The following is a 144,179-nucleotide window of genomic DNA, read 5'->3' on the forward strand; positions in this document are numbered from 1 at the left end:
TCTTAGGACTGTCTGACCGATGTTCAACTACTGTTCACATGGAACCCTTCTCCACTTTGGCCTTCAAAGTTCTCATTTGAATATTTGCTACTACCACCAAGATCTGCACTCATGGGGGCTCCACTTGGGCCCTTGCACAGACCTTCCATGCTTACGTCAGCGGCCCTCCTACTCATTGTGGCCTATCCTCCACAGACTTTCAGCACCTGTGATGGCCAGGTGTGCACACAATGCCCCAATATCATCCATTTCTGGGGCTAGTTGATTCAGCAGGTAAGCTGTTACAAACTCCTTAGCAGGTTTTGCAGGCTGGGGGGAGCAGAGGCAGTCGACTCTCGCAAAATATGCTGCCTGGGGTGGGTTGTAAAGCTGGGGAGGATGAGAGAAGAGGTTATCTCCTTCCGACCTCCCAACCCTAAGTCTTCCCAGCCCATTTAGGGCCAGTTGCTGCGCACCACTGCAGAGGAAATGCATCACGCGAGGGTTGGCATTGGCTGGACTGGGCCCGACGGATTTAATCCCCCATGTTGATTGACATGGACACCACCTGTTGACCTCTTAATAGTTTCACACTCCAAAATTCAGTCAGCCGGATGAAAGCAGAGTTCAGGAACGAGAGCCTGGGAACCGTGTTGGAGGCCATGGGGAGAAGAAGCCTTTCCCTTTTCATGGGGAACCACCTGAGGAAAATAATTTCCCAGTCTCAGGCATGGGAAGACAGATTGAGGGGGGAAGGGAGGCTTTGAGCGAGCTAGAATCGTGGAAGCCCATTTCCATTTTTAATGACTGTTGGGTGCCGCTTAATGTGCTAGAAATCCGGAGGAGTCTGCTTTCCTTTTTTTCTGTTTTTGACCATAGGGTGCTACACCATGGAGACGAGGTACCCGAGGCAGCAATGGATGGCTATGATTGGCTGAGAATGTCAGCTGACCGCTTTCAGTCTATCACAGTGCCTGTTGCTAGTATGGATTGGTATGGCTACAAAGAAGTGTGTAATCTGTGTCCTAGCCACACTTCCAGTAGTGGTCAGAATACTGTTGCAAGAAAAAGTATGTGAACCCTTTGGAATGATATGGATTTCTGAACAAATTGGTCATAAAATGTGATCTGATCATCTAAGTCACAACAATAGACAATCACAGTCTGCTTAAACTAATAACACACAAAGAATGAAATGTTGCCATGTTTTTATTGAACACACCATGTAAACATTCACAGTGCAGGTGGAAATATTATGTGAAACAAGTATGTGAACCTCTAGACTAATGACATCTCCAAGAGCTAATTGGAGTGAGATGTCAGTGAACTGGAGTCCAATCAATGAGATGAGATTGGAGGTGTTGGTTACAGCTGCCCTGCCCTATAAAAAACACACACCAGTTCTGGGTTTGCTTTTCACAAGAAGCATTGCCTGATGTGAATGATGCCTCGCACAAAAGAGCTCTCAGAAGACCTACAATTAAGAATTGTTGACTTGCATAAAGCTGGAAAAGGTTATAACAGTATCTCCAAAAGCCTTGCTGTTCATCAGTCCACAGTAAGACAAATTGTCTATAAATGGAGAAAGTTCAGCACTGCTGCTACTCTCCCTAGGAGTGGCCGTCCTGTAAGGTTGACTGCAAGAGCACAGTGCAGACTGCTCAATGAGGTGAAGAAAAATCCTAGAGTGTCAGCTAAAGACTTACAAAAGTCACTGGCAAATGCTAACATCCCTGTTAGCGAATCTACAATATGTAAAACACTAAACAAGAATGGATTTCATGGGAGGATACCACAAAGGAAGCCACTGCTGTCCAAACAAAACATTGCTGCACGTTTACAGTTTTCACAAGAGCACCTGGATGTTCCACAGCAGTACTGGCAAAATATTCTGTAGACAGATGAAACCAAAGTTGAGTTGTTTGGAAGAAACACACAACACTATGTGTGTCGAAAAAGAGGCACAGCACACCAACATCAAAACCTCATCCCAACTGTGAAGTATGGTGGTGGGGGCATCATGGTTTGGGGCTGCCTTGCTGCGTCAGGGCCTGGACGGATTGCTATCATCGAAGGAAAAATGAATTCCCAAGTTTATCAAGACATTTTGCAGGAGAACTTAAGGCCATCTGTCTACCAGCTGAAGCTCAACAGAAGATGGGTGTTGCAACAGGACAATGGCCTAAAGCATAGAAATAAATCAACAACAGAATGGCTTAAACAGAAGAAAATACGCCTTCTGAAGTGGCCCAGTCAGAGTCCTGACCTCAACCCGATTGAGATGCTGTGGCATGACCTCAAGAAAGCGATTCACACCAGACATCCCAAGAATATTGCTGAACTGAAACAGTTCTGTAAAGAAGAATGGTCAAGAATTACTCCTGACCATTGTGCACGTCTGATCTGCAACTACAGGAAACGTTTGGTTGAAGTTATTGCTGCCAAAGGAGGTTCAACCAGTTATTAAATCCAAGGGTTCACATACTTTTTCCACCTGCACTGTGAATGTTTAAATGGTGTGTTCAATAAAAACATGGCAACATTTCATTATTTGTGTGTTATTAGTTTAAGCAGACTGTGATTGTCTATTGTTGTGACTTAGATTATGATCAGATCACATTTTATGACCAATTTGTGCAGAAATCCATATCATTCCAAAGGGTTCACATACTTTTCTTGCAACTGTAGGTTGCCAAGGACCCATATTTGGAGTTAAACTGTATGAAAATGAATGAAGGGACAGTGCCAATGAAGTCCAGGTACTATGACTAGTGATGTCCCGAACAGTTCGCCAGGAACCATTCGCTGGCGAACATAGCGTGTTCGCAGTCGCGAACACGCGCGATGTTCGGTCCGCCCCCTATTCGTCATGGAGGTGGGAGGGTCTGGGAGGGAGGGTCTGCTGCTGATTGGCTGGAATGTGTCTGCTGACTGTGAGGTACAGGGTCAAAGTTTACTCAATGATGACGAATAGGGGGCGGACCGAACACCGCACGTGTTCGCGACCGCGAACACGCTAGGTTCGCCGGCGAACGGTTCCTGGTGAACTGTTCGGGACATCACTAACTGACCAATTCAATGAGATAAAATGTAAGGTGCGTCCAATTTTCGAAGTTTAGTTTTTTAAAAGCAGCTTATTTATTGCAGCATTGACCTTTTAATTTTAAAATTATACTAGTAATTACCCCCTTTCTACAATTTAAAAGCATATAATTTTATTTTTTGTACTTCATATAGAAGGTTTAATAAACACATTTTCAGATTTCGTTAGTAACTCAGCAGGGACAGGTAGAATATGCAAATTAGATTTCTAACAGTGCCAAATTTAGTTATTTCTGCCAAGAATATCATGCTACTTTGTAAAAAAAAAAAAAAAAAAGTTACAAAAACCTTTCCCAATCCTTTCGCTACCAATTTATTTTTGAGGAAAAAAAATGACATTTGAAACGCTAAATAACTAGCAAATATAGGGAATGTAAAAGAGTAATTTATGTATGGATTACTATTCAGTGATATCTAAAACATTAAATTATGTAAATTGGCGCAATTTTAATATTTCATTTATTCAATCACCCTTGGCCAGAATATTGGAGGTGTGTAAAATATAGTAAAACTATAACAGTTTATCTTCACTCACAATCCTTTCAACAAGATCAGGCAAATTAGTGTAGAATGAAAAATGTATATTAATAATAAAATGAACATAGAAATTGTGGATGTAATTGGCGCTACAAGGTTGAATAAAATGTAATTTTACATTTTTGAGAGGGACCCTTTTGTGCACGACCTCAACAATTATTTTATCTTTAACATATTAACCTTGTCGAACAAACCACCCCTGTGTGGACATCAGTGGGGTAAGTATCTATTACATATCTGTAAATATCTGATAACCATGTCTTATGAATTAAAACATCACATATCAAACATAGCTCAGGAAAAGAATGTAATTTGTCTGCTGAGTAAACACCAATGTTGAAGCACAGGTAAAAACGGAAGTGAAGTTTCTTGCGTAACCCCTCTGGAATACAGTGATTTCTGCTTTAAAAAATACCCTGCATCTCATATGGAGTGACCAGCAGAGGGGGACTCCTGCAGCACCTAGCCGGATATATATAGGTCTCCATTTAAATTTCGGCGGGAAGTTTTTGGAAGTTGTGGTTCAAAGAAGGAAGGAGAAGGAACTCTGCTCAGGGGGAGAGAAGTTTTCGGAGTGAGAGCTGCTGGGTTCAGTGTGAAGCCCCACTGGAAGAAAGATTTCAGGAGGCATCTACATCCTGACTCAGGCACAGAGCGGTTTCTTTGACAGAGACTTGCTAGGGAAGGAGAGGGAAAATCCCAGAAGCAGCAAGAAGCATTGTTTCCCCTTCTGACTGGCCTTGCTTACATTTGGTGTGCTAAGCTGACATACTCTCCCCCTGTACACAACAGGGCACCCTGACTTTGGGCACAGTTTACAGACTGGACCCCTATTCCTACTGATTAATGGAAGCCCTCTACAGTTTTCCAGACCCATCAGGTGTATTACAACCAGCTTACTGGGCCCCAACAACGTGCACCAACCGCTGGTACCCAACGCCACTATATATGTCATATATGCCCCTCTACAGTCTGTAATGAATGCTGCCATCAGACTGATATTCTTCTTTAGTCGGTCTTCTCACACCTCACCCCTCTGTCAGTTCTTACATTGGCTATAGGAGTCAATTCAAAGTGCTAGCCCATACATATAAAGCACTGAACAATTATAATCCCTCCTATATCTCTTCACAGATCCATAGGTATGTCCCTCATCGCTCCCTCCACTCTGTACATGACCACCTCCTGACCGCTGCTCGCACCCGTACAGCCAACTCGCAGGACTTCTCGCGGGTGTCTCCCTTCCTATGGAATAGCCTGCCTACCCCCATCAGACTCTCCCCTAGTTTTCAATCATTTAAGAAGTGCCTTAAACCCTTTTTTTAGGAAAGCTTATGGCCTCCCAGAGTAACCTCTACCTTACACACCTGTCTCTTGCTCTCTCCTATAGGGCAGTGCTTTACTCTCCAGCTCTGCTTCACTCCCACCTTGTCTAATTGCTATCTCCTGTCCTAATGTGTTTTATACCCCACCTCCTACAGACTGTAAGTTCGTTTGAGCAGGGCCCTCTCCAACCTATTGTTTTTGTAATTGTCTCATTTATTATTAAATCTCTCCCTTTGATAATATTGTAAAGCGGAATATGCTGGCGCTACATAAATACCAGTAATAATAATAATAATAATAATAATAGTTCATTATGACCCTGTTTTAACCCCTTAACCCCTTAAGGACAGAGCTTCGGAAGCTTGTCTTTCACTTAATGACAACGGCATTTTTTGCTGTTTGCGTTCAACTGCAATTTGCATTTTACTAATTTATTGCACCGACACATATTATATACCGTTTTTTTAAAGGACAGAAAGGGCTTTAATTTGATGTAACATATATATACATAAATGCTTATTTATTATAAAAAAAATACAGAAAAATGCAAAAAAAATGAAAACTTTTGAGTTTTTTTACAGTTTTTGCAATAATAATGTGTGCACAATTAGTGCAGGTTAAGGAAAGTAATAAAAAATTAATTTATTTAGTTGTTCTGAATTACAGAATATATAATGTGTCTGGGATTTTAAGTTTTTTTTGGTAGTTACAGGTCACAAAGCACAAGGAGTAAAATAAACTTTTAATATGGAGCGATTTTAGAATTTGGTATGTTTGTCTTGTAAGCTTAATAGCCATAAAAGAAAACATGGAGCCGCATGGAGGCGTGTACCGTCGCTTGGCGTGACCCCGAGGGCTTAGGGGTGCTCCCGGGTTTGGAGTGTTTCCCCATCGCGGCTTTGTGTGGCTGCTGTCTCACGATGTGCGGGTGAGGTCGGAGGTGATAGTCATTTAGGCGGCCATTCCGTTCCGCCGCTAGGCCACGCCCCTATTTAGGTTTTATTTAACTTAGTTGAACTTGTTATGCATTTTGATATTAATAAATGTAATAAACGTGTTTTGAATTTCTAAGGATATTTTAGAAATAAAAGCTGTGGCCTCTTCGAACTCCAATCTTGTATCACGTCTTTATTTGGCTAGGTAATATATCCCAAACAGCCCTCCCCTGGATAGATGGTACCCGAGCCATGGATTCTCCTGATTTAAATTACACGCTAAATGAGATTACCCAATCAAGTCATTTAATTTTTTTACAATGGCAATAACAGAGTATGAATTGTTAGGAATTCAAAGAGAATTCCAAGCTATTTTTAAAATTCATGCTGGAATAACTAAACTGAAAACTAAGTTGATTTGGAGAATTTATTGAAACTTGGCTTTTTTCATTAAAAAAATGAAATTTACGTTTAATTCACTTAGAATTCCAGACAATGTTCTCTTTAATAAATTACTGTCTGTGTTGATTAATGTGTTAAATAAAGACACAAAAAGATGATTTTATTTTTTTTTGTTATTTGATTTATCGAATTATTTTTTTTAAACAATACTTTACATTAAATTAATGTAGGAATGCAGCTAATTCTGAAGGATTCGCAAACCAGTAACATTCCCAATGTAACACAGAACTATTTTAAGTAGAAGTATATGAAGAAAGGTCACCCCTAAGTGTGCACCCTGTATATCATACAAACACAGAAAGCATATATTTATTATTCATCTGATTACTTTACCTCTGACCACGGACCGATATAATTAAACCCAATGTTATGTAGATGATGCATTTTTGAGAATTTTTCATAGAACAAGGTTCAGAAGGTTGCTGTTAATAAGCGTACTTATGAAAAGAACAATGATTTAGGGAAAGAAGGCAAGAAAAAAATTTACGGTTTACAAAGCTGAATCAATGAAAGGATGTATATACTGTATGGTGTGAATGCTGATATTAATTACATGTCTGTAGAAAGGAACTGATGATGTGCGTCATATGCTTAAGTTTAGTATTTATTTGTTTGTAATTTTTTTTTAGTTTGCTGTGCTGTTTTCTTTGTAGAATAAGTAAAGTAGAAATTGATATTCTGATTCCAACACAATTTTAACATGTTGATTACAGACATGGCATCTCTTGAGCAGATAGTGTCTTGCAAAAAAAGACATGTAGGGCATTATAGAGTGGATCACTGACCCCAGGCCAAGGGGCAACCCAAATAAAAAGGCCAACTGCTTTGCAGAATAACAGCTTTGGAAGCCAGCAAAGCATCATGGGAAGTGTAGCTCTGCAACAACTGCTATAAAACAACTTTTATAGCCACATGTCCAATCTATATGGTAGTATAAAAAGATTTAAACAGGCACTTTACATATAGGAGTTATATATTTATTTATTAAGTTCTATAAAACTAGGTAATATATTTATTATTATTTAAAAAGCGCCAACAAATTCCGTAGCGCTGTACAATGGGTGAACTAACCAACACGTATTTGTAACCAGATGAGTTGGACGCACAGGAACATAGGGATTGAGGGCCCTGCTCAATGAGCTTACATGTTAGAGGGAGTGGGATATAGTGACATAGTAACAGAGGGATTGAGGGCCCTGCTCAGTGAGCTTACATGTTAGAGGGAGTGGGGTATAGTGACACAGTAACAGAGGGATTGAGGGCCTGCTCAGTGAGTTTACATGTTAGAGGGAGTGGGGTATAGTGACACAGTAACAGAGGGATTGAGGGCCCTGCTCAATGAGCTTACATGTTAGAGGGAGTGGGATATAGTGACATAGTAACAGAGGGATTGAGGGCCCTGCTCAATGAGCTTACATGTTAGAGGGAGTGGGGTATAGTGACACAGTAACAGAGGGATTGAGGGTCTGCTCAGTGAGTTTACATGTTAGAGGGAGTGGGGTATAGTGACACAGTAACAGAGGGATTGAGGGCCCTGCTCAGTGAATTTACATGCTAGAGGGAGTGGGGTATAGTGACACAGTAACAGAGGGATTGAGGGCCCTGCTCAGTGAGTTTACATGTTAGAGGGAGTGGGGTATAGTGACACAGTAACAGAGGGATCGAGGGCCCTGCTCAGTGAGTTTACATGTTAGAGGGAGTGGGGTATAGTGACACAGTAACAGAGGGATTGAGGGCCCTGCTCAATGAGCTTACATGTTAGAGGGAGTGGGGTATAGTGACACAGTAACAGAGGGATTGAGGGTCTGCTCAGTGAGTTTACATGTTAGAGGGAGTGGGGTATAGTGACACAGTAACAGAGGGATTGAGGGCCCTGCTCAGTGAGTTTACATGTTAGAGGGAGTGGGATATAGTGACACAGTAACAGAGGGATTGAGGGCCCTGCTCAATGAGCTTACATGTTAGAGGGAGTGGGGTATAGTGACACAGTAACAGAGGGATTGAGGGCCCTGCTCAGTGAGTTTACATGTTAGAGGGAGTGGGGTATAGTGACACAGTAACAGAGGGATTGAGGGCCCTGCTCAGTGAGTTTACATGTTAGAGGGAGTGGGGTATAGTGACACAGTAACAGAGGGATTGAGGGTCCTGCTCAGTGATCATACATGTTAGAGAGAGTGGGGTATAGTGACACAGTAACAGAGGGATTGAGGGCCCTGCTCAGTGAGTTTACATGTTAGAGGGAGTGGGGTATAGTGACACAGTAACAGAGGGATTGAGGGCCCTGCTCAGTGAGTTTACATGCTAGAGGGAGTGGGGTATAGTGACACAGTAACAGAGGGATTGAGGGCCCTGCTCAGTGAGTTTACATGTTAGAGGGAGTGGGGTATAGTGACACAAAAGGTAAGGGTAGGTTAGAAAAGTAGGATAGTATTCATAGAACGCCTAGCTTTTTTTTTTTTTTTTTTATGACAGTTGCAGGAGAGGAATCGGGGTGCGGGGAGAGAAAGCTGTTCACAGTTTAATCGATATGTTTTCCTAAAGAAGTGAGTTTTAAATGATTTTTTGAAGGAATGGAGACTGGGTGAAAGTCTAACATAGAAGGGAATGGAGTTCCATAGGAACGGTGCAGCCCTAGAGAAATCTTGATGGCGAGCATCAGAGGAAGGAGTATGAGCAGAGGATAGATTTAGACACTTTTGTATATAAGGAGAAGGTGAAATAAAGTGAAATAGAGATGTGGTACCAACAGCCCCCAACTACATCGAGAGGAGGTACAAGTGAGCACTATATATATTTATGAAATCTTGTGTGAGTCCAACTAATACTAGCTTGTGTGATTTCCCAAAAACAGAATTATGCAACGTGCCATTTTTGATTTTAGATCAGTTGTAACCCCAAAATAGTGTACTTCTTATACCTACTGTCCGTATTCTATAACCGCTACACTGTGAGTACGTTGACATGAGGTTAACATGGGTGGAAGGTGGTTTTACAGAGCCCTATAAAGATTTAATCCAACACAGGACTAAGTTTCAAAGTCTGCCAGTTATAACTGTTGTAGAATTATTAGGCCCCTTTAAATCTATACTCTTATATTTATTTCTCAGGCCTCATAGTCTTATAAGAATGCTTTGTTCATAGAAATTGTGTGTCAGCGGAAATGTTAGGTTCCTGTTGAATGAAACATTGTAGCAGCTAGTCTTAATAAAATGTGAAGTTACTAAAAGCCTTGAGAACTAACCTTGAGACTAACGTGCCAACTACTCAAAATGGCTGCCTAAGCCCCCCTCCCATCGAGTGAACTCCTCGTGCTAACAAGATGGCGCTGAAATCTGGAGGAGAAGTTCATGACGACAGTTGTGACACTAGATATAACACCCAGTAGGAAGGGCATTTAACTAACCACTTAACACCTAAACCAATTAATAATGTTTACTTGTTGTTATCTTGAATTTCTTTAGTGATGTAATTATGCCTTTATAAGGGTCTGCGCACCCACTTTTTAACAGATGCCATTAAATTTCCTGAAGTTCTTTCATTTAACCTGAACCTCGTGTCAGTGTGAATTTACTTCTGCGTGCACGCAACTTTATTATTTCTAATTTGGACAGGAACAGATAGTCATTCAAACTTATTGGTTTGCATAAAAGAATCCTTGACATAACTATGTTAATTATGTTCTGTCTAAGCAGCACAAAGTCTATTGAAAGTGCACCAAAAAGCCAATTTTTAAGATTACAGAGACATTTTTCCCAGATTGAAGATTTTAACCAAACAGATTTTTTAAAGAATACATTTATGTAAAGGAACTATTCACTAGTTAATCTGAACAACACAATAGATGCTATCATCACTCTCACTATTATTTTCGGTTTTAAAAGTAATATAATTAGGAAAATAGTTAAAAAAAACATTGGTATCTCCTTAAACACGATGACATCTTAAAAGACAGACCGAATATTGTTTTTAGAGGAACCCCAAATTTTAAATCTATTTTAACCTCTAATTTTACTAGCGAAAATATAAAAAAAAAACTCAATCCTCTTTCCTGTACGAGACCAAAGGCTTCTTCAAATGCAAACGATACAAAGTGTGCAAAAGTACTGACCCATCTACAAAATCCCAAACTACATAGTTCAAGTCTAATAGAACGAATAAGACATATCATATTAGAGATTGTATTACCTGCACTACTAAAAACGTAATCTATATAGAAATGTGATATATAACAAAATGACAGAAATAACACCCCAAACACGTGAAGAATATAAGCTGTGAAATTTCCCTTCTGTTACTTTTTAGATTATAAGAAGATTCCTCATAAAAAATACAATCTATAATGAAGGAAAGAGCTTAAATAGCGTGATGGAAGGTATGATGGGACGTGGGTAACTTGTTGTTACACTCACAAGAAATAAGCTTGTAGCAGACACGTAAAGGTATCTTTATAGGACGTTAACCTTCTGTCCTTTTCTTTGAATCCATTGACCATATAGAAAAAAGAGAGAGAAAAGCAAACATAGTGTACAACTTTAAAAAGTAGAACACCTTTTGTTACAAATTGCACTCACAGAATGGATTCTTTAGGCTTGCATATCATGATATGTGTATCCAGACCCAGTGTATGGTGTTATAAAGTCCTCTGGAGTCGGTAACCAGATAGCAGCTTGCAATCCACACAAATCAAAATAAAATATATTTAAAATAAAAATGAATACAAGATACAAATGAATAAAAATTACAGTCACTATATTCTTCTCCCAGCCCTACGCGTTTCGTCCTTCATATGGACTTCCTCAGGGGAATCTGATAGTGATGTTGCAGGATTCTTTTTAAAAGTCCTGTGCGCTCCTTCTCTAGATGTCTTCCGCCAATCGGAACGGGCGGTTGATTGGAAATCACCTGAAATATTCTAGCTTTTTGTATCCCAAGCCTCAGTCAATGTTGGATGCTTGTGACGTCTTCCGGTTGCACCTTGCCATCATGTGGTCTAACTAATTTCAATAGAAATTCACTAGTTTTAAACATAAACTCTGAAATATACACACATCAATATTATACTTTTATTATGAGATGTTTTATTTAGTTTTGTGTATGTATAGTAACATTAATTTGTGATTGGCTGATGGAATTTTGGCGCCAATTTTAATTATTGTCACTCCTGTATAAACACAATCAAGCCAGGCTGTATGTTTTTACACCATTGAAAAAGCCTGGATGTGAAACGTGTTTGGATGTATTTTACTGCTTTTTTAACATTAATAAATATATATATTTTTTTAATTCTTCATTTTTGTTGTGCATGACAAAGACAGCATATTGGCAGTTCAATTCTATATAGTAAGGCATTGCTCTATCTGGGACTATACTGAGATTAGCCTATTCTTTATCATTATACTGAGGCGCAGCTACCAACTCTGTTTTTAGTGTAACTACAGCCACAAGAGAATTGACAAGTACTCTGCTGCAATTTATATCCCTTTTTCAACAGTAATTATGAAGCACCTGCGTTCAATAAGGGATACAGTTCACAGAAGCGACTCAGTGTTTGTAATGCAGAATGGACTCGTACAATGTAAAATGAATCTCCTTCTCGCTTGACAAGATAATGCTACGACCTACCAAAATTTGACATAGTGGTTGTGATATGGCCATATTATGTGACTGGATTCTAATACCTTGCATCAGACAAAATATACAAGTCGACTGGTGAGTTATAAATGCAGGTTTGATTGTACAAGCAGTTAAGTCCTACGCCAAGCACACAAATGGAACTCTAGAATGTTGATATCGGACTATCACGTACAGTAGTGTGTACCATTTAATTTACACACAAGAAGCAAAACGTGCACAAAATTCTAGGTGTATATTCCCATTGAGGGGCAGCGACAAATTAAAATGAGACACGTACAAAAATAGAGGCAGTTTGTAAATTAAAAAAAAGGGAGGGGATCGAACATTAACGAATATACTAAATGTCATGTCTGCATGTTATTTATTTATTTTTTTAATTCTAATAATTTGTAAAAATTTAGTTTGTACAGTATGCATGAGAGCACACACACACAAACTGACCTATATACCCTCCTCATTAACTTTTTTTTTGTACATTCTGGTTTTTATCTGCACTTGTTTATCAAGTGGCTGTGCATGATACATTATATTCAAATTTTTATATTCGAGGTCTAACTCTCCAAACTCAGGCTGCTTTCCATGCAGCACTGTATGAGTGAGACTTGTAGACTGCTGTATAGTGTGGTGTCTAACATTCCATATGTACAATACCGCTATAAGAGAAACAGACCAGTGCACCTACGGTCAATTCAGGTCTTTCTATCAGTTATTATTGTTGACGGACAATGCAAACACACATTAAATCCCACACTATGGTCGGTAGATAATATGCTACTGATGTCTCTGTATACACAGTGTTGGCTTCACCTACAGTGTAACTTGATTGATGGCCTAGATCAGCCAACACTCAAGCTACAAGGAGTTCCCACCATTGTAAGTAGTCAAACCGATTTTTGCGTTGGGTCCACCAATTGCCGCTGTCCACCTCCACTATATAATGCAGAGCCAAGAGTTCAAAAGTGGGATATTCCGTTAGGTATCATGAGCTAAACACTGCTCTCGGCCAAAGAGCTAATCCCTGCAATGGCGAGCTGTCAGGACACACCTGGCACAATATCTGCTACAGCAAACTGTAGTGGTTATGGTTCATCCAGTACTCCCTTTAATAGGATAACCATGTCCACCATGTTTTCAAGTACACATATCACGTATACATATTGATGGACAGCACATGAAAAGGGTTGCCTTGTAGTATGTAGAATTCAGAAGAAGGTGTATAAGATTAAGTAATCAGGCAATGAAGAATCCTGCAGAATATGTTATACATAGTGAAGGGAATCCCTTTTCATGTGTTTTCATAAATATAACAAAATGATATGTATGGCTGAAAACACGTTGGATATGGTAACCCAACCCTTAAAGTCTACTGAGCGTCAAATAAAAAATATAAATATTTAAGGCCATTAAATATTTTGCGTGTGTCTGAATGATCTGGAATACCTTGCTGCATGAATGAAAACATCTAAACAAAACTTTAAGGCAGGCGCAGGCTGCACAAGAGGACGCCTTATGGTGCCAGAGCAGGGGGGGGGGGGGTACAAAAATCAGAATCCCCTGCCTCTGGCTCTGGCCCTGCCTCTGGAAGGGCTAATTACCTCTCTCTCCCAGCAGCCAGTGGACCGGATGATGTCAGGTGGAGAGGGTGTGACTTCAACTGCTCTTCTCCCAGGACCGCTGAAGAGTCTGGGAGCAGAACAGAGGAAGTCACGCCCCCTCCTCCTGACATCATCAGGAGAGGCCAACTTCATTGACTGCAGACTCCAGATCCTGTCCCACCCTTCCTGGCCCAAGGCAAGCCTCAGGTGGGGAATACACTTTAGTTTGATTTTTTTAATCCCCCTTCCTCAGCCCCTGCCCCCTTCCTCAGCCCCTGCCCCTTGCTCAGCCCCTGCCCCTTCCTCAGCCCTGTCCCCCTTCTCAACCCTGTCCCCTTGCTTAACCCACTTGCCCCCTTCCTCAGCCCTGTCCCCCTTCCTCAGCCCTGTCCCCCTTCCTCAGCCCCTGTCCCCTTACTCAGCCCCTGCCCCCTTCCTCAGCCCCTGCCCCCTTCCTCAGCCCCTGTCCCCTTACTCAGCCTCTGCCCCCTTCCTCAGCCCCTGCCCCCTTCCTCAGCCCCTGTCCCCTTACTCAGCCCCTGTCCCCTTACTCAGCCCCTGTCCCCTTACTCAGCCCCTGCCCCCTTACTCAGCCCCTGCCCCCTTCCTCAGCCCATTTCCCCCTTCCTCAGCCCCTTACTCAGCTCCTGTCTCCCTTCCTCAGCCCCTGTCTCCCTTCCTCAGCCCCTGTCCCCCTCTTCAGCCCTTGTCCCTTTTCCCCTGCCCCTTTTCTCTTACTCAGTTCCTGCCCCCTTTTTCAGCCCATGTCCCTCTTCCCCAGTCCCTTTCCCCTTCCCCACCCCCTTTCCCCTTCCCCACCCCCTTTCCCCTTCCCCACCCCCTTTCCCCTTCCCCAGTCCCTTTCCCCTTCCCCAGTCCCTTTCCCCTTCCCCAGTCCCTTTCCCCTTCCCCAGTCCCTTTCCCCTTCCCCAGTCCCTTTCCCCTTACTCAGCCCCTGTCCCCCTTACTCAGCCCCTGTCCCCCTTCCTCAGCCCCTGTCCCCTTGCTCAGCCCCTGTCCCCTTGCTCAGCCCCTGTCCCCTTGCTCAGCCCCTGTCCCCTTGCTCAGCCCCTGTCCCCTTGCTCAGCCCCTGTCCCCTTGCTCAGCCCCTGTCCCCTTGCTCAGCCCCTGTCCCCTTGCTCAGCCCCTGTCCCCTTGCTCAGCCCCTGTCCCCTTGCTCAGCCCCTGTCCCCTTGCTCAGCCCCTGTCCCCTTGCTCAGCCCCTGTCCCCTTGCTCAGCCCCTGCCCCCTTCCTCAGCCCCTGTATCCCTTCCTCAGCCCCTGTCCCCTTACTGAGCTCCTGCCCCCTTCTTCAGCCCGGGTCCCCCTCCTCAGCCGTTGTCCCTTTTCCCCTGCCCCTTTTCCCTTACTCAGCCCCTGCTCCCTTTTTCAGCCCATGTCCCTCTTTCCCAACCCCTTTCCCCTTCCCCAGCCCCTTTCCCCTTTCTCAGCCCATGTTCCCTTCCTCAGCCCCTGTCCCACTTCCCCAGCTCCTGTCTCCCTCATCAGCCCCTGTCCCACTTCCTCAGCCCCTGTCCCCCTCCTTAGCCCCAGTCCTCTTCCTCGGCCCTGTCATCTTACTAAGCCCTTTTCCACCTCCTTGCACCGGCCCTGCTGTAAGGGAAAATCTAAAACAAAGGAGTCATGGAATGTTTATCCCTGACTCAGCCCCTGTCCACTTGCTCAGCCCCTGTCCCCTTGCTCAGCCCCTGCCCCCTTCCTCAGCCCCTGTCCTCTTACTCATCCCCTGTCCCCTTCCTCATCCCCTGTCCCCTTCCTCAGCCTCTGTCCCCTTACTCAGCTCCTGCCCCCTTCCTCAGCCCTTGTCCATGTCCCCTTACTCAGTCCTGTCCCCTTACTGTCCCCTTACTCAGTCCCTGTCCATGTCCCCTTACTCAGTCCTGTCCCCTTACTGAGCTCCTGCCCCCTTCTTCAGCCCGGGTCTCCCTCCTCAGCCGTTGTCCCTTTTCCCCTGCCCCTTTTCCCTTACTCAGCCCCTGCTCCCTTTTTCAGCCCATGTCCCTCTTTCCCAACCCCTGTCCCTTTGCTCAGCCCCTTTCCCCTTTCTCAGCCCATGTTCCCTTCCTCAGCCCCTGTCCCACTTCCCCAGCTCCTGTCTCCCTCATCAGCCCCTGTCCCCCTTCCTCAGCTCCTGTCCCCCTCCTTAGCCCCAGTCCTCTTCCTCGGCCTTGTCCCCTTACTAAGCCCTTTTCCACCTCCTCAGCCCCTATGTCTATCTATGTCTATATTGCCCTTTTTTTTTTTAAGGTGGTGGCAAAATGCATATTTGCCTGTGTAGCCAAAAATACTTGCACCGGCCCTGCTTTAAGGGAAAATCTAAAACAAAGGAGTCATGGAATGTTTATCCCTGAATGAATAAAAACGGGTTTTGAAAAACATTATAACATGCTGTCAGTAAAAATCACCACGGTGTTCATGGCCACTTAGAATGCAGACTAGAAAATACAGATTAATGTATTCAGTTTCATAATAATCTAAATACATGTATGCATGGATTTTTTTTTTTTTTAAATGGAATGTAAAATAATAAAAGAATCATTCAAAATAATCAAGAAACAAACCATTCTCTCTTAGGCAAGAAAAAGATGCAACTAAACATTCTCTTTAGCTCTGAAGGTTTTTTCATTTGTATAATGACTTTTATATCCTTGAATTTTCTATATTCTTTTATCTTCTGCTTGATCTTTGAAGTCTGTTTTGTGATTTAATGTTATTCTAGCGTTTTGTGCTGTTGTGATGCAACATTTACAGTTATTCATGCTTTGCCTTTTATTCATTTTCTTTAGTTCTGTTAAAAAAAATAACATTTAGTTGTTTTTCATTACCTGCTTCCGTCTCCATACATACAGTGTTTCTATTTTTTTTCTCCAATAAAATTGCTGGACTGAACCTGATATGAAGTTCTGCTGTTAAAATGCTGACAAATGATTTCCAGCTCTCTTACTGCACCCGTAACACACTGCTAATAAACCCAGCTATAGAAAACAAAGTGAGCATCATGATTGGCTCAATCACTTCCTGATTTTGAGCTCACGGCAAGTGTTGCACCCACATTAAAGTCTGTGTGTAACGTTCACTAGGGAACCCTAACACGCAGACAGGACAGAGTAGAGAGAATTGCAATACCGATCCACAACAGGGCACTGAGGCAAGGGAGGGGTTAGCTTATATACACGCAGGGTGTGTCTGATTGGCTAACCTCCAATTAGTGTTAACCACAACACGTGGGAGGATTTTCTTCCCTCCCTTGTGGTCTCTGAGGTCATCACTGTGTGCCGGGTCAGATGACCGCGTGCAGCACACATATAGGGAAGCTGCTCTGGAGCGTGCAGCGTTAGACACACTGCCAGTCTAGAGACAGGGACCAGATGACGCCGCTTGTTGTGATGAGATAAGCAAGGTTGCCATGAGCGGCTCGTGGGCAGGGGACCTGACACTGTGGGCTTTTGGTAGCCAGTGATTAATACTCTTTCAAGCAACCAGAGAAAGAGGTGTGAGTGTCACTCTCTGTTGGTTCGAACACCCACTGGCCACCCAAAAAAAAAACAGGGCCTGCTCCCTTTAACGTGACATTGTATTCAGAACTGTTCCTGTGTTGATAATTTCTAATACATTTGCAACAAATGTGATTCTGGGAGAGTCACAAAATACTGTTGTTAGGTGTCGGGTTCGTTGTTTAGTAGACGGAGCCCAAGATGCAGATTAGTGCTGAAAGCAATGGACCAAGTTTGCAGTACAAAGGGGATCAGACAAAGAGAGTTGCCGGGGAAGCCAGAGGTGATCAGGCAAGGGTCAAAGATCATACAATACACCGTTTGTGTCACAATTCGGGGAACCTAACACGCTAACAGGTCACAGATAGTAAAGGGTGCAGTACCGGTCCTTAGAATGGCCGAGCTAAGCACACTAAGAATAGTCAGGAGACAAGCCAAGTAAAGGGAGACAGAAAACAGGAGAACGAGAAACAAGCCGAGGTCAAAGGAATGGAGAAAGCAGGAGAATCGGAATAACAAGCCAAATATACGGTAACCAGAGAGGCACACGAGCAAAAAGCAATACAGGTATCAAAGACCACAACAGGGCACTGAGAGACAGGAAAGGTAAGTATTTAAATCCTGAGCTTAATTCTGATTGGATAACTTCCAATGAGAATTAACAGTCACACGTGGGGGATATCTATACCCCCCCACTGTGATTATTGTGCTGTAGCTTTAACGCCGGGTCACGTGAGTGACCCCGGCATTCAGATATAAGTGCCGGCTCCCAGCGTGCAGCGTTATACATGCTGCCGCTGGGAGGAGGAGAGGAGGACGCGAGCGGCGTGTCAAGAGGAGAGGACGCCGCTCGCTGACAGGTAAGGGGAGAGGGGACCGCGGGCGGCGACGGACCGAGGGTGAGAGCTGCGAGAGGATTGCAGCCTCCCCTCACAGCTGCCCGCGGAGCCCTGACATAAACCCCCCCTCGAGGACCCCCCCTCGAGGAGTGGATCAAAGAGGGCGCGTCCAAATCAGAGACAGAAACCCAAGACCGCTCCTCAGGGCCGTAACCCTTCCAATCAACCAGATACTGGAACCGACCTCGAGAGAAACGAGAATCAAGGAGAGCAGCCACCTTGTACACTTCACTAGAGACCGCACGGATGGCATCGGAACGCCTGAGAGACCCAGAGAACCGATTACAGAGCAAGGGCTTCAAAAGGGAGGTGTGAAAAGTGTTAGGTATACGCATGGAAGGAGGCAAAGCCAGGGAGTAGGACACGGGATTAATCCTACACAATACTTTATAGGGGCCAAGGAACCTGGGCGCGAATTTCATCGAGGGAACCCTGAGGCGGAGATTCCTAGAGGACAACCAAACCCTATCACCCCGAGCATAAGAAGGAGCCGCACACCTATGGCAACTGCAGCACAAGAGAGAAGCATGGACCTGATCCCACATCTTCCGTAAGGAGGCGAGGTGCTCGTCCAAAGCGGGCATTCCCTTGTCGGAGAACACACCGGGAAGCACAGAGGGTGGGAACCCATAAGCCACCATAAAAGGACTTACGCCAGTAGAAGAATGAGTCACAGTGTTCCTGGCAAATTCAGCCCAGGGAAGGAGATGAGACCAGTTGTCCTGGTGTGCATTCGTGAAGCAGCGTAAATATAACTCCACAGACTGATTTGCCCGTTCGGCAGCTCCATTAGATTGTGGATGATAGGAGGAAGTAAACGATAAGGAGACCCCCATCTCAGCACAAAAGCCCCTCCAAAACCGAGAGACAAACTGAGGGCCACCTGTCGGATATGATATCTTGTGGTATACCATGCAAGCGGAACACTTCTTTGGCAAACACCTGAGCCAACTGAACCGCAGCAGGAAGTTTCTTAAGCAGAATGAAGTGTGCCATTTTGAAGAACCTATCAGTTACAGTCAAAATTACTGTCTGTCCATCAGATGAAGGAAGATCCACAATAAAGTCCATGGATAAGTGTGCCCATGGTTTCTTGGGTACAGATAGGGGCGTAAGGAGTCCCAGGGGTTTAACATTAGGGGACTTACACTGTGTGCAGACACGGCAAGCCTGCACATAATCTGCCACATCTTTTTTAATTGAGGGCCACCAAAACTGTTGGAGGAGACCCTTGTAAGTCTTGGTAACCCCTGGATGACCAGCAGTTTTGGCGGTGTGAAATAAAGCTAATAACTTTTTTCTGTCTTTCACTTTTACATATAGCTTATAACAGGAGTCTCAGAGGGTGCTTGGGATTGGTATGTCTTGATACCATTGAGGAAAATAGACGAAATAACGGGTAGCAGCTATTATATTAGATGTAGGGACAATGGGCTCAGGAGTAGAGGCAATCGAATCTAAAGGTTCGTACTGTCGGGAAATAGCATCAGCCTTGACATTGCGATATCCAGGCCTGTAAGTGATGTACTGAAAGCGTGAGAGAAATAAAGACCATCTAGCCTGACGAGAGGATAACCTTTTAGCATCTGCGATATAGGATAGATTCTTATGATCAGTTATAACCAGAATTTTGTGTCTAGCTCCTTCTAATAAGTACCTCCATTCTTTAAAAGCCATCACTATAGCTAATAATTCCCTGTTTCCGACGTTGTAATTCTTTTCAGACTCAGACAAGCGTTTAGAAAAGTAACAACAGGGAAGGAGGGGTTCGGCATACGATTGTCTTTGTGACAACACTGCTCCTATACCTGATTCAGAAGCATCTACTTCCAGTACAAAGGGAAGGGAAGGATCAGGATGGTGTAACACAGGAGCAGTGGCAAATGCCTTTTTAAGAGTCTCGAAGGCTTCAATAGCTTTAGGAGTCCAAACCCTGGGGTGTAAACCTTTTTTAGTTTAGTGATAGGGGAAATGATGCATGAAAAGTTTTTAACAAATTTCCTATAATAATTGGCAAACCCTATAAACCGCTGTATTGCCTTAAGTCCTTGGGGAAGGGCCAGGACAGTATAGCTTCCAATTTAGAAGGACCCATGCTGAATCCTTGTTCAGAAATGACATACCCTAGGAATTGTACAGAAGTTTGGTCGAATAAGCATTTCTCTAATTTACAATAAAGACCGTTCTGCAACAACCTCTTAAGCACCATCCTTACATGAGTATGGTGTGTCTTCAAATCCGGAGAATATTCAAGTATGTCATCAAGGTAGACTATGGCACAGACATGCAGTAGATCTCTAAGGACATCGTTTATGAGATCCTGAAATACAGCAGGAGCATTACACAATCCAAAAGGCATGACTAGATACTCGTAATGCCCACTACGTGTATTGAACGCCGTTTTACATTCATCATTCTCCTTTATACGAACAAGGTTATAAGCCCCCTGAGGTCTAGTTTAGTAAAATATATAGAACCTTTAACACGATCAAACAACTGATGAGAGGGATCGGATAGGCATTTTTAATTGTTATATTGTTTAGAGCCCTGTAGTCTATACATGGCCTCAAATCGCCCTCCTTCTTTGCCACAAAAAAGAAACCAGCACCAGCAGGAGAGGAGGACCTTCTAATAAAACCTTTACTTAAGGATTCCCGTATGTACTCCTCCATGACCTGGTTTTCTTTCTCAGAAACAGGGTACACCTTACCCTTAGGAGGCATAGTACCCGGTAACAGGTTTATGGCACAGTCATAGTCACGATGTGGAGGTAGCTTATCTGCCTCCCTTTTTTCAAAAACCAATGCAAGGTCTGCATACACAGAAGGGACAGAAACAGAAAGTGGTTTAGCCGTGGGCACGTTGAGTAAACAAACAGGACATACATGAGCCATACAGTCTCGTTGACAAGATTCCCCCCAGGAGAGTATATCTAAACAACCCCAATCAAGTACTGGGTTGTGTTTAACTAACCAGGGAAAACCCAGAACGATGGAAGCAGTAGGGGAGTCAATTATTTGGAAGGTTAACCTTTCCTTGTGCAAAGCCCAAGTAAAGGGAGACAGAAAACAGGAGAACGAGAAACAAGCCGAGGTCAAAGGAATGGAGAAAGCAGGAGAATCGGAATAACAAGCCAAATATACGGTAACTAGAGAGACACACGAGCAAAAAGCAATACAGGTATCAAAGACCACAACAGGGCACTGAGAGACAGGAAAGGTAAGTATTTAAATCCTGAGCTTAATTTTGATTGGATAACTTCCAATCAGAATTAACAATCACACGTGGGGGATATCTATACCCCCACTGTGATTATTGTGCTGTAGCTTTAACGCCGGGTCACGTGAGTGACCCCGGTGTTCAGATATAAGTGCCGGCTCCCAGCGTGCAGCGTTATACATGCTGCCGCTGGGAGGAGGAGAGGAGCAGCGTGTCAAGGGGAGAGGACGCCACTCGCTGACAGATAAGGGGAGAGGGGACCGCGGGCGGCGACGGACCGAGGGTGAGTGCTGCGAGAGGATTGCAGCCTCCCCTCACAGCTGCCCACGGAGCCCTGACACTTTGATTCTCCTAAAGTTCTACCTTCTGTGTGATTGCACGTGGAAGCAGCGGCATTCTCACGAACAGACTTCTGTTCTTGCTGTGTTCGGGAGCTGGCATCCATATGAACGGAGTTCTGCCTGCAGTATTGGTGAGTGGCGTTCGCACGAACAGAGGTGCCGTTCGCATGAATGTGAGCGGTCGGCGTGGGTGGTTGAGCCGTCCTTGGCGTGAGAGCACGAGGTAGGTGAGTGTGGGAGACACAAAGAGTCTGTAGTGGCAGGAGATATGACGTGTTAAACGGGGCAACCCACATTCAATGCATTTCTCTATTATTATTTTTTTTATAAAAAGAAAACATTATATATAATATGTACAAAGCAGAGATAAACAAGCGCATACTTATATGGTGATAAAATTCTCCCAAGACTTTGGTTTGATTCTCCGTCCTGCATCGTGACGTATCTGTCATGTCAAGAACTTCTGGGAAGCGTCCGTTAGCGTGTTCCTCCGTCAGTGTTGTGCTTGGTACTTGTTGATCATTCTGGTTGGTTTTCCAATGTCTGTCTCTGGAACACCACTTGAGCTTTGTCTTTAATTTGCGAAACTGTGCAACAATTGTGGTTGTGCATAAAGTTTTCCATAATTTTATACTGCTGTTCATGCCACAGATGTACTCTGTTGCGCCTATATTCTTTTCCATTGTTGGTGCGTGCAAGATGTGAGCATGGAGCACTTGACACCTATGGAGGATGTTTGGATATCATTGGCTCCTTTTGATTTCACCTTTCATTTTCTTGGCATACTGCACAATTGTTTACCATGTGTTCAATCTGGACACTGGTTGCCTGTAAATATAGGAGATCTCTAGCACGTCATTTACACAATGCAGTCCCAAAATACCCCATATGCAACTTTCTCATCAGATTCTTTCTCACGTTCCATTGAGGCTTTATTATAACCTTGGATATTGATTGTAGCCATCTTTGCTTTATTATTCTGATTATGTTTGACATAGTTGTGCCCTTTTCTGTAGCTGATGGTATTTTTATGTTTTTCATCAGTGGCTGGTAATTGTGCCAAATAATAATGCACATTCTTCTCCAAGTCCTTTTTCTCTTGTTCATCTTGTCCTGGTCTAAATGTCCCTGAAAGATTGTCAGCTACTGGAATTCTTCTACCAGGCACATAATCTACAGATATGTAGGTATGCAGTAAACTTGTTCAGGTATCAATTTTAAATGTAATGGGTACCTTTTGTGTGCTCAAAATAATCTCAACATGTACTTTATCTTGTCCTAGATTTTTTTTTAAATCAAATGTAATGAGACATATTGTACTTTGATTACTGTCTGTGTCTGTTTCGTTTCTATCTTGCTCTACCTAACTCACACATGTTCTGGATTCACCTCCAAATAGCAAATAAGAGAGTAATAGATCAATTTATGGTGGGCTCCAAGTAAAGGTGAACATTTACATTGATATATCACTCTCTTATTTTCTATTTGGAGGTATTGCACCAAATTGTTCTCCTCTTTTCCTTTTCTACTTTATATACAGCCTACTGGAAGAAAATAAAGTCCATCATTAGGGCTAGATCATAAATAAGGCTCTCTATATTGTGAACAAAATTATATCCAAAAATTAAATAAGCTGTTTAATTTTGGGTACCTGTTCTAAAGAATGATATTATGGCACTAGAAAAAGTGCAGAGGCAAGTTACAAAATTAATAAAAGGGGGGGCGGGGCCGGACCGCCAAGCTGAGAGGCAGCAGAGCAATATGCCTCCCGGCCTGAAAGCGGAAAAAACGCTAAAACTCGGCATATAAACAGACTTAATACCGAAATGACCGACACATCCCTATCAAGCAGCATCCAAGCTTCAGGGAGAGCCCAAACAGGGCTGGGTACCGAGTCAGGAACACCGCAAATACAAAAACGGGCCTACTTGCCATCACAGACATGGAAAATGGCGGCTCTCAAAGACGCATCGATCACTGATTGGCAGCCAACAAGACGGCGGACTGCCAGCTCCGCTGCCCACAAGGAGGACCATACCGTTACAAGAGGCGGTCTGGCCCCGTTCCCCCCCCACCGGCCGGGGGGGGATACAGACCCGGCCACATGGCGGAGGCGCGCCCCGGGCGAAAGATACCGCGAGGGGTTCGAGCAGACCGCCTGCACGGGCAAAGGCAACCGGAATGGAGCCCGCCCGAAGATCTGCCTCAGACAGAGAGGCAACAGGGAGCCAACCATGGGCGGCTCACACGGGCCCTGGTAGAACCGAGCGCTAGACAGATCCCCCGTGCTGAGTCCCTGACCGCCGGAGAAGTGGATACCCGGGCTTCTGGGTCTGGGAGGTCCCCGGAGAGCCTTGTCCCCGATGCCGTGAGCCCGGTGGGGCGGGATTGTGCCACCCTCCCGACGGACCGGTGGTCGCGGGGGTGGAGCACCGGCCCCAAGCATGTGGCCGACACTGGGCGAGACGATGGAGTGTGCACTTCAGGAGACCCACGTAGAGCTGGGGAGGTGCAGGGAGCGGATGCCCCAAGGACTTTTGTGGTGGGGTCTGACGGACAGCTACTACTCCTGAGTGCCCACAGCACAGTGGGGATCCGACCGGTGAGCAGAGACCGACATGGGGAAGAAGGACGGAGGCCTGGCGACCCAGGGACGGTGTGGTTGCAGCGCCATGGGAGACCCCCTCCAGACGGCTAGATGGTCTGACAAGGCATTGCTGCCGTTCGATAGTTCACAATTCTTTATTTTCCTCTTTTGATCTTCATTGTGTATTTAATTTTTTTTATTTTATTTTTCTTTTAATTTATTATTTCCTCGCCTGTATTTACAATTTAAGCAATTAGCATCAATGTGCAGGTCCTCCACGAATCCAGAGGCCGTTAATAAGCCCAGTAAAACATGTACACTGCTTTCATAGCTCCGCTAATTATTACACACAGTGCGAGGCATGCCAATATTGTCCCTAACTAGAGGCTGCAATGATGTAAACAGGATATATTGATGCCTCAAGATGCCTGACTAATTTAAGTTAATGCACATATACTATACCAGACAACAGCATTTTATATAGGGAGTCCGTTTATCTACCCTCTACCAGCACTGCACTGTTAGCAACAGTCTATACTGACCATACGTTATAAGCTATTTTAATGACTACCTACATGCTTACATGTTACTGAGCATTATGTTTGGCGATAAATATGAAAAAAAGGGGGGAAAAAAAAGAGAAACTATAATATAAAAAATTAAAGATAACCAATGAGAAACTGGTCGGACAGTAAGGTCTTGCCGATATGATATAATTTAATGCCAAATGGTCACTAGATGCTATAAAGTTTGGACAATGCCAGACCCGGACCAGGCAGCTAAGACCTAATGTTCTGTTTATACTGCTTACCAATTGCATACTGGATCCTGCAAGCATGCATCCTCTAATTGTTGCCTGAGTAATTAACCTGATAAAGGCCACTAATGGCCTACGTATAGTTGAAATGGTTGACATACAGTGCCTTTCCTCTTGCAAAGTTTAGATACCTTACATTTACTTCAATGCCTGTTTATTTCTATATTTATGCCTCTGCGCAGGCAACCGAATGTTATCTCTATGAATCCGTAATGTGCCTGCTCACAATTTATTGCGACTTCAATAAAAATATTCAAAACAAAATTAATAAAAGGAATGGAACAATTTCATTATGAATAAAGGTTAAAAACATGGCTGGAAATCTATCCATAAACAGTACCATACATAGGACACGAGGTCACGCATTTAGACTGAAAGAAAGGAGATTTAGTCTAAGACAAAGGAAAGTTTTTTTCGTTTTTTTTTTACAATAAGAACAATAAGGATGTGCAATTATCTGCCTGAAGAGGTGGTTTTATCAGTCTGTGCATATATTTAAATAGCAATCGGATGAATACTTGCAAAAACACAATATTGAGGGATATAATTTCGAATTAGTGGGTTAATTATTGATCCAATGAGAGATCAGAGTGCCATTCTGGCACCAAGAAGGTTTTTTTTTCCTAGTTTGCTGCAAAATTGGAAAGCCCTTCAAACTGGGTTTTTTTTGCCGTCTTTTGGATCAACGGCAAGAAAGGCTGAACTTGAGCCTATGTAACTATTAGGGGACATTTAGCTCTTTGATTCAAATAATATGAAAATAGGAAGTGGCTCCATATGGATTTAATAGTATAATCAATGGCTATTCTCATAAATCACATATAGATTATCCAGGATGTAGGGATTTGTGGTGAACTGCAAAATCTGAACAATATATCTGCATTGGAAAAAAAAAAATGTAATTTTAACTTTATTCCAACTCAACCATTATGGCCTTCATTTTGCTGTTCGAGTTTCAGTTTTAAAAAATGGATTCTCCGCTGTACACAGATGAGATTCCAACTTGCATCCGTCCTCCAAAGATTTACATATTATTATTATCATTGTTACAAATAATAGGTGTCTCTCAGCATCCTCCATATTAAAAAGAAGTCTATAAAAGTCTATTTCATGGATTTAATCAGCTAGAAGACACTGGGGCGTGTTAGCAACACCCTCACATTCAGGTTTAATCATTATTGAGGACAAAGACCTCTGCGTAAGACATTTACCACCCTTAATAATATAATTAACAGAGTATAAGGGGAATGAGACTTTCATTTTCAATTATGGAAATGTTTTCTGAATGTGAGCCAGTTATTCTGTATCAGTTATATTCTTGGTATTTTAATATTAGGCCTCAGTAGTTGGAAAAACAGCTTATTGCAAAACAACACATGTAGCAGAGTATAGCAGTGTTTGGGAAAATGTTAATAAGGTATCAGTAAAGAAAAAGCCAATACCTAAAGGGGAACTGCCTCTGATTTGACACTATTCTTTTTATTTATTTATGATTTTACATTCTTACATTACATTATTACATTATTCGTTTTATTTATTTATTACTGATATTTATATTGAACAATATGTTGAAAATCATCTTTAACTATTACAACTATTATTATATCTACTTACAACACAGGACTCCCTAATCAGTACATCACTTCTCTCTTGAGTAGGAAACTGTAAATTCTATTTTACCAATAATCACTATTTCTGCTGATCTGAAGAACAAGTCAAAAGGTTTGCCCTTTAATATGTATGTTAGTGCAAGAAAAAGTATCACTGCATGCTACAATACTCCTGTTACTTTGTCATCAGCTTTGCAATACAAATCAGATTTGTCAAGGACTACCATGGCAATCAAAGCGCCTCCAATCACTTTTAATTATTTAAATCAGGGAAAAAAGTATTTGATCCCCTGCTGATTTTGAACGTTTGCCCACTGACAAAGAAATGATCAGTCTATAATTTTAATGGTAGGTTTATTTTAACAGCGAGAGACAGAATAACAAAAAAATCTAGAAAAACGCATGTCAAAAAAGTTATAAATTGATTTGCATGTCAGATAGTGAAATAAATATTAGATCCCCTATCAATTAGCAAGATTTCTAGCTTTCAGGTGTCTGTTATACAGGTAACGAGCTGAGATTAGGAGCACTATCTTAAAGGGAGTGCTCCTAATCTCAGCTCATTACCTGTATAAAAGACACCTGTCCACAGAAGCAATCAATCAATCAAGGAGGAATGCCGCCTATGACCCCAAGAACACCATCCCCACGGTCAAACAGGAAGGTGGAAACATTGCTTTGGGGTGTTTCTCTGCTAAGGGGACAGGACAACTGAACTGCATCAAAGGGACGATGAACGGGGCCATGTACCGTCAAATATTGGGTGTGAACAGGGCATTGGAAATGGGTCATGGATGGATATTCCTGCATGACAATGACCCAAAACACACAGCCAAGGCAACAAAGGAGTGGCTCAAATAGAAGCACATTAAGGTCCTGGAGTGGCCTAGACCTTAATCCATAGAAAATCTGTGGACAGAGCTGAAGGTTTGAGTTGCCAAATGTCAGCATCGAAACCTTAATGACTTGGAGAGGATCTGCAAAGAATAGTGGGAAAAATCCCTCCTGAGATGTGTGCAAACCTGGTGGCCAACTACAAGAAACGTCTGAACTCTGTGATTGCCAATAAGGGTTAAGTCGAAGAGGTGAAATACTTATTTTACTCATTGACATGCAAATCAATTTATAACTTTTGACATGCGTTTTTTTCTGGATTTTTTTTGTTGTTCTGTCTCTCACTGTTAAAATACAGCTACCATTAAAATTCTAGACTGGTAATTTCTTTGTCATTGGGCAAACATTCAAAATCAGCAGGGGATCAAATACTTTTACACTTTTTCACTTACACTGAGACACTAGGGGACACTGAGACTGTGATGACATGAATGGGGTGCTGCCCTGGAACAGCACTGTCACTTTTGGGAACCAATACAGCAGAGACATAAATGCCAAGACACAAATGAATATGGTAAATCAAGATATATATATATATATTTACAGGGAACCAAAGGAGAATGCAAAACAATATATATATATATATATATATATATATATATATATATACACACACACACACACACACAGTCACAAAATATATACAGTAAATCAAAATAAGCACGAATCGTGCAGGCAACAAATACTGTAACAGTCCTTTGGTATAAGGGCAGGATTGTGCAGCTACCACGAGTATCAGGTAGTGCACAGATCCAGAGTCACAAGACTTATATAGTGACATCACAATCAAAAGGAGAATGAATGAACAGGTCTGCAGGGACAGGATCAATGGTAGTAAAGCAGGGACCACGGAACCAGAACACAGGATCGGAGGACACAATAACGCAGGATCAGGAGGACACTGTCAGGGTACCTGAGGCCTCTACCTCTAAGGGAGGTAGAGATTTGGTGGTTTGCCCGTCCAGGCGAGCTGTTTCCTTCGTTCCTCGCGGTTCATCCAGTCACTTAAACACCGGCCGCGAGGAATCCACGTCCTTTTCTAGCGGGACGCTCAATACGTGACGTCATGACGCTATCACGAGCGACCTGTCACTCAAGTGTCCGATATCCAATCGGTACTTGTCAGAGGCGTGATTACCATCCAGAGCCAGGGTATTTAAGCTTACTTCTCTCTTCAGCTCATTGTCCTGTCGTGGTTCTAGCTTGTCTAGTCACTCAGTGCTCTGGTATTCTAGTTTACTCTATTTGGTTTTGACTCGGCTTGTTGTACTACCCTGCTTCTCTGTTCTCCCTTGACCCGGCTTGTCTCTCGCTTATCTGTCTTCCCGTTCCCTCGACCTCGGCTTGTCTCTGACTATTCTCTATTACTCTCGGTACGTTAGTCCGGCCATTCTAAGGCCCGGTATACGTACCTTTCCACTCTTTGTACTCTGCGTGTTGGATCCCTGTCCCGATCCTGACATTACGACAGGGCCAATGGATCCTGCAGGTACAAACAGTCAGCTTGGTTCTTCTGATCCCAGGTTTGACGCCATGGAGCATAGGATGGATCAGATGGCTCTAGCACTACAGGCACTTTTGTCTCGTGCTAGTAACCCACCTGAGGAGACACGTACTCCTTCTATTTCTCCTGCAGTCTCAGGTCTAGAGGTAGCCACTGTAGGTGCTTCTTCCCGTATTACCCCACCAGTACGTTATGGCGGGTCACCGGAGAAGTGCCGTGGTTTTCTGAACCAGATTAGCATCCATTTCGAATTACAACCCCGCTCTTATCCTACAGATAGAGCGAAGGTTGGATTTGTTATTACTTTACTCATTGAGAAAGCTCTGAGATGGGCCAATCCTTTATGGGAGAATGATAATCCACTAGTCTATAATTATAATGCCTTTGTAGCTGCGTTTAGAAGAACTTTTGACCCTCCTGGTAGAAAGGTCAATGCAGCTAGATTACTGTTGCGCCTTAGACAGGACAATCGAACACTTGTGGACTATGCACTAGAGTTCAGGTCCTTGGCGGCAGAAGTTAAGTGGAACGAACAGGCTTATATAGATGTGTTTCTGAATGGGTTATCAGATGTAATTCTTGACGAGGTCGCTACTAGAGAACTCCCTGAGAATTTGGAGGATTTAATTTCTTTTATATCTCGTATTGATGAACGCATAAGAGAGGCAGAACACTCGAGATAGGACCCGTAGACCCTCCTTTAAACTAGCGCCTACCTTTCAAAATTCTGAGTTCGAGGACTTACGTATTTCTGAACCTATGCAGATAGGCAGTACTCATCTCACAGAGAGAGAGAGACAGTACAGAAGAAGGGAGGGTTTATGTATGTATTGTGGAGTCAGAGGACATTTACGCCTAAATTGTCCTAATCGTTCGGGAAACGCTCGCACCTAAGTTTCTCTAGAGGACAGGCCTTGGGTGTTTCTACTTTGTCCTCTATTCACAACTACAAAGAGTTCAGGCTTCTGTTACCCGTTTCTTTGAGGTGGGAGAAGGGAGTAGTAAAGACTATGGCACTAATCGATTCTGGAGCTGCTGAGAGCTTTATAGATCAGGGTTTTGTTGCCAAGCATGCTATCCCATCCCAGTTAAAAGAGACACCACTGGCTGTTGAGGCCATCGATGGTAGACCGTTACTTGAGCCTGTTATTTTCCATGAGACCATACCGATTAACTTAACTGTTGGCATCCTACATAAAGAGGATATATCCTTAATGCTCATTTCTTCTCCGTCTATTCCCATAGTCCTGGGGTACTCCTGGTTGAGGAGACACAACCCTATTATTAATTGGGAGTCAGGGGAGATAGTTTCGTGGGGAAAGAATTGTCAAGAAAAATGCTTGCGGAAGGTCTTACCTCTCGGATTAACTAACACATCGACTACCTCTGACAATCCTACAGAGACACAAATTCCGTCTCAGTATCTAGATTTAAAGGCAGTATTTGACAAAAAGAAAGCCGATACCTTACCCCCACACAGGTCCTTTGATTGCAAAATTAACCTACTCCCTGGTACCATGCCTCCCAGAGGTCATGTATACCCATTATCTACGAAAGAGAACTCAGTTCTAGAGGAGTATATTCACGAGAATTTAGACAAGGGATTCATCAGGAGGTCCTCCTCCCCTGCCGGGGCTGGATTTTTTTTTGTTAAAAAGAAAGATGGTTCTTTGAGACCTTGTATTGATTATCGAGGCTTGAATAAGATAACCATTAAAAATGCCTACCCGATTCCCTTGATCACCGAACTCTTCGATCGTTTGAAGGGCTCTACAATTTTCACCAAGTTAGACCTCAGAGGGGCATATAACTTAGTGAGAATCCAGCAGGGACATGAGTGGATGACGGCATTCAATACTCGCTATGGTCACTATGAATATACGGTTATGCCTTTTGGGTTATGCAATGCACCAGCGGTATTCCAAGATCTGATAAATGAGGTTCTTAGGGAATTTCAGCAAGAGTGCGTCATTGTATACCTAGATGATATACTTATACATTCTAGTGAGATTGAGACTCATCACAAGCAAGTCAGGAGGGTTTTGCACAAGCTTCTTCAGCATGGTTTGTACTGCAAGTTGGAGAAATGTAGCTTTGATCAAACCCAGGTAACCTTTCTCGGCTATGTGATCTCTGGGGAGGGATTTAAGATGGATCCGGATAAACTCCAGTCCATTCTAGAGTGGCCTTTACCCAAAGGTCTTAAAGCCGTACAGAGATTTATTGGTTTTTCCAATTATTATAGGCGCTTTATTAAGGGCTATTCTTCAATTATCGCACCTATCACTAATATGACCAAACAGGGGGCTGATACTAAGAATTGGACTACTGAAGCTCTTCTTGCGTTCAAAACTCTCAAGGAGCTTTTCGCTTCCGCTCCAATTTTAGTTCACCCCGACACTTCCCTGCCTTTTCTGCTTGAGGTAGACGCATCAGAGACTGGTTTAGGTGCTGTCCTATCTCAAAGGTTGGGTGTTGATAAACCATTACATCCATGTGGATTTTTCTCTAAAAAATTGTCCGGTACTGAGAGCAGATATGACATTGGTGACAGAGAATTACTAGCGGTTATCAAAGCTTTGAAAGAGTGGAGACATTTATTGGAAGGTACTTTACATCCTGTTACCATTCTAACAGACCACAAAAATTTGTCTTATATCGGAGAGGCCAAGCGTTTGTCCTCCAGGCAGGCTCGTTGGTCATTGTTTCTTACCCATTTCAATTACGTTCTGACTTACAGACCTGGCTCAAAGAATTCTAAAGCCGATGCGCTATCTCGCCAATTTGAGCCTTCTGCTTCAGTTGAACCACTTGTGTCCTCCATTGTACCCAAATGCAATATTATTGCTAATACCAGTCTTAAAATTCATTCTCCGCTACTTGACCAGATCTTGAAGTCACAACATCTAGCTCCCGGAAACACTCCTGAGGGAAGAAACTTTGTTCCTCCTGAACTTCAACTGGAGCTCTTACAATGTTTTCACGAAAGTAAGATAGCTGGTCATCCTGGTATTCGCAAGACATACTCTCTGATATCCAAGGATTTCTGGTGGCCTTCACTTCGAAAAGATATTGAGGAGTTCGTCGCAGCTTGTGAGACTTGTGCCAAGACTAAACTACCTCATGCTTCTCCATGTGGCCTGTTACACCCCTTGGACGTTCCTGAGAAACCTTGGTCCTGTTTGTCCATAGACTTTATCGTTGATTTACCTGCTTCCAAGAGACAAACTGTTATTCTCACGGTGGTGGATAGATTTACTAAGATGGCTCATTTCGTACCATTACCTAAACTTCCGACTTCTCCTGAATTGGCGGAGATTTTTGCGAGAGAGGTTTTTCGCCTACATGGGATTCCTTCGGAGATTGTTTCTGATAGAGGTTCTCAATTTGTCTCACGTTTCTGGAGATCCTTTTGTTCTCAAATGGGTATCAAATTGAACTTCTCCTCTGCCTATCACCCTCAGTCTAACGGAGCTGCTGAACGTACTAATCAAAAGATCGAACAGTATCTACGTTGCTTTGTTTCCGAACACCAGGACGATTGGGTCGGTCTGATTCCTTGGGCGGAGTTCGCACACAATAACCTTGTTTGTGATTCAACTCGCTCTAGCCCTTTCTTCATGAACTATGGCTTTCATCCTTCGATTTTTCCTTCGGTTTCCTCTTCTCAGGGGATACCGTCGGTTGATGATCATGTCGCCAACCTGAAGAGATTATGGGATCAGACTCGGCAAATTCTATTACATAGTTCTTCGTTGTTCAAGAAACACGCTGACAAGCATAGAAGAGCGGCTCCTGTTTTTGTTCCTGGGGATAGGGTATGGTTGAGTACTAAGAATATTCGCCTAAAAGTCCCATCTATGAAGTTTGCTCCTCGCTACATAGGTCCTTACAGGATTCTCACTCGTATCAACCCGGTTGCGTATCGCCTTGCTCTGCCACCTGCCTTACGCATTCCTAACTCTTTTCATGTCTCCTTGTTGAAACCTCTTATTTGCAACAAATTCTCCTCTAAGGTTTCCTCCCCTCGTCCTGTTCAGGTGGAGGGTCGGGAGGAGTACGAGGTCAGCTCCATCATTGACTCCAGAATTTCAAGGGGAAAATTGCAATATCTGGTCAACTGGAGGGGATATGGTCCTGAGGAGAGGAGTTGGGTACCTCAGGAGGACGTTCATGCGTCTCGCCTTCGCAGAGCATTTCACCTCCGCTTCCCATCTCGCCCCGGTTCCTTCCGCCCGGTGGGCGTATCTGAGAGGGGGGGTACTGTCAGGGTACCTGAGGCCTCTACCTCTAAGGGAGGTAGAGATTTGGTGGTTTGCCCGTCCAGGCGAGCTGTTTCCTTCGTTCCTCGCGGTTCATCCAGTCACTTAAACACCGGCCGCGAGGAATCCACGTCCTTTTCTAGCGGGACGCTCAATACGTGACGTCATGACGCTATCACGAGCGACCTGTCACTCAAGTGTCCGATATCCAATCGGTACTTGTCAGAGGCGTGATTACCATCCAGAGCCAGGGTATTTAAGCTTACTTCTCTCTTCAGCTCATTGCCCTGTCGTGGTTCTAGCTTGTCTAGTCACTCAGTGCTCTGGTATTCTAGTTTACTCTATTTGGTTTTGACTCGGCTTGTTGTACTACCCTGCTTCTCTGTTCTCCCTTGACCCGGCTTGTCTCTCGCTTATCTGTCTTCCCGTTCCCTCGACCTCGGCTTGTCTCTGACTATTCTCTATTACTCTCGGTACGTTAGTCCGGCCATTCTAAGGCCCGGTATACGTACCTTTCCACTCTTTGTACTCTGCGTGTTGGATCCCTGTCCCGATCCTGACAGACACAGGATGAAGACCAGGAGACGCAGGACACAGGACCAAGTCGCAGGAGCCAGAAACACAGGAAACCAGGGAAACAGGAAACAAAAGGCAATGATCTGGCAAGGAGTGAGGGGAGAACCCAAACTAAATAGGTGCTAAACAAGGACCAGGTGAATTGCTTAATGAAAAGAAATCAGGAACAGTGCCAAACAAAGATAGTGGTGAATGTGGTGACTGCACGAGGGCAATTTAAGTAAGGAGTGTCGTGACAGAGACACTAGGGGACACTGGGTGTCTTAAGGACACTGGGAGACATTAGGACACTTGGGGACACTGAGACACTAGGGGGCACTGGGAGACCTGGGGACACTGAGACACTAGGGGAAACTGGGAGAAATGGGGATGGTGAGAGACTTGGGGACACTGGGAGACATAGGGACACTGAGACTAGGGGGCACTGGGAGACTCTGGAACACTGAGAAACACTAGGAGAAACTGTAAGACATGAGGAGGGTGAGAGACTTGGGGTCACTGGGAGACATAGTCTCACAGTGTCCCAATGTCTCTCAGTGTCCCCTAGTGTCCTAGTGACATGGGGACTCTAGGCGACATAGGGACAATGAGACACTAGGAGACACTGAGAGACATGGGGACACTGGGGAACACAGGGTGACATGGGGACACTGGGCGACTTTGAGACCTGGGAGGCATGGGGCACTCCTAAGTGTCCCCATGTCTCCCAGTGTCCCCATGTCTCAAAGTGTCCCCTCATGTCTCAAAGTTACATAGTGCCCCCATGTCTCCCCCAGTGTCTCCATGTCTTCCAGTGTCCCCAGGTCTCTCAATGTCCCCTAGTGTCTCAGTGTCCGCATGTCTCACAGTGTCCCAATGTCTCTCAGTGTCCCCTAGTGTCCTAGTGACATGGGGACACTGGGAGACATGGGGACACAGACATTAATGGACACTGGGAGACATGGGGACACAGACACTAAGAGACACTGGGAGACATGGAGACACAGACACAAGGGGACACTGAGACATGGGGGCACTGGGGGAGACATCGGAACACTGGGCAACTTTGAGACACAAGGGGACACTGGGAGACATGGGCCACTGAGACACTGTGATACACAGGGGACACCGATACATAGGGGATACTGGAGACACTAGGGGACACTGAGACACGGGGACACTGATATACTGGTAGATTAGGGGACTGGGAGACTAGGGGACACTGGGAGAAATGGAGACACTGAGACACTGGGTGACATGGGGACACTGAAACACTGGGAGACATGGGGACACTATGATACATAGGGACCTTGAGACACCGGAAGACCTAGCAGACTGAGACAGGAAGACACTGGGAACAATCCATATATATAGTAGAATCAAATTGTAAGTCGTTTTTTTGGATTTTACAGAATTATCTCTTATGTCACTCCTTGTGATTTACATCATGTAATGTCACGCATACAAAATGTATTATGCAAATTAGTAATGGCAGTATTTTTTTGCTTAAGTATGGAAACCTAGAAGGGGTGTAGAGGAACAAAACTTGTGTTACTGTATTAGTTAAAGCGGCACTGTCATGCCGAACTTACCTTTCCTCAATCTCTTCCTCTTCTCCCCCTCTCTCAGGATCTGTTCTTCTTTTCTTCCTGTCTTCTTTAGTTTTCTTTAAAACCATAAGACAAAGTAGGGACTCTTTGTCTTATGGGATTCCTCCGCTTGACCAGCTCTGACCAGCGGAGGAGCAAAGTGTGCTTCATTTCCGCTGGTCAGAGCAATTTTCCCATGATCCCTAGCTTTCCTTCCTGTTCCCACAATGCTTCCTGTCAGTATTGCCGAACGTCCTGTCACTTAGACAGAACGCCGGCAAAACTGCCGAATTGCATCCTAACAGAATGAGCACTGTTTCTCCATTGGTGTTAGGATGCAATTCGGTACTTTGTTTGTATCGGAATTTCATTCTAATGAATGAAACTCCGATCCTATTCATTGCCGCGGCTGCATCTTGCAGCCGCTTAGTAGATAACTCCCTAATTCCCACGGTATCAGGGAGCTATCTACTAAAAGGCTAAAATACCTGAATTGGTCTTTCAGCCAACTTTACTAATACTAAGTAAAGATTACTTAGTATTAGTAAATAATATGCCCCTACTCGCTATACCGCGAGTAGGGGCATGTCTAGTAAGCAGTGAGCAGCCTGTGGCTGCTCACTGTAAAAAACAAAAAACAAAAAAAAAACTAATAAACACCCCCCCTCCCCTGCGCGGGGGTTAAAGATTGGGGGGGGACGACCTACTGTCTTCCCTCCTGGCCCCCACCCCTGCGCGGTGGGTGGGGGCCCTAATAAAACAATAAGGGGGGGGGGACCTACTGTCCTCCCCCCCCGGCCCCCACCCCTGCGCGGTGGGTGGGGGCCCTAATAAAACAATAAGGGGGGGGACCTACTGTCCTCCCCCCGGCCCCCACCCCTGAGCGGTGGGTGGGGGCCCTAATAAAACAATAAGGGGGGGGACCTACTGTCCTCCCCCCTGGCCCCCACCCATGCACGGTGGGTGGGGGCCCTAATAAAACAATAAGGGGGGGACCTATTGTCCTTCCCCCCCTGGCCCCCACCCCTGCGCGGTGGGTGGGGGCCCTAATAAAAACAATAAGGGGGGGGGGGACCTACTGTCCTCCCCCCCGGCCCCCACCCCTGAGCGGTGGGTGGGGGCCCTAATAAAACAATAAGGGGGGGGGACCTATTGTCCTCCCCCCCCTGGCCCCCACCCCTGCGCGGTGGGTGGGGGCCCTAATAAAAACAATAAGGGGGTGGGGACCTACTGTCCTCCCCCCCGGCCCCCACCCCTGCGCGGTGGGTGGGGGCCCTAAATGAACCCCCCCCCATCAAGGTGACTAGGGGTCCCAAGCCCCTAGTCACCCCCCACCCAAAACATTCTATCCCCTACCTACCCCCCTCACCCTAAAAATAGTGAGGGGGGAATAAAATAACTAACCTGTAAAAAAAAAAAAAATTAAACTTGCCATTTGACGTCTTCTTTTTTCTAAATTCTTCTTACTTCAGCCCCCCAAAAGGCCAAATAAAAATCCATAAACCCGTCGCACTTTAAAAAAAACCAAAAAAAAAAAACCGAGCGCAAACAAAAATTAATCCATCTTCACCCATGGAGGGCACGCCGCGTACTGAGCTCCGCAGGGCGGGTCAAGGCTTATAAAGCCTTGCCCCGCCCTGCAATTAGGCTTAGAACACAATGATTGGTTGGTTTAAGCCAATCAGAGTGCTCTGTGTCATTTTACACAGCGTGGGAAAATTCAAAAGAACTTTCCCACGCTGTGTAAAATGACAGATCACTGTGATTGGATGGTTTTCAAGCCATCCAATCACAGTGCTCTGGAATTTTCCCACGCTTGTAAAATGACACAAAGAACTTTCCCACGCTTGTAAAATTACACAGAGCACTGTGATTGGATGGATTTCAAGCCATCCAATCACAGTGCTCTGTGTCATTTTACACAGCGTGGGAAAGTTCAATTTTCCCATGCTGCGGAGCTCAGTACGCGGCGTGCCCTCCATGGGTGAAGATGGATTAATTTTTGTTTACGCTCGTTTTTTTTTGTTTTTTTTTTTAAAGTGCGACGGGTTTATGGATTTTTATTTGGCCTTTTGGGGGGCTGAAGTAAGAAGAATTTAGAAAAAAGAAGACGTCAAATGGTAAGTTTCATTTTTTTTTTTTTTACAGGTTAGTTATTTTATTCCCCCCTCACTATTTTTAGGGTGAGGGGGGTAGGTAGGGGATAGAATGTTTTGGGTGGGGGGTGACTAGGGACTTGGGACCCCTAGTCACCTTGATGGGGGGGGTCATTTAGGGCCCCCACCCACCGCGCAAGGGTGGGGGCCAGGGGGGGAGGACAGTAGGTCCTCCCCCCTTATTGTTTTATTAGGGCCCCCACCCACCGCGCAGGGGTGGGGGCCAGGGGGGGAGGACAGTAGGTCCCCCCCTTATTGTTTTATTAGGGCCCCCACCCACCGCGCAGGGGTGGGGGCCAGGGGGGGAGGACAGTAGGTCCCCCCCCTTATTGTTTTATTAGGGCCCCCACCCACCGCGCAGGGGTGGGGGCCGGGGGGGAGGACAATAGGTCCCCCCCCTTATTGTTTTATTAGGGCCCCCACCCACCGCTCAGGGGTGGGGGCCGGGGGGGAGGACAGAAGGTCCCCCCCCCTTATTGTTTTATTAGGGCCCCCACCCACCGCGCAGGGGTGGGGGCTGGGGGGGGGGGGACAGTAGGTCCCCCCCTTATTACCATTTTTTTTTTTTTTTTACAGTGAGCAGCCACAGGCTGCTCACTGTTTAGTGGACATGCCCCTACTCGCGGTATAGCGAGTAGGGGTATTGGGGAGATTTTAATCTCCCTTGTGCTATTATGGGGGTCATATTGACCCCCATAGATTGAGGGGGGGACATGGGGGGCTTAGGAAGTGGCGAGGAGCACTGCTCCCTGCCGCTTCTATAGTTACATATTACAAGGAGGGAGCTGCACGCCGGTAGCTCCCTCCTTGTAATAAACTGAACGAACAAACTAACACTGATACACAGTGTTAGTTTGTTCATCTGATTTTTTCTATTCATTCATTCGTCTGTCTGATGAATAAATGAATAGGTGAAATTCCCGTTCGCATGTCCAGGTGTTTCACTGGGCATGTGCGGGAATCTCACAGTCTGTGTAGTGTGGGTAGATGACGTGTCCCACAGGGACTTCACCTACCCACACAAAGATGGCGGCGCCCTGAATATAGATCGGGGCAGAAGATAAAGAATTAAAAAGAGGTAATGTGGGGGGCTTAGGGGCATTTGGGGGTGACTAGGGGGTCGATTGGATGTAGTGGAGGCGGGAGGGGGGATAAAAAAAAAACGGGATTCGGCATGACAGTGCCGCTTTAAGGTATTAGTTAAGGTAATGCTGACCTTGGTCTCTCTAACACTGTGGCATGTTCCCTTTCTTCTACACTCACTACATATACCCTTTCTCTGTCTCAGACTATATACCAGGAGTTTCTGCCTGCTAGTAAGAAGGTAAGGAAACAAGTGTACATGTGACTGCTAGGGGACATTCATGAGCAAGAGTGGAGCAAGTGCATCATTTGACTGCATAGTATGCCCTGAGTTGGCCAGCCTACATGACTGGCAGACAGCCTGACATGGATTCTTGCCAGGCTGTCTTTCAAATTCTTTGGGCAGACATGCCCCCTTTTTGGGTATGTTCGCCCCTTTCGGCAGTTCTGGTTACGTGTTTCACATCAGTGGCCCACTCTTTTACCCCATCCATAGATTTCACTGGACACTGCTGTTAGGGGATTTACTTGAAAGATGAAAGTGTGAGATTAACATAGTGTATGTGTTTTCTCATAGCTGCATCCTATGAGTTTCCCTCCAGTACCATCTCCATCAGATACATGACGCTTGGGAGCAGGACCGGTGCTAGGATTTTTAGTTACACAGGCGAAGATGCATTTTGGTGCCCCCCACCCTCGTTTAAAATAAGGTTCATACAAACACAGAAATAATCATACAGAGACATACAGAGACATACATGCATACAAAGACATGCAGGCATATAAAGACATACATACAGAGGCATACAGTCATACAGACACATACATACATACATAGACATACAGAAACATACATACAGAGACATCCAGGCATACAGACACATACACGCATACAGAGACATACCGTCATACAGACACATACATATATACAGGTATACAGAGACATACAGGCATACAGACACATACCTACAAAGACATACAGGCATACAGACACATAGATTTGTACATACAGAGACATACAGGCATACGGACACATACATTTGTACATACAGAGACATACAGGCATACAGAAACATACAGACAAAGACATACAGGCATACAGAGACCTACATACATACATACAGAGACATACATACATACATACATACATACAGAGACATACACAATTACATACTTACATCAGTTCAATCTTGTCCCCTGGACGCATGCTGTCTGGCTCCTTGGAGTCCTGTCCTGCAGCCCAGCCCCATCACAGGGCGCCAGCCGCGCTGTGTGGTACACAGGGAGCAGGGATATGATGTCATTCATATCCTCGCCCCCTCCACACAGCCTGCGGCAGACACCAGGGTAGGTGCAGTGGCGTACACATGACCCATGGGGCCCCAGTGCGCAAATTGATCCGTGCCCCCCCCCCCCCTCGCGCTTACTCTGCGTGGGCCGGGGCCGCAAAACACATGGCGGCGGGCACCTGGTTGCAGGGGTTGCAGGGCTGTGACCCCTGTGACCGCGGTATGTACGCCAGTGCATGCAGATGCACACACACTTAAAGGACCACTACAGACACCCAGATCACATCAGCTCAATGAAGTGGTCTGGGTGTCAGGTCCCTCTAGTTTTAACCCTGCAGCTGAAAACATAGCAGTTTCAGAGAAACTGCTATGTTTCACCGAGGGTTAATCCAGCCTCTAGTGGATGTCTCACTGACAGCCGCTAGAGGAGCTTCCGCTCTTCTAAAACACTGAACGTCCATAGGAAAGCATTGAGTAATGCTTTCCTATGGGCGGTTTGAATGCGTGCGCGGCAAGAGCATTCGGAGCTGAGAGGCGGAGGGATCCCCAGCGCCAAGAGAGTCCGGCGCTAGAGAAAGGTAAGTGCTGAAGACACACACACACTCTCACGAACAGATGCATACACACCAGCTAACAGACACACATTTACTGACAGACATACATACACACTCACTTACAAAACATACACTCTCACTGACAAACACACACTCACTAACAGACATCAAACAGACTCACTAATACACACACAAACACACTCAGTAAGAGACACACAGTAACACACTCACTGACACTCACTAGCAGACACACTCACTGACACTCACTAGCAGACACACACTGACACTAGCAGACACACTCACTGACACTAGCAGACACACTCACTGACACTAGCAGACACACTCACCGACACTAGCAGACACACTCACCGACACTAGCAGACACACTCACTGACACTAGCAGACACACTCACTAGCAGACACACACACTGACACTCACTAGCAGACACACTCACTGACACAAACTAGCAGACACACACACTGACACTCACTAGCAGACACACTCACTGACACTCACTAGTAGACACACTCACTGACACTCACAAGCAGACACACTCAGTGGTGTATCCTGGTTTTGTGCTGCCCTAGGCAGGACAAAACTCAGGCGCCCCCCCTCCCCCCGCGCCACCCCCACCCAACCTTTCCCCCCGCCCCGCATTCTAAATACACACACACACATTCACTGACAGATACGCATACACTAGCTAACAGAAACACACACTCGCTAACAGAAACACACACACATTAACAGACACACTCACACTCAGTAACAGACAAACACACTCACTAGCAGACACACACACTCACTAACATACACACACACGCACAGGCAAACACACACTAACAGACACAGACAGAAACACTAACAGACACACACACTAACAGACACACACACACACTGACACACACACTAACAGACACACACACACACACACACACTAACAGACACAAACACTAACAGACACACACACTGACACACACTCACCCACCCACATTAACACATTTTTTTTAAATTTATTTTTAACACATTTTTTTAAAATTTATTTTTAACACTTTTTTTTATTTATTTTTAACACATTTTTTTTAATTTATTTTTAACACATTTTTTTTTAATTTATTTTTAACACATTTTTTTTAAATTTATTTTTAACACATTTTTTTAAATTTATTTTTAACACTTTTTTTTAAAATTTATATTTAACACATTTTTTTTCAATTTATTTTTAACACATTTTTTTAAAATTTATTTTTAACACATTTTTTTAAATTAATTTTTAACACATTTTTTTTAAATTTATATTTAACAAATTTTTTTTCAATTAATTTTTAACACTTTTTTTTTTTTTATTTAACCCCCCCCCCCCTCTTTACCTTTGGGAATGCTGGGGAGGGGGGTGTCTCTTCCTCCCTGGTGGTCCAGTGGCTGCTGGGCGATCGGGCGGCACTGCCTGGTGGGCGAGGGAGCACTTCCCCTCAGCTGTCTGCTCAGCTCCCTCGCGCGCCTCAGAGTGAGGCTGGGAGCCGGAATATGACGTCATATTCCGGCTCCGCCTCCCAGCCTCACTCTGCGGCTGGCGAGGGAGCTGAGCAGACAGCTCAGGGGAAGTGCTCCCTCGCCGGCCGCCCGCCCGATCGCCCAGCAGCCCGCCGGCATGTCTGTTAGCCGCAAGGCTAACAAGACATTTGCCTTGGGCATTTGGGGGCGGCTTTTTTTGACGCCCCCTGGAAAATGCCGCCCAAGGCAAATGCCTTGTTTGCCTCGCGGCTAATACGCCCCTGGACACACTCACTGACACTCACTAGTAGACACACTCACTGACACTCACTAGCAGACACTAACACTCACACTAACACTTTTCTTTTCTGTCATGTTGTTTCTTTGCTATTTAATGCAAAATAAATCCATGTTCAGTATATACATAAATCCAACTCACAGTACCTAAATAAATTACATTTTATATACATAAAAAAAATAAAAACACTCACACTAACACGTTTGTTTTTTTAATTTAATCCCCCAGCCTCCTTACCTTGTTGGAGTGCTGAAGGGATTCCCTGGGGTCCAGTGGTGCTGCTGGGCTCCTGGGCGGGCGGGTAGGCAGGCTGGCAGGCGGGCACGCGCGCGCGAGGGAGCACTCTCCCATGTGTGCTTCCTCTTCAGCTACCTCGCGCACTGCGTAGGGATGCCGGCGCCGGAAGATGACGTCATCTTCCGGCTCCGGTGTCAGTATGCGGCGCGCGAGGGAGCTGAAGAGGAAGCACACATGGGAGAGTGCTCCCTCGCGCGCCCGCAGAACCGGGCACTCGGCCACGCTACAATAGGTCGTCGGTTGGAGGGGAGCGCAGTGCACTTCCCTCCTTCCGGTCAGCCTGATTTTGCGCCCCCAGGGCCGGTGCGCCCTAAGGCAGACGCCTGGGCCGCCTTACGCAGGGGAGGGCTGGCAGCCTTAGGCCTGGGGGGCAAAACCAGTCAAGTGGCCCATTGCGCCACCAAATCAGTTCACCATCCATGCCCACCTTTTTCTGGTTTTATAACGGATATTGATGTTATGCTAATCAGTAGCTCTTTGCCATACCCGCTCCTTCACGGCTCTGACTTTCAATGTTGTCAGAGCACAGGCTGAGAATCTCTGAGCCTGTGCTCTGACTCACTAACTGAGCGCTGGAACCACGAGGGAGAGGATATGATCTGACTGCACCTACTGCTGGTGCGCACCAGTGGACCACCAGCGAATCGTTTAAATTAAATATGCTGGTGTACCCAACTTGTGAGCTGTGTGACCGCACAGCTTGCCCACCCCAACGGCTGGCCCTGCTGACACACACTGATGTTACTACTTAGACATCCCTCAATATTAATACAGAGATGAGAGTAAACACCAATAAACTGTGGAAACAGAGCTGATCCCCCCAAATTTATAAAGGTTTGCTTAGAGGATTTATTCAAGATTAAATCATGCCTCCTCCTCTCTCGCCCATGCGCTGCTCTGTAGGCTGGGAGGAAGTGAAGAGTAATCACAGTCTCCCAGCACAACGCCACCTGTGGCTGCATGGGGAACAGCTGTTTAATGTAATGCTTGCAGGACGGCCAGCTGCCGCAGAACCTCTTTGTTTCCGTCTCTGCAAAGGGCTCCGGGCACTGCTTGTTGTGAGTGTGAGCCACTGTAAATTAGGGGCAGAGGGCACTTGCACTGCGGTCAAGACGGGTCTGGGCAGGAGGAGAGTGCAGTGCAATCAGTGCACTCCCCTCCTGTGGGTCACCAGTAGACTGGTGCACCTGCCCAGGATCAGAGCCGGTGCAAGGATTTTTGCCGCCCTAGACAAAATATAAATTTGCCGTCCCCCCCCCCCCCCGATGTGACATCACAATGCCCCACCCATATGATCTGAAATATGAACTAACACCAGTGCTGCACACAGTGTGTGTTTACATTAAAAAGCCTGCAGGGACCAGCTATAGACACCAAAACCACTTCATTAAGCTATAGTGTCCCTTTAATGTGAGGTAAATTATAGATTAGTGTCACTAATAATATACTAGATTGCCTACTTACAATTAGATGAGGATGATGATGGGCTGCAGTTTGGCTCCACTGGTCTGGTGTAGAACAGGACCTCTGGAGGCTGTTTGCAACTGTGGTCACAAAATTCAACGTTCTGGGAGAATTGGAAGCAGCTCCATTTTTTGGGGGCCTCTTACACAGCTCAAGGTCTGGGCCCCAGTGCCTGACGGTGAGTATGCCCATAAGGCCCACTCATAAGTCCACTTATATGTTCCACCCACCCATGAGCTCGCTCACAAGGAGTGGAGTATGTAGGGGATGTGTTATGTGTTATCTAATATGTGTGCTTATGGTATGTAGTGTATAGGGATACCAGTTTGTGCAGGTGATGCAGTGTGTTTGTGTGTAGTGGAAGCAGTGTGTATTTGTGTATGAGGGATGTATTATGCGTTTTTGGTTGTGTGTGAGGGATGCATTGTGTGAATCTGTGTATGCATAAGGGATGCAAGGTGTGTGTATGTATGTGTGTGCATTGAGTGTAAGAGATGCATTGTGTTTCTGTGTGTATGTAAGAAAAACAGTGTGTGTGTTTGCATGTGTGTGTGTAAAGGTTTGCATTGTATGTTTCTGTGTATGTGTGCAAATGATGCATTGTCTTTGTGTGTAAGGGTTGCATTGTGTGTGTGTAATGGATGCATTGTGTGTTTCTCTGTGTGTAAGGGAAGCATGTTCTGTTTCTGTGTATGTATAGGGATGCATTGTGTGTGTGTGTGTGTGCGCGTAGTGTTAAAGAGCTCACTGTCTTGCCCCCTGTCCTATAGAGCTGTCCCTTAGAGCTCTCCCCTGCCCCTTAGTGGTCTCTCCTCTCCCCCACCCTCCCCTAGCGGTCTCTTCTCACACTCACCCACCCTCCCTGGGCTCTTCTCATCCCCCCTCCACCCTCCCTGTGTTCTTCTCACTCCTCCCTCTGTATGTTCTCACCCACCCTGTGTTCTTCTTACCCCCCTCTCCTCCCTGTGTTCTTCTTACTCCCCCCCTTGTTCTTCTTACCCCCTTCTTCTTATTACTTCCCCCTTCTTCTTCTTACCCCCCTTCTTCTTCTTAACCCTCCTACTTCTTCTTACCCCTTCCTTCTTCTTCTTACCCCCCTTCTTCTTCTTACCCCCCCTCTTCTTCTTACTCCCCCCTCTTCTTCTTACCCCTTCTTCTAATTACTCCCCACTCTTGTTCTTACTCCCCCCTTCTTCTTCTTACCCCCCTCTTTTTCTTATCTCCCCTCCTTCTTACTTCCCCCTCTTATTATCCCCCCCTCCCCTCTTCTTACTCCCTCTCTTCCCTCTTCTTACTCCCTCTCTTCCCTCTTCTTACTCCCCCCCTCCCCTCTTCTTACTCTCCCCCCTCCCCTCTTCTTACTCTCCCCCCCTCCCGTCTTCTTACTCTCCCCCCCTCCCCTCTTCTTACTCTCCCCCCTCCCCTCTTCTTACTCTCCCCCCCCTCCCCTCTTCTTACTCTCCCCCCCCTCTTTTTACTCTCCCCCCTCCCCTCTTTTTACTCTCCCCCCTCCCCTCTTTTTACTCTCCCCCCTCCCCTCTTTTTACTCTCCCCCCCTCCCCTCTTTTTACTCTCCCCCCCTCTTTTTACTCTTCCCCCCTCCCCTCTTTTTACTCTCCCCCCTCCCCTCTTTTTACTCTCCCCCCTCCCCTCTTTTTACTATCCCCCTCCCCTCTTTTTACTCTCCCCCCTCCCCTCTTTTTACTCCCCCCCCCCTCTTTTTACTCTCCCCCCTCCCCTCTTTTTACTCTCCCCCCTCCCCTCTTTTTACTCTCCCCCCCTCCCCTCTTTTTACTCTCCCCCCCCCTCTTTTTACTCTCCCCCCCCTCTTTTTACTCTCCCCCCTCCCCTCTTTTTACTCTTCCCCCCTCCCCTCTTTTTACTCTTCTTACCCCTTCCCCTGTAGGTGGCCGAGCTGCACTCCAGTCCGCGGTCCCGGCCGGAGTGATAGGAAGGTGCTCAGCGTGCACCTTCCTGTCAGTCCGGCCGGGTACAGGAAACAGAAACTCCTGTTCCGCGCGGAACAGGAGTTTCTGTTTCCTGTACCCGGCCGGACTGACAGGAATTGCACACTCAGTGTGCACCTTCCCATCACTCCGGCCGGGACCGCGGACTGGAGTGCAGCTCGGCCACCTACAGGGGAGGGGAGAAGCAGCTGCAGCCGTCTGAGCGCTCTTTACAGAGCGCTCGGCGGCTGCAGCATTTAAAGGGCCGGCCCGCCGCGGCCGGTCCTAAAAGAATTTCGGGCGGCCTGGGGGGCAATTGCCTCCCTGCCCCCCGGCCCAGCCCGCCCCTGGCCTTACGGTAGCGCCGGCCCTGCTTGGGAGGTAGGACTGTTTTAGCGTTTTTGGTCGATAAGATTTTGTAATTAGGCCCATCATAACTGTCAGCACCAGGCCCACTGGGCTCTTAATTTGGCCCTGCCCGCGCTCCTTCACACTGAACGCTCTTTTTAAGAGCATAAAATGTAATATCTACATTGTGGTAGCAGATTTGCTTCAAACAAACAGATTAGGAGAAAAAAAAGATTTAAAAAAAAAAAAAGAAAGATTTTTCTCCTACCTGTCAGTCAATTCTTCAGGATAGGCTCTATGCCAAAGAATTGATTGTTAAGGGAAAGCAGAAAAGACCTGCCACAGGCAGTCCCTCTCTCCACACATAGCAACAGCCGACACTGCTAGCCCTGGCTAGAGGGTGTAGGAATGGGGTAAACAGAGTGACTTTAGATATCGACCTGCTGGCAATGAAACCAGCATGTTGGAGCCACACAGGAGGTCTGCTTTGGGAATCGTCTCCCAGCAGGGCAAATCACAGAAGACAGCAGGAAGCACAGGTCAGAAGATGGGTGATTATATGCCAATATTTTACATTGGATACACTGTATATCTCAGTGACATCTAATGTATTTAGTGTACTTGAGGGAGATTTAGGCAAATTTACAATACAATGCATAAAACGTTCTCTTTAACCCCTTAAGGACACATGACATGTGTGACATGTCATGAATCCCTTTTATTCCAGAAGTTTGGTCCTTAAGGGGTTAAATACACAATGCCTAAAGAAAGATATGCATTACAAATCAATGTTTATCTTTGAATATCATCTCAAATGCAGGTTTCACCATCTTTCCAATTTGCCTGGATCTGGTTTTCTTTACTTTGTCTCTGAGATCAGAGAACGCATGCTGGGTTATACCTATGTTAATATTCAATTACCATTCTTCATTTATTACATAATGCAACATACATTCTACACCTTCAGCAGGCGTCCATCAGTGTCTTCAGGGTATCCATTGCACTGGGAATACAAAGAGCTGCTACATTGATACCAGAAATATATCACAAATATAACAAATGAAATTACAAATAAAACCTTTTTTTTTTTCAAAAGTATTTGACTTTTAAGCAAGTAAAGTGTATGAGTCCTTCTCTGGGACCTATTCCGTATGGTCCCAAACACAGCAAGATGTACAAATGAAAAAAAAATGGGGGAAATGGCTATAAACGTTCAAAAATATTTTGTAAATAATTAGGTAACACCATTAGATAAATGTCCCCCCGAATGCAGATTAAATTAAGCTCACAAGAGGTAGACAAAGATGAAGGCTCAAGGGTGCTTCCCAAGAAGTTTGAGGGGCTGAGCTGTGTGCTCCCACAGGTCCAGGATCCATAGGTCTTCAAAGAGGAAAATTCAGCCGGAGGAATAATTATTAAAAGTAATTTATTCCTGAAATAAAGTGCAGATATAAGAAAATAAAGTACACTGATAGTAGAATCGGTCCTATGTGTTTCATCCACCCTTGTGGACTTCCTCGGAGCAGTTTTTTAAAACTAAACGGTGCATAAAAATAAATTAAATACAAAAGCAAGAAAACTGCTACAGTGAAGAGGTTTGCTGCTACAGTGCAACATGTATTGTGAACATTTGCCAAGGTTTGTGCTTTGACCCGGGGATTAAGACCTTGTCTTAAACTACCATCTGAAATTATAGCAAACTATATATCTTCACTCTTTCTATTACCGAGCAATGAAATCATATATCAAAGACTTATGTGCAATTGGCATCATGAGCACCCACTGGATATAATTTCTGATCCTTGCAGCCGATCCAAAGAAGAATTATGCGCATGCACTATATTCTAAAATTCTGTGTTAATTTCTCCTGCTTAGAAATCTTACATTCCTTCTGATATAACATTTTATACATTTATCATAGATAGTTCAATAGATAGAGTTATAGTATCTCTCTCGACCTTTTATGTCCTTTCACAATTGATCAAATGAGTCCCATTATATAGGTTAATTAGAACATCTTGATAGAAATAGTCAGTTATATTTTCAATTCAGCTATTGTGACCTATTGTGACCTAAAATGTTATATTTAGTTTAATTCACTTTAAGTGCCCTGCAATTTACACTTTGGTACATAACCCTGACGTGTATACATGTGTAGGTAATTTGGCTCTCACTAATGTACGGATCATATAGACTTGGAGATTTGTTTCTGGCAGTTTTTATTCATGATTCCATTGTGAGACAAAAAAAAGAGATGATTGATGGGGAAAATGATCATTGATGGTTAGGGGTTAGTCACTAAATTACTGAATAATAGAGGGAGAAAGGATGAGTCGCAAGGAAGTCTATATTTAAATGGCCACAATTAGCGTGCCCCCCAAAATGTTCTATTTTTCGTAGAAATTGTTTGGCTGAGCCAAATTTTCTCACCGTGCACAAGTCTAAGAATTTATTATCTATAATGTTCCTTCATGTTTCATATTTGGATATGAAACAATATCTGACATTATTTCTCAGTGAAATAGACATAAAAAAAAAAAATAGTTTTGCTTTTGATTCCACAGGGCGCCCATCAATGTCAAGGAATGTCACAATAAGGACTGGCCTCCAAGAAATACATCTGCTAGTTTAAAAGCTGGAATGCACCAGGGATTATGTGTAAATAAAGATTTTGGAGCAGAGTTCTAAATATGGTGCAGTCAGTAGAAACATTCCAATGTTTCCACGGTAATTGATCAACTTTTAGAACACAATTGCTTTTTCATATGCATAACTCCCTCTGGGTCCCTAACTAACCTATATTGTCCATTTGCTTTTTAGTTTTTTTTAATGAATGCCTTTGCTGTTATTTTCTATACTATGCATCGTCGTGTCTGCTGAGTTAATCTTACTGCCATAGACTAAATGTAACGAATCCATTCCTGAATTTGATTTCAGTTGTTGCACTCTCCCCCAGCCGTTATCGATTCTCCTCTGTATAAAGGAATGTGTTGGCAGTTACATTAGTATACACAATGCATGCTGTGTGTCTAATATGTGCAAACTATTCAACCAGGTAAGAGTCAGTGAACCGGATAATTTGTTATGAAGATAGTATGATATTTAGCTTATAGGAGAAGGAGAAAGAAGAAAACACATCTTTACAATGGGATAATAAGCGATGTACAAACAGGATTAAAATACAATTAATAAGGGGCGCAGCTAGGGGATGTATTCACTAAACATGCAACTGTATTATTATTATTATTATTATTATTATTGGTATTTATATAGCGCCAGCTTATTCCGCAGCGCTTTACAATAAGAGGGGAATTTACCAAATGAGACAATAACAAAATGTAACATGAACAATAGGTAGTTGAGGACCCTGCTCAAAGGAGCTTACAGTCTAGAGGAGGTGGGGTATAAAACACAATAGAAAGGGTATTGAGGGAGACAGCAAATAGACATGGTGGGAAAGTAGCAGAACTGGAGGTGAGAGTGGAGAGGGGCCCTTTAGAAGAGAGCAAGAGGAAAGTTTGAGGGATAGCAGTTACTCTTGGAGGCCATAAGCAATCCTGAAAAGATGGGTTTTGAAGGACTTCTTAAAGGATTGAAGATTAGGGGAGAGTCTGACAGGGGTAGGCAGGCTGTTCCAAAGGAAAGGAGCCACCCGTGAGAAGTCCTGCAGGCGTGAATTTGCAGTAAGGGTGCGAGCAGCAGACAGGAGGAGGTTACCAGTAGAGAGGGGGCATACCTATCAATCAGTGAAGAAATGTAAGAGGGGCTAGAGTTGGTTAGAGCTTTACAGGTAAGGGTTAATATTTTAGATTGACACCTGTAGGGTACAGGAAGTCAGTGTAAGGATCGACAGAGGGGTGTGGTGTGAGAGGAGCGACAGGAGAGAAAGATCAGCCTGGCAGTAGCATTCATCAAAGATTGTAGGGGGGCAGTATGGCTTCTGGGGAGACTAATTAGCAGAGAATTACAGTAATCAATGTGAGAGATTACTAGGAGGAGAGGTATATCTGGTTGTCATCGTTGTACAGGTGGTACAATCAATTAATGAGTAAGAGAGGCAGTATAGAGAGAGAACAAAGGGGGACCAAGAACTGAACCTTGAGGGACTCCGACTGAGACAGGATGAGGAGAGGAGGTGTTGTTGGAAAAAGAGACACTGAAGTAGCGTTGGGAGAGATAGGAGGAGAACCATGAGAGGACTGTGTCACAAAGACCAAGATATTTAAGAGTTAGGAGAAGGAGGCCATGATCAACAGTGTCAAAGGCATCAGAGAGGTCAAGAAGAAATAGTATGGAGTAGTGGCCTTTGGATTCAGCTGCAATTAGATCATTTGTAACTCTAGTCAGAGCAGTCTCTGTGGAGTGAAGGGGGCCAAATCCAGAATGAAGAGGGTCAAGGAGAGAGCTGGAATTGAGGAAGCAAGTCAGATGGGTAAAGACAAGTCTTTCCAATAGCTTTGAGGAGAAAGGGAGCAGGGATATGGGACGATAGTTGGAAGGGGAGATAGGGTCAATAGTTGGCTTTTTGAGGACAGGTACAACAGTAGCATGTTTAAGGGGAGCTGGGATAAAACCAGAAGAAAGAGAGTAGTTGAAGATGTGCATTAACGACTGCACCAGGTAAGGGGCGAGAGATCTGAGGAAGTGGGGCGGGATGGCATCAAGCAGACGTGGTGGGATGAGAGGAAAAGAGAAGCGCAGCCACCTCCTGTTCAGTACCTGGAGAGAAGTCTTGAAGGGTAGGGATGGTATGGTCCAAGTGAGGTTGAGATAGAGAGGAGGATAAGGGGAGAGAATTCATTCCTTAACTGTTTAACTCTTTACTTGCCATTAAAGTAACATGCACAGCTATCAGTTGAAAGATCAGTTTGTGGGGTGGCCAAAGCAGGACGAAAAAGAAAGTTAAAAGTTTTAAAGAGATGACTAGGATTGTGGGAGCATGAACTAATGAGAGAAGAAAAGTAGTACTGTTTTGCAACGGTGAGGACTGTGCTGTACAAGATACATTTATAGTGTAGAAAGTCTGACAAGGTGCAAGACTTCCTCCAGCAGCGTTCAGCTGAACGGGAGCATCTCTGCAGGTAGCGTGTTGACTTAGTGTGCCACGGTCAGAAGCGCACCCTCCTTCAGGTGCATGCTTGGATTGGGGCTGCAGTGTCTAGGGCAGAGGTAAGAGTAGCGTTATATGAGGACATAGCCAGGGAGGGACAGGAGAGGGTAGGGATGGATGAGAGTTCAGAATGGATATCAGTTGAGAGTTGCTGGCAATAAAGAGAATTCAAACTCCTCCTGAGTTAAGGGGGATTAGGTTGAGGATATTGGATGTGGGGGCACTCAAGAACAAATGAAAGGAGGTGGTGATCTGATAGAGGAGACCGAGCATGCATTTGAAAAAAATAGATCTAGGGTATTGCCAGCTACATGTTTGGGAGAATAATCCCATTGCTATAGCCCAAAGGAGGAGGTGATTGAAATAAGTGTTGAGGCTACCGAGGACAAAGGTGGGTTTATGGGAATCTTGAAATCCCCGAAAATTAGGGATGGGATATTGTTTGAAAGGAAGTAAGGAAGCCAGACAGCAAAATGGTCAAGGAAGAGACAAGGAGAACAAGGGGGGCTATAATTAACTGCAATATTTGCAGATATGGGTTTGAATAAGCGAATTGAGTGAATTTCAAAGGAGAAGAAAGAGATGGAAGGGGCGGTGGGTAGAGGTTTGAAGGAGCAGTGGGATGAAAGCAGAAACCCTACACCACCACCTTTACTGTCAGACTGTTTGGATTGTGAGTAAACTGTAGACCACCAAAGGATAATGAGGCAGGGGTAGTTGTGTCAGAAGTAGAGAGACAAGTTTCAGTTAAAGCAAGTAAGTTAAGGGAGCGTGAGATGCATAAGTCGTCATGGATAGAAGTAGATTTAGTTATGTGCAATCCAGAGGGCAGAGTAGAAGGAGGGCTTTAAGGGAGAGTTACATGGAATGGATATAAGGTTGGAGAGGTTGGAGAGGTTTCTAGGGTGGACACAAGGAAGGTAGGTAGAGGTGGGACCAGGGTTTAGAGAGACATCGCCAGCTGCCAGGAGCAGAAGCATAGAAAGTAAGAGAAGGTGGGAGTAAGATTTAAATGTTTTGGTTGAATATATGTATTTTGAAGATTTACAAGGAGTTGGAGGAGAAAGGGTGGATAGGTATGAGTATAATGTATGGGATGAACAGAGAGAGGGGGGGGAAGTAAACCAAGAGCAATGAAGATGGTGTCGGTAGGGACAGATAAGCAGAAAGATAGAGAGATTGTGTTAATGAGAAAAGTGAGGGTGAAACAGAAAAATAGTAGGGGGAACATTGTTAAGTAGTGTTTTATTATAGATGAGGAAGTTATAGGGGAAGCAAGGACCACAGGAGAGCGTGGAGGGGCAAAGGGTTAACTGGTCTGTGGTGTGGAAATAGAGGTATTACAGGTGAAGAGAAGATTATAGACATGATTGGTGTGTATGGAAAAAAGTTTATTTTAACTATCTATAAATGTAGTGAGTACCATGGGAAGGATGGGGAAAATGTTCCAGAAATGCTACCTCAGCATAAGGCTTTTGAGCTGCAAGAGTTGCTGGCTGTGAGTCCTTGGGAGCAACTTCTAAGTTTGTTAGTTGGAGCTCGGAATGAGCTGACACTTCAGTAATTTTAACCATCTTATTCAAATTGGAAACACTCCCATTCTGCCTGTTTGTAGACTTTATCACTTTGCATCATTTTAACATAAATTTTATAAGAAAGTTGTCAGCTCATTAAAACTTGCTGTCTAGCGAATAGACCTGAAGATTTGTTTCGCTACGACCTGTAAGTCATCCCCATTCTCAATGATCGAGTGATTGTATGAATTCCCTATTTCTGATACGCCACATAAAGTAATGATTTTGAGATCAACCCTAGATGAATGATGGCAAAAATATGATTATTGATCACTAAATTGTGATTATATTCACAGATGAAGTAAGAAGTAACCAAATAGTGGGAAAATTAAGGACAAGCAGTAAAATAAAAAATTCATTTATATTTTATAAATTTAATAAATATTTTATATAAATATAGATTTTTTCCCCCCTGTATTGGTTATTTTTACTCACTTGATCTGAGAACCAAATGATGGGAAAAATGTGTATTGTAAAATATATACAATTATTAATTTTCCTGATTTCTTGCCTTTATTTCCTTGGATTTCTTTCTCCCTAGAAAAGAGCTACTGTTTCCAACCCAGTTCTTAGTGCACACCAATAATCCAGGTTTTGTCAGTATCCCCACTTCAACAGAACTGGGGCAAGCTGATGCTCCTTGAGGACTGGGTTGGGAACCATTGTTCTCAGTACAATTACAGAAAGATACAACTGGTCCAGCACAAACATCACATCTAAGATCCATCCTTCATCTAGTGCCCATAAATAACCAGGCTCATTATTCGGGGGGCAAAATGTTACCTATTATCTATAGGTTCCACAAGAAGACACTTTGATGTGAGTTTTTTGTTAGACTATTTCTTTCTCAAATTACTTCACATGGTGTGGCTGTACACGAATTGCTCCATATGTAACCAAATGTATTCACTAAATAGTTTTTAAAGGGGAATCGATACATGAATTCCAAAATGCCAGTTTAAAATAGCCGTGCTGAACAATTTACCCAATCTAGGCTGGTATTTCACAGCCGAGCCACCCTTATACGTGGTACATTTTGAGACAAATTTCATCGCTCTAACATTTTTAAAGGAAGTGAAAGAGAGAATATAACACAAGAAACTTTAACTTTACCTTTCTTTTTACCGAGGCATGAACAATATTTTTCTTTAACTGTAGATACAAAACAATTGTAACATTTCCTATCCAAAAGCAAAAAATATATATTTTTTTTACTGAACCAGAAGAAAAAAACAGGGCACAAGAGGAAAATGATAGCCATAACAAAATAAAACGACATATTGAATTAAGAAAGGAAGTGGAGTGTCATGAAACAGCGCTACAGAATTTGCTGGTGCTATATAAATAATAAAATAATGTACTAGCCTGGCCTCAAGTTGGGCCAGTTGTTTGTTTTTGCTCCCTAGCCAAATGTAGCTAGTCCTCCCCTTCGTGTATGACATGTTTTGGAGATATTTCAAAGCAATCATGCACGTGTATTGCATTTCTCTGCTGATCCCCGTGCCTGTCTGAAGAATCATGGAGCAACAATGTTTCCATAGACAAAGAAGAACTAAAGAGGTAAATGAAATTTGTCTTACACTGTACTGCACACTCCTATAATCCGATAAGCGCTTCAATAGCATTTACTTAGCTGAAGGAATAAGGAACTTGTACTGCCGCTGTCACTGTAAGTGATAGTTCAACTTTAATATTTTGTAGTGCAAATCGTCCATATAACTACTTTACATATTGTATAATGATATACAGTAACATCATATGTTGTTCACTAAGGAACAAAATATATACGAATCATAACAAATATATAAAGTGCACACATTTGCATAAATCAGACATATACAGACATATAAACAAAAATATAATAACAAAAAACAGGTTAACATACTGCATAATTTATGTATAAAATATACATGGCAATTATACAGGTATGCGTGGCGATTCATATTTAAGCCTACATATTACTTGCTTATATAAGCAATAAATGTGACACAGACAGATTAATAAAATCAATAAACAAATATAAGTAATGTGATCATCGATATATATATATATACGCCTGCATTTTATTGTTGCAATGATTTCATGGTCACAGATAAAACGAGAATTACATTTGTGTAATATGATTATTATTATTTATATAATTCATATCCTGGGAATATGGATATTAATAGGCACGTTTTAACAAGCATTGATAAGCACTGTGATCATCAATCTTTTTATGTACATCAATCTTTACATATTTTCAAAATTTAGGTAAAATAAAAGAAACAAAATTACAAATTGTGTAATATGCCAGAAAGAAGGATATTAATAGATATAATAAGCAAACAAAAATGATTATAGGTGAATTTGTATTCATGCCATGAACAGGCAAATAGTGAGCTATATAGGTATTTAAATGCAGTTATGATCTGACTCAGCATGATGTATGATGTCCAAAGAAATTCTGAGTATGCAAGAGAATTTTGAAGAGTTCCTGTTTTCTATGGAATAGCACAATTCTATGCAAGACTCATATTCTATACAATGTGACATCAATGAGAGTCAAGGTCAATGGCATAAAGAAATCTTACATATTTATACACGATAAATCTATTCACTGACCGCTTTTTATCGACTTGTCCGGTCTAGTGGTCTAATAAACTATGCATTCTTGACAATGGAATCATAAATACATTCTCCCACTTCAGAAAAAAAATGTGTCATGCCATGGAAACAAGAATATTCAGGAGATTTTAATAACAATAAATGAACCAGAATTTAGTTACTTCCGATTCTGACTGAACTGTAACCTGCCCGAATCATAATCTATTGAACCTTTGAAAGGAATATTTTGGGCTGTCAGGACATATTTGAGTGGTTATAAAGGCTTATGAGTACTATGATCCAGCACAGGATTTGTGGATTAATAAACAGAATTGATGTATCTGCTTATAGTTATCGGGCCAGGCATCAAGGAACTCTATTGCCAACGCATTTCACTAATTACCAGACACAAACTGCATCTCTTTAAGATCCTACTAAAGTTTGAATCTTACTGGCAATGCTCTTTTTAATTGGGGATCTCCCATCCAATTTTATTGAGGTTAAAATCAAGAAACCATGAAGACAGAAGAACAGAAATAGGAGCAAACAAAATGCACATCAGAAACCCCGAGCAAAACGTATAGGAAACTATGTGTCTACCAATGATATAAGTGCTATGAAATCCATGCATTACTAAATAAATCTGTGAGCAGGAAACAACAACAATACAGGGTGCGTAAGGTGGAATGGGAGGTAATAAAAAGACAAGTCTCTGAAAATACACAAGGGGGTCCTGGGTAGGTCTTCTTAGGTTCTTGATGAAGTCCTCAGTGGTTGATATGAAAAACAAAATTAGACAAAAAGGAAGACCAATAGTGCACAACCGTTAAGGATAGTGTCACGGACAACACAGAAGAGAAAAATGCCAACTCACAATCAGTAGAGCTAAGCCCAGCTCTAGGTAAAACAGCATACAGTGGTATTTGAAACTCCCCACATGTAGGATATAGCTGGACAATAGGTGATTCTTCAATACTTTGTACAACGACTCAAATGCGTGTCAGCATATAAAAAACATAAAAGGAAAAAAAACGGACCAATGGTACAATAACGTATGACACCTGCAGCTACAGACAAACACTGAAGTCCTGAGAGTGCTAACTTACAATAAAAAGAGCTATAACCAGCTCTGAGTAAAACAGCATACAGTGGTATTTAAACTCCCCACATGTAGGATATCCTTCTGGTGATGTATGGAGTGCAGGATTTATGAAAGACAAATGCACAAAAGAGGGCCCATAGTGTTCTCAGTGAATAAAATAGTGCTAAAAGGTAAAATTAAATGTACTTACAATAAATAGAGCAGCCACACTGCTCTATGAACCAGGCGTGAGTGGAATAATCCCCACCTAAGGATTTCTTTGTAGTACTGGATCTTTAAAACAGTAGGAAACAGCCAGGATAAAAGTAGCAAAAAATAAAAATAGAAGGACTGACCATAAGAATATAGGTAGTCTAAAAATACTTTAATAATAACAAATTTGTAAAAACACAATGCGTTTCGCCCAAAATAGGCTTTTTCATCTGTAAACAGATACTCCTGGCTGGTTACATTATATAGGCAGCAGTAATGGCTTGAATTAGAAAATTGGCGCCATAATGACGTCATTAGCATGTGATCGCGATCACATGACATGTACACATATACATTTGTACACATACAAAATAAACATAAAAGATACAGAATTATCGTTTTACATAAATGAATACTTAAAATGGTTACAAACCCTTGTATAGTGCTAATAGACTGTTAAAATTTACCTTTTATTTGACAGAAAAAGAGAGAGATATAAATGAATCCAAAGGTGAAAGGTCGCGAAAGCGCGGCCGTGAGTGGGGTCAAATGTAAGAAGTGACCGAGGTGCAGTATGGGGAGTGAGGTTGTGATCGCGTCCCACATAAAGGGCGTGATCTATAAAAAGGGGGCGGACCTCGCGGCCGAAATAGGGGAATATGGTGTGATCGTGGCGGCCATCTTAGTTGTGGGCAAAGTGAGGGAAAGTGTATTAGATAAAATATAAGTGCTATTTGTAGCAATGTGGATGTGTATAATAGGTTATAGCATTTATATAATGAAGGTGAATGTTAAATAAACTAATAAACTTTAATAATATTATATATACAATTGATGTTTAAATAAAATGTAATACAGAGCATATATAAAGTTTAAAAAGGCTATTTGATGGTTGTTGAAATATATCCTAAGGTTATGTAACATTATAAGTGGAAAAAAATAGCAAAAGAGAACAGATATTTATAATTAATATATATTAAAAAGTTATAGTTATTAATAAGGAAAATTTATATTAAAATTTATAAGAAATTAAAAAGGTCAAACTCTGCATTTAAACCATAATGATGTCATTATGGCGCCAATTTTCAAATTCAAGCCATTACTGCTGCCTATATAATGTAACCAGCCAGGAGTATCTGTTTACAGTTGAAAAAGCCTATTTTGGGCGAAACGCGTTGTGTTTTTACAAATTTGTTATTATTAAAGTATTTTTAGACTACCTATATTCTTATGGTCAGTCCTTCTATTTTTATTTTTTGCTACTTTTATCCTGGCTGTTTTCTACTGTTTTAAAGATCCAGTACTACAAAGAAATCCTTAGGTGGGGATTATTCCACTCACGCCTGGTTCATAGAGCCGTGTTGCTGCTCTATTTATTGTAAGTACGTTTCATTTTTACCGTTTGCACTATTTTATTCACTGAGAACACTATGGGCCCTCTTTTGTGCATTTGTCTTTCATAAATCCTGCACTCCATACATCACCAGAAGGATATCCTACATGTGGGGAGTTTAAATACCACTGTGTGCTGTTTTACTCAGAGCTGGTTATAGCTCTTTTTATTGTAAGTTAGCACTCTCAGGACTTCAGTGTTTGTCTGTAGCTGCAGGTGTCATACGTTATTGTACCATTGGTCCGCTTTTTTCCTTTATGTTTTTTATATGCTGACACGCATTTGAGTCGTTGTACAAAGTATTGAAGAATCACCTATTGTCCAGCTATATCCTACATGTGGGGAGTTTCAAATACCACTGTATGCTGTTTTACCTAGAGCTGGGCATAGCTCTACTGATTGTGAGTTGGCATTTTTCTCTTCTGTGTTGTCCGTGACACTATCCTTAACGGTTGTGCACTATTGGTCTTCCTTTTTGTCTAATTTTGTTTTTCATATCAACCACTGAGGACTTCATCAAGAACCTAAGAAGACCTACCCAGGACCCCCTTGTGTATTTTCAGAGACTTGTCTTTTTATTACCTCCCATTCCACCTAGCGCACGCTGTATTTTTGTTGTTTCCTGCTCCCAGATTTATTGAAGGGTTTGAGGGTTGCCCTTCCCCTCAGGTGTGCAGCTCCTTTCACCTCTGTGATCAGTACTGTAGCGCTGTTCCACCCCAAATTCTATTTCTCTTTGTTATAATTACTAAATAAATACCAAAGCTGTTTGCTTTTGAATGCCACATCCAACAGACCATGTCCACCAAATGTACTTTATTAAGACCATCACTACATCTCTTTCCCATTCCATTCACTCTTATAATTCAAATAAAACCTGCAACATTAGCCAACCTTAAAATGTCCTAAAATTATTTTCTAAATGATATGTTGTAACGGATCGCCTGGCACCCTGACTGGGTACCTCCGTTAATGGATGCTCCTAGCGTTTCCTGAGGACTCCAAGCACTCTGGCAGACACCACAATCACCGAATCTGAGAAGCATATAAATCCTCCAAAAGGCTTTGAATGCTGTAGACAGTTGAATAGGAACCATACGAATAGGTTTGCACTCCTAGCAGTCAAACTGGAACAGCATGCAATAAATCCTCCCCCAATAATGAGACGACACTTCACTTTGAGGGTTAAACAGGAACTCCCTGTACTGGCCCATACAGCCTCTTTTATTCCAATCCCCAAACACATTACAGCCCACAGGGTTTTGCAGAACAACCAATAAACACATTACAACTCATACAATGCAAGTACAGCAGCCAATCAGACACAATGGGACAATAGAAAGACACCCAGCATATTCCTCCCCTCTGCTTAGGAGATAATTGAGTCAATTACTGTATCTACTCAATTATCTCCAAGCTGAAAAGTTACACCTCCTATACATTTCAACAACTCCCCGATCTTACATCACATACGGACAAATATACTAAAATACTTATATTTCTGTGATCAGCATAACATGGGGAGCAACACATGTAAAAATCACATAAATCCGTCCAGGGGTTAACAAGTTAGGTGAGGTCCCTTTATTATCCCTTGCCAGCATGGCTTTACCTGGTCTGGCAGTGTCCCTGGGACAACGCCGTGATGGAGAACAATGGAGCTGGGGGAGGGGAAGAGCCTCACTTTCCCAGGGATTCAAAGGGGAAGAAAAAGTGTCCAAAAAGTTTCCATGTGTCCGTACACTGTTTTTTAAAAGGGCCAGCAGCAGCAATATAAAATACAACATGCCCAAATATAGTTCTTTAAACGTACCAATTTTCCAGGGGCCATAGTCAGCAGGTAGGAGGCAGGCAGCCAGGCCCCTCCAATGCCCAGTGGCGAGGCGGGTTCCGCCACATATGTATTGTTAAAACAATTTCACTTCTTGACAGATATGAGTAGATAACATTTGTAAATGAAACTATAATTTACGCAGCAATTTGTCAGCTTTTCACCATGAAAAATCACAGCTCATGAACACTAATTAAACACTGGTATTGCTGTCTATATATTGCCAAAAAAGAAGCATAACCTTCAGTCTTCTGTACATCATGTGAAACTCTGAACATCTCAACACTCAATTAATTTGCTGCAGCTAAGTTAAGTTTATATAGTGATTAATCTTTTCAAATATCTTCCTTTCAAGTCTGATAGGCAAGATCAGCGGGTCAACCAATCACATGGTGCAAATGGCACTTTTGATTTTATCTAAAACTCTTCATTAATGCAGCTTCACAATGCAGAACGATGTTTTAGTCTTCATAATTTTTACCTCAATACAATTTGGTTTGGGAATATTGAAAGACAAAAATAAAAGATTTTCTGGACTCTTTTTGGAGACAAAGCTTTGGTCTGCATGAGCAGCCTAGATAAACAGAAAACTATAAATTAAATGTAATAGTGAAACAATACAAAGATAAGGAGAGAGATTTTACTATAGTCTTGATTAAATATTTCTGAATATCTGTTTTAAACCGTTACAATCTGTTAGAAAAACCTTTCAGATGGTGTGTCTACAGCAGTCACCATTACAGTCTACAGTTAATTTGGTACATACATCATTTGAAAAGATTAAAAAATATTAAATTGAGGCCATCATAAGATATTCACTAACAGTAGAACTGTAATTAATTGAAACTAACTACTGTAATTAATTGGAGACCATATCTTCAGAAGGATATTGATACCTTAGAGAGAGTTCAGAGAAGGGCCACTAAACCGGTTTATTGGTTGCAGGATAAAACTTACCAGGAAAGGTTAAAGGATCTTAACATGTATAGCTTGGAGGAAAGACGAGACAGGGGGGATATGATAGAAACATTTAAATACATAAAGGGAATCAACACAGTAAAGGAGGAGACTATATTTAAAAGAAGAAAAACTACCACAACAAGAGGACATAGTCTTAAATTAGATGGGCAAAGGTTTAAAAATAATACCAGGAAGTATTACTTTACTGAGAGGGTAGTGGATGCATGGAATAGCCTTCCAGCTGAATTGGTAGAGGTTAACACAGTAAAGGAGTTTAAGCATGCGTCGGATAGGCATAAGGCTATCCTAACTATAAGATAAGGCCAGGTACTAATGAAAGTATTTAGTAAACCGGGCAGACTAGATGGGCCGAATGGTTCTTATCTGCCGTCACATTCTATGTTTCTATGTTAAACCCGAATTGCAAAACTTTATGAAATTATAGGAGATTTAGAGAAATGATCCTTCCCATCTATAGTTATAGCTTGATTTCTGCCTGTTTTTTTCATAGTTACATAGTTGCATAGGCTGAAAAGAGACTTGCGTCCATCAAGCTCAGCCTTCCTCACATTTGTTTTTTGCTGTTGATCTAAAAGAAGGCAGAAAAAACCCAGTTTTTGCAAGTATGCATCTAGTAGTTTGAAAATCTGTATGGACTTTGATAAAAAAACACTTCTTCAGGCCTTCTTCATTCCACATCCTTATTGTTCTTACAGTAAAAAACCTTTCCTTTGCCTTAGACGAACTCTTCTTTCTTCCAGTCTAAACGCATGACCTCGTGTCCAATGTAAAGTCCGATTTGTGAATAGATTTCCACACAATGGTTTGTATTGGCCCTGAATATATTTTTCAATTCAGTTTTTAATTCCCATTCATGTTGGTGTTTAGTGAATTAATCCAATGGATATATGGTACATAGCCCTGTTGGGGTTGTAGTCAATTTTCCCAGAGGTCTCCTACCAATGGCCTCAATTTATTTAGTTTGATTCAGAATCAGAAATTAATCAGATCTGTTTAAAAAAAAAGAGTAAAATGATTTATCTACAGAAGCCACTGTTTATGGGAAATGTTTTAGAGAAATTATGTGAAAAGTGTTTTATTCTAACAGAATGGAATACATTCAAACAAATTAAATAGTTTGTATTAGAATCTCATCCAATACTGGAATTACTTATTTTAAAACAGATATAAAATTATACTGAATGAAATGTGCTAATTTGGTTGAAACAAAATAACTTCATCCGATTTGTCTTTATTAAATATGAGAATTACAAATCCACCTGAAATTCACTTTTGTTAATTTTGTCAATCTAGTCCACATTCAGCCCTTTCTTACCACTTAATAACCGCGCAAAACAGTTCCATGCAGTTTGACCTGGAGGGCGTAGTATGGAGCATCTCACGAGGTCAAAATTTAAAGATAGCTTTAATCAAGCAAAGTATTAAACTTGCACAGCCACATGTTTATTCACTACGAGCCATCTGTTCTGAATAAAGGCATATCATTTTGTCTATTCTTCAAACTCAATTTAAGCGACAATTATGAGCTTTTAAGCTCATTTATCGGAAAATTAGCTCTGAAAATATATTTGGGGGAAAAAAAATACAGATTTCTTTACAAAAATAAAAAGCATGTTTCTGGTTACATTACCATGGCTACTAGGAAAGACAAATTGATAAGAGAGAAAAAATAAAGTTTATTCTAACGATTGCAGTAGATACCAGACATGATAATTAGCCAATAAAATTCTGCCTTGCTACATTTTGACCCCATCATTAGGCTCTTTCCAGTGTTAGAAGAATGTATCTCTAATGGATATGGGAAGGGAAGGTCCTGCAGTAAACAATTTAATAAGGTTAGTTGACTGGTACCAGATAAATATGATAAACCCTTTTAAGTCTCTTGGGACCCACTGAAATAACAACAGAGACCATTTGGGTCTCAACACAGAAGGTCATGACCAGTAAACATAAGTCCACACCAAAAACTTCATCTGCTTCTAGTTTTAACACCAAATTTAGGCTGCTTCTACCAGTGAAATCCATGTACATCTAGGACAGGGTTGCCCAATAGGTGGATCCCCAGATGTTTTAAAACTACAACTTCCATGATGCTTTGTCACGCTAAAGGAATTCTAAAGGAATGCAAAACATCAAGTGAGTTGTATCTCTACAACATCTGGGGATCTACCTTTTGGGCACCCTTGATCTAGGCCAGGGGTAACCTTTTAGCAGCACTCTGCCGAAATAAGATTGTGATGTCCTGTAGTGTGTCGATCCAATTTTTTTTTAAATTGAGGTGTGTATTTTGCCATATTCTGCTTGTGTTATTTATACTGTAATTGCTTTGTATTGTTGTATTTGTGCGTATATGAGCTGTAATATTGTATATGTTCATGAGTAGTGTGTGATATCGTGTATGATACCTATGAATGTGGGCTGTTTATGGGGGCTGCTTGTGGAATTGTGTGTGTGGATGGATATGTCACATTGTGTGTTTGCTACTGTGTGTATGTGAGGGGCTGTTTGGGTATTGCGTGTGTGGTTGTGTACATGTATGTTGATTGTTAGTGGTGCTGCGTTTGTGCGTATTGTGTGTATGTTTGTGTGTGGGCTTTTCGTATTATTTGTAAGAGGGGAGGGGTATTCTGCAGCTCTGTGTATACCTAGCAGTGTTAGTGGCTTCCCTGGGTTCCAGTGGGGACCGGGCTGGCCTAGAGCTGCGATAGCAGCTGCGGGCTGCTTTACTCCAGTGTGGATTTACATTCTCAAGTGCTGGGAGGAAGTGATCTGAGATCACTTCCTCTACGTGCTGCAATGTATAAATTGAGAATTGTCCTTCACCACCTTTTCGTATTAGCAGATATCTGAAGTTTCACTGAGACTCCTGATAGGCCAGACCCTGTTTGGCTCTTGCAGCCTTGAGTGCCGTGCGAAGACACCTTGAGTGCTGTGCGTGGCACACGTGCCATAGGTTGCCTATTCCTGATCTAGGAAATCTTGATGATACCGGAAAGGCTTCTCCCACTGTTTATGATTAAATGAGACTCACAGATGTCGTAAGAACATACAGAGCATGGCAGATAAAGTGGGACTGAAAAAAACTTTTTTTTTGGCACATTGTAACACATGTTCTACATATTTTATGTTTTCCAAGAAAGTTGCACATCATAAAACAGCTGTCAGCTACGAAAACTTCAACATAAAGGAACATACTCATAGGATTAACTGAATGTTTAAACACTGCTACATTTGAAAGTTGATGAATGTAGTATTAGTCAGTCAACAGTTTATTCCCTAAATTGGACATTTCTTATATTTAAATGGCCCTACGGATCACAAAGATTATTTTATTAAAAACTTTTAGCTCATAAGTTAGAGGCCCTCTAAAAGTCAATGAAAAAGGCATTAATGCCCACGGGTTTAATAGAGCCGTTATTTCCAAGCTACGCTCTCACTTTTTCATTTTTAAAGCAAACGAAGTCTCAGTAGTATTCAGCCAAACGAATGAGAGCAGTATAGCCCAAAATTCGTAAAGCATTTTGTGTTATGTTTTCAGTCTGTATTCCACCGTCACTTTAATTACATTTACACTATTGAGTAAAACCTAAAAAATCACCTAGAACTTGTCTTTTTCATGCGATGTTCCTTTTTATTCAAAATTATATCACAAATTTTATTACAGCCGGATCCAGTTCAGTCTTGGTAAAACTAGTGCGAAAATTGCAAATGAAGAAGATAAATTGAAACATTGTTTCACTTCTCCTCTTCTCTGTAGGCTTTCTCTATGCTGATTGCCAGGTGCAAAGGACAGAACTTCTAACAATGACTGACAGGAAGCTAAGATGGAGGAGGCGTCCAGTTGCAGCATTAAGAAATGCAGGTGTCTACATTTTATTTTGTTTTGCATTCCTCACATATACCTATTTGACAAATACAGTGATAAGTACAAAATAATATGAAAATTCCTGGGCAATGACAGCTTCCCTCTAACTATGCAAGCAACCGACATTTTGTTTTGTGTGATAAATTCTTTATTCTGGATATTATCTCAATCCAGCCATGTGATTCATATCAATTGTTGTTTTCAGAACAAATCAGTTTTTCGGTAGAACAATGACAGATAAAATCCGAGGACATCGCTAAAAATAATATATCCCCTTCATATATTGCTGGCCAGCCAAAAAATAGCTATGGATTTGACCTCCTTAACAAAATAAATGCCTTATGTTCATGAAATCTTTGATTCAGTATTTTTCTTCATGAGTAATAACACAGGCGTTGAAATGATTCAAACTGTGAAAAAGCATAATAATAATGAATTTCCCAATCAACATGCATTTCTCCATCAGTTTAAATAGTGTAGGGGCGCCTGTCTTCACTTGAAGATGTCAACTCAAATGTGTCATTTTTCTTAAATAGGCAATAATTAAAAGCTTCAAACTGCACGGTATGATTTATTACTAGTCTGTCATCAAATGTGTCGTTTGTGTGAAATAAAAATAAACGAAAAAATAAATATGCAAAATCAATTATGTGAACTGATAATTATGTGAAATAAAAATAAACGAAAAAATAAATATGCAAAATCAATTATGTGAACTGATAATTATGTGAAATAAAACTAAACAAAGGTCCTTAGTTAAGGCTATTTTTGTAAAATACAAAAAAAAAGCAACTCTTTATTTGCATTGATGAGATTTTTAGATCTTTACCTTCTGCATTAAGTATGCATTTTGGACCGTAAGATTTTAAATAAGAGAACACTGAGTCTCAGTCCCTCACAGGTGACCTGGCGCATTATCTCATTATGACATCTCAACTGACTTCTTAAAATGCACAGACATGGAATTTAATGTCTTTCTATTTACCGGACTTTGCCTCATCTCAAAGACACATTTCCAAACAATCTCCAAATTAGCAGACCCCAAATAGATTTGTGAGGTAAGACCTAAATGAACTCAAAGGAAAGTTAACTCTTAAGATTACATGTGTTTCATGGGCATTAATAAACAATTAATTATATTGTCGAGTCCAGTCGAGTGATGCATGTACATTCTAGGCTTGCTCCGGAACGTATCTGTTTATCGGAGTATTAATCCGTGGGTACGCAAGTAGCTTTTGGTCGTTACACCCACAGCTAGTCTCCATGATAAACTACAGGTAATCTGCAAATTTTTACAAAAATTGTCATTACTTGAGTAACATCTGACAACTACACCAGAAAACCCCCATAAGAACAAAAACCAACCGGCATGATTGTATTTCTCCCTGAAATAAAGGTAACTTCTTTTATATACAATCAGTAATTTTATTGGACAAGGCTTTGTACAATAATATTGTTTTCTAAGACTAAACTGTTTCATGATTCAGAGTTCTTTTGACCCAAAAAAAAGATGGTTAATGGTTAATGAGAATAAAGATGTCTGATGGTTAGGGGCGAGCCACTAAATCTTGATATTATTTATGTGAATTGGCCAATAGATTGGTAAAAAGAAGCAGTAGTAAAAAAAACAATTATAGTGAAAAAAAATATACAACATATAAATATAGTTTTTTGCTGCTACTCCTCTTTATCTCGCTATTGTTTACTTATTTGCAATTGATATGTGATATGATATGGTGCAAAAATGGACTTTATATTTTGCAGTACACTAATTGGTTCATTTTCACACTTTTTTGATAGGTCTGAATTGTTTTCCAAAATTGTTTGCAAGGATAAAGTTATCTTTTTTTTTAAGGAAGAATCCAAATCGATTCATCAAAAAAAAAAAATCAAATAAGAAAAAAGGGGAGGGTGCAAAGCCCCCCCTAGTGAGGGCGCTAATCACTACTGACAAGTGTGCAGATATATTGTAAAATTCCAAAATTTATTACACATTAAAAATAAGAGGCAATATTTAAACAGTGCAATTATAAGACCAGGGAAAAAAACCAACCACTAAGCTCACAAATACAGAGATGTAGCAAACAGCCCTAGGTCGCGACTCTTAGGGCTGAAAATACTTGCGGCTCCTAGTGCAATAGTGGTGGTGAAGTAAAAGGTCTCTGGACTGCTGAATTAAATGTCTCAAGCTCAACGCGTTTCGTCCCGCGTTTTTCGGGACTTCCTCAGGAGCTGTAAATGCTGTGGCTTCTTCTCTTCTTATATCTTCCACTAGAATAAACCATCATTATTAGGAAGGATAATAAGTTCAAAAGAGATAAAGAGGATTTTGAGAAAGGATCTCAATATGAATGGAATAGAAACCAAAATTCATTTCAATTTCAATCCAATAAGTTTCAACAAAATAGATCTGGAAATCGTAGCTATGATAAAAGATCTCAGTATGATAATTATACTAATAACCAAGGAAGACAAACCCAAATTAGAAATTGTAAAGAAAAAAGAACTGGAGAACAAAATATCCAAAAAATAGATAACTCCAATATTACAACTTGGAGGAAAATAGACAATGGGAAACATTGATCTACTAATAGTAATGTTTTTTTAGGAAGGAGAACCACACAACAAAGTCCAATAAAATTAGCCCAGGTAAGACAGCCCCCCAAAAAATCAGATCTATGGGTTCACAAAAACAGATTCGCACCTTTGGAGACACCAACCCCGTTAAAAAGGAGACGTATACTGTAACAAAGAATAGAAATAGGGGAACGAGAGGAGGGCGAAACACTATGTTAACAACAGAGGTTCCAAATGAAAAAGAAGTAGGTATCTTCAATCTCTCAAACCATAATTTGACGAAGGAGGAAATTAAACTATTGGGGAAAGGTCTAAAATGTGCCCCTCAAAAAAACCCCAATCACTTTGAATTATTTATGGATATCCAGAGATTATTTAGAAAGCTAACGGTAAAGTGCTTTTTTGAAAGGAAAGGTGAAGATAATATGAAGTTTAATTCAACTATTCCTACTAATTTAGAAAATATAGCCTTAGGAAATATTGAGGATGATAAAAATGAACCTGTAATAGTGAATTCCAATTTAAGAGCAAAATCTAAATTTTTTCCAAGTTGGGACAAAGGAGATTATATTCCGGTCTTTTGTAGTATGGTGTTAAATGACTTTGAGAAACTCAAAAGTGAAAAAGGGAAGGAAAATGTATCCCCAAATGAGAAAAAAGCTATAAAAAATCTTAAGGAAAAACTATAAGTTGTCATCAAACAAGCCGACAAAGGCGGGGGAATCGTAATCATGGATAGAGATAAGTATTTGAAAGAGTCAAATAGGATTCTAAGTGATGTGAAGACTTATAAGATCCTGAAAGAAAATCCGAGCAATATATTCAAGTCAGAGCTATACGCTATATTATCTAAAGCACTAGAACATAAAATAATAACAAAAATGGAGTTTGAATATCTCTATATCGAGTTTCCCAAATTAGCCATGTTTTTTTATCAATTACCTAAGATCCATAAATGTCTAGAGGATCCACCTGGGAGACCCATAATTAGTGGCATTGGTTCCCTTACAAGTAACATCTCCGAATATGTAGACATTTATCTACAAAAATATGTAATTCTAGCAGCCTCTTATGTAAAAGATTCAACCCAAATAATTAGAGAATTAGAAGGAATGGAAGGAAGATTACCTATGGGTCACTATAGATGTTACCTCATTATATACGGTCATTGACCATATTAAAGGGATAGCCGCTGTAAAAGAGGTACTAGATAAAGATGATAAAATGTCCAAAAAACAGAGTGAATTTATTTTACAATGTATTGATTTTATTTTACATAGGAACTCATTTTGGTTTGAGGGTATTCATTATTTGCAGATTTGTGGTACCGCCATGGGCACCAGGTTTGCCCCAAGTTACGCAAACATCTTTGTAGCGAATTGGGAGGAACGGTGTATTTGGAATAACAATCCATTTGGGGCAAACCTAGTGCTATGGAGAAGGTACATAGACGCCATCCTTATTATTTGGAAAGGAGATGCTCATCTGTTCAATAGCTTTATGGTCTATGTCAATTCTAATAACTATGGGTTGAATTTCACCCAAGAAGTGGGAGATAAACAGATCAATTTTCTGGATCTAACTTTTTTTATAGAGAGAAATATAATCTGTAGTAAAACTTTCTTTAAACCTACGGATTGTAACAGTCTTATTGAATTTTCCAGCTGCCACAATCCTATATGGCTATGTAATATTCCTAAAAGCCAGCAAACTAGGTTGTTTAAAAACTGTACAAACCAGAAAGATTTTAATAATCAGGTCCAAGTCCTTAATAAAAGATTTCTGGATATAAATTATCCTAAGGAACTACTTGAAAGGAGTCAAGGGGAAGTGGAAACTAAAAAAAGGGAAGAAATTTTAAAGGTAAAACAAAAAACCACCAGCTCTGAGAAGAACTCCTTCGATATGGCATTCATTACTAAGTATAATAATAAAGCAAATCAAATGGATAAAGTTCTTAGGAAATATTGGCTGATTTTATTGCAAGACACTTATCTATATAAAATATTACCTAAGAAGCCGAAAATTGTATATAAAAAGACCGACAGTCTAAAGACAATCCTAGCACCCAGTATGCTTCCAAAAGCAGTGTCAGAAAGTAAACATGAAAGCTTTTTGAAAAAAGAAACCTAATGGTTTCCATAGATGTGGAAACTGTAGCACCTGTAAGTTTCAAAAAAGAACTACCATCACTTTCAAAAGCACCGTTACAAGTGAAAAATTCATGATAAAACATTTTATAACATGTAGTAGCAAAAATGTAGTATACCTGTTAGAATGTGTGTGTGGAATGCAATACATAGGCCGGACCATCCGCAAACTACATGAGAGACTGTTAGAGCATCTTAACGGTATAAAGAAGAAAAGTGAAAAACATAGTGTACCTCGACATTGTAATGGTTATTCTGCCTTTCCTCTTAATAATTTTGTCTGCATAGGTATCGATTTAGTTGTTCCACATTGGAGAGGCGGGATACCACCAAAACTTTGGCCAGAAAAGAAACAGAATGGATCTATAAAATGAAGTCTTCCACTCCTCTAGGTCTGAACAACGACCTAGACATTCTGGCTTTCATGTGATATACTAATTGAATTAATGAATTGGTCTGTTTATCCTTTTTTATATATATTTCTTTATATTTTTTTTTTTATATATATTTTTTTGTACTTATTTCTGTTGTTTTTTTTATACAGTATATATATATGAACAATGTATTTACTGCATTTTTATAACATTTATTCTATTTTCCTTTATATAAAGATAGAATTTTTATTTTTATTTTTTTTAATTCTTTATTTTAGTGTGTGCAGGAAATAACATTACGCCTTGGTGTGCCACAACAGCTACATCAAGGTACATCAATGAACATTTGCATTACATGGTGTGGCAATCGTTTGTCAGGCACATTTTTTTGTTGTTGTTGCAGATAACAATATTGCAGCGGTTTAGGTTCTTAAGTAGCGTATACATTTAGGAGTACAGTGTAACGTTAAAATATAACTGTAAACTTATAGAAAACATCAATGCTATTATAGAGAGAGCTCGACAGTTCATACGACTTCATACATTTTTAGGTTAACTCGCGTAGTCACATGCTAGTTCAATGTGTCTAAACAGTAATATAACAGGCTTATCCGACATGTCAGGGGCATATAAGGAAGTATCCTATAAAAAAAAAATTAAATAAATAAAAACCCTCTGACATGTGGATAGTTAAAATAAAATAAATGATCAAACAGGCTTTTAAAGCGGGAGTAAGGCTAAAATGCTTAGTAGAAAACCAGCTAAACTTAAACATCGTGTGTATCGAGCGGTGTTGGCTAGACTAGCTTAGTAGTGTGCTGAGGTTAGGCTTATTATTCCCTTTTTCTTTCCTTTTTTTCCTCTTTCCTTCCTCCTTGTGAAATTCTCTATTTTTGTAGTGCGAGCTTAACATCCCGCGTATATAGCCATGGTAGTCAGAACATGCAGTTTTACCCCGACTTTCCGCTTAGCTAATATTTCCATTCAAGTGGGGTGTCACCAGGCAGAGCATCACTTATTCCACTATCTCCCTCAGCGTGTAGTAAGTTTAAACAAAAATTAACTATATACAAAGTTATGTATGTAAAAAAATATTAAATTCCGTGCATGAGTCTAGAAATCACAGCCTCCTAACTCTTGTTGCAGCCACCTAACGGTCATTCTTAACTTGTTTTTATCGTGTTTTCCCTCTTTTCCTTACAGTATGCTTCTAATTCAGCAATATTCTTACGCTTTCTCTCATGCACTGTAAGTATGAGATCCACACACAAATGGTTAATGATATTCAAGACCAAGAAGACCATTCGAAAACCGTAATCTAAGAATGCTACCTTTACAATACCTCCTGTGCAATCAGCAGATACAAAACCTCAGAGTATAATAGTTCCATCTCCATGTTTACATTTGTCAATGTTTTTTATTCAAAATAATCTCCTTTTTTTGCTTCAAGCATACCTTTGTTAATTGTCCTAAAATGGTCCTAAAATGCCTCTGGCTTATCTATGTGTTGTTTTATATTATATACTTCAGACATTGCATTTTGAGATGAGATTTCAGGTAAAGTTAATTCTTTAAAAGAATCGGTGCAAAACTACTCCAGTGACAGCAAAATCATCTTTTGCAGTGCCTTAGGAGTTTTTATTTTTACCTTCCTGAAAAGTCTACGATGGGTTATTTTGGAGTTATTTTCTAGTTAAATCTTGCCTTAACTTCAACAGTTCAATTCCTTAATGACATTACAGGTAGTGAGAACTGCAAGCATGAATCGTTTCGGTATTGTCAGGCCTTGACCATAGTCTATTAGTGACAGTTCCAGAGGTTAATATATTTTCTGACACCCATAATCTCTCAGGTACAGTAAGGACAATCTCTAAGAGAAACCCTTAAATTATGATGAAGCAAACACAGAGCAAAAGTCCCAATAATGTCCTCATTCTCAAATGCACAGGATCTTGGATGATCCTTGGTCACTAATGGTTTGAAAATGTTTGAAAAGATAGCACAATATATAGGTAGCTAAGGTTGTGAATATACCCCAGAAGTGACAGTTTCCCATAAGTTATGTGGTTTACAGCAAGTCTGTAATATTTTATTGTGTTAGCTCAGTAAGTATAAAAGGTATTCTCGGGGAATGAGATTCATTTAACCAGTACCAAATGTAACTCATTTTAGGAGAGCATAAGTGATCTGGATTATTACATCTAATGATTTACAATAACCAAGAGATAGTGTATCCGGGCAATGAATTAGAATGACATTCAGGTCTACAAAGAAATGAATGAGTTCAGCAAAAGCAAAGATGTCATTTTACAGCTCTTTACAAAGATACAGTATAGGGGACACGAAATATTTACTTGTATGCAAAGCGAGTTCTTCACAGTTGACACAGATAAATTGTGAATGGGAAAAAATGGCTATGACATCAAACCTGAAGAAAAGAAAATGAATAAAACATAGACCCTAACTGCTGCATATAATACAATCCATTACAATACGGACATTTTGTGCTTGTAATAGCACATCCAAAGAACTGAGCAGATCACTGAAGCAAAATTATACAGATGGAATCTCAAGGATGGTTTTCATTTCAAGTGCTAGAAGCATCGAAGACAATAAATACGCTCCATTTTGAAGTTACTTTATTTATTTCAATAAATACACACGATTTTCCAGTGACTTTATACATTTGTTTTGTAGGATTTGAGTAACATAACAGAACGTTGCAAATGTGCCATATGTCAAATTGTAGTGAAATTAAACTGTAAGTGTCATCTCTCTCTTCCATGGGGCAATTAAAGGTTAGGTAAATAGTCAGTAGCCCTAGGGCCTTGTATTGCGAGAGAGCTGTCCCATTATTCCCTTGTCATGAAGCTTGGACTGTGCGTAGAACTGTTTCTAGTAGCCCTTTTTTGTTTTGCGAGTAAGTATTTATGAGACTTCATTCCTTAAAGTTTAAAAGACAATCCTCAAAATGATGGGACAGCTACTTGAAGCATCCTTATTGTTTTATCCTTTTGTTTTATTGCATGGGTTGGCCTATTTGTGTTATGTTTAATTTTTAATGTTCTTTTCGAATGCCTTTTTAAATGCAGGTATGACGGGCTTTGATATGTTCTGGGTCCATTTAGATTCTGACAGCTCCAGTTGATCTTTTCTCTCCCACCCAAATCTTGCACTATTTGATAAGCTTTAAAATTGTAGCATATTTTTCTTTTTAGAAACTTCAGATATGTTTTCTCTCTACCAAATTCCTTGTGATTGTTGTAACCTGAGTGCTTTTTTTTTTTTCTTCAAATTTCGTCTTTATTCATTTTTTAGAATATGAAAAGACATTCATACATATATCATATATATCAAATATTAATCAATAAGATGTTCAAATATGTATTTAAACAATCATGCAGTTAGATATCGAAAATTAGATCATAATAATTATAACTTAAAATATGTAACATACAAATTCGGACGGATTCAGGACTAGTCAAAGGAGACAATAAAAGAAAAGAAAGATGAATTTACCATTAAATAGTCAGAAAATTATTGTCCACTTATAGTTAATGAGTGCCTTTATGTGCATTTAAGTTGAGTATTTGTAGCTTCACATTATCACTCCAGATCAATGTTCCTTGCATTGTACTAATCACGTTTATATCTGTAACTTTCAAAATGTGCAGAATTCAACTTTGGCTGATTTTTTAATGCATGACTCTGCATGTGCATACTATTAATTAAGAATACAAAAAAAAGGACATATGTTGTGGTTTAAAACAAAAAACTGAAACATTTATTTTGGGTATGCTTCGTGAATGAATTTGGTCCTCTTGGCCAGAACACATGGACTGCAATCATCATGTGGCAGTTCATCATTCGTGTTATGTTTCTCATTTGGGGTAAGAATGCAGAGTACTCATACAACCTGTTACCTGTGCAGATACTTAACGTTGTGATGATATTAGCATTTCATGTGAATGGACTACAGGGAGTGGACAACTGCACTATATCTTAGAAGAATGAAAAGAGACCCAAATCATTGATGGAAAATGTATATAAGAGTTATGGAAGAAGTTACGCAATTAAAAAAAATTGGAGGTTTAATTTAAGAGACTGGAAGATGGGAGATCATTGAGAATGTAGAAATAAAATTAGACACAGTGGATAACATTATATAGGACTTAAGGAGACAACAGGTTATGGCATAGAATTGTTAGGATACCTGTAGGTACAACTTACTCTGACAGAACAATGATGGGACTAGATGAATTGGGCATTGGATGAAGGTATTAAGGATTATAAAATATAGTCACATTGAATGGAGGCATAGAGGACTATGACAGATAATAGAAGGTTATTTACACTGAATGGAGGCACCGAGCAGTGGTTCCCAACACAGTCCTCAAGGTACACTGACAGTACAAGATCCAGTGGTTTTCCAATTTTGTTCCAATGGGACTTTGGACAAAACATTGACATGGATTGGTCATTTATATTATGTGCTGCAAATGGAGACATAGATGGGTGAGAAAAATTACCAGAAACAGTAGAAAACAAATGGAATTTTAATCATATAGAATATTTGTGTTTCGCAGTTTCCTCCCACATGTTCCAATTGAACTTGAGTTAATCAGTTAGGCTAGATGGTAAATGAAGATTCAACTCGTACCTTTAATGTTCCAGAACCAGGGATAAAACTTCTTTAATAACGGTAATTGTAGTCAATTTCCAATATCTAGGTGCAACCATTGTAGCGGCGATTAAAACATGGCTACTAGTTGTCTATCAACTTTAGTGAACTCATCAGATATGATCTTGAATAGGTACAATTCTGGTGATAAACAGAGGGAACAATATCTTAAATTACAGCATGTACACTCTTCCAAAATATCTGCACATGTGGACATTGCCACCACATACGAGAGAAGATGCCTATGTGTCCACAACCACCCAGACAGAAATCCAATGAAAATTAGTACATTTTCTGGAGACGGGACGGTGTCAAATACAACATGTACAGAACTTTATCATTTCTGATTCTAATGCAAACAAATTACATTGAGGCCTATTTCCTCCATTTGCATAAACTAGACAGGGTGGGCAACGGATGAGGCATAGGGGGCTATGACAGAGAATAGAAAGACTGGCCATTAAATGGAGACATAGAAAACTATAACAGAGCCTAGGTGGGCTAGGAATTTAATGGAAGCATAAAAGACTGTGAAGCAGAATAGATGGGATTGGACAAAGAATGGCGCGGCAGAGAGTTATAGAAGAAAATAAATGGGGATTAAGAACAAGTGGATGGGCAGGACAAAGAAAAAGGATAGATGTGTCTGAAAGAGAAAAAAAGGATAGACAGACAAAAAAGAAAATTGAAGTAAAAGAGAATGGAAGGATCGAGGCACATGACAGAATAGAAAGGAATGGAAAGAGAACAGAAAAACAGGAAAAATGGGCATAGACTAAAAGGATAAATATAAAAAGAAAAAAAATATTTTGCAAAGAGAGTGGTTCATCCTGATTAATAGAAAGCTTTTCACATGATTTCATATTTTTTTAATAAACTTAATAAATATTTTTATGTTTTATTTTGTTTTATATATATATTGATATATTTTGTATATAAACTATTTTTTTATATTTTAATATTTAAAAAAAAAATATTTTAAATCATTGTAAATATTTATTCAAACATATGAAATCATTTAAAAAGCCTATCCTAAAATATTAAGTTCAGGCCTAAATTTGTTTCATAAACTCTCCTCTTCCTTTAAATGCCTGAACTGTAACGCCAGACAACAGAATTTTACCATGAGATGTACAAGCAGAATAAATTAACTCTGACATTAAAACGTAGTGATTTTATGTCATTAGTAGAACGATACTAATTGATGTGCATTTTCTGCTCTGCCTCATCTATCATTACATAGAAAATCAACATATGGCAGTATCCAATGAGAATATGATAAAGTATCTACACTTTGTCATTCCAATTGACACAATTGACTGACAAAGAACAGATATAATGATACGCCGTCCTTTTGGTATTGTTGAAAAGTTTGAATTAATCAAAGGCTGGTAACACATGTTAGCTGTTCAAAAGTAGAGAATTAAATTAAGGCGATAAAAAAGTTTCCAACTATTATTCACAATGCGAACATGCAAACGTTAGCTCAAATATCTTTGTTACATAATTGGAATACTGCAACTTATAGGGTTTATTAAAGGGAGAAACGTGTAGAACAGAGTAAAAGATGCCCAGTAGGTGGTAGTTCTATAGGTGATGGAAGAACTTAGGGTGAATGGAAATTCAAAGCAGTAAAGTCAGATGTACAAGTATTGAGATAGGAAGTAATATTCAAAATCTGCTCAGTCATTGTGTCCAGACAGCAAGTCTAGTCATAACATGTTCAGTCGATAACGCTAAAAGCCAGGGATCCAAGAAGAGCAAAAGTATGAGAATTGGAGCGATAAGGGACACAAAGTAGAGAGCACTGTGGAAGCAGAATGAAGATACCGTTCTAGAACCTCAGTGGGGTTAAATGCATCCCAAAACATGCAAACACGGTCTAGAACTTTAGTGAGGGTTAAATGCATCCCCAAAAATGCGAACATGGTCTAGAACAGGGGTAGGCAACCTTTTAGCAGCACTGTGCCGATATAGGATTGTGATGTCCCGTAACGTGCCGGTCCTATTTTTTTTAATTGAGGTGTGTATGTTGCCGTATTCTGCTTGTGTTATTTATACTGCAATTGCTTTGCATCGTTGTATTTGTGAGAATATGAGCTATTATATTATGTATGCTCATGAGAAGTTTGTGGTTGGTGGTGTGTGTATGTGTGGGGGCTGTTTGAAGTATTGCACGTGAGATGCTGCATGTGGGGTTGTGTGCATGCATGTGGATTGTTAGTGGTGTTGCGTTTGTACGGATTGTGTGTATGTTTGTGTGTGGGCTGTTCATATTATTTGTAGGAGGGGAGGGTTATTCTGCATTTCTGTGTATATCTAGCAGTGTGGGTGGCTTCCCTGGGTTCCAGTGGGGACCAGGCTGGCCAGGTACAGGTCAAGGACAGGAGCTGCAACAGCAGCTGCAGGCTGCTCTACTGCAGTATGGATTCCCATTCACAAGTGCTGGCAGGAAGAGATCACTTCCTCTACATGCTACAATGCATAAATTGAGGATTGTCCTTCACCATCTCTTCGTATTAGCAGATATCTGATACTGGGACTCTTGATAGGCCAGAGCTTGTTTGGCTCTAGCAGCCTTGAGTGCCGTGCAAAGACATCTTGAGTGCCGTAGGTTGCCTACCGCTGGTCTAGAACCTTAGTGGTAAAATGCATTCCAAAACATGCAAACATGGTCTAGAACCTTAGTAGGGGATAAAATGCATTCCAGAACATGCAAACATGGTCTAGAACCTCATTGGGGTTAAATGCATTCCAAAACACGCAGTCATGGTCTAGAACCCTACTGGGGGTTAAATGCATTCCAAAACATGCAAACATGGTCTAGAACCTCAGTGGGGTTAAATGCATTCCAAAACACACAGCCATGGTCTAGAACCCTACTGGGGGTTAAATGCATTCCAAAACATGCAAGCGTGGTCTAGAACCTTAGTGGGGATAAAATGCATACCAAAACATGCAAACAGTCTAGAACCACAGTGGGGTTAAATGCATTCCAGAACACGCAACCATGGTCTAGAACCTTAGTGGGGGTTAAATGCATCCCAAAACATGCAGCCATGGTCTAGAACCTTAGGAGGGGTTAAAATGCATTCCAGAACACGCAAACATGGTCTAGAACTTTAGTAGGGGTTAAAATGCAATCCAAAACATACAATATTTTGTCACTGTTCATTTATATTTAACATTACTGTTACTCTGCTGCTCTGGTTTACTGAATAAGTTCTCATTTGTAGCAGTTTTTTCTGTAAATTTATTCCTTCTTAAACCTATTTTCATGTATATAAAACTGGCAAGCAGGATGGAATGCAATTATTAACACATTGCAGTGAATGTTCAGCTTGTGTGAGGATACCCCAGACACCTCTCCGCAATACAAATTAAATAAAATATTCCCAGCATCCTTTCTCAAGGTGAAAGAGGTTAACTTAGTTAGACCATCATCGTGGTACCCAAATGATGACAGACCAGTGTTCATATTGGACTCTAACAGAGTAACAGATTCTGCACATCAGAGAGCTGCATTGCCAAGGTTAATTGGCCTTCCGGTTTGTGTTCTGATATCTCCTGATTTACTAAGTGACCAGCTATATGAGGAAACAGATGTACATTTACAACTCATTTTTTTTTAGACCCCAAGCTGAAGCAGCGTGGCAATTCCAATCAACAGACAGAACATCACGCAGAGTGAGAACATAATAGTATGTATTATAGGGCTGCTCTCACAAGATGAGCATTATGATTCTTGGACAGATTTCAAGTTCTGATTAAGAGATAGGTTTGATAGAGAGCACAAGGAGTTTTGCATTGCAGACTTCAGGAAAAACAAGTACAAAATGAGAAAACGGCTAAATATCTGTGAAATTCAGACAAATTAGTTTATTTATTTACAAAATATTTAACCAAAATATTTAACCATTGAGATTTATCTCATTTTCAAGTATGTCCTGGGCCCAAAAACATTCCATTGTTACAATAGGGTACAATATAATATAAAAAAAATACAATAAACAATATATAAATATATATATATATATATACATACACACATATATAAATTTAATACATAACAGGTAATAAATATATTTAACCATGACAGGTGCATTCTGTGCCGAGGTATGTTGCCATAGATCTCGTAAAAGATTTTAGATTGAATAAAGATTTGACTGTGTCCCTGAGGTTATTCCATAATTGCGATGCTCTGCAGGGAAAGGAGTATCGAGCCACTTTATTTTTGTATTGCGGTATGCTAAATATCGTGCTAGTACTGGATCTGAGGTTATAGGAGGTGGGAACAGCCGGGGAGAGCATTCTACCCAGTTAGGGTGTGCGCTTCCCAGAAATGCTCTTTTGCACAAGGCTGGAAAGATGAAGAATGCGTTGGGATTCCAGCAACAGCCAGTTTAGCTCTTTCAACATGTCACAGTGGTGGGTAAAGTAATTACATTCTAATACAAAGTGTCAGAACGAATTATACAATGTATTTAGTTTAAGAAGGTGGGTTTGTGGCAAAGGTGCATATACTACATACCCATATTCAATGATCACTGAATGCAAAGGTATATAAAAGAAAGGTATATAAAAAAAAGCGTGTTCTTGATGAGAAGTTTATTTTTTCACCTTTGTCATCAATGATTCAGACAAAACTAATTTTCTTATTGCTTAGAAATTTTCTAAAAAATATTGTTCTATTATTTGTCAGGCCTGGATTTGATCTATGCACATAACCCCCTGTGTCTAAAGTGTTATGTTTTTTTCTAAAAACTCCCTAGATACAACTGTGTAATCCCTAAATCCTGGTCTGGTAGGGGGTACTTGAGGAATGGGTTGGGAACCACTGCCCTATAGAACTGATTAATGATGATGGCCAGTCTGTCAGGATGAGTCAGTATGTGATGTATTTATCAGTAACATTGCAAAATACGCAAAAGGAATTTCAAATATGCTAAAAGCCTCTTTAGTCGTGATATTTCATTTATAAATATTACTTTCAAATAGTCCCATTTATGGAACACATTGTTGCTTGTTCATAACAGTTTCTTAACATATAATTGTTTTCTGTATAAGCCACATCGCGAGGAAATTAAAGCTCATGGATTCTGATAATGTGCTTTTATGACCATTAATTTTCCTCTTGTCGGAAAATCAGGTAAAGCTCTTACTGTGAACTGTAAGAATGTTAAGCAAATCGCAGTAATAAAGAGCCCTATTAATGCACAATTCCTTAGAGATAAGACTTACATAAAAATAAATAACTTGCTCTTGACTGATTGCCTCGGGTTTACTATTGACGTAATTAATGTCTTACTGGTTTGTTTATTTATTTATACGGAAGAAGAAATTACAATATATATATATATATCTCAAATCCCTGTCTACTGTAGCAAACTCCAAATGTTATAGATTGTTTTTGTGTTTGCTCTCCAAAAAGCATTGACTTCTGATACAATTCTGATACAGTTTTTAAATGTTTTTTGTTCCTAAGATCCGTTATGTAGCTCTATAACATGTACAATGTGGTACTGATGGGTTAGTTGCACAAAGATTTGACATCACTGGAGAAGCCAGCAGACTCTACTGCCATGTTGGATTCAAGCCAGGGACCAAACATGGCCAAGGCAGTAGGAAGAGAGTAAGGTGCTTACCAAAGCATTGCCCCTGCTGCCCACTGTATAGTTATATCGGAAGCATGATGACTACTCTCCTCTATATAGTTATCTCGAGAGCATAATGACTGCTGCACACTATATAGTTATCTCGAGAGCATAATGACTGCTGCACACTATATAGTTATCTCAAGAGCATAATGACTGCTCAACACTATATAGTTATCTCGGGAGCACGATGACTGCTGTGCACTATATAGTTATCTCAAGAGCATGATGACTGCTGCCCTCTATATAGATTTCTTGGGAACACTATGACTACTGCCCTCTATATAGTTATCTCGGAAGCATGATGACTGCTACCCTCTATATAGTTATCACAGGAGCATGATGACTGCTGCCCACTATATAGTTATCCCGGGAGCATGATAATTGCTGCCCACTATATAGTTATCCCGGGAGCACAATGACTGCTGCCCATTATATAGTTATCTCAGGAGCACCATGACTACTGCCCACTATATAGTTATCTCAGGAGCATGATGACTGCTGCCCACGATATAGTTATCTGAGGAGCATGATGACTGCTGCCCTCTATATATTTATCTCGGGAGGATGATGACTACTGCCCTCGATATAGTTATTTTGGGAGCATGATGACTGCTGCCCACTATATAGTTATCTCGAGAGCACAATGACTGCTGCCCATTATATAGTTATCTCAGGAGCACAATGACTGCTGCCCACTATATAGTTATCTTGGGAACACTATGACTACTGCCCACTATATAGTTATCTCAGGAGCATGATGACTACTGCCCTCTATATAGTTATCTCTGGAGCACAATGACTGCTGCTCACTATATAGTTATCTTGGGAGCATGATGACTACTGCCACTATATAGTTATCGCTGGAAGCATGATGACTGCTGCCCTCTATATATTTATCTTGGGAGAATGATGACTGCTGCCCTCTATATATTTATCTTGGGAGTATGATGACTGCTGCCCTCTATATAGATTTCTTGGGAACACTATGAATACTGCCCACTATATAGTTATCTCAGGAGCATGATGACTGCTGCCCTCTATATAGTTATCTTGGGAGCATGATGACTGCTGCCCTCTAAATAGTTATCTCGGGAACACTATGACTGCTCCCACTATATAGTTATCTCAGAAGCGCAATATCTGCTTCCCTCTGTATAGTTATCTCGTGAACACTATGACTACTGCCAACTATATAGTAATCTCAGGAGCATATTGACTGCTGCCCTCGATATAATTATCTCGGTAACACTATGACTACTGCCGACTATATAGTAATCTCAGGAGTATGATGACTGCTGCCCTCTATATAGTTATCTTGGGAACACTATGACTACTGCTCACTATATAGTTATCTCAGGAGCACAATGACTGCTGCCCTCTATATAGTTATCTCTGGAACATGATGACTAATGCCCACTTTATAGTTATCTTGGGAACACTATGACTACTGCCACTATATAGTTATCGCAGGAAGCTTGATAACTGCTGCCCTCTATATAGTTATCTTGGGAACTCTATGACTACTGCCCACTACATAGTTATCTCTTGAGCACAATGACTGCTGCCCTCTATATAGTTATCTCTGGAACATGATGACTAATGCCCACTTCATAGTTATCTTAGGAACACAATGACTACTGCCCTCAATATAGTTATCTCGGAAGCATGATGACTGCTGCCCTCAATATAGTTATCTCAGGAGCACAATGACTGCGGCCCTCTATATAGTTATCTCAGGAGCACAATGACTGCTGCCCTCTATATAGTTATCTCAGGAGCACAATGAATGCTGTCCTCAATATAGTTATCTCAGGAGCACAATGACTGCTGCCCTCAATATAGTTATCCCAGGAGCACAATGACTACTGCCCTCTATAGAGTTATCTCAGGAGCACAATGACTGCTGCCCTCAATATAGTTATCTCGGAAGCATGATGACTGCTGCCCTCTATATAGTTATCTCGGGAGCACAATGACTGCTGCCCTCTATATAGTTATATCAGGAGCACAATGACTGCTGCCCTCTATATAGTTATCTCGGGAGCACAATGACTCCTGCCCTCTATATAGTTATCTCGGGAGCATGATGACTGCTGCCCTCTATATAGTTATCTCGGGAGCACAATGACTGCTGCCCTCAATATAGTTATCTCAGGAGCATGATGACTGCTGCCCTCTATATAGTTATCTCGGGAGCATGATGACTGCTGCCCTCTATATAGTTATCTCGGGAGCATGATGACTGCTGCCCTCTATATAGTTATCCCAGGAGCAAGATGACTGCTGCCCTCTATATAGTTATCCCAGGAGCAAGATGACTGCTGCCCTCTATATAGTTATCTCGGGAGCATGATGAATGCTACCCTCTATATAGTTATCTCGGGAGCATGATGACTGCTGCCCTCTATATAGATATCTCGGGAGCATGATGACTGCTGCCCTCTATATAGTTATCTCGGGAGCAAGATGACTGCTGCCCACTATATAGTTATCTCGGGAGCACAATGACTACTGCCCTCTATATAGATATCTCAGGAGCACAATGACTGCTGCCCTCAATATAGTTATCTGTGGAGCACAATAACTGCTGCCCTCTATATAGTTATCTCGGGAGCACAATGACTGCTGCCCTCTATATAGTTATCTCGGGAGCATGATGACTGCAGCCCTCTATATAGTTATCTCGGGAGCATGATGACTGCTGCCCTCTATATAGTTATCTCAGGAGCATGATGACTGCTGCCCTCTATATAGTTATCTCGGGAGCATGATGACTGCTGCCCTCTATATAGTTATCTCGGGAGCATGATGACTGCTGCCCTCTATATAGTTATCTCGGAAGCATGATGACTGCTGCCCTCTATATAGTTATCCCAGGAGCAAGATGACTGCTGCCCTCTATATAGTTATCCCAGGAGCAAGATGACTGCTGCCCTCTATATAGTTATCTCGGGAGCATGATGACTGCTGCCCTCTATATAGTTTTCTCGGGAGCATGATGACTGCTGCCCTCTATATAGTTTTCTCGGGAGCATGATGACTGCTGCCCTCTATATAGTTTTCTCGGGAGCATGATGACTGCTGCCCTCTATATAGTTATCCCAGGAGCAAGATGACTGCCGCCCTCTATATAGTTATCTCGGGAGCATGATGACTGCTGCCCTCTATATAGTTATCTCGGGAGCAAGATGACTGCTGCCCTCTATATAGTTATCCCAGGAGCAAGATGACTGCTGCCCTCTATATAGTTATCTCGGGAGCATGATTAACCCCTTAAGGACCAAACTTCTGGAATAAAAGGGAATCATGACATGTCACACATGTCATGTGTCCTTAAGGGGTTAAGTAGATTGTGTTCACATGTTCACTATCTACTAAATTGTGTGCACGAGACAGTACATCACGCATGTGTAACGGACCGTTTTGCTCAAAAGAGGATAAAACCCAGTTTAGGCGATAATCCCCTTTCCTAGAGACAGGCACAGCTATTGCAGAACACCAAACTCCCGATCTGGATACGAAATAACACTCCGAACTGGAACAGCTGAACAAGAAAAGCATACAATCCGCTTACACTCCTGGCAGTCAGCTTACAATCCAATTCCCCCCAAGAACGAGACGACACTTCATTTTGAGGGTTAAACAGGAACTCCCAACTGGCTCACCCAGCCTGGCTTTTATTTCCAACTCACACATACAGGCCACACCCAGGGGGAGGCATAAAAGAACCAATGACATAGATGTTACCTCCCACACATCCCCTCCCCTTAGTGTGACACATAATCCCATTATGCATACAGTTCAAAATATACTTTTACACAACTTTCATAACTTTAAAACCATACATCACATTCACATAAAAATACATATCCACAATCAATCCATTCAGGGGAACAACATATTAAAAAATGGCATGAATCCGAACAGGGGTTCAAAAGTTACTAAAAGTATATTTTGTCCCTCCTGGCTGGCAGAAAAACATCCCCACAATGCACCCTGGTTTCCTCCCTTCTGCCCTGGAGTTAATTGGAGAAGTAATCCAATTATCCAGGACTAGAGGCAGACTCCATTAACCACATGGTTGCAAAACGACATAAAACACTTTAAAATACATAAAGTCACATTTACACATAACACACAGACATTTCACCTATCCCCAGATAGCTGGGATCTGCGCGCACAAAACTACCGAATAGCGCGCAGATCCTACTCACACAGTACAATTGCCATGGAGCTAAAGTCTTTCCCATAGTCTTTCATTATATGAATAGGCTCCATGGTATGTCTATCTGGGGTATCACATTCCCATAAAGTCTGGTCCATAGTCCAAAGGCAAGAGGCGGGCAATCAGCCCCCTCCAAGGACACATGGCGAGGTCGGTTTCGCCACAGCATGCAATTAGAAAAAAAGTCCCCTTTCACCTCTGGGGTTTTGTATTATTTGCATTTTAATACATTATTAATATACTGCTTTGAATCAAGAGGACAACTCAAGCTTGTAATGCACATGTAACGATTTTTTTATTTTAAGGATGTGTACTTTCGACTATGCTTTACCTGAAAATATAATCAAATTACATTATTACATGTAAAGATATTAGGGGATTTGGACTATGATTTGTATCCACATTTGCAGTCTCATTGAGGAGACTGGAGAGCAATCTGATTGGCCCCGGTGTTCTCTCAATAATATTCAGTTGTTCATAAATAGCTGAATTCCCACAAATCTCGCAGAGAATCAGTTTATTTTGCAGCAGATCCAAATATAGGCAAATAAAAAATTCAGATTTAGAGCATAATAAACTAATAAACTGGGTGCAAAAACATTTTAGCGAGGGGGCGTGGCCGGGACATTGAAGGGAGCAGACGCATGTCGGACAAGCTCCCGCTACACAAACAGCAAAAGCAAGCTAAAAGGCGATTTCTCACCCTCACACTACTGGGGACCAGACCCAACAACACCCGAGATGGGTAAGAAGACGAAGAAACTCAAAACCCTCGCGGGGGACGGCTCCAGAAGCATCTGCGACATGCTGCAGCAACCGCGGCCTAGACCCAAAATGGCGTCGCCTGCGGACTCCACCTGTCCCTCCTCCGACGAGGAAATCCTCGATGCCCCTGATGCCATCCCGAGATCGGTGGGCCCAAAAGCATCCTCACTGCAAGGTGACCCTCAAGCCCCAGCTACCAAGGGCGATATTCAGGCCCTGATGAACAACATAAGGGCCTTTTTTAACGCAGACCTTGACATCATCAGGGAGGACATCTCTATGGTCACGGCCAGAGTGCGAGGTGCAGAGGAGTCTGTCTCCGCCATAGCCCAACGCCAAACAGGCGAAGCAGAGCAGATCCTGCAACTTCAGACCGCACAACATTCCACCCAACTTCAAATGGAGGCGATGGAAGATGCGAGAAGGCGCACGAACCTCAAGATTAGAGGCATTGCAGAATCGATGGACAACCAAGAACTGCCGCATTTCATACGCCGCCTATTCGCAGCCATATTGCAACAAAGAATAGCCAAAAATATACAACTAGACGGCTGTTACAGACTAACCACCTCAGCTAGAGCCCCGGCAGGGGCACCTCGAGACGTGATGGTATGTTTCCTTATGTACCGAGACAAGTTGGCGGTGCAAAGAGAGACCAGAAACAAAACACCTTATCCCTTCGAAGAGATGCAGCTCCATTTCCTGCAGGACCTATGCCGCTCCACCCTTACCTGGAGAAGATCCCTCCAACGGGTCACGCAAGCACTGAGAACAACTGGAACCGCATACAAGTGGGGGCCCTTACGAACCCTGATAGCCACGAAAGACGGCCGCAACCATACTATCTCCACGGCGGACGAAGCTACATCTTTCCTACAAAAGCTAGGCATTGCTCGGCCTGAGCCGACCGCCTTGGGACATACAGACACTTGGGACGTTTCCGCGATTGTCCCGTTTACACCCCGAGCTGGGACTGAAACAGGCTGAAGCTGCAGGGGACACTTGATGGCGAGAAAATTGCAGACCGAAAACCACATAGTAACACCCTCTGGTTACCCATGTATTTAGTTAAAGTTAGATGTTGTACCCTTCAGTTTGCTTGTTTGCTCCCGACAGCACCACGCCGGTCTCTATAACATCTTAACCGGTGCCCCTCCCGCCCCCCCCCGCACTCAGGGGTCACTGAGCGGCACCCCACAATACATAGTATATGCCTAACGATGCTTATTGACAGCCATTAATGCTCCTGACTCTTATGTCAACATATGTACCCCTTCCTGGTATATCATATCCAACATTAGCAGCATATATACTCCTTATAAATCTCACAAGACCTGTAGTGATAACAAAAGGACTCCGCATTCAAATGCATAAAAGTCACCCATGGTCGACATACTCAACGCTTAAACATTCTCAAACTAGACGTTATAGCCACTCTTGCCCTTACAACCATACATATTATCAACACGCGTCCCTAAGACTCCTGTTACATGCTCGTGTTATTATAGGCACGCAATGACAGCACAGATATTCCTCAACTGCACATAAAACGGCAAAGTGTCAGCATTTATAAGCCTTATATGCTTTAGAGCTATGTATTATATGCATCAGCAACTGTTTTTACTTATTTCACCCTTGTTTTAATTTCTTATTCTTTATTTTTGAATATCCCATGTAACATCAGCACTGCAATCTTTACATGTTTATATGTTTATATAGTCGTCCATTCGCAGCGTATATACGCCTTAAATGTCTCTAAAACCTTATGTTAACGACACTTTTATTATTTCAGTTATACAATGTCGGCATGCATAATACTGTTCCAATTGCCTTACAAAAAAAAAAAAAAAAAAACAACGGTGCTGCTCTTCATAACATGTTAATGGATCTTTTTACTCGAAATGCCTTTGATAAAATGTTAATAACATGTCGATGTAATGCCCTGATACTATTTGCACCACAAAAATAAAGAATTGAAAAAAAAAAACAAAAAAAACATTTTAGCGAATAGCTGAAAAATAACTTTTATCTAATGTGGCTGCTTATTTAGGTGCAAATCCAGACTTTCGTGAAAATACTATTTACATTGTATGAAGCAAAACATATAAATTATCCCTATACTTCTAACATAAGTGTTTATTCCCTTATTGCTGGGCTTTGACCCAGCTCTGGCAACTGAATTTCTCTTCACAGCAAACAGGACAAAAAGATCATAAAAAAAAAAACTTAACCTCTATCCCCTTAATGTTTTTTTTTGGAGGTCTACAGCATTTATAGATTAGAAAGGAAATATCTCTATAAAACTCTACTATTGTTTAACCCCTTAATGACAAAGAGATATAATGACAAAGAGGTATATTTTAGCATAATTTACGTAAATCCTTGTCAAAAGGCCTTAAAAAAGATCTAAGAAAACCATATTACTCCATGATTATTTTATTATGAACTGAACTAATAGAAATTATTCTAAGCAATATTTAACCAGTTACTTTACTGATAATCTGAATTTGTGTTTTTTTTTTGCGATTAACCACATAAATTGCTAGCCCAGTATTGTGAATCCCTATTTTCAATCACATTTACCAACAATTTATTTTTTAAATTATAATAATATTTTTTTAAGGACATGACTCACTGGTGATAGGGTTAATCATCCAAACCGAGTAACGTGAACATTGCAGATGAATCAGTTAAAAAAAATAGTTATATCAAGAAAATGATAACATCTGTCTAAGATGCAGCATTATCCCAGTGCAAACGCAGATGATGTGACGTTCGGTGGAACCAATAGAAGTTTCCATTTGTAAATGATGGATGGCGAAGCAGAATCTCAGTATTTGTGTCCTGTTTTCCTGCATACGCTGATTAATGGAATGTGCCAAGTAAGAAAATTGTAATGTCTATTCTCCCATATAATGCACTGTTCTCTGCCTCGAAATGATAAAATCTATACTTGGCATGTTGTTGTTCCATTGCATATCTTTATAGTTGTAATGAGTTTATGTCTTGCATAATACTTCTGCAGAGAGATTCCTTATCCCCATACGTTAATTGAGGCTATAAAAAAAAACACATGAAACAATCTTCTATCGAGTTTTTTGTTGCTTTTATAAAACTAGCACATTGAAATCTTTCTGCCTCAGTTTCAGAGTTATTTTAATGTTAGAAGAGTCTTGGTCTGACTATGCACAAGTCCATTATCGTAAACTGGGGATGCTCCCACCTTTAGCCCACATTGACTGCACCATTAGGGTTTGAATTGACTCCTTGGTGACCACACCTACCTGTAGGGTTTTGGGCTTTTATTGAAATAATTTGTTCTGGTATTTGGTGTAAATGTTAGTGAAAGTTTTACCTGAGCAGAGCTTGACTCATTGACTCATTGAGCTTAAGCCTACATAAATATTTAATGTGTCTAAATTTCTCCTTTTCCTTCATAAGGTGTGTACAACCAGCTGCCATCAGAGAAACCAAATGATCCCACAAGGCGCTAGACAGGTCACCGATTCGGGGTCTTCTTCCTTCTGCACAAAGATGGTTGTTTGGGGCCAAGTAAATTCATGATTCCTGGGTGCCTGTCGATGCCCTGGGCCCTAGGAGGCCACATAAGGTCCACTTAATGTCAAGGTAAGCATGTGGAACACTATGAAGGAATACTCAGTGCCAGAAATAATGTCTATTGTTTTGGAATGCATTCCAAAGATCCATCGCTTCCAGCTCAGTTCTCGTGACTAACCATTGGTCCAGAGTTTGACAGTATCCTAGTAAGAGCAGAGCTGGGTAATGTCTAGATCCCAAACTAAGAAAAGTAGAAAATTAAATGGATAAAGACACTAGCTAAAACAGTTTTATCTCCTAACATAGGAGGAATTCTTATAGCTGCAGTGATATTTGCAAATCTGTACAGTTAGAAGAAATTGTGAGCATTGAGATGGGTATGTTGGAACTCCTTCTACCAAATCTATGCAGTGAACGTATATTGCTATGGTTCGCAAAAAAAAAAGAATATAGAGATGGCGCTTAAGGATATGTAGAATATGTGGTGCTGCTATCCCCAAGTATATTGCCACCACATATACTTAGAAAAGATACAATGAAAAACAAAAGGTAAAAGCGCACACAAACGGATAGAGGTAGTTACCTGTAGTATAATATTATGATTGGTAACTGATAATAGGTATCCCCTCCTTTTATACGAAGAATATATTCAGTAATGTATGGAAAAATATGCCTATACAAAAAATATAAACACAGAACAAAACATAGTGTAATCTGTATATAATTCACAATAAAACAGGAATTTTTAGCTGAATTCACTCACACTTTCCTGAGCCGTTTAGAAGTAGGCTCAGAACTTGTACAGATTTGATGTCACTTCGTAGGACATAGAGATTTCCTCCTCCCTTCAAACGAATTCTCCAATTGTTGAAATGACCATCTAGTGGAAAGTTGGAGTCAGGAGTATCAAGATAAATAAATAAAGATGTATTTCTCATAAAACAAAGTAAGAAAATGCACAACGTGTTTCAACCATCTGCTTGTGGTCTTCTTCAGGTGCTGATCAACATTACAATGGACACAATACTGTTTATATAGGGTATAACATGGAAACTTAATCACATAATGTTCTACACATGTAACACAAATTTACACCCATTTCCTTATATGGTCCGGATGTGCATTGCCACCTCCAGTATGGGCGCACATCCGGTTCGGACACACAGGATGCCAGCTTGGTATATCCAGCCTACCACATAAAATTCAATATTTACAAATACAACATACAAAGTAATGTATAATACAAATATTCCCCTCTTATCAGAGACATCCAACACGATATAAATTACAGTGTAGATCTGAATGTTTTTATTCAAGATAGTGTTTTAATGACCAAAACTTTTTTTTTTTAAAGTCGATGTCAATAGTTTTATTGAATTGAAAAGTTGCCATCACCGCCCGTGGTTAACTAACATACCGAAAGGGCAGTTTTAGAGGGTACACAGGAATTGCACCAAGAAAGAAGATTATGCCATTCAAGCAATGACCAATTGGTACAGAAAGGGCATGCCGAACATGACTTGCAAGATAAGATAGACCAAGTTGCGTATATGGATAGGTCCCTTCTATTACAATATTGAAATAAAGAAGATAACATACAGAAGAAATGATCAAACTCCTCTTATCTTTAACTTTTTGAGCAACATTGGTACTGTGAAGAAAATTATTCATAAGAACTGGCACATTTTGCGACATGAGGAGGACATTCAACAGTACATAGGCAGTAAACCAAAATTTATATTCAGAGGAGCGAGAAACTTTAACCCCTTAAGGACACATGACATGTGTGACATGTCATGATTCCCTTTTATTCCAGAAGTTTGGTCCTTAAGGGGTTAAACAAATGCTAACCTCAAGTTTCATTAAAACAGAGGCCCCTAAGAATTTTTTTACTAATTGGACACAAGAGCAGAAGGGCTTTTTTCATTGTGGAACATGTCAGGCTTGTTGTAATACCATAAAAACTAATAAGAAAGTAGAAGATTACTGTTACTAATAGGAAATATCATATTAAATCTCTAATTACGTGTCACTCCACCTATGTCATTTATCTTTTGCAGTGTAGCTGTGGATATCAGTATGTGGGAAAGACATCCCGACAGCTAAAAATAAGAATTAGTTAGCATCTTAGAAACATCAGGAAAGGTTTCCTAAATCACAGTGTGTCAAGACATTTCTTGCAACATCATAACTCAGACCCAAGGTTTTTAAGTTTCTGTGCAATCGAGAAGTTGGTAGGGAACTGGAGAGGAGGGGATATATATACAGCCCTCAGTCTGAAAGAATCTAAGTGGATTTTCGGGTTTCGCACTCTAATTCCGAAAGGACTTAACATCGACTTTGAAATAAACAATTGGTTATAATTGAGGTTTTTTAGTTTTTTTAGATTGGGAATTTTTAGGAGTTTACATAGTGAGATCCTTTTATGGATACTATACTGAACATTTAGGTTCCCCATTTTTTATATTAGGTTGCTTATTTAGTCTCTTTCTGGGAATTCTGTCCCTTGGAAGGTTTTTTGTACTGTTTTTTAGACTTATTGATATGATCAATGTAATGTTGGACAAGTCTGGCTGGGTTTGATGCACTCTATAATTTAATTGCACTTTATCATTTTATTGCACTTTATGCATGAAGTATATGGGTCTTATGCACTTTATATACATTTTATCGCACTTTATGTATAGATACATATTTTACTAGGACTAATACCCATCTTTCTTTTTTATATGTATTTTTGCTGTTATACACATGGACTGATGATTATATGGGACTGATTGACCATTCTAAAGATGGCTGTTCTAGCCTCACCCTGCACAAATTGCAAAGACTGAGAGACACTATGGAGAAAGAAAGTGGACATGCTGATCGAATTCGGCGAAATCTGAAGTGACGCGACGGACCGATCCAAGGAGCATATACATCACCGGAAGTAATGTGACGGACAGACGAAATTAATCTTACCCCCAATCATTGAGCCACCCACGAGTCATTTATATCGTGTTTGATGTCTATGATAAGAGAGGAATATTTGTATGTTGCATTTGTAAATATTGAATTTTATGTGGTAGGCTGGATATACCAAGCTGGCATCCTATGAATCCGAACCGGATGTGCGGCCATACTGGAGGTGGCAATGCACATCTGGTCTGGACCATATAAGGAAATGGGTGTAAATTTGTGCTACATGTGTAGAAAATTATGTGATTAAGTTTCCATGTTATACCCTATATAAACAGTATTGTGTCCATTGTAATGTTGAACAGCACCTGAGGAAGACCACAAGCAGATTGTTGAAACACGTTGTGCATTTTCTTACTTTGTTTTATGAGAAGTAAATCTTTATTTATATATCTTGATAATCCTGGCTCCTGAACTCCAACTTTCCACTAGATGGTCATTTCAATAATTGGAGAATTCATTTGAAGGGAGGATGAAATCTCTATGTCCTACAAAGTGACATAAAAGCTGTACAAGTTCCGAGCCTACTTCTAAACGGCTCTGGAAAGTGTGAGTGATTTCAGCTCAAAATTCCTGTTTTATTGTGAATTATATACAGATTACACTATGTTTTGTTCTGTGTTTATATTTTTTGTATAGGCATAATTTTCCATACATTACTGAATATATTCTTCGTATAAAAGGAGGGGATACCTATTATCAGTTACCAATCATAATATTATACTACAGGTAACTACCTCTATCTGTTTGTTCTGCGCTTTTACCTTTTGTTTTTCATTGTATATTGCTGTGGTGCTTAGAGTGTGCCTTTAAACTGTGTTGTTTTTTTGAATGAGATTTTTCCTTAATTACTTTCTTTCCAGACGATCTTAAATTGTCCCTCAATTCTCTCAATCATAAATGGGTTAAATGTAATAACTCTAAATTGCGATCACCTCTTATAACCCAAACCCTTTGAATTTCATAATATAGAGGAAAATCAGTCAAAAATAAATGCCAGTAAATGTTAACTGCCTTACCATTTTTTTTTTTCAGGTAATAAAAAATGTCAGATTTCAAAGGAATTTAAGAGTTTGATTAACTGAATACAAAACATGCAACAATTAGGTGCGGGAAAAGTGTTTCATGTCAAACATCATGCAACATGTCTCAGACAGTTTTGTCATGAGTCTCACATGTGGAAGCAATTGATACAATGGAACCATTTTGCATTGCTGTCTGACATTCTAAAGCATTATAATAGATAGTTACACAGAAAAGAGAAATGCCAAATGCAAAATGTCTCTCGGTGTTAAGGAGAATTATTTTTTTAATAATCTTTTTTTTTTACATTCGGAACAACTCTTTGATTGCTGAGGGGAAGAGAACTTTCTAGTCGAAAGCAAAAGCTTTATATCCGAGAATTATTATGTGAATGTTTATGAGCACAGGAGATTTGTAATAGAAAATTGGTTAAATGAAAATAATAAAATACGTACACACAACATAGAGGGATTCATTGACTTACCAGTGAAATGTTATGATTGAATAAGTAACTTTCAAAGTGCAGGTTAAAAGTCATGTTCAGCTTTTTTTTTTAAATCTAAATACATTTCTCAAGTTAGCACCATTACTCATTTAGTGAATAGAACCCTGTGAAACATGTATGGTTTAGAGATGTCTAATGTAATGCAACTTTGTTTTTAAATGTATTTTTTTTACCAATTTATATTCCCTGTCAAATTATCCAATATTTGTTTATTTTTCTCTAAAATCATTCTGGGAAGCATAGTCCAAAGAGACACTCAATGCGCTATAACCAGCTTATCTCATTGTCCTCTGATGCCACCTCTCTGTCCTGTGTTAAACTGTTTTGGAAATGTTCTGCGCTGGACACGGATTGACGTCATTCTGCAGCATGGCCCCCATTGGCCGTACAGCTAAGGTGGAGATAGCCATATCGATTCATACCATCAATGGCCTGCTGTGATAGGCTAAAAGCGCTCAGCTGATCCTCTCAGCCAATCACAGATGTCCATCACTGCTCCGGCTTACGTGGAATATGTCAAAATGCAGTGCATTGGATGACAGGTAAGCTTGTATTTCATGAGATGACATAAGACAAACCATGAATTCATCAATCATATGAAATATCAAGAGATAACTGCACTGTTGTTTTTTTTTTTTTAAGAAACAATCAAAATATTCAGGAACACAATCTTATCAGATTAAACAGTCAGAGTAGAAGATGCTTCAGAATAGTACTGTGGATATTAGAAAGTGGTAAATACCACTGGGTAGGTAGAGAGAGCTGGTTTTAGACTGTGATGGAAGATGATGTTATACACCTTATTGCAAAAGTGATTGTAGGAACCGCACTCAATCCCAGCAGCCACCGGTGCTCCGGAACAGGACCAGCAATCCCAAGCTTGAAAAAGACCTCTTAGTGGGTCGAAACGTTGCTGCCTTTTTTGTTTCAATAAATCTGCCTGCGGCTTTAACACTCTGAGTGCCTGGGAATCTCCTTGCTGCCTTAACGTTATACACCTTATGACTTCTCGTGATATTTTAAGTTTTTATGAAAAAAAATAAAAATAAAAATTTACAAAACAGTAAAGTATTGGGTTTCTCCTTAATTTTTTTTTTTAGCTTGGAATACTTTTATTTAAAGCATTTTCTCCCTGAACGTCTGACAGGATTATTGACTATCAGGTTTAGTCCCTAATGCATGAACTGCTGGATTTTCAAAGTGAGTTTTACATTTTACAAACAAAATGCCAGCCTAGAAAGATAATTGGCCAGTTTGGCTTTCTCGGTCTAAAATTTGAAATGTGTTATTAATTCACTTTGAATTCCTGACAATTCACACTTTAGTTTAGGGTTTTTTCAATAAACTGCAAAATTGTATTTGAATATGAACCGAAATGCAACATTAAGGTTGAATATCAATGCTGCGACAATTTTTGGGTCATATTATTTTGAAATCATCTATTTTTGATTTTGCAATTCAGTTTTCACTTCACTACAATTTGCTGATTAGTAATTACACGTTTGAGGGTGTACCCCTCCTGTTTAAACAATGACCCCAATATAGCGTGTTTCTAACTGTTCAGCTTTTGTTCATACAAATGTAACATAGTATCCGTCTTCCATGTTATAGGGGATGTCTTCGGATCTGTTATATAGAGATAGAACCTTGTTCTCAAGGCTGAAAGCTACTGGCGATATATGAAAATATATTCACGAATAGCATGATATCTCTGTAATTGAAGCCTTCATTGGGATGAGTAGGACAGCCTAACCATTAATTATCTAATCAATTACGTGATTGTAATCAGCAAAGGTGCTTTCAGGCTAGGTTACACTCACTAATTATACTGTTTATTTCTGAACTTGGTTTTATTTTTGATATATTATCACATTACCGTACTCGGAGAATCTATGCCCTGCAGTCAGTACAGGGGAATAAAACACACAAATCCAAGCTTACTATGTTAATTTTTATTTACATTGTGCACTTATGGGTTTTCTTCATATAGTACACCAACCTAATTAATTACTTTTATGCAAATGTTCTTGTTTAACAGATCTCTTCCATTGAGTAAGCTTGTAATACAAGACTTATAATAACGCTTTGCAGTTCTTGTATAATATTAATAAAGCTCTGTTGTTTAAAACACAGCTCGTAATGTTTTAACAGAACCAAAACATCTATTAAATAAAGTCACGATCCTCTTGGGATCATGTAATAATTAGTATATTCAGAACTGAGAATTTGTGCCAATAAGCAATATATTTTTCATGAAAATAAATAAATAGAATATAAAAATGTGTAAGAGGTTTGTTGTGACATCATTAAGGTAGAATCATGATTACGATTAGTTTATATGATTTATAACAGCCTTTTTGATGGCCCTTGACCTATTTGATGGGGAAGCCGGATACCCCTTTTTAAAACAATTTGTTTTAATTTCGAGCTGCCATGTGCTTGTCCTGCTCAGTTTGTTATACTATAGTGGAATCAAAGAGTACCTAATGACATCCTCAATGTAAATGCATATATATTTCTATCCGTATACACAAATACTATTCTCTTGCCTGTTTTTGTTAAAGGAATTTTCTTTTCTATCTTGTTTCCAGTTTCTTGATATGATTGATGATGCCATCACGTCCAGTGCTATCAGTAGCATGAGATGGATGGTTCGGATCAATCACAGCGATCAAATACAGGGATCGTGTCCAACGGCAATTTATTGTATATAGCACATGAGTGATGTAATTTTACTTTGAGCCACAATGGGTATTTTGCCCTTTAAAAAACAATCAAATTATTTCATTGCTTGGTTGCTATAGTTTGTGGATTGACAAATTACTCTAGGAGGGATCTGGGGCACTCCTGTCACCATAAGGAATATAATATAACGGCCTGCAGTGGTTCCTTTAATGCATCCTTTAATGCCTTATACCCGATTTACAACCGAAGCATACTGCACTTGATGTCTGGTTTTGCTGGATTTAATAACATTCTTGTTAGAATGTCAAACCTATTAAAACTGATATAGGGACCCAGGAAGCTGAGGGCACATCTGAGGGGGCATGTGCTTGTCCTGCCCATTTTTTATACTATAGTGGAATCAAAGAGCACTGTCTAAATAAGAGCATTGCGTAACACAAAGTCACATGAACAGAAGGAGACGCTCATAGCAACTATAACCCAATAAAGACATAGAACTCTCCACTTACACAACACACAGGGCAGTAGGTGATGAGATCCCATCATGTGTACCATTGAAAGTTTTTTATTTTATTCATAATACTTTACGTAAATAAAAAACCTGTTTTAAAATGTTTAACTTTACGTTACTATTCTTCAATATCTGCCATTTTTTTTTATTTTTTTTTAAATGCTTGATTAAAATGGTTATGTTGAGCTGTAGAACGTGATTGTATGTACGCTCAATGTTCCTCTGGCTTGCAGAGAGGACAAAGCGAGTCCATCGGGACAGTGAGTCTAGACTTGGAGTATCAAAGAAAAGATCTAATAATGCCTTTGAAGTCGTATTCCTATACTGTAACTGACATTTCTGGAATATCTGCAGACTCCAGTGTATTGGAATGAAAAAACCCTTCTTCCCTTCCTTTGTTTGGCTGCTTTTTTCCTTTTTATTTCAGAATCTAGTCTGCTGTTATCTTGGACTGCAAACTTTTCGTGAATTAGTTTTTCATGAAGATAAAATATTTGTGTGAAAAACTGCCTATAAATTGCTTTGGAATCCCATTGCAGTTCAAACACAATCAAGTAGAATACATAATAAAAGTAGATACAGAGAGACAGGTATACTATAAAGGGACACTCCGGGCAAGGAATGAAGTTATTATGGTGCAAGATGGTCATTCGGCACAGAATGGACTATACTGAATGTTGATATTCCCAATAACAGGTAACTTTAAAGCTCTCTTTCATGTTCATTTACTGAACTTACAAAATTCTTGTTCTCAACTATTTTTCCTTCGCCACCATGTTAATCTAGAAAACTCTCCAGTTAGTAAAAAAAAAACAAAAAAAACTATTTGTTGATATTTTTTTACATTTTAACATAAGAGCAACATATTCTTTAAAAGAAGAGAAAAGTATTATTATTCACAGAGATTCTGTGAATTGTAACCAATAAGCTTAAGGAATTAGATATTGCCATCGTATCGTATAATATGCCATAGTAATCCAGATACAAAGATGATTCAAGCAAAATTCAGGTAAACTAGGAAGGGGATCCTGACACAGCAAGGATTAGGTATGGGCTGGTAGTGTTACTAATTATGACATAAAGGAACATTGTGTCTTGAAGAAATGATTACACTGCTTACAGTAAGTATTCCTGTAATGTTCCAGTGATCGCGTTTGATGTTCTCCCTTGATGTTCTTCCCTTTAACATATGTCATATAAATCCTAATGCATTCTATTAGCCGCATGTTATCCATATGATTCATTGTAAGGAAGAAAGCATCCACAATAAAATAGAAGGCCACCAGCAACACAATGGTAAAAAAATATAAAACAAATACAATTGGGTGTTAAATTGTAGATTGCGATTTGGTGTCCTTTTGCTCATTCTTCGTTGATGTGCCCTGGGTTTGACATGATCCAAAACGAGTGACCCTTCGTAGTCTGGAACTCCCCAAAAGTCATACTAGTCATTATACAGGAGCAACAATATCTCCAAGCGTTCAGCATAAGTCGTAAAGACAGCTTTATTGGTTGAAATGGCACCTTTTCACTGGTTTGGAGTCTTGGACGTTCGATACGCTAGCACTGAGTTTATTGGTGGTATTTTTGCAGTTTCAATGTTAAATAGTTACTTCAACTATTTTTTAAACTCAATTTATTTTGCTTCACAATGGCCTATTCCCCAACAAAAAAAAAAAATGCAAAAAAGACTTCAAAACTTAACTGGAATCTGCGGCTAAGCAAAGCTCCCAGTGCTGATCTCCAGCGTTATCCCTGCACTCACACTGTGTGACTTCTAAAAAAAAGCCTTGGTACATTTTGCTAGCTCAGAGCGCATAGGAAGGGAGGAATTTTTTAAAAACATTTTTAAAAAGCTATTTTATTTACAAGAGAGATAGAGCTGGGATGAAGGGAAGGAGGAGAGAGCAAGCTAACATGCTGTAGGGGTCTGGAGTGTCCCTTTAAGCACATTTAAGCAGCTGCATGCTAACTGATATAAATGTGTTCAGTAGTTCCTTTAGTCTGATCTGATACTTGTAACTGTGGCTGGAGGTCTGATCTACATAGTTCATAAATCCCTCCTGTACAAGGGTTATTGAGATAAAGTCCAGATAAACTCCAGATCCCATAGAGCAGAAACAGAAGCTTCTGATTGGTAGAGCCACCTCCAGGTGTGGGCAAAGGTTGCTGCTGCCCTAGAGATTTTCAGCAGCTGCAGGAGTTTTATTGTATTTGTTAGCATTTTTTTATATAATGTTTTATTATTATTATTATTATTATTATTATTATATTTATATAGCGCCATCAAATTCCGCAGCGCTTTACAATGGGTGGACAAACAGACATGTAGTTGTAACCAGACAAGTTGGACACACAGAAACAGAGGGGTTGAGGGCCCTGCTCAGTGAGTTTACATGTTAGAGGGAGTGGGGTATAGTGACACAGTGACAGAGGGATTGAGGCCCTGCTCAGTGAGTTTACATTCTAGAGGGAGTGGGGTATAGTGACACAGTAACAGAGGGATTGAGGCCCTGCTCAGTGAGTTTACATGTTAGAGGGAGTGGGGTATAGTGACACAGTAACAGAGGGATTGAGGCCCTGCTCAGTGAGTTTACATGCTAGAGGGAGTGGGGTATAGTGACACAGTAACAGAGGGATTGAGGGCCCTGCTCAGTGAGTTTACATGTTAGAGGGAGTGGGGTATAGTGACACAGTAACAGAGGGATTGAGGCCCTGCTCAGTGAGTTTACATGCTAGAGGGAGTGGGGTATAGTGACACAGTAACAGAGGGATTGAGGGCCCTGCTCAGTGAGTTTACATGCTAGAGTGAGTGGAGTATAGTGACACAGTAACAGAGGGATTGAGGGCCTGCTCAGTGAGTTTACATGTTAGAAGGAGTGGGGTATAGTGACACAGTAACAGAGGGAATGAGGGCCCGGCTCAGTGAGTTTACATGTTAGAGGGAGTGGGGTATAGTGACACAGTAACAGAGGGATTGAGGGCCCTGCTCAGTGAGTTTACATGTTAGAGGGATTTGGGTATAGTGACACAGTAACAGAGGGATTGAGGGCCTACTCAATGGGCTTACATTCTAGAGGGAGTGGGGTATAGTGACACAGTAACAGAGGGATTGAGGGCCCTGCTCAGTGAGTTTACATGTTAGAGGGAGTGGGGTATAGTGACACAGTAACAGAGGGATTGAGGGCCCTGCTCAGTGAGTTTACATGCTAGAGGGAGTGGGGTATAGTGACACAGTAACAGAGGGATTGAGGGCCCTGCTCACTGAGTTTACATGCTAGAGGGAGTGGGGTATAGTGACACAGTAACAGAGGGATTGAGGGCCTGCTCAGTGAGTTTACATGTTAGAGGGATTGGGGTATAGTGACACAGTAACAGAGGGATTGAGGGCCTACTCAATGGGCTTACATTCTAGAGGGAGTGGGGTATAGTGACACAGTAACAGAGGGATTGAGGGCCTGCTCAGTGAGTTTACATGTTAGAGGGAGTGGGGTATAGTGACACAGTAACAGAAGGATTGAGGGCCTGCTCAGTGAGTTTACATGCTAGAGGGAGAGGGGTATAGTGACACAGTAACAGAGGGATTGAGGCCCTGCTCAGTGAGTTTACATGCTAGAGGGAGTGGGGTATAGTGACACAGTAACAGAGGGATTGAGGGCCCTGCTCAGTGAGTTTACATGTTAGAGGGAGTGGGGTATAGTGACACAGTAACACATGGATTGAGGGCCTGCTCAATGAGTTTCCATGCTAGAGCGAGTGGGGTATAGTGATACAGTAACAGAGGGATTGAGGACCTGCTCAGTGAGCTTACATTCTAGATGGAGTGGGGTTAAATGACACAAAAAGACAGTTGCAGAAGAGGAATCAGTATGATTAATATATATTGTGTTAAAATGTGGCTTACATCCAGTCTAGACTGTCCCTTTAATTTTCTCCCATTAATAAGAGTAGTATATAGAAGTAATAGTAAAATTAATGTCTATCATGCTCTTTCCCCCTACATTCTCTCTCTTTTTCTTTATCTCTGTTATTCCTGCTGTTACTATCTTAGTTCAGCAACTCATGACAAATGTGCTCCCCCCTAGCACCCCTTGATCACAGCAGAGAAAGGTTAGGGACTGAGCTATTTAACTCAGTAGTTTAATGAGCGTGGAATTCACCCTGAAGCAGGTGTTAAATATTTGGAGATTTAGTGGCCCTATCATTTAAATGAGTTCATCAAAGCTTGATGATTTGTGCAGGCATACATAATTAGCAGATATTCACTCATTTGCATCCTCATTTCAATACAGAACCTAATTTCTCCATTTTGTATTTATACACTCGGATATGAGCTAGTCTTTTAAATTATGTATTTAATATTCTTTAACATGGACTGCTAATCTGAACATATAAACATTCGTAGATTATCGTATCATTAAATAACTAATTGTATAGCAGCGAGATGGGATTCCTGGCTGGCAACCACCATTTGCAATTACAAATATTAACATTAGCGCCAACATATTCTGCAGTGCAGTGCTGTACTATAGGTAAAAAAAAAAAAAAAATTCTATCAAAATTTCTATTTGACATGGTGAAATGGTTGTTGAAGTTAACCCATAACTTTAGCCATACACTAAAACATTTTGGCAACTTCCAACAATAATATAGTAATAGTTTATAAAGATTAGTAAAAGAGTCTAGGATTGAATAGATTTTTCCAAAATTGTATATCAATACCCCCTGAGGGTCTTCTGTGAACTGAAAACTGCTTCTGGTGTGAGCTCTCTCCTAACGATATCTGGAGTGGGTAAAAGTTGATACGTTGAATGTAGAGTTGTAGTTTAGGTGTCAATGATCTTCGTATTTTTTTTTTTTCTAAATGGAAATATTGCGTCTGCTGTTGCATGGTGGTTGTATGTGGTCTCTCGTACCAAACCAGGATAAAATAGCTACAAATGGTGCCAATTCCAGCTCTTCAATAATGAGAACAAAGATAGGGGACCTAGACAAGTGGACGGATAACCCTATTTCCTGGATAGGGCGTATTAACTCCGTGAAAATGAACATTCTACCCCGCCTCCTATTCCTGTTTCAGGCTCTGCCAGTACGAATCACGAAATCTCAACTGGTGCCGTTACAGAGGGCGATAGGCGATTTTGTCTGGCAAAATAAGAGACATAGGATAGCTAGACAAGTCTTATATAGGAAAAAGGATAGAGGGGGACTAGGGTTGCCGAACCTGTACTTCTACTACCTGGCAGCCCAGCTAACCCAGGTGGCCATGTGGCACTCCCCAATGGGGGAAAGAAGGTGGGTGGAGATAGAATCCATGATGGTGGGTCTAGATGTCCCCCAGTTTACCTTATGGGTCTCGAAGGACAAAAGGCCGATGATAAGGGTAACATGCCCGGCCATACTTAATTCCCTTTACCTATGGGATGCTAACAGCGTCAAATATGGGCTTACTTCATCCCCCTCCCCTATGGCTCCGATACTCAGGAACAGAGACTTCCCTCCTGGGATGTCCCCTAGAAACTTCCGAAACATTGAAAAGGCTGGATTACAACGTATCCACCAACTATATAAAAACGGGGAACTTATACAATTCGAAGAACTTCAGCAAGGTAACCACTTGACCCCAGCGGACTTTTTTCGCTATATCCAGATACGAGACTTCGCTAGGAGGCCCTGCATTAAAGCAGCAGCCCAGTGTAAGCTATCTTTCTACGAAAGATTATGTCTAGAGGGCACCACACCCAAGGGCATGGTCACGATCCTATACGCTCACCTTAGCACTGAAACTAAGGAATGGGGCAGATTGAAATACATTGATAAATGGGAAGCAGACTTAGGGGAGGCATTGGAAGGCATAGAGTGGCAGGAGATATGGGAAGCAAACAGAAACGTCTCCATCTGTGTTACGATGCAAGAACAGGCATGGAAGACCATGTTCAGATGGTATTCTACACCGGTGACCCTACACAATATGCGGAAAGTAGATACAGACGACTGTTGGAGGGGATGCGGATTAAGAGGCACTTACATCCACATGTGGTGGGAATGCCCCAAAATACAAGGCTTTTGGAAATCAGTAGAAGGTCTGCTGAAACAAACGTTCGGTAAGCCTTTGGTCATGAACCCGTGGATATACCTACTCAACAGGTCCATCGAGGGTTGGACGAAGAGAGAACAGAAACTGGTACACACGATCACTCTAAGTGCGCGCAGAGCGATAGCCACGGCATGGCTCTCACCCGAGGGACCAGAGTTCCGAGGGGTTATATCCAGGATACGGGAAAGCAGAGTCATGGATGACCTGACCGCTAGATTGAAGGGGATGGCTATATCTTTCCAGAGGACCTGGGAACCATGGGATAACAGTCTGGTGGGCTCCAGTAGCGACTGAAGGGATACGAACGAGTGAATAACTAGGTGCCAGGGCCGCGGGATACTGACGGTGTCCTAGACTCTGTTTACCTTGACCGGCCCTCCCCAGGCCCCCCCCCCCCCCCTTTTTTCTTTCCCTGGCTACACCTGCTTTTTCTCTTTTTCCTTCTCTCTCTATTCTTCTTCTCCTAGTCTTTTCTATTTTCTCCTAATTCAGTCCTATTTCAGGCCTTGATCTGGCCTATATGGGCTTCGGCCCATCAGTATATAGGGGTATATCTCCTTCTTAGGTCTCATTCCTCTTAGTATTTTTCCTTTTTTTGTATATTATTTTATCTGTCTCCCGGGCATGTTTCAACAAACGGAGAAACGAGGATGCTTAAAGGTAGACCTGGCGCATAGAGTTAGAGCTCCATATTCAGCTACATAGCCTGGAATAATTATAAAACCCTAGATAGGTGGCGAAGAACGAAGAAACCAAAGAGAGGCTTATTTATATGTACTCTTGTGCACTATATCACTGTAAGATTCTATTCAAAAAGGGCTTCTGCGCTAGCCTAAACATTACTGAAATCTTGCTGCTCATATCTTGGGTAAAAATGAAGAATTAAAAATTAAAAATCCTCGATAGGAGGCAAGTAATGTAGGAAGTATAGAGTGGCTTGTCAGGTGTGCTGATGTTAATCGTTATGGTTGCACTATTATTCTTTGTATTTCGGCTTCTGCGCAAGCCACACAGTTGTATTCCTCTTGCCTTACCTGTCGTGTGCAAAAATAAAGAATTAAAAAAAAAAAAAAATAATGAGAACAAAAAATGCTGTAGAAGAGGAGGGATAGAGAGATGTCGTGGGAAAATGCCTTGTGTAAAAGTATTATTTTAGTAAGATTAAAAAGATATGTTTGTAAATGAAACAGCTAACTACTTGAAATGAAAACCTGTCAGTGGGCTAATGTTAAAACGGTCTGGTTAATCAAGTGGTGAAATATAATTTCTTCATTGAAATGATGCTTGAAATATTTCAACCTATTCCATTTTGTAAGAAAAGGAAATATAATCTTTACATAATATAACACGCTGGATATCTGGTTACATTTTTATTAAAAACGAAAATTCTAGTTTTCTTTCATATTTTTAATTATCATTGGGTTTATGAAAGGTAAACTGTTACATCCAAGGATTTTAAATATTATGCTTGTTATCCCTATATTTAACAAATATGTATTTGTGATGTGTGAAACATAATTAAATATAGAATTGCCACCTCTTTATTTTGTAACTGAGCGCCTCCATCTTAGCTTCCTGTCAGTTATTGTTATAAGCTCCGCCCCTTTGCCCCTGGCAGTCACCATAGAGAGAGCATACAGAGAAGAGTACACAGGACACAATGTTTCTATTTCCCCTTCTTGTTTGTAATTAGTGTCTTGGCTGTAGAAAGGATATGCAGGGAATAAACGCCTTCAGTGATGTCTTCAAGTACAATTAGAAGATTGGGCAATATGAAAAATAGGAGGACAATAAAATTGAATATAGTGTAGTATTTACGTTGATGGTGATTAAAATTAAGAGAAAGAAAATGCACTTACAATCTTCTGTAGATGTGCTGATGGTTCTGGTCCTGTGTTGAAGGATATCTTTAGGCCAGTCAATGATGTGCAGTGGCCAGCGTTGATAGAAGTTGATCCTCCTGCAATGTGCTGTACAGTAGGAGTTCACCAGCATGTAACCTGAACATAAAAGCAGAGCATAGTGCTCTCTGTGTTGCTAAAAGATTAATAAAAAATAAAATGAGGTATACTCACAAAAGGAGAGCAAAGTTTTGCTCAATCCTATGCGGCTTAGGTGGTATCTTCCCAACTCAGTAAAATATTCAAAGATGAAATCAGGAGGGTCTAAACTTGGTAAACTAGCCTTATTTGAAAATAAAATAATAAAATCAATAGGTAAATAAAAACACCAATATCGCCCACAATAAGGTTTTTTCTGTTTGTTTTTTAAAAAAACACTTTGAAAAAGCCTTTAACTCTTTCATATATCTGCCTGTCTACCTATTAACTTACGTACATACATGCATGTGCGTGTTTTTGTGTGTGTATTACAAGACTAGTGTGTTATCTGCACCAGCAGCAGTGGTGTATTTAGGATTTGTGCTGCCCTAGGCAGGACGGTGCTCCTAGGGCCTAATTAAGGCCAGGGCTTTAGTTTGTGGTCATTGAAGATTCAGTCCTGATGGGAAATTCACCTTTGTTTAGTGTGCTATAGACCCCCCCCAGGGGCAAGTTCATTTATTGTCCCGTCTTGTAGTATAGGATTGTACTGTATAGATATATATACTGTATTTTACTGTATAGAATACTGTATAGATTTGTTTCTGTCAAGTTCAATGTAGGGTAATAACTGCTTGATTCAAGGATAAATCTGACTGCCATTCTGGGGTCAAGAAGGAATTTTTTGTCCTAGCTTGTTGCAAAATTGTGCTTCAAACTGGGGTTTTTTGTTTTGTTTTTCTTTTGGATCAACAGCAAAAAACAGGTGTGAGGAAGGCTGAACTTGATGGACGCAAGTCTCTTTTCAGCTATCTAACTATGTAACTATGTAAGTTAAGAGACAAGAGTAAGAGTAATACCTTTCTTGTATTCAAAGTATATAATGTTGCAAACCTTGTGAGTGCTATAGAAATAAATAACATATATATATATATATATTTATTTAAATATATAATAATAAATGAGAGATTGTTATCCCAGTTTTGATATACAATATCAGAAATTATTTTTTATTATTTTATTATTTATTTAAGACAATAGTACATAGAAGACAATAGTATATAACGTTATAAAGTTACCAATCGTGAAATGTACATTTTCATATTTAGGTGAAAAAATAACAAAGTAGGTTAGCAGATTATGTCATACATAGGTGCGTGCTACAGATAATTAACATTGCTAGTAAGGCTATTCAACTCTCAGTGTATATAAAAAAATACCCCTTTCTGTCTCATTAGAGATCTTTGCCAGAAGTTCAAAGAAGCAAGGTGAAGGGTCAGCGTAGGACCTGCTTAGGGGGTCTGCCTTGACGTTGACAGGCAGGCCTTCCATCCAATGGCCATTGGAGTAACTAAATTACCTCCATTTGTCTAAATACACATAGGGATTAAGGAGAGAGTGCAGGTAACTTGTTTTTCTTATGTAAGGATCTTGCAGCTAATTTTAATTGATAGGGAGGGCAATCGGTCTATTACTTCTTAAGGCCACATGAATGCTTAAGTCAGTTATGAGCGGGGATATGTTATTAAGTGAACTGGTGATGCTGGGTCATTCAAATTACACAGTATCCGTTCTCATAAGGAAGCGGACACTAATCGGAAAGTCAGAGTATACATGTTGTAGTTGGTTGGCTTATATCGTAACTTCGAACCGATTATGTATGTGGGTATAAGCAAATTTACTTCATCGTCTAATGGTGTGGGTACAAACGAGAGAAATTAGGGTATATATAACTTTGGCAATATCATGGGTTATACATCTCCCGGTTCGAGATTTCATTCAGGTGTTGTCCTGACAGCTTATCAGAACCGGTTTGTGTTTAGGTCCAATCTACATGTCTTGAGGTTTGTCCATTTGGTGACCCAGAAGAAGTGCGGGTGAGGGCTTGCGTTTCCTGGGGCCGTTTAAGTCCCTGTGGCGCTGTGGTTGTGGAGGCTTTGGCAAATGTCCTAGGTCTTCGTACCAGTCTTGAACTTGTGCTTCTTGTAGTCCAAGTGCTTGGATAAAGTTGGGTACATCGTCCGCTGTTTGGACCGTAGCAGTGATTCCGTTGTTGGTTGCCGTTAGGCTAAATGGAATCCCCCTTCTGTATCTGAGATGTTTCTCTTGTAGTTGGTTAGTGATTGGTGTCAGAGCCATCTGGCCTTGTATAGTGATCCATGATAAATCCTGGAATAGCTGAATCAGATGTTCCATGTAGCGTTTCGCAGGTGCTGTTCCTGCCTGTTTCATAATGGCTTCTTCAAGTGTGAAGTCTTGTACGCAACAAATTACATCTCGAAGGGCGTCGTCTGGTCATCCCTTAGGCCTTAAGGCTCTATGCACTCTGTTGAATTTAATTGCTGTGTCCTTTGGACGGTCCAGTATTGAATTGAATAGTCCCGTTAGAATTACATTTTCAGGACACACGTTCGATTCTAAGAGACCCTGAATTCTGGTGCTATTCCGTCTCCCCCTGTTATCCAGATCCTCCAGGTATCTGTGCATTGATGTTAGTTTGGGGTTAATCTGTTTGTGTGGTTGCTGTAGTAAAGCAAGTGACCTGAGTGTCTACAGTTGTTTCCAATTGTTGAACTCTCGTGTCTAAGGAGTTGAGGCCTGCTCCCAGTTCGGAGATTTTGGCCTGAATAGATTTGTCTAGGTCGGTTAGCATGTGTGATGGCTGTTTGCTCGGTGTGTCCCGTATATCTGTATCAGGGAGCATCCATGCCTCTGAAATTGAGTAGCTGGCTTGTGAGGCCGTCGATGACGGTACTCGCGACGCCAAGCAGGATCTTGAGGCCTCTGGATCTCCATCATTTTTTTCTGACAAATATTTGTTTAAAGGTTGAAATCTGGAACCCGAGGCATTTGTTGGGTGTTTGGTAGGTACGGAGTCTCTTTTTTGTTGCCCATTTTGTAGGATTGCTGCGATTTAAAGCGGATTGAGCTCGCCTGTAGTCAGAGCTTAGGGCTCACATGCCTGCTCTCATTGCTTGGCCTTTTATTTTACTTATTATTAAATATTTCAAATTGTTCTGGAAATTAATAAGAGAAAATATGCGTATTTATGGGCCGATAACATGTATGTTATTTTTTTCAAATGCCAGATGTAACAGTCATGTGATCCTGTCTATAGTAAATCCTCATGAATTAATTATGTAATTAGCCATGTAATCTACATGAAAGCATTCTGTTGAAATATTTCATCTGCCAGCATTCCAAATACAAGATGCCGATAGCATTGAACATTTCTTTTCATTGCTAATCATTAGAGAAAAGAACATTCAGAGTGGCTTTTCTTTGTCTTATCAGCATTTTTTAGAGTCAGAGAAATATTAAGATATCAGGTAATCTGCATTAGGCCCTAAGGATAAGGTTAATAATAGCAGGAGGCAATAACGCAAAGATTTCTAAACTCCAATAGGAAAAAACATGCATTTGTTCATGTTTTAAAAAGTATATGATAATTTATAAGGAGGAAGAATATTATTTTCTTAAAATGTTTTTATTTATATATCATTAACCTTTTCGCTATTGTCTAGCATTTAGTTGTAGTGTAGTATGCACAGATACAGAGTATCTGCACCAAAATGTATATTTTCATGTATACATAGTCAGAGCCAGTGCAAGGACTTCTGTCTACACAAGCGAAGATACATTTTGCTGCCCCAAAAATTTGTCTTCACCTGTCTGTCTAACATCCCTCTTTTGTCCCTCTTACCCATTCTTTTGCCCTTTTTGTGCATCTTGACACCTTTTTCTTATTCGTTTTTCAGTTTTTCCTTTTTGTATATTGTATCCCCTGTTTGGCATTATTTTCATTTTTTTGTGTCTTCATCCTAATTTTGTGGTCTCTTTACCCCCTTGTGTCACACACTTATTTACTGGCTCTTACACACACACACTGCTTATACATCACCACCGAACCACACTGGTTATTAAACACACACACACTGAATATTACACACACACACACACACACAAACACTAACTCTTACACACGAGTGCACACACTGGCTCTAACACACACACACACAAGCTCTTACACACAGTCTCTTACACACACACACTGTTTCTTACACACACTCACAGGCTCTAACACACACCACATGTACACACTCACTGGCTCAAACACACACACACTGCTTATAGACACACATGGGCTCTAACACACACACACACACACACACACACACACACTAACTCTTACACACACTGGCTCTAACACACACACACTAACTCTTACACACACACACACACACACAAACAGACTTACTGTTTCTTATAGTTGCTAAACAGAAATCCTGCTGTACTGTAGTAGCTTTCCTCCGCTCTCCACAGCACTTGGCCGCCGGGATATGATGTCACGTATACCAGCGGCCTTTAGCTCATGAAGAGATTGGTTGCGGTCGCTCCTCGCTGCTCCACCCGCCTCCCTCAGTGGCTGCACCCCCAACACACAGCCAGCTTAGTAAATCACTGCAGAAAGTGAGCGGCAGGAGCGGAGTTCTGCGTGCTTCCCTGGGTCACTCGGACATTTTTGCGTCTCTCGTGTTGGTGCGCCCTGAGGCGACCACTTGTGCCGCCTTATGGTAGCGCCGGCCCTGCACATAGTATTGATCGGTGATACAGTTAAAATCATGTCTCTTTACCCAGTTTTCATTCTTCATTTATTCCTCCTCCCAAAATTTGAAGTATAAAGGTTATTTTGCAGTTTTTGAGACATAGGCTTTGATTTAATTGCTTTGAATCAGAATCAAAACATATTTCATTCTGTTAAAAAAACACTTTTCCAATTTATCTACAAAAGTCACCGTTAACGACTATGGGAATTTGTGTAGATAAATCATTTGAAAAGCTTGTTTTCTAACAAAATGGAATAATTTTCTGATTCTAATCCAAACCAATTAAATCAAAGTTGTAGTCTGTCATATTAAGAGAGGAAAAATAAACATGTTAGAACATACAGTCAATAAAATAAAATATATACTGTTGTCAAAATACTCTGTCTGCCCCCCCCCCACCCTTACAGCAATCCCCTCCAATGATACCACAATCCACTAAGATCGCACTCTCCGTATTACCGTGCACTCTCCCACAGGCCGCGTACTCATAATACATACCGCGGCCTTGAACGAGACCCAGAGCTGAAGCACACAGTTCTAGCGACCGGACCACTACCTCACCGTCTTTCCCCCCACCCCAGTACGTTACCACTCAACCTTCCATGCACTCCCCCCTCCCTCCCCCACCGGTAACTGTGTAAAATGCAAAGTTGTACTACCGAATGCATTAATTTTAATGCCTCTGTTGAATCGCATATACCTACACTGGTCCTTAAACTGAAATGGCCACGAAACAGGAGCAGCGGGATCACAAAATGTGCTAGCATGTCTTATGGGGGTGTGGGGGTGTGGGGAATATCCTCTTCCTACCCACGCCTTTGGGTCCCCGAGATGAAAAAGAGCGGCTCCACGACCGCCTTCTCCGGTCACTGTGTTCAGTCCAAATAAAAATAACGACTGTACCAACTCTTATGCCCTTACTGCAATGTCTGTGCAACTTCGGCCCACATACTCATAATCTTGATAGTGGGACTGCCCAACACAATCTCCGATGACAATCCAAACCCTATCTAGTCTACCAATCCCCGGGGGGTAGTGCACTATAACCTGTGACATAGTGAAATAATGTAGCACTGAAAATGTACATATGTTCATTGTGTTTACTATGTTGTACCCATTTTTGGCACGGGGAAGGGGGAGCTGTGGCTACAAAATTCTGGTCCCCACACCCAAACGGTCCAGCCACAATGGCACGACACCTAACAATACGATTGCCCTACACCCATAGCTAGCCTGCCTTCCCCTCTCTGGAAGTCAACCTCCTCCCCCACATTGCCTGATTCTTGCCGACGGACATTCGTCCCTAAGATCTAGAAAGCCAACAGCACTACAGACCATCCCTTGCTGGCAACTGTAGTAAGCCAAGCACCCACCCACCTACACTCTCTTTCACCTCTTTCGTCTCCGCCGCTTGCCTGCGCCCACCTGGATTGCCAGATGCCCTACACTTGCTAGTCATCTCCCCTCCCCCCATATCAAGTGTCAGTGTCCCAACCACCTAGAGATGACACTCAAACTCCACTGTATCTCAATCAATGCCAAAGGCCTCAACAGCCCGAAAAAACGCCACTCCCTCCTGCGTTGGGCCCACAGTCAAAAGGCAGACATTCTCCTAGTACAAGAAACACACTTCACCTCCACCTGAAGAAGAACCATTACAGTCGCTCCTTCTTGGAAAATTCACCAGACACAAAAACGAAAAGTGTGGCTGTAATTCTAAAATCGTCTTGCCCACTTTCCAACATACATGTCTTCCCAGATGATACGGGAAGATACATCATGATAATGGGCAAAATTGGCCCGAGATCCTACTCCATCTCCTCCCTATATGCCCCCACTATGGCAGACCAAACATTCTGGACCAAATTCTCCACCCACTTGGCTTCCCATCCGATGACCCACACAATAATTGGAGGCGACTGCAACGCTGTCCACACACCAGTACTAGACCAAACAGCTAAACCAACGACTGAACTGCGCCTCGCTATGAATGACACTCTGTTTTCCCAATTCATCAACACACACAACCTCCTAGACATCTGGAGGGCACGACACCCCTCAGACCGAGACTACACCGTTTATTCCCACCCACACAACACTTACTCCTTGCCCCGATTCTTCGCAATAGAATGTTCCCACCAGGCTTAACACCACAACACTATGCACACTTTAAAGACAGGGACATCACAAGGCTAGGACACCTGTACCCAGATGACAAACTACTTCAATACTCAGACATCCCCAACTCCAATACTCTAACATCCTTTGACTACTTCCGATACTGCCAATTGCAAAGCTTTGCCACCTCCACCACAATTCGCCTGGCAGCTACTTCCACCCTCACTAACTTCTAACGCGACAGTCTACGTTCCCTTTTCCAAAAAATTCAGATCTCCCTGACATTGACCACACACCAATCTCAAATTGCCCTACCCTACATCCAGGTCTGGAAAAAAAACCTAGGCACCCCAGAAAACCCCTCAGACTGGGCAGACAAATGGACAGCCACCAAATTGATCTCATTATGCGTTAGACACCCAGATCAGGCCTACAAAATGCTTTTCAGATGGTACCTTACCCACTTGCGCCTAGCAGCAATGAAACGCATCCCCACCAGCCTCTGTTGGAAGCTATGTGGCAAAATGGGCACATTCATACACTGCTGGTGGACGTGACGAAACTCATTCCCCTCTGAAAGAACATCTCAAACCTCCTGACCATACTGCTTAATAGACCAGTTTCCCTAGCTCCCTGGGCTCTATTGCTATCCAAACCTATTGCCCCCTTCACCCGTAATGAAAACACACTTATCGCCTGAATAGCGATCGCATGAGTATGGTCCACCACCCTTATACCCACCCACACTAAAATCCATATCAAGATAACCGACAGCATCGGCATGGACAAACTAACAGCTCAGGTACATGATACACAAAACGAATTTCATAAATCTCGGACCCATGGCTGGAAGGTGACACCACACACCCAAGGTAGAATCACACTATCCTCACACACCTGCACTACCCAAACTCATCACGGCCAACAATGTGGACTCCTTCAACCCACTAACCTCCCCTTCCTCCCCCTCCCATCACCACTTCACAGGGATCTGAGGGAGCCTCCGGACGAGCGGCAGCTCTTCCCTCCTCTCCATCCTCTCCCTTTGCTCCTTCTCTGTCTATGACCATCCTCCTTTACTGCTCATCCCCCCTTTCTGACAGATTAAATCAAGATCCCGTTCACTAACCTATCCCACCACAACACATTCCGGGATAAAGACGAACCCCCAGTACGGTTTTCACCCACAATCGATTGACAAATAACCCAAGGCACACTATCCTTACAAACAATACCACCAATACGCTGAACGGAACTGGGACTTGGTGCTATGTAAGGTTCGATGCCCTGGCCAGGCTACCCACCCATGAAGGTGCCACGGCGGGACGACCGAGCTCTTTCACCACACAAGAATCACATAACGAACTCCAGACCACATACTGATGGTATTGACAAGACTACGAGCATTATATCAAGTGTGCCATATTAACGAATATTCTTGCTTGATGTTACAACTATATGTTTGTACTTTCTTGAGTTTCCTTTCTGTAAAATTGTTTGTTTGTTTTTCATAAACTACAAATAAAGAATCTTGAAAAAAAATACTCTGTCTGTAGGTGTTTGAAAGTAACGTGATTGCATGTTTGGGAATTCAGATTCCTATAAGTGAAGGAGAATGTAAAAATCATATTAATGCTTTAATGTATATATCTACTAAACAAGGTATTGTAATTTTAGACAACTGAAATACTTTATCCATTCAGGATCCTCTGGCCTATTGAGTCTGATTTTCTGCTACAAACTGCTGCCCAGCCAGGTTTAACGGGATATGTAGTACAATCCCACAAGCAAATCTCTTAATTCAATAAGATAAAGGGCAAATATCAGATTTTCGGCAGCTATCAGCCTCCTGACTACTCTATTCACAGTTTGGTAACAGGCGCCGGGCGCAATAGTTATGTAAGCTGAATACCATGCATGGATTCAGTTGCAGTTCATTCTGTCCTAGAGCGCAAGAGGCGGAGTTATGGATTTTTACTGCATCACTCATGTAGCATTATCCACTACACAAGTATTTGTATGGTCAAAGAAACCACGTGAAAAACAAAAAACAAAGAGGTGATGATATTTATTTATTTATAAAATATTTTACCAGGAAGGATAGATTAAGATTAATCTTGTTTTCAAGTATGTCCACAAGCATATGACTTTTATTTAATGTTTCTTAAAATATGCTTTAGTTGTATATATTTTATTGGGGTTGTGTGCTTGTTTGTTTGCTTTTTGTATGTGAATGTTTGCCAAAGTAAGCATCAAGGCTGTTAATTGAACACAGAAACCATTTAGGGTAATACGTATTTTTTACGGTTTTATATATATCTAGGTGGATGTATCCTTAAATACACTATGGTATTTTCCCCTTCCATTAATATACATTGCTCAGGATAATTACACAAGTCAGATACATTAACCTTTTTCTTTAAATTAAAAATACACAAATTAAATCTCTTTGCTTCACCGAATCCTTATATTCCTAATCATTTTCCCCCAGATTTTTTTTTTTTTTCATCATTTATCTTGTGGTCACATCTGACTCCCACAGTATTTCATTTAATTCATACAGAACATCGCAATGAAATTTCTTCTTTTGCTCTGTTAGTCATTACTCATATCTGTGCAGAATGTGTTTAGGGAACCACAAGATATGTCTGGATTCTAACTAGAAGAAACCATCTGATTTCATAGACCCCACAAATGACTGAAAATTAACCTTCACAGGAGAAGCTACCGTTCAGTACATTTCAATAAAAGCAATTTTCAGTCATTGTTTTAGTGTTGGTTCAATGCTAATGGTTTTCCACTATTTGGATTAAAGAAAATGGTATATTGGTGGTAGACACAAAGAAAACGATAGACAATGTATAAAGCAAGAATGAGCAGATAGGAGAGGAGAGCATGAGCAAAGAAGTAGACGTTTTTAGTAAAATAATCAATAATTTTAAGACACAATAGAATTCATAAGAACGTGATACAAAAAAGCTAATCAAGCAAAGAAAATGGTAAATAAAAAAATCATGTAATAATGGTTTCAAATCAACCCCCCACCCCTCTTCTTCCTTCTCCCACCAACTCCTTCTTTCACTCCAATTCTCTCCTCTATTCCTCTACGAAACCTGGGTTTCCGGTGAAAAGCCTGTTCACTGCTGCTCTTAACAAATAATGTACCTGCTTCAGGTCTCCCAGGATGATTAACCCCCTAATATTCAAAAACAAATAGAACAGGTGCAATCCAGAATATCAGGTGCACCAAGTTACATTTTAATGAAAAATACCAAAAAGCACAAATGTTTTGGGTGGACAACCCTTTCTCAATACTGCAGTATCTTATACCTCCATTTTCTTCATTTTTTTTTTGCAGATTCTTTCAATCCCTAGTAGTATGGTACACCCCCTGCAATTGTTGCTGAACATGTATTCTGACATGTATATATTGCGCATTGTTTTGTGATATCCTCGATTTATCAATCTTTCATTTTGTGCTACCTGTCTTTGACCCCCAAAATCTGTTACGCATCTACAACCGCCAAAAAACTCCCGTGCTAAATAGTTTCCAACTTTTGTCCTGAATTTAGAAAGACCCAATGTTAACATGTTCTTGCTTTTTTTTTTTTTACAAGTTATAGAGCTATAAGTACAAGTAGCACTTTGCCATTTCCAAACCATTTTTTTTTTCAAAATTAACCAAAGTTACATTGTAACACTGATATCTGTCAGGAATCCCTGAATAACCCTTTACATGTATACATTTTTTTTTTTTTTCAGTTTTGTTATTATGTGCTATACCATCCATAGTGGGCCGGGATTTTTGTTCGGGGTCGTGAGTCCGACCTCTTTGTACAGGTTGTACAGGTTGATTGTCTACGCATCCCAATGGGGGGTCTCGGTGGGGGCGTAAGGTTCCCGGCTGGGTAGCGGGCTATACAGCCGGTCTTTCTACTGTTGCGAGTTGTGGTATAGCTTATAAGTCAGTGATGCCAGGGGTTCTGGTGGTGGTCGTATATGGGGGGATTGCTGGTGTAGGGGTTGCCTTTGTAATAATATTTGATGAGTGCGGTTGCGTCGGCAAAGCCAGGCAGTTGGGTATGGTGCAGTGGTCGAGGGGGAGTTGGGAAGGTGGGTAGTGGGGGGTGCCTGACGGATGAGTGGAGTGGTGCTGCCTCCTTGGGTCCCAACCAGGACCCCCAGTAGGGTGGGAGGGGTGGGGGGTCTAGTTGGTAGTTGTTGCATCAGAGGTGGTGGCATAGCTGTATGTGATCATGGTATGTTACCATGGAAGAGAGCTGTGTCCTTCTAGCCATGGGTCCCAGACTTTGTGAAATGATTTTGGGGTGTCATGTATTTGTGCTGTGAGCCTATCCATGTCAATGCTGTCAATTATTTTAGTGTGTATTTGGGGATGGGTGGGTATGTGTTGTGTGGACCAGACTTCAGCGATTGCTCTCCGAGTGGCTAGGGCCACTCTTGCGATGAGTTTGTTTTCGTTACGGGTGAAGGTGTCCAAGGGTTTAGAGAGTAGTAGGGCCCATGGGTCTAGGGGTACAGGTTTGGTGAGTATTCTGGATAGGAGTGTTGTGATTGTTTTCCAGAGGGGGGAGAGTTTGGGGCATGTCCACCAGCAGTGGAGGAAGGTGCCGGTGTCGCCACACAGTTTCCAGCAGAGGTTAGTGGGGATTTGTTTCATTGCTTTTAAGCGGCAAGGGGTGAGGTACCATCTGAAGAGCATCTTATAGGCCTGCTCTTTGTGAGTGACGCAGGTGGAGATGGATTTAATGGATGACCAGATGTCCGTCCAGTCGGTTGAGTCTGCTGGGGGTCCTAAGTCGGACTCCCATGCTGTGATGTATGGGAGGGCTACCTGGGTGTGATGTGTGGTTAGTGTCGTGTATAGGGCTGATATTTGGCTTTTCCTAGTCGGTGAGCGGAGGGTGTCTCTTTCGAACCCAGTCAGGGTCGAGGTGGCTGCTATTCGAACTGTGTCTGTTGTGGCGAAGCTTCGGAGTTGAAGGTACCTAAAATAATCGAATGTGGTTAAGGTTTCTGGGTCGGGGATTTCTGCGTATTGCAGGAGTTTGCCATTGGGGTAAAGGTGGCCTAGTCTGACTATGTCCCTGTCTTCGAAATGGGTGTAGTGTTGTGGTGTGAGACCGGGCGGGAACATTTTGTTGCGGAGTATTGGTGTGAGGGGGGATATGCCTGTGGATAAATCGAATTTGTCGCTGAGGTGGTCCCAGAGGTCCAGGGAGTAGGTGATCGTTGGGGATGTGGGGGGCGGTAGTGGTCTATGCTGTCTCGGGAGCCACATGTATTGGGAGGGGTGGTCTTTGCCAAAAATGGAGTGTTCTAAGTCCACCCACCGTTTGTGTGCGGGGGGTAGATGCCAATGTTGGATTTGCGTCAGGTGGGCAGCATTTAGATAGTGTGTGAGGTTGGGAAGGCCCAGTCCTCCATATGGTGTAGGTACATATAAGGTGGCTCTGCGGACTCGGGGTTTCTTCCCGTTATAAAATAAATCCAAATAAATCTGTCTATAGCTGTTTGTAGGAGTTTAAGGTCGTTTTTTTTACAAGGGATGGGTAATGCCTGGAATGCGTAAAGGAACTTAGGTAGGAGATTCATTTTAATCGAAGCTATTCTCCCGAGCCAGGAGATAGCCATCGGTTTCCAGCGTTCGAGATCCGAGAATGCTTTCTGGAATAGGGGGGGGTAATTGGCTGAGTAGAGGGCGGTGGTATCGCTGGTAATTTGGACGCCTAGGTATGTGATTTTTGTTGGGCGGATGCGGAAAGGGAATTTTTGTTTCAGAGTGTGGATGGTGGAGTCAGTGAGGTGGAGCGGCATGAGGTCTGATTTTGTGGCGTTTAATTGATATCCTGAGATTGCTGAGTAGTCTTGGAGGGTGGATAGGAGGGCAGTCAGGGTTGGGATGGGGTTGGTTAGGGTGAGGAGGATGTCGTCAGCGTATGCGGCAACGGTGAATGTTTCGTCTCTGATGCGGAGTCCTGTGATGTGTGGGTTGGTTCGTATGGTCTCTAGGAGGGGTTCAAGGGATAAGGCGAATAAGAGGGGGGAGAGGGGGCAGCCCTGACGGGTGCCGTTCAAAGTAGGAAAGGAGGGAGGGGTAATGTTGGGGATCAGGAGTTGTGCGGCTGGTGTGTGATACATTGCTTGTAGGAAGTGTGTGAGTTCTTGTGGGAATCCAAACTTGTGAAGCACTGCAAAGAGGTTAGGCCAGAGAAGGCGGTCGAATGCCTTCTCGGCATCTAGGGAGAGTATTGTTGTCGGGAGGTGTTTGTAGTTAGCGTACCAGATTAGGTCTATTGTTCTTCTCGTGTTGTCTTGTGCTTGTCTTTGTGGGATAAAGCCTACCTGGTCCGGTTTAATGAGTTTTGGTAAAAGGGGGTTAAGTCTCATCGTCATAACTTTGGTCAGGAGTTTTAAGTCGATGTTTAGGAGTGAGATGGGGCGGTAATGGCCTGGTTCGTCATGGGCTTTACCGGGCTTGGGCAGGAGAGTGATGTTGGCTTGAGTCATGTCTGGGGGTAGTGGGTTGCCTTTGAGCATTGCGTTAAAGACTTTGCAGAGTCGTGGGGTGAGGATGTCGCTAAATGATTTGTAGTAAACGGCCGTTAGACCGTCGGGACCGGGGCTTTTATTGGGCTTTAAGGTTTTGATTGCTGTCGATAGTTCTTCTGGGGAGATGTCTGCTGAGATTAGCGATCTGGCTGTGTCCGTGAGGGAGGGGAGGGAAAGCTTCCCGAGGAAGGCGTCAGTTAGGGTTCGGGTTAGGTCAGTACCTGGGTCAGGGGTATGGTTGTAGAGGGTTGTGAAGTATTGTTGGAAGATTTTCCCTATCGTGTGTGGGTCATTGCTCATTGTGCCGTCCGTGGTGCGAATTTGGGAGATTTGTTTAGTTTCGGTTAGGTTTTTGAGGCGTTTTGCTAGCATTGCGTCCGCTTTGTTACCTTTCTCGTAATATTTCTGCTTGGTCCACGTGAGTGCTTTTGTCGTGGCTGAGAGTGATAAGCGTTTGAGTAGGGCTCTAGCTGTTGTAAGCTGTTCAAGGAGAAAGGGGGTTGAATTTAGTTTGTGTAGGGTTTCTAGGCGGCCTATTTCGGCAATGGTTTCTAGCAGCTGTTTGTTGTGTTGTTTTTTGCGGGCAGTTGCTATAGCTATTAGTCTACCTCGTATTACCGGTTTGTGTGCAGCCCAGACAGTGATTGGGGAGGATACGGATGGGTCGTTGAGGGTGAAGTATTCTTTGATGTCGTTGGCGAGGGACATGGTCGTTTGTTTGTCGTGTAGGAGTTGTGAGTTGAGTTTCCATGTCCATGGGCGTGTCATATTAGGGATTGAGAGGGTTAGGGATATGTCGGCATGGTCTGACCAGGTTATGTGCCCGATGGAAGAGTGTGTGATTCTTGTCGTGATGTTTGGGGAAATGAGGAAGTAGTCGATGCGGGAGTATGTGTTGTGAGGGTGGGAATAGAATGTGTAGTCAAGGGTTGAGGGGTGTTGGGCTCTCCAAATATCCAGTAGATTCTGAGTGCTTAAGAATTGGGAGAAAAGGGCGTCATTTTGTGACGGTCTTGAGTCCTCCTGAGATTTGGTGGTACGGTCCAGGACTGGGTGGTGAGTGGCATTGCAGTCGCCGCCTATAATGGTGAATGTTGTGTTAAGTGCTGATAAGTGGGCCGAGAATGTTTGCCAAAATAGTGAGTCCGGGGTAGTGGGGGCGTATAATGATGTGATGGAGTAGGTGGTAGGGCCTATTTTGCCCGTGAGTGTTAGAAATCTCCCTTGTTTGTCTGGGAAGGCTTGGATATCCGTCAGTGGGCAGGATGATTTGAGTATGATGGCCACCCCTTTGGATTTGGCATCTGGCGAGTAGGCGAGGAAGCTGCGGTTGTAGTGTTTGTTCTTGAGTGGGAAGTGTTTGTGATGGGTAAAGTGGGTTTCTTGAATCATAAGGATGTCTGCTTTTAGGCTGTGGGACCATCGTAGTAGGGAGTGTCGTTTTTTGGGGCTGTTTAGGCCCTTCGCGTTGATGGAAATACAGTGTAGTTTTAGCGGCATGGCCTGAGAAAGGGTAAACGCTTGCTACAGTGTGTCCTGGGGGGGTGCGGGGAGGCGTTAAGGGGGGGCACCGGGGTCTGGGTGGTACCAAGGAGGCAGCAGAGGAACTTGGTGTATCGGGTAGGGTGGATTGGGTTGTTAGTGTGCTGGGCTTACTTTTATTGCCAGCAAGGGTAGACTGAGTTGCCGGGGGTCTCTCTGGCCTGAGTGGTCGGAGACCGTCGGCACTTATCAAGTCGTGTGTGGGGGGGAAGTGGTCGTCTCTCTGGGAGCGGGCGGCAAACATTGTGCAATATCTTGCTGGCAGTTTCAATTTAACATAGAACCTGAGTAAGTATAACTTGGGAGGTAACTGTTGTAAGTCAGGGCGTCTCTAGTCTGGTGTCCTTTCGGTGGTACTGAAAGAGGACTTGGGTGTATGCGCTGCCGAAAGGAGAGGGCCAAACCTGTAGGTCGTCCTGAAACTATATACATGGGTGTGTGTGTGTTGTGCCGCACCCCGGCACGGTGGTTGGTCTGTCGGAGTGGATCGCTATGGGGCCTAGCGGCTCGGGAGTCTTAGGTTGGCCCGGAGACCGGGTCCCCTTAGGTCTAATCTTATGGCGGGGTGTTGTCGTGGGTGCTAATAGTGGTATAGGAGTGACACATTTATCTGAGTGCGCTAGTTGCACTGGTGTCGGGACCATCGCGGCCAGCCGCCCCCCCGTCCCCGGAGGGGGGGGAGGGGGGGAAGGCCGCCAGGGCCCCGAGTCATTTAACATCTCCCCCCCCTCGGCCCGAGTCATTGGGGGCTGTTGGTGCAATGAATTGCTGGTTTGTGGCCATTGAGGAGCCACATCCCCCTCAACCTTGGGACCATCACGGCCCGCCGCCCCCCCGCCTCAGCGGAGGGGGGGGGAAGGCCGCCAGGGCCCCGGTCATTTAACATCTCCCCCCCCCCGGCCCCGCCCAACGGGAGCTGCTGGTGCGATGGACTGCTGGTTTGTGGCCGCTGAGGAGCCACTACCCTCCCAACTCCGGGGCCATCACGGCCCCCCGCCCCCCCTGCCCCGGCGGAGGGGGGGCGGGGGGAAGGCCGCCAGGGCCCCGGGGCCGCCCCCCTCCCCAACCCCACAGAGCGTCCCCAGTACATGTGCTAGCAAGCCGTTCATCAGGAGCAATCAGACAGTTCATGTGCAATATTCAAGGTGTAGACTCTCCCCGCTGGGCCCGGCGCCATCACCGCCCGCCGCCCCTCCGCTCCGCAGAGAGGGGAGGGGGCCGGCCGCCAGGGCCCCGAACCGCAGCCCCCCCAATCACCCCCCCAGCCCTGTGGTAGGCAGAATGAGTGACCCTACTGTGTTCTTACGGTTTTCCAGAGTCAATAAAGTTCTCACAGTTCTGTCTCCGCCATGCAGGCGGCAGGGCGTCGATCCAAGCATCCATCGGCCATGCAGGGTCTCTGTCACATGCGGCCAGGGGGCGTTGGGCCGCGTGCTTGGGTTTGCCATGTGTCCTTGGTGGGGGGTTCCAGGGGCTCGAGCAGGCGTGGAGAAGTTCGGTCAGGTCCTGAGGCTGTCGAGTATTTCCCCGGAGCCGAGGGGCGGGAAAAGTGCTTGAAGTTGCCGTTTGTTCGATGATGTTTAAAGTTTGTGTCCAGGCCCCGTTGTGGCCTCTAAGCGGGGTGCTTCATACGGTGCGACCGTTTGCTAGGGCCTGAGGCTGCGCCGTGGAGCCGGTCTGTTGCTGAGGCTTCGTACGTGTCGGGGTGCGGCAGCGAGCTTGTGGTGTTTAAGCGTGGGATTGTGACGGGCGTTGTCGCCTATCTCGGTCTCTTTGAGGTTGTGGTTCCCATGTGCGGCGTTGGGTCGAAGGCTGCTGTAAAGTTACGGCTAGTTCTTGGGTGAGGTCTCGGAGGCCTAGTTGTGCGGCGAATTCTCGGGCTTCCGATGGCCTGTGGAGTGTGTATGTGTGGTTGTCGTGTCTCACCACTAGTTTGAAGGGGTGACCCCAGGAGTAGTGTATTCTCCGCACTTGCAGTGCTTGGGTCAGTGGTCTTAGTTCCCTGCGTTTACGGAGAGTAGTGGGTGCCAGGTCCTGGTACAGTTGTACTGTATGGCCTTCAATTTGTAGTGGGGTCTCTCTCGTTGCGCGCATAATCGCCTCTTTAATGTGAAAGTAGTGGCATCGGATAATGATGTCTCGAGGCTGCGTGGTGTTTGTGGATGGAGGGCGGAGGGCCCTATGTGCTCTGTCGAGGAGGAGGTCTGACGGCGGGGCGTCAGGCAGCAAGCTGCTGAAGGCCTCGTGTAATATGGCGGTAAGTGCCTCTGGTGCTGAGGATTCTGGCAGCCCCCGTATGCGAATGTTATTACGCCTTGACCTGTTATTCAGATCTTCTTGCGTATCTTCCAAGTATGTAATTTGTTCTTGTAAGTCTTTGAGGGAGGCCTCGTGAGTGGAGGTGGTGGCGGTTACCTCATCCATTTTGTTTTCAAGCGCGTGTGTGCGTTTAGAGAGGTCAGTCAGTCCTTCTTTGAGTGGGGTTAAGTGTTTGGTAAGTTCTTCGGCCACTAAGGACTTCATGTCAGTCAGCAAGTCTTTTAAGTCTTTCTTAGTAAGGGGAGATGATTCCCTTTTGTGGCTGGCTATGCTTGTATCAGAGTCTGAGTCTGAGGCCTGCTGGCTGTGAGAGCATGGTGTCTCTTTCTCTGACCTTGTTTTGAATATCGGAGCCACGGCTGCTCCGGTTTTCGATTTTCTCCCTCCGCCCATTGTGCTGTTGTCTGGTGTGGTTCAGTGTTGTGGGAGTCGGTCCAGGGCTAATGTATCGGTTCTGGTGCCCTTCTTGTAGGCTGATGTGCCGTTTGCCGCCTCGGAGCTCACTCAGACTGCGGCCATCTTCGTCGGCGGTTAAGCTCCGCCCCCGATGTATACATTTTTTAAAAGAAGACAACCTAAAGTATTAAACTTGGGGTATTTTGACTCTTTTAATGCAACCATTTTACCACCAATCTATGCCAAACTTAAAAAAAAATAAAAAAAAATAATTGGTGATTGTTTTGACACACATAGCAATTTAAGAATACATGTACTGAGAACTTTAAGGGTTACTGCCAAAGAACACCCCAATATGTGTTAAGCAACATCTCCTGAGTACAGTGATACCACCCATGTATAGGAGTGTCGGGTTCTCTGGGGGCTAAGAGACCTTATTTGGAGGGTGTGCATTCCAGTTTTCGAACTTGGAATTTTCACAGCTGGTCATCATGCACCCATGTCCTGTTTAGGACATTTTTGAAGCCGGCCAATGTAATTTACCCCCACCAAACCACATATTTTTGAAAAGTAGACACCCTAAGGTATTTCAAATGGTGGTATTTTAACACTTTCCATGCACTAATTGTACCACCAGTCTTTCTCAAACTTTTGGGTAGTCATTTTTTTGTGTTATTTTTTTGTGTTACTGACAAAAAAACACCCCAGTATGTGTTCAGCAACATCTCCTGAGTACAACAGTACCCCCAATGTACAGTTTTATGCATTTTTGCAAACTTACATGGGTCAAATTAAGGACTTTTCCCATGTTTGCACATTGAAATTTGCCAGATCCACCACAACCACTTACACATTTAGGGGTTAGGGGTTAGTGGTTAGGGTTAGGGGTAGGGTTAGATTCCTGTCATAATTCCTGTAATTTTCCTTTCCTCTCCTGTTTTTCCACTTTTTAGAAATCTGAAACACTTCGGCACTTCCGGAAATCGGCAATTTCGAAATTTGTCAATTTGGACATTCGGAAGCATCCGAATGTCCGAATTGCCGAAATTCATCCGAATTTACATTCGGAACAAAACTAATTGTACATGTCTAGTTTATACATCCACCCAAACTTTCAAAGTGTTTCATTGTTTATTTCAATTGTTGTCTACCCCTTCAAGTGGCAAAAATACAAAAGGATTTAAAAACAAATGGAATATGCCTGATGGTTTCTCTAGTGATTTTCCCACTTTGACACATCTCCCTTAAATCTCTTGTCAACCATAGCTTATTTCTTAATCTTTTTTACTTGTAGGACTGCCATAAACCTGCATTTGACTTTTGGCATTTTAGCAATCATCGTCATTAAAGAAAACCTGTTTAGGAAAGCAAACTATGACCTTCTAAAAACCATCCCTACAGCTAACATAGGTAGGTTGCCAGTTTGGGTCCCCATAGTAAAAACAATCTTAAAATTAAAATAAAAATGTAAAAAATATTTACATTTCATTAAAAGTCTGTTAGATCACAGTATTTATTACTTTTGCTGTTCATTTTTCCAGATTTGTTTTTCTATTTAAATAAAATCTCATTTTACAGTTAATATATTAGTTTAAAGCTGGCACCGCCCCAAGAACGCTACCTTCTGGGGATCACTGCTAATTTATCATGAACGATGAAAAGATACATGTTTTTGTAGCTGTTATTCAGTATATTCAGTCTGTGCTGCCTACGTACTTTGTCAAATTATCACTGTTACCCCAGTGCTTCGTAAAACAGAAAAAAAGAAACATATTTTTTTTTCTTTACTTAGTTATTGGTAAACCTCAAACTGTGTACAGAGACCAGATGGTGCTCAGATGTGGGCAGGAAAATAGCTTCCCTGCTCAACTAAACTTCCAAAACAAAATGGTTTATAACGAACGATGGTGATTAACTTTATAACAATATCACTGAATTATGGCTTAAATATTCTGCGCAAATAAATTTTTAATGATAACGTAAAAATAATTAAAATCTTAAAATATAGTCTGTGTAAAATTAGTCGCATGAAATGTGTAAAGTTTTCTGCCTATATTTTGGTAATAAATAAATAAAAAACAAGTACCTAGAATTAATAAACAATGCAAACACTCCTATCAGGTTGAGTCAAAAGTTAAGAGAGCAAGTATAAGACAAAGAGGGCACTAAAAAAATGTCAGTCTAAAAATTACCTGTTGGCATAGGATTCTTTCAGCAATACAATTGAATAGAACTTTTAAAAACATAATTTGTTTATCATTTACTGATTGGTTTGGTCTTAAAAATGTCCTAAGCAGCACGAAATGCATTGATCATTGTACTCAAATACCTGGTGTACTTTGTGCCGTTGTTGCCAGTCAGTGAGAGAAAGACTTGCTTGCATGCACCATATAACACTGCTTTGTACGATTGCTGTAGGTTTGTTTTGTGATATTACATTCCTTCAGAAAGGGTCTTTAGAATGTGATACGAATTATCCATGGCCTACCTCTTGTTTTGCTTTTAGCAATATTTATTTAAACATGTTTTGTAGTACATGACACTATTAACCCCATCTTATCCAGAATCAAGGACAAACATTTTATTGCCATGTACTTTGCAGTACAAAAGTAAGTCCATAAAGCCTCACTCACCCTCGGGTGTAATTTAGGAATGATTCCAAGCCTGTAGAATCCAAATTTCTCAGAAGCCACGCTGACAATTTCAGATCACCCTCTTTTTTCAAACAGTAAATTAAGTTTAAATGTGTAAAATGATTCCTACAGTCAGGGAGATGGGATTGGCATTATATTAGCATTCTAGAGGGAGATAAATACCTTTATTTAAAAAATATATAATTCACCAGTATTTGCCGTTTGTGGGCGTTATGCTTGAATGCAAACACTATTTTAAAATTCTGCCACTTCCAGTAAGTTGTACTGCTAGTGATGTTCTCGGGGTCCTTACTAATAACTATATAAGCAAGGCATTTAACTGTGACAAACGCTCTTTCCCACGTACGTTTGCTACGGACTCCTGGAAGAGTGTAGAAGTCGGCCTCCTGCCCACCGACTATGGTCCAGCTCTGGGACACCGTTTGGGAGTTATTATATATGTAGCGGGATAGAGGACCTAACTACACTGCATGGATCTGAGTGCTATTTGGAGAACTTGGGCGCTCAGATCAGGGCTATTTAACAATGTATTGTTTGTGGTGTCCCCTTGTTCGCAAATCATGTTTAGGCTTGATTAGAAGATTGTGCTTGTCCGATTCTAAATATGATAAAAATGAAGCTTGCATATTAATCTGTGGGTAGGTATTAATGTCTCTTTTGGATATGATATTGGAACACATAGCTTGTTCAATGGACTCCTTATCTAAGAGGGAATCAAGACATACGGCAAATGAGAGAGCTAGTTTATACTGAAACCAAGACTGTGTGCCGTCCAGTCCCTGGGAGAGAATAGAGTTAGTCCCCTATTCTGCTCCAGGACAGAGAAGCTCCAGGAGGACCCCAGTCAAGCCACGGCTTCCAGCTAGGAAGCCGTCCTTGGCGGAGGTACCCAGCCGTGGTACAGGGAGCTCTGCCACATTAACCATTTGTGTTTATCTAAGTTTGTCACACCTACTGTATATGAGACAAATTGCATTTTTCTTTTATACTAACATTTCAGACTCTGTGATATAATGCAAGATAAAGGACACTGTCTACTGTCTAAAGCAAGCATGATAAAAAATTGTGATCCACAGGGGGGCACAACAATCACTTGTCAGACTTGTCAGGCAGCGTGCGGCACCATAAAGGAAACCATATGCACTGTACAATGGGAGGGGGAGCACCACCCCCTCCTGTTTTGCGTAGGATGACTTAGTGGTACGTGAGTACCCGGCGTTAAGTCGGACACTGCGCACCACCGGAGAGTGAGAGGTTCCCTCTTTCGCTATATCAGATGAGAACCAGCAGGGAGGGGGGGCATCTATCAATAGGGCAGAGCAGAGCCACCATTACCTCAGGCGCCAGCTCTATGGGAGAAGCAGCTGCCTACAAAAGCAGGAGGGGGAAGGTATTAATGGGATAGAAAGGGAGACATGGGTGGGGGAGATAGGAATGGAATGGGTGGAGGGAAATATGAATAGGAGTGGAGATATGAATTGAAGGATGGGGAGGGAGCTATGGATGGGGAGAGAGACTTGGATGGAATGGGTCGGGTGGATATGGATGGAAGGGGCAATGGAGACTTGGGGGATAGATATGGAAGGGAGGTGTAGCCGTGGGGGAGATATGGAAGGGAGAGAGAGATGTGGTAGATATAGAACAGAGGGAGAGATGTAGGGGAGAGATATAGAAGGGATGGAGAGATGTGGGGGGAGATATGGAAGGGAGGGAAAGATGTGGGGTAGAGATATGGTAGAGAGGGAGAGATGTGGGGGAGAGAATTTGAAGGGAGGTACAGATGTGGGTGAAAGATATGGAACAGAGCACTAGATGTGGAGGAGAGAAATGGAAGGGAGGGAAAGATGTGGGGGAGAGATATGGAAGGGAAGGAGACATAGATGGAAGATGGAAAAGAGACATGGAAGGAAACAGGCATGGATAGAAGCAGGGAAAACAGAGACATGGATGGAAGAAAGGGAACAGAGACATGGATGGAAAGGGGGTAGAAGCGAGTGGAGTGTGGAGCCATACCTTACTCTGCCTGGAGATTGCAGAGGGACTAAGGAAGCGAGCGGAGTGGACTCTCCAGATAGTGACCTTACTACTGAGATAGTAAGTAACTTGTGCTGAAGCTTTTGAGTGAATATATATATGTAACCAGTAGTACATTTGTATATATATAATTTTAGTTTGTGTTGGTCCAGGTAGAAATTTTTTTTTTTTTTTGCGACCCACATAAACTCTTGTTTATTTGGCTAGAGTTAGCCTTTGAGTTTGATATGCTTGGTCTAAAGCTTTTCATTCCCCCAAATATTACTATAAACGGATGAATAAAGGAAGAATATAAATTGTGTAAAATTACATGAGTTTGTTTTTTAGGTTTGTCTGAAAAATAAACTGTATACAGAATTGCTGTTTTGCTAAACGTGTATGTGCTAGCTATGCATCCTTTGTTTACAAAAAATGCTCTGCTAAATTTTCTTTTCAAAGTACTTGGTAGTGAAGGGGTGGAGGAAAAAACATATAAAATGACTTACCAATCTAAGCATGAGTTACACAGAATACTATTATTTATTTCTATGACAAGTCAAGTTGCCCTGCAGTAAAATGCTGGCAACCATTAAGAGACAGAGGGGGGGAAGGCACAAAATATGGAGTTTCTCACAAAAATGACTGCTTGAAATGCTACATAGTAACTTTTGATATGTTATTATCACCTGTTTCATGGATACAAATATATAAGAAATTTTATCTCTGTCTATTTTTAATCTTACTAGACATTTTAGGAGATTAAGTGAAATATTTTTTTCTTCAGAGCTTCTAACTCTGTGGGCAATTTTTATTTAAAAAAAAGAAATGCATTTGATAGGAAAATAATATCATCTAGAACCAGGGCTGGCGCCACCGTTAGGCGACCTAGGCATTCGCCTAGGGTTCCGGCTTTCTGGAGACGCCCACTGGAATATTTCCTGGTGGGCTCGCCCTGTCCTGAGCCGCAGCGCTGGGCAAGCGGCTATAGAGCTGCCCCCATTCCCTAGCACCAGACCCTCCAGGCTCCACAAGATGAAGGCGCCGGAGGAGCATTGTCACAGGGGGTCCAGGAGGTGGCCATATGGCCACCTCAGGGCGCCCCCGAAGCTGTCCTTAAATCTTTAAGCAGAGCAGGCACAAGTTTACCCTGATGGCAGATGCCTGCTTTGCCAATGAACATATGGTAGTTTCACGAACAGTGACTTTACACACTGTTTACACACTTTACACACATATGAAACTAATAAAGTACCGAATGGGAGCCCACACACAGGGGGTCGTGTGGCTCCCATTAACCGATTGCAACATTGTAGCAATCGGCGGTTAATTGATTTCCTGAGTGGCCATCGTTCGGCTACCGACCACGAGGTGGCGGCCATCTTGGATCGTCCTTTTGCCCAGCGGTGTTTGGTCGTCGAGTGCCTGGAACTAAAATCGGCTACTCAATGGCGCGAACACCGCTGGACTTACAAGCCGTTCGGGGGCGCCGGTCTTTCAGTATTTGTTATCCATTATGTATTCGGTACTTTTAAGATGAATGTATGATAAAGTGTGTTTCGTGCGGCATTCGGTTATTTATGCTGGGATCTGAGTGGTACTCTCACAAAGTGTGCGCTCAGACCCCAGCTATCTACCGAACGGTCATTCGGTATAATAGCATGAATAATGTTAAAGTTAGGGATTTTTGTGTAAAAAGCCGGTTCTGCTGTACGGAGGGATAATCCACTTAACAGGATATTCTAGTGGGAGTATCCCTCTCGCACAGCAGTGCATGGTGGGAGAAATGTCCTGCATAATCAGTTCCCCATGTAGTCCTCTGCTGTATACCCCCTGTAAAGTGATTAAGGAAACCCCTTGCATGGGGAACCACATAAATACTGGAGCTGGGAATAAAATCGTGAGTTGACTCCCAGAACTGTGTTTCGTCCGGTTACTGGGGGATTTGGGATATTGCGTTCATTTCCAGTGCTTCACTTGGATTATTTTCTGTACCAGCGGAGATATTGGGATTTGATATTGCAGCTCCGCTACACTGGCATACTAAACAGCGCGCTGGAGGAGTGAGGAGCTGCCCCGCACTGGACCCCAGGGTGGTAAGGAGGCTGGATGTCTGAGTCTATGTGTCAGTAAGTGTGTGTGTTTGACTGTCAGTGAGTGTGTCTGTCTGTGAGTGAGTGTATGTATGCCAGTGAGTGTCTGCCTGTGTGTGTGTATGTGTGTGTGTGTTTCAGTCAGTGAGTGTTTGACTGTCAGTGTGTGTGTGTGTGTGTCTGTCAGTGATTGAGTGTATGTCAGTGTCTGCCTGTGTGTGTGTGTGTGTGTCTGTCAGTGAGTGTGTTTGTGTGTGTGTGTCTGTCAGTGAATGAGTGTCTGTATGTCAGTGAGTGTGTGAGTGTTTGACTGTCAGTGTGCGTGTGTCTGTCAGTGAGTGTCTGTGTCTGCCAGTGTGTGTCTGTCAGTGAAAGAGTGACATGAGGGGGCGACAAAATGGACCTTTGCCTAGGGCGGCAGAAATCCTTGCACAGATCCTGTCTAGAACTATAAAGCTGTATCTTTTACCATTTAGTAAAATCAATCCTAGGTTTATGATCTCATCATAATTTTATCAGTGTATTTGTCAATTCATAGACAATGTACAAATAAGAAATGAAGACATTGGGTGGGGCCTAACATAAGGTCATGTGACATTCTGTGAATGAATTTGAGCCAATATAATTTATTTTAACCAGGGGCCCAAAAAATGGTCTACTGAAAATTGTCACCTAACAGAACTGCGCAAAAATGCTACATTATGTGTATCTATGTCTGGTTGAAATTTAGCAGCACAGTATAGATTAACATATAGTCTATGAAGGGAACACATATCATGCTTGCATTGCAGGCACACATTAAATCTTAATTCATCAAGTTTGACCTTTTCCACCTTGAACAGCTGCTAGTATTGTTAGGCTAAATGATAATCTGTAGCCATGATTTAAAACAAACCCTTTTATTATGAGTGAATAATTTAGAATTGCTTTGTATTTCATTTGTCAAGGGTAATTTGAAATAAAATAATGAAATGCACATTTTTTTTCCTTCTAAATAGCATGACCTGCTGTGGAAAGTGATGTATAACTGTAATCAACATATTGACAGCTCCCAACAAAAGTATAATTCAGATAAACAGGTTTTAATAATATTATAGCCTAGGCGCCAGATTACTGCTCCTCCATTTTAAATCAAACTGTTTTAAACTCTTATAATCGACCAATACCTTTACCCCATCTTGTTCTATACATCAGACAGAAATTCACAATGCAATTCCCATTTTATGTTTAACCCATTATCTACCTAAGCCATTTTGTGAATCTAGAATACCAGGTAACTATGTAACCCTGATAACTAGCTGCTCTGACCTATGAATTCCATGGACAAGCTGAAATAAATCAGCTGATGGTTACTTTTTATTACAGTTATAAATCACATTTGCCCAAAGTAACTTCAGTAAATCATTGGCTAAGTCCCAAACCTGGATTAGTCACCAGAGCAACTATCATAATGTTTCCACTGATACACATTTAACATTTTGTCCACAAATGTTTTTATTGTGGTAATGACTCAGCGGATGGATGGTCTGATCTAAATGTCAGCCATTTTAGAAACGTATTCTAATTTACGTACCAGGCAGGGTTAATACCTCCCTCCCTCCCTTAATTTCTGGGTTTCGGTTTTCCCATTTGGTCACAGTGGCAGGCTGGTATAAGGAAGGTTAAGGGGGTAACGGGCCTGCTTAGGTAAGAAAAGAGCAAGAGTAGTTAGTTGGTTGGTTAATACGGTTGGTTATCTGTTGCTAATATGTTCGTGGGCTTCAAGCTCCATGGTAGCTCAGAATCCGGGGGTGTACGGGTATCAAGGTAAACCATTACCAGGATTGTGTGAAAATGTCGGCACTTGTTTATGTTGTTTTTATGTGATTGTTATACTATGTTATATTATGTCATGGGTCATTGCCTTGTGATTTGATATGTGGGAAGCAATAATGTTGGATGGCTGGGGGTTGGGGTGGGCAATGACTTTACAAGTTCATTATATATACATGTTGTTATTATTATTATTATTACTATTAAAAAGCTGTGGACATATTGACCCATATCCAAGTGTGTCTGTGTTTTACTGGGGGGTCCGGTACGAGGTTAAGTGAGGTATCTCCACTTGCCCATATGGCAACAATGCATCTGTCAAGAACTTTAAAAAAGTACAAGGAAACAAAATTATAACTAAACAATTCTTAAGGCTTTTTGTATTTATACATAAATTGGGTTGCAATATTCACCTTTTTTTTTCTTTTGTGTTACTATTTGCGTAGCATAATCCATTTTTAGTCGGGGACAATAAGCCAAATTATAGTAGTGGTATAAGTCGGTTGTGAAAAACCGAAAAAGCACTTCAGCACTTCTGAAATTTGGCATTTCGATTCGGTTCGGCACTTCAGACATTCATCACTGCAGCTCTTCGGCACTTCAGAAATTCGGCAATTCGGACATTCGGAAGCATCCGAATGTCTGAATTGCCGAAATTCGTCCAAATTTACATTCGGCCAAAACGAATTGCACATGTCTAGTATGTAGATATATGTCTGCAGGCGGGTATGAGATAAGTATAAGTGCTTGTTCGCTAATTTAAGGTTAAGGTGGCAAAAGGATGGGGGCGGAGCTTGACTCCAAGCGGACCAGACGTACCTGCCAAGAGCTCCTGCATCTGGGGCCAAGATTCGGGGTGTACTGCCCGACCACTTGGTGGCACTGGCTGCAAACAGCAATCACCCTGACCGGAGGACACCACTGCACCCGGGGATACCCGACTCGAGGTTCCCCAAGCTTGCGCTGTCCACATCGAGGCTTGCGGCCTAAACCAGTGGGAGCCGCGGAGAGACGGCCGCTTTCACGGTTCTCTGGCTAGCGGAGGGCCGCTCACACATCGCTTACCCCCCCCCCTTGGGACCTGGGGGGATATCCCGGTCCTCCACAGAGAACTCGCCTAAACGCTGCTGGGAAGCAGGGGGCATCCGGCAACCAAATCTTCCCGAGTTGGCCGCACGAGGCACACAAGTAAAGATGGCCGCCGACATGTCTTACATGACATGGGCCCACCTTGAAGAGCGCATCGACAAAGCCTTTAAAATCCTGTGGTCTCAATTGCGTGCTGCAATCAAGAGGCAACCGAAACGAGACTTACCTCCACAGACATCAGCAACACGGCCAGCCTTGGCCAGCACACCCACAGTGCAGCCGGCTCAATGGAGGGGAGGAAAGAGAAAGACGGCGCTTCCACTCTACAGACGCCACTCCAAGATCTGCCGCCCCCCACCTAAACCTCAGCCAAAAAGGGGACATATACCCAGGCATTGCTCACAAATCCAGGTGCTCTATGCTCCACGACAATGCCAGCTACAAGCAGGAGGGTCCCAGGATTCCATCCAAACCGCAGGAAGCAAACGGACTGCACTGGACTGTATCAGGATATGGGGCCGGCGGGGTGACCTTGTAGAATCCCAGTACTTGATTATACCTTGGGGTAGGCTGTATGGATCAGTGGGCATAGGATGATGATCCTCCTCAACAGGGCCCCACTCCTCACAGGCATCTAGACCAATATAGAGTAGTGCTCCTGTCCCTGCACCCCCATTTTCAGAAACTTACCGGTCCGAGCAACAAGTTTAGTTTTAGTTCTACCTTATTTTGTGCTCATAGTTTATTTAAATCTTGCACCAATCTGTGGCATTGATCTAGCAGGTATAGGAAGTGAATGATAGTCTCTGTTAAGATATATGCAGGGTCTAATTTCATATATCTTCCAGTATGTAACTACCTGAACATACACAATGTCTTAGGCTTGATAACCTACACACCACAGTTCATGCTGGCTAATTTGCCTGCATAGCATATGACTGCTTTTTCCATGTAACTGTTCTCACCAGGATATGTCTGCCTAGCATATAACTGTTTATATCAGGATGTATCTGCCTAGCATATAACTGTGTACATCAGGATATGTCTGCCTAGCATATAACTGCTCTCAGCGTGATCTATCAATCTAGCACATGGGTCGTCAACCTGGTCCCTACCGCCCACTAGTGGGCGTTTTAGGATTTCAGGTGGGCGGTAGGGATTTCCAGGTTTTGACGACCGGGCGGGCGGGTGCGAGCCGGCGGTACCCCTGCGACTGGGTACCGCCGTGACAAATTGCGGCTCCGGCCCGCGCGGCAAACCGCCGGGGCTGCGTATGGAGGGGTCCATCGGGTGGCCCATGCTGTCAGGGCCACCCGATGGATGTGGATTGTGAGGGGGCCTGGTCAGCGCTGGGCGCTTTAACAGCGCGACCGGGCCCCCTGTGATGACATCGCAGAGCTGGGAGGAAGTGACTGCACATCACTCCTCCCAGCTAACCCTGAGAGCCGCGCGGGAGGAAGACCAGGGAGTCAGAGTGGGATCTCTGACTCCCATCCACCTGAGCCACCACTGGACCCCAGGGAAAGTCACCCTCCTGAATCTAAAAGGTAGGAAACAGGAGGGTGACTTAAATATAATGTGTGTGTGTGTGTGTCTTTGTATGTATGTCTTGTGTGTGTGTGTGTGTGTGTGTCTGTATATATGTGTGTCTTGTGTGTGTGTGTATGTATGTGTGACTGTCTGTTGGTATGTGTGTCTTGTGTGTGTCTGTATGTATGTGTCTTGTGTGTATGTGTGTCTGTCTGTGTTCCTGTATGTGTCGGGTGTGTCTTGTGTATGTGTATGTATGTGTGTATGTGTCGTGTGTGTGTGTGTGTGTGTATCTGTGTCTGTATGTGTGTTGTGTGTGTGTGTATGTATGTGTCGTGTGTGTATGTATGTATGTGTGTGTATGTATGTGTGTCGTGTGTCTGTATGTGTTGTGTGTGTCTGTATGTGTCGTGTATGTATGTGTCGTGTGTGTGTGTATCTATGTGTCTGTATTTGTGTATCTATGTGTCTGTATTTGTGTATCTATGTGTCTGTATTTGTGTATCTATGTGTCTGTATTTGTGTCTGTGTGTGTGTATGTGTGTCTGTGTGTGTGTATGTGTGTCTGTGTGTGTGTATGTGTGTCTGTGTGTGTGTATGTGTGTCTGTGTGTCGTGTGTGTGTGTATGTATGTCGTGTGTGTGTATGTATGTGGTGTGTGTGTATGTATGTGTCGTGTGTGTGTGTATGTATGTGTCGTGTGTGTGTATGTATGTGTCGTGTGTGTGTGTATGTGTCGTGTGTGTGTGTATGTGTGTGTATTTGTCGTGTGTGTGTGTATTTGTCGTGTGTGTGTGTATTTGTCGTGTGTGTGTATATGTGTCGTGTGTGTGTATGTATGTGTGTCGTGTGTGTGTCTTGTACGTGTGTCTGTCTGTTATAGTGGACTATATAGTAAGTGGGCTACCTAGCTCAGCCTTCCTACTGGGCATTGCTACAAGGAAGGTTAAAAAATAGAAAAAAGGGGAAAAAAAGGTGGGGAGGGGAATTGAGGAGGGAGAGGAGATGAGCTGACGCACAAGAAAAATCATAGAGAGATAATATGAGAAATCATATTATGCGCAAACAGAGAAGTCGTCTGAATATCACTGAAAGAGACCTTCGTTTGTTCCTTACGAAAATCGAACCAGATATCAAATATTTAGTCTCGCAGCATCAACCTCAAGGATCTCATTAATCACTAGTAAAGGTAATTTCAATTTACTTTATTGTTTTCTCATTACACTTTATAAAGTTAAAAACCTTATAAACCTGCATTAAGTAGAAATAAAAAGATAAATGTACGTACATTTATTTTTTGTAAAACACCCTCCTTTCTAAAAAATATTCCGCATTTGCGCGAAAACTGGTGGGCGGTAAGGAAATTTTTTCAACCAAAAAGTTGCATTAGTGGGCGGTAGGTAAAAAAAGGTTGACTACCACTGATCTAGCATAACTATTTTAAGCTGGAAAAGCCGGCCTAACAAATAACTGCTTGCCACACGACGTGTTTACCTAGCATATAGTTATCTCCTGTAACAATATACGACCAACAAACTATTAAGGTCTCAACTCATGTTAACTTGTTTTAAACAAAATGTATAGTTTTACTGATACCCTTCTTTGCTACACTTGACTATGCCTACTCTTGCTTATTTAACATTAGTGATGTACCGAACTGTCCGCAAGCGAACAGTTCCCGGCGAAATTAGCGTGTTCGCGTTCGCCACGGCGGGCGGACACATGCGCAGTTCGATCCGCCCCCTATTCATCATCATTGGGCAAACTTTGACCCTGTGCCTCTCGGTCAGCAGACACATTACAGCCAATCAGCAGCACTCCCTCCCTTCCACACCCTCCAACCTCCCTCCCAGCATCCATGTTCGATTCATTCGGAAGATGCATGGTTAGTGAGAGGAGGGAAAGCTGCTGCTGATTACATAGGGAAATTGATAGCTAGGCTAGGGTATTCAGTGTCCACTACAATCCTGAAGGACTCATCTGATCTCTGCTGTAAGGACAGCACCCCAAAAAGCCCTTTTTAGGGCTATAACATCAGGCTGCTTTTTTTTTTTTTTTCCTGTGTAATGTAATTGCAGGTGCCTGCCTGCCAGCTTCTGTGTGAGGTTCACATTGGATACTGTGCCTATTTGCCCAGTGCCACCACTCATATCTGTTTTAACAATAGGTTAAGCTTTACATTTAAAATAAATATTTTTTTTTTCACTGTAATAGAAGAGCAGTTAGTTGTCTGCAAGCGTCTGTGTTTCAGGCCTACTTCAGCGTGTGCTCTGCAGACCTGTGCCAGCGTGCTTTGACAGTTGCCAATCATATCTGGTGTCTCTTTAGCGTACTTTTACAACCAAAATTTTGTTTCCACTGTAATAGAAGAGCAGTTGCCTGCCTGCCAGCTTCTGTGTGAGGTTCACATTGGATACTGTGCCTATTTGCCCAATGCCACCACTCATATCTGTTTTAACAATTGGTTAAGCTTTCGATTTAAAAGAAATAATTTTATAACATGACAGGAGGCTTCGTATTTGCTTAAGTCTCTCTTTACTAGAACTCCACAGCAGCACAGAAAAACAACCAATCAGAAAAAAGTTAGGTACTATAAAACTCCCCTCCTCATGCATCATTTCCTCTTTCTTTGCTGCTCCGCATCATTACAGGTCAGAGTACCACTGCCTCCTGCTAATATTAGTGGGTGGCCTTGGGATTTATTTGTTTATTGCTGTAATTTGTATTTATCTATCTGGGAGCTTATAATTTTTTCTGTAGCTTTATTCCTACATAGCATGCCTCTCTGTAAGGTGTTCTTGTCCTTTCATGGCAGATGCCCTATTATCATCTGCCTGCATTCTTATCTGATAGCCATCTTTGTATTCGTTTTGTCAGCTATCTATGGCTTCTATTATATATATATATTCCTTATATGTTTGTGCATGGATTCGGGGGTCTTGGTGGGCTTTTTCACCCTTACTGTACCCGTGTTTCTCCCCCTCTGCTACCCCCCAGATACTATATTTGCGTTTTCCCTGTTGCCTCTGCCCCGCTTGGCGGGCTGTAGTTTCCCCCCGGGGTCGGCTGGGGGCTGACTGTCTCACCCCCTCCGACCTCCCGGGCTTTGCCTTCCCTCAGATGTGGGCTTACCGCCTCTGACCCCCTGGGCTCCGAGACCGCGGAGTCTCCTCCGACAGTCCCGTGCCTTTCAGGCCGGTCCCTGGGGCACTCGTGATCGAGCGCGAGTACCCGACGGCCGGATCTTCTTCCTCACTTGGCCCCATGTCGCGGCCGCCTCCGCACCGCGTGTGTCCGACCGGTGGAGGAGGGGGCGCTTAGATCGCGACCCCCCCCCCCCCCCCGGCTGTGCATGCTTCTATGGAGATCTGCCTTCTGGTTTGTTGCCCTAATGGAAGTCGGGCTGCTGCCTGACTTTGTGTTCTATCCTGCCTCAAAGGCATTCGGTTTTGTTGTTTATACCTGCAATAAATAAAACTTAGTAGACTCTCAACCTTGCCTTTTAGTACACATCTATGTATATATCCTATATATCCTATATAGGTTTACAGCTTAGGCTTTCTTTTTTCTTATAGTGTGTTTTGGTTTTTTATGTACTTGCTCTTCCTTTGTGTTTAAAGCACCCAGTTACTTATGTCACCATTTTTTACATTAATCACTACTTCATTCTATTGGGGCAATTTTCAGGTGCCCATATCAGGCAGTTATATATTTTCCTTGACCCTGCGTCAGATTTTACCCAGACAGTCATTACTGCGAGTTCTGCTATCAGGATATATCACAGCTTACTGTGTGTTACAGGTATATTGGAACTGTTATACAGGCTCTGTACAGGGCGTATTCAGCGCCAGCTAATTCTAGGATTCATGTGCTTCTCAGTATTTATTTTTCCGGCCCACCTTTGAGGCCTCAGATGAGACTACTCTCGTATGGTTTCTCTGTCCATGGCATATATATGTTACCAGTCCCGACTCTGACTCTAACTGGTAGGGGAGATCAGTCTACGCTGATAATATACAATTTTATCGGGTTCTTGGGGAGAGTCATTGAGTTGGCTATTGTCTAATCCTACTCCTGGAAGAGTCCATGGTTACAGTACCCTTCAGGTGGTATGGTGATGGTAATCCATAAGATGCTAAGAAATTTCAAACGGATCTGTGAGCAAGTGCATACCAACTCACAGTTTAAGGTGAGTATTGTTCAGTGGATCTTACACTCATGGACATGATGGTAACTGGAGCAATTCCGCTTATACCCGATACAGCTGGAATACCACTATTTTCCTGCTGGGCATTTAGGGACTGCCAGTCCCGGTCCAGGCTATTCACACGGCATTACGCTGTCTAATAGGGTTGATTGTCTAAGAGTCCTATGTCACAGATGCCCTGTGGATCTACAATTTTTAGGGACCTTTACCCGAACTCAGAGGTCCCCGTTACTCATTCAATACCCACCGTAAGCGCTACGGAATTGGAAGGCGCTATATAAATACGTGTTATAATGATATTATGGTAATACACAACCCATGGATTGGCCCGCTTTGTCTGTGCCCCATTGATTGGCCTGCTTTGTCTGTGCCCATAAGAACGGCCTGCTATGTCTGTGCCTATAAGAACGGCCTGCTATGTCTGTGCCCATAAGAACGGCCTGCTATGTCTGTGCCCATAAGAACGGCCTGCTATGTCTGTGCCCATAAGAACGGCCTGCTATGTCTGTGCCCATAAGAACGGCCTGCTATGTCTGTGCCCATAAGAACGGCCTGCTATGTCTGTTCCCATAAGAATGGCCTGCTATGTCTGTGCCCATAAGAATGGCCTGCTATGTCTGTGCCCATAAGATTGGCCTGCTATGTCTGTGCCCATAAGATTGGCCTGCTATGTCTGTGCCCATAAGATTGGCCTGCTATGTCTGTGCCCATAAGAATGGCCTGCTATGTCTGTGCCTATAAGATTGGCCTGCTATGTCTGTGCCCATAAGATTGGCCTGCTATGTCTGTGCCCATAAGATTGGCCTGCTATGTCTGTGCCCATAATATTGGCCTGCTGTGTCTGTGCCCATAAGATTGGCCTGCTGTGTCTGTGCCCATAAGATTGGCCTGCTGAGTCTGTGCCCATAAGATTGGCCTGCTGTGTCTGTGCCCATAAGATTGGCCTGCTGTGTCTGTGCCCATAAGATTGACCTGCTGTGTCTGTGCCCATAAGATTGGCCTGCTATGCCCGTGCCCATAAGAACGGCCTGCTATGCCTGTGCCCCATTGAATAGCCTGCTGGGTCGGTGCCTACTTCAATGGCCGGCTACGTCTGTGACGATTTGCTTGGCTAACCTTTCTGTGTCCATTCGTTTGGCCTGCTGGGCCTATGCCTTCTGACGGGTTGATGGGTAATATCACTGTGGAAAACCCAGTGCACACCAGTGACATGGAGATAGGCAGGTGTCCAGACAAAACACCATTGCCATAGTGTTCAAGAGGGCACCAGTATACGGCCACCTGAATATGGTGGGAAGGGTGAAGGCCCTAAACCTCGGGCCTGAAGGGCGAAGTTTCTTATAAAGACCCCGGACACGTCCACGGTTTTACTCCAGACCGGCGACGGCACATCTCCAAGGAAAACTTCGCACAGACGAGGGCCGGTACTCGGACTCCTCCAGTAGAAAGCGGTGTTTTTTCCTTGTCTTTACCAGCTACTCCGTACCTGCTTCCCGGAATCCTTATAGGTTCGGTAGCTTTTTCCTGCGTTAGGTTAGCTCCTGGCCCTGTCCAGTGGGACTTACTTTTCTTACCTTCCGGCCTGCTGCTTGCCTTCTATCCGAGATAGAATGGGTTTAATTTCTCTTATCTACGTTTATTGTTGCTTTTTGTTTTTTCATGACTTTCTTTTCCTTTTCGCTCGGGTCGTCGTGAGGCCTGACTTGGCCTCCTCCGACCTCCCGGACACTAGTGGATTGCGGAGAACGTCTCCAGCTTTCCTCGGACTACCAACGGTCTACCTGGACCCCGCGCGCGCGCACGGGATCCGGATAGTCGGTTGATAGTTTTTCCATCGTTGTTTCCCAGATTGCCCTCAGCCTTATGCTGACATTTATAATTGGTGCGCCCTACAGTTTGGTCACCCTGAATCTCTGGGGACTCTAGTTTGCACCACAGGAGGGTGCGGCCCTCCATCACCTAGGTCCGAGTATATTTACTTTCAGGAACAGAGGGCGAACCCTCTCATACAGAACCGGATACTGATTTGTTATTAGAGGGCGCAGCCCCTCACTCGTCCTCAACCAGATACTGGGCTGGATTCAGAGGACAGATTGGGTGGACCCATTCTCATAGAGAGAATCGATCACGGATGTAGACTCTGTTGTTGGTTACTAACAAGGCGGCCCACTCAGGCTAACAGCCGGACGCTCTCACGATATGCGATCACAGTAGTAGAGAGCGCGGCTCTCTCATACACTCGACGCTCTACAGTACCGGCCATTTGTTCATCTCACAGGCTTGTGCCTGTGCGAGACATTGATGTCTACATAGAGGGGCGTCCCTCCTGCATTCAATTAGAGCTGACATCCACGCTATTAACTTCGTTCTAGAGGACAGCCTTGTCATGCAGGAATTACATGTTTAGACTAGATCCCTCTATTTTATCTCCTGTGATGGATCTACTGGAGCCGGACCGCAATAAAACACGCGAGAAATACTCGGAGGTATAACGGGGGGAGTTATTTACACACACTCCTGGAGATGGTACGGCTACCGGATGGTCCTCCGGTATTATGAGTGCAGGTTTTTTGGCATATTCTGCACCATATAATACAGAGATTGCTTTCTGTTTTGGATATCCAGACCATTACGTACAAACTGCGCAGACAGTTTCTCCCATGTCGAGATGTCAGGAGATACGGAGACCTTCATGGAGCACACGGGCACTGCTTTGCTCGGGTAACAAGATTAAGGAAGGTCTATTATCCGGTCTGAAGGCAAACCGTACGTAGGGGTCACAGGATAAGACCGGAAACCCCAGTTGTCTTGACCCCCCCGGTCATTACGATCTTGGGATAAGAGGGCAGGACTGCCCCGTCTCCTCAGAGCGCATACCTGGTGAACAGGGTTCGGAGATGGTGGATCCTCCGTCTATACTTTATTTATCCCTCACGGGAGCCGTTTTGTTTTTTGGATTTGCGCCGACCTACTTTTTAACTCAGTCGAGGAGACCTACGAGACCTTATGGGGATACCTGGTGTACCCCGAATCCTACATAGACATCTTTCACGCTTAGACAAGGACATATATGGGTGGAAATCTGCACTCCGGTTTGCATTTCCCATCCCTTTGACTATTTCTGGGATTCACTATTCCCAGAATAGTCGACCACCATTCCTCCTCACGAGTTCAATTCGGAACCCTGAATGGACGTCCTTTTGGAGTCTTTCCCCTACCGCATCCGAGGATTACACAGTCCACTTGGAATATTGGAATCACTTAGGATACGGCTAGTTTGACCACACTCTGGTGTGCATTAGAAATGTATTCTCGGATGAGACATCTCACCGGGTAGGCCAGGAGGGAACGAAAGATCCTACTTGGTTCTATTGCGATTTGGTGGTGGACTTAGGCGCATTCCTTGAGATTGAAGATCTACCTGCAAGACCGCGTTGCCGGGTGACCCTGGCACGATCGGTGGAGCAACCTTACACATCAAGAGTTGAGACATGGTGGCAGTGTCTTATCGCGGCCCTAAGTCCGCATATGACTTTCAAAAATTTTTCACTGCAGGGAAATGGCTAATAGGGCGGCTTGTCAGCTCATGGACCAGCTGGTAGGCAACAGGTTGCATCCCCACGTACAATGGATCTGTCAACGGACGTTGTTTTTTCAGTTTTTGGGATACTTCTCCAGCTGGCGTCTCCATCGATCGATGTATTGTCATCTATCGCAGTTGGAAAGTCCATTTAGGATTGCTCGGATAGCTCCGAGCATAGGTACCAGCGAAACAAACAGCGTTGGTTTTGTTGTCTGAGCGTTGAAACAGCAAATACGAAGCCTCCTGTCATGTTATAAAATTGTAGATTATGCTAGCTTTAGTGTACCTATAATCTTAATTTTATTAATGACAGGAGGCGAGTATTTCCCACCCATTCTTTTCCCACCCTTGTTTAATGTTAAAAAAAATTGGATTAATCAGGTACGTATGCAACTCTGTTTGTTGTCTCTGCTACCTGTCGCCTGTTCTTATATCTATGTTTATTTTCATAAGTAGGGTTGGGATATTTTCGTTTTAAGGTAATTTTGGTTGTTACATTGGGTGCACACATGTTTATTCAGAGTACTTTTCATTGGATAATCAACTTGCTTGGTTCTGTTTTTTCTCTCGTTTCAGTTTACAGTCCATCAACACTATCTGGTTTGGCAGTTCTTCTCGGATGGTGGACATCGTTGTATTCATCGTATCTAGGACTTCGTTTCTCCCCATTATGTTTTCTGCTTTTTGTTCTGTTTTTGTCGCAGCTTGAAAGAGGAAATGATGCATGAGGAGGGGAGTTTTATAGTACCTAACTTTTTTCTGATTGGTTGTTTTTCTGTGCTGCTGTGGAGTTCTAGTAAAGAGAGACTTAAGCAAATACTCGCCTCCTGTCATTAATAAAATTAAGATTATAGGTACACTAAAGCTAGCATAATCTACAATTTTTTTTCACTGTAATAGAAGAGCAGTTAGTTGTCTGCAAGCGTCTGTGTTTCAGGCCTACTTCAGCGTGTGCTCTGCAGACCTGTGCCAGCGTGCTTTGACAGTTGCCAATCATATCTGGTGTCTCTTTAGCGTGCTTTTACAACCAAAATTTTGTTTCCACTGTAATAGAAGAGCAGTTGCCTGCCTGCCAGCTTCTGTGTGAGGTTCACATTGGATACTGTGCCTATTTGCCCAGTGCCACCACTCATATCTGTTTTAACAATTGGTTAAGCTTTCGATTTAAAAGAAATAATTTTTTTTCATTGTAATAGAAGAGCAGTTAGTTGTCTGCAAGCGTCTGTGTTTCAGGCCTACTTCAGCGTGTGCTCTGCAGACCTGTGCCAGCGTGCTTTGACAGTTGCCAATCATATCTGGTGTCTCTATAGCGTGCTTTTACAACCAAAATTTTGTTTCCACTGTAATAGAAGAGCAGTTGCCTGCCTGCCAGCTTCTGTGTGAGGTTCACATTGGATACTGTGCCTATTTGCCCAGTGCCACCACTCATATCTGTTTTAACAATTGGTTAAGCTTTCGATTTAAAAGAAATAATTTTTTTTCACTGTAATAGAAGAGCAGTTAGTTGTCTGCAAGCGTCTGTGTTTCAGGCCTACTTCAGCGTGTGCTCTGCAGACCTGTGCCAGCGTGCTTTGACAGTTGCAAATCATATCTGGTGTCTCTTTAGCGTGCTTTCACAACCAAAATTTTGTTTCCACTGTAATAGAAGAGCAGTTGCCTGCCTGCCAGCTTCTGTGTGAGGTTCACATTGGATACTGTGCCTATTTGCCCAGTGCCACCACTCATATCTGTTTTAACAATTGGTTAAGCTTTAGATTTAAAAGAAATAATTTTTTTTCACTGTAATAGAAGAGCAGTTAGTTGTCTGCAAGCGTCTGTGTTTCAGGCCTACTTCAGCGTGTGCTCTGCAGACCTGTGCCAGCATGCTTTGACAGTTGCCAATCATATCTGGTGTCTCTTTAGCGTACTTTTACAACCAAAATTTTGTTTCCACTGTAATAGAAGAGCAGTTGCCTGCCTGCCAGCTTCTGTGTGAGGTTCACATTGGATACTGTGCCTATTTGCCCAGTGCCACCACTCATATCTGTTTTAACAATTGGTTAAGCTTTAGATTTAAAAGAAATAATTTTTTTTCACTGTAATAGAAGAGCAGTTAGTTGTCTGCAAGCGTCTGTGTTTCAGGCCTACTTCAGCGTGTGCTCTGCAGACCTGTGCCAGCGTGCTTTGACAGTTGCCAATCATATCTGGTGTCTCTTTAGCGTGCTTTTACAACCAAAATTTTGTTTCCACTGTAATAGAAGAGCAGTTGCCTGCCTGCCAGCTTCTGTGTGAGGTTCACATTGGATACTGTGCCTATTTGCCCAGTGCCACCACTCATATCTGTTTTAACAATTGGTTAAGCTTTAGATTTAAAAGAAATATTTTTTTTTCACTGTAATAGAAGAGCAGTTAGTTGTCTGCAAGCGTCTGTGTTTCAGGCCTACTTCAGCGTGTGCTCTGCAGACCTGTGCCAGCGTGCTTTGACAGTTGCCAATCATATCTGGTGTCTCTATAGCGTGCTTTTACAACCAAAATTTTGTTTCCACTGTAATAGAAGAGCAGTTGCCTGCCTGCCAGCTTCTGTGTGAGGTTCACATTGGATACTGTGCCCAATAGCCCAGTGCCACCACTCATATCTGTTTTAACAATTGGTTAAGCTTTCGATTTAAAAGAAATAATTTTTTTTCACTGTAATAGAAGAGCAGTTAGTTGTCTGCAAGCGTCTGTGTTTCAGGCCTACTTCAGCGTGTGCTCTGCAGACCTGTGCCAGCGTGCTTTGACAGTTGCCAATCATATCTGGTGTCTCTTTAGCGTGCTTTTACAACCAAAATTTTGTTTCCACTGTAATAGAAGAGCAGTTGCCTGCCTGCCAGCTTCTGTGTGAGGTTCACATTGGATACTGTGCCTATTTGCCCAGTGCCACCACTCATATC

Source organism: Pelobates fuscus, chromosome 4 (assembly GCF_036172605.1).
Source record: "Pelobates fuscus isolate aPelFus1 chromosome 4, aPelFus1.pri, whole genome shotgun sequence".
NCBI lineage: Eukaryota > Metazoa > Chordata > Amphibia > Anura > Pelobatidae > Pelobates > Pelobates fuscus.